General features: G+C 39.7%; 1 protein-coding gene and 1 long non-coding RNA gene across 3 annotated transcripts; one reads left to right on the forward strand and one right to left on the reverse strand.

The window, feature by feature from the left end:
* Window positions 1-378: 378 nt before the first annotated feature.
* Window positions 379-60335, reverse strand: LOC121645756 (endothelin-converting enzyme-like 1). Of its 2 annotated transcripts, none has more exons than XM_041994441.1 (18): window positions 60194-60335; window positions 48170-49357; window positions 47678-47746; window positions 45950-46060; window positions 45748-45840; window positions 43498-43622; window positions 24748-24970; window positions 21247-21345; window positions 20742-20816; window positions 16741-16844; window positions 15845-15903; window positions 12762-12813; window positions 5996-6063; window positions 5496-5620; window positions 3249-3314; window positions 2964-3059; window positions 1025-1101; window positions 379-929 (listed from the first exon to the last, which is right to left on the reverse strand). In XM_041994441.1, exons 2-18 carry the CDS (start codon window positions 49025-49027, stop codon window positions 830-832), a joined length of 2400 nt encoding a protein of 799 aa, XP_041850375.1. In that variant the 5' UTR covers window positions 49028-49357; window positions 60194-60335; the 3' UTR covers window positions 379-829. The 2 variants fall into 2 exon arrangements, with proteins under 2 accessions (XP_041850375.1, XP_041850374.1); XM_041994440.1 differs by having other exon boundaries at window positions 5496-5644.
* Window positions 60336-84210: 23875 nt separating this feature from the next.
* Window positions 84211-86190, forward strand: LOC121645784. Its single transcript, XR_006011505.1, has 3 exons — window positions 84211-84243; window positions 84323-84603; window positions 85542-86190. It is a non-coding gene; the product is annotated as an uncharacterized LOC121645784 (long non-coding RNA).
* Window positions 86191-138649: the final 52459 nt, after the last annotated feature.

Consider the following 138649-nt stretch of genomic DNA (forward strand, 5'->3'; position numbering starts at 1 on the left):
AAAAGTGTGAAAACTTTAAATCTCCCATTATCTACAGATTAAGAGAAATTGAAGACATGTCTGTGAAAATCAGTATTGAATGCTGGTCATCTTGGGGCCCTCAGACAGCACTGCATTAAAAACAGACATGATTCTCTACTTGAAATCATTGCTTGGGCATGGGGAGACTTCCAGAAATCACTGTCTGTGAACACAAATTACCCTGAAATCCAAAAAAGCAGGTTAAAGCTCTCAAGCAAAGAAGCCATATGCGAACAGTACCCAGAAACACAGAAGTTCTTCTTGGAACTTCTGCATGACATTAGATGAGACCAAGTGCTGAACTGGCTCACCTGTGGTCCAGAACGTTCATCAACAGAAAGTATTTCAAGCACCATAAAGCACTAAATACCACAAAGAAGACTAGACTGTGAGAGTGAGAAAACATTTCTCTCCAAAAACTCCACCAGAGTTCCAGATGTTTACAGACTGTTGTTAAAAGAAGATATGATGCTGCATGGTAAAACATATGGACGTCAGCTACTTCAACTAATATTTTTAATCTAGTAAAATGTCTCATTTTCAACATTTGATTTATTTTCTATGTTTGGTCATGAATAAAATATTAATTAATGAGATTTACAAATCACTGTATTCTGGTTACTTTCCATTTTACACAGAATCCCAACAGTTTTGGACCTGCAGCTGTATAACGTTCAACTGAATATATAAATATATATAATGATGATGTTGATAATTTGGACGGTCTTTATCATCATCATCCTGTTGGCTCTGGAGAACATATGATGCAGAAGGAGAAGGTGTGTTTGGATGGGAGCCAATAGAGATGTCACCAAACGGAACATTTGTCCACAGGGTTCATTGGGGTACCCTTTGGACAGTGGAACACTCTGGAAAATTCGTCAAACTGGGAAACGCTGCCAATGACCCTGCAGGGAGGCAGGAGAGGAATAACTCAGACACGGATGTGGATGTTGAACAAAAACTTGTATGTGTGTGAGTGTGTGTATTTGTGTGTGATTACCTGTAGTGTTCTGGCGCATGCTTGTCAGTGAGCAGCTGCAGGTAGATGGACTGAGATCTTCTCTTCATGCACCAGTTCTGAAAAGACAACATTCCCATCAGAATGATGAACAGGAAAACAAAACAGCTCCACTGAAGTGCTCCCAGTTCCTGTTTTTACTCTTTGCTGAGTGATTCTGCTGATGTTGAGAAGGCTGCTTTATTTTAGGGAGAAAGATTGTGCCTTTTATGCATTTGTGTCCATGGTTATAGCTTAAAGTTCACAACAACAAAATGTAATATTTAATTGTTCCAAAACTGCAACATGTGATCAGAAGTCACTTTAAAGCCTGACAGAATAAATAATTTTATTTTTTTCATCTAGTCTTTATTTGACCCTTTAACAAAATGCAAAAAAAAACAAAAAAACAACAAAAAACAAACAAAGCAAAACAACAACAAAAAAACCCACAAAACAAAAAACATAAAAAGACAAAAATAATTAGCATATATATATATATATATATATATATATATATATATATATATATATATATATATATATATATATAAATATGTAAATCTGGCAGTAATGTTGATAAAGGAAAACTGCAGCAAATTCCTTTGGTTCAGTCATTTTCAGTGTGAGTATGACAGTAAACTGTGTGACTTTTGAGTTCTGCAATTTTGATTTTGAACAGCACTGGTGAAAGTTACCAATAATCCCATCATGTCCTCAGACAATGGATTACAGTCTATGATTGTCCTGTTTGATCTCAATGCTGTATTTGATATAATCGATCACAACATTCTGTTATTGAGACTTTAACATGCTCAGAATCAGAACTAGAATCAGAACTGATCCCAGACTGTGAAATTGCAATGTTTCAGCAGCATTACAAATGTTAAATAATAAATGTTATTAGGATTAAAGGAACCACATTAGGCTGGTTTAAGTCATATTTACCTGAAAGATTACATTTCATTCATGTAAAAGAGGAACCTTCCTCACACACCAGATGGAGATCCTCAGGGTTTTGTACTTGGACCTATACATTATTCACTTCGAACATGGTTCCTTTGGGTAATGTTATTAGACAGAATGGGAAATTTCCATTTTTATGCAGATGATACTTGGCTATACATGAAGCCTGATGAGACTAAACAGTTGATCAGATCACAAAAATGTCTTAAAGACAAAAAAAAATAGAAAATTCTGGCAGAAATCTAATTTATTTTACATGTAGAAATGCAAAAAAAAAAAAAAAAAAAAAAAAAACCAACAAAAAAAAAAACAAAAAAAAAAAAAAATTGTACCGACCCCTGCTGTATTGTCCCCAACCAGTTAGAAACGGGGCTTAACATGGCTGTTGTGAATTGGTGCTATGCAACTAAAGCTTGAATTTAATTTGTTCCTTTGCACTGATGGATTTTTTGTTAATGAGCAGCTCATTAAAGAGAACATTTTGAAAACTAATAATTTGATCAAAATTCTTGGTCGTTAAGCTGATTTTCTTGTTTTGAAAGTTTTCTTATTAAAATCATGGTGTTTAACAAGCATGTCTGATGGCCTGCTGTGCAGGTTTGTGGATGTAAGCTCATTCATTTTAATGGAGGAGGCTGAATCTTCTCAAGCGTTTATTTTTTTCCTCACACAAATATGATGTCTCAAATGAGTGTGAGATGATACCCTAAATTTCAGAACACTTTCACATGGCAGGACCTTTAAAAATGGGCTAAAACTGTCCCTGATGCATCTAAAGTATTTCTGGATTTTGCTTCTGTCAAAGCAGGCCATGAATTTCAATGATCAAGGGTGGTTTAGCGCTCTGAGCCACCGTGTCATCATCACGGATTTTTTAATCTTTTGGATAGTTATTGTATCTATCAGCTGATCATGTAGCTCTGACCTGCCACTCCAGCTGAAGAGATTTAATGTGGAAATTAAAAGAATTCTGTACCTGTGCGAAGGCGATGAAGAGCAGCTGTTCATGGGTGTATTTTAGGCCAGGCAGAGGCCTCTCTGGACCATGTTCCCTCACCCACTTCTGATATGCCTGAGAGGAAAAAGAAAAGTGTGTAAAGACATTTGTTTAAGGTGTTTTGTCATATGCACTACAACAGATTATAATGATAATTAGGCAGCGTTCAAGATAGTCAGGATTAAATAAAATGAAAATTAACCATAATATTTTCATTTTGTTAAGCTGAATATTTAAAATTATTTAATTTTTAATTTAACTTACATAGTATGATAGCTTCAGTCCTCCCATATCTGCAATGTTTTCCCCCAATGTTAGACGGCCATTCACCTGCACACAGAAAGAAAGCCTCAGAAACACAAACTCACCTGAGTGAAGTTCCCATCCACATACTTCAAATCCAACAGAAATGGTGTTAAACATTTGTACAGCTGTAAAGATAAGTTTACAGGGGTCATCAAAGGTCATCCAGATCATCATCATCAGGGGATACCTGATCTATCAGATTAGGCACAAGCAGGGAGAGACTAGAGATTGACATAGTTTATTTATTGGTCTTACTGGTCCATAAAACTCAGTAGATCAGCGGCCTGACTAACTGGGCCAGGCCCACTAAAATTTTTGAACACTAACCCCTTTCTCTGTCATTAACAGTTAGCACAGAAGTTTCTTTCCTGACCACCAGCCCATGAAACACATTGATCTGTGGCTTATTGGTTTTGTTCTTAACTGACACCAGGCTGAACTAATCAGATCCTTTAAACCTGTTCCGGTTCTGTACCAATGGATGCAGCTACCTGTTAGAACCGAGGAGAGAAAATGGGAAGAAGATGCAGATAAAGTGCTTGGAAAAAAAAAAAGTTGCTGCCAATGTCCAAAAATGATTGACATGTTTGCCACAGCAGGGCCTTCATCAGCTGCCATGGATGAGGATGAGGATGATGAAACTGTAGTAAGCTGCACCCAGTAAGTCTGATCCATGTGTACCAGATAGCAGTAAATACGCTAACAGTTAGCAGTGAGCACGCTAGCTGTTGACAACGTTATGATGAAAACAGGTGTTTTATTTCCACGTTAGTTGGTCTCCTTAAATTATTCAATAATTTAATGATGTCAGAGTTTCCTGCAGGAGATCAGCTGGTTTGCTGGTTGTGATCACTGGTTAAAACAACAAAACTTAAATTTAGTTTTTTTATGCAAGTCACTAGGGCCACAAAAGTCTGATTTCCACTGCTTTTTTCCATTTATCTGGGATTTTTAACAAAACCTTGCAGATTTCCACTAACATTACCCGGATAAAAATTTCCTCTCACCATCAAATTTTCCCAGACAAAAGCACCTAGAGGGGTAGAACTTTTCAGATTCCCTGGAATTCCTGAGGGGCTGAAGGACACTGATCAGTGGATCATTCTTACAGTACTCAGTGCCTATGTTCGCCGTATTATGTGGCAGTGTGCAGCTGCAACTCGTTTTTAATGTTACTACTACAAACTTAACTTTGTTTTGATTGTTTGAAAAGTTGAGCTAGCAAAGAGGGGCCATAAGAAGTGAAAAGAAGACGAGATTCAGGGTACTTTGAGCACATTCGAGGAGATCTTGCATAGCTGAATATAGGACACATAGAATCAAGACCAGCAATGGACTGGCGACCTGTCTACAGTGTCCTGCCTTTCACCTACTAATTGCTGAGAAACTGAATTGGTAAGTGCGGTTTAGAAAATTGATGGAAGTATGGACTTTAATAAGATTATAAGAAGTTGAGGGACCACAACACCTGAAGTGGGTCTGAAGACAATTACCTCTGCCTCATTACAATAAATTTTCTGGAATTCTGTGGACATGCAAACCATGCATATTACCAGGAATTCTTTTACCCTGGCAAATAAATTCCTGGAAATATTGGTGAGAAACCCTCTAAAGACTTCTGACAGCCACATAGGACCAGATTCAGACTATGACATGACATGGGACTTTAAGGCAACAAAATATTGATTTTGTATTTCGTCTTGCACAATTATTTATCTAAAAGCAACTTTCTGTCATTTGCAAAGAGAACTTAATTCCCACTTTGCAATCCACACAGTAAGAAATGTTTCTGTCAGGATGGTAAAGTCACTGAAGAGCAAAAAGTTTTCCAATGAACATAGAACGGATTTTTAAAGGTCACATCTAAATTAAATATTCAGATTTTTCTTTTTATTTCTTTTCATGCGCACAGAGCAGCACAAACACTGACCAGAAAATGATGCTTAAAATGTAAAACTGGCACATCACGCACATCTGATTTTTACTTCTTAATGTTGTAAAAGCCTGAAACGGACAACTGGGACTAAAACTGATCAAATCAGAAGAAATAAATCACATTTTATTAGAGATGGACACAGCCTCTTATTACTCTGGATTCTGCAGGATGCCATATATCTGATGTGTCATATTGTCATAAAAATTCAATGTGCACCTAATGACTCATGCAGCGTGTGTGTGTATGTGTGTGTGTGTGAATGCACCCACCCTCTGGTTGTACACTGTGAAATTATCGTAGAGCTTGACAATGCATTCTGCCTTCCTCTGAAACTTTCTGTAGGACTCCTCAGTCCACCACTGTTTGAGGTTGCCGTGGCGATCATACTGGCCCCCTAGGGACATGAACCATTGCATCACTAAGATGAGGAGGGAAAGGGCAAGGGGGGGTGGATGAGTGTTAGCATGGAGACAGCACAACCCTATAACCTTTCTTTACAATCTGAAGAGCTGCCCAGGACACCATCTTTCTGACTGTTTGGAGGTGGGGTCATTGGAGCTGGAAGTCCAGGGTTAAAACTGGTTTGTACTGTTTTATAGCTGGTGGAATTTGGGCGGCACTTTAGACTGGAAATCTAAGTTATAGTTTGTAGCTCAAAAATATTTTTAGCTGCCCATTTGTCCAAAACATTTGATGAGGGACGCCCTTTAGAGGTGCAGTTTAAATGGTGTTTGGGATGGAGTAAGGGTGGAGATGTTGTCGTTCTTACCCCAGTCATCATATCCATGTGTTAGCTCGTGTCCAATGATAGCTCCTATTCCTCCGTAGTTCAAAGACCTGGCAGCAGGACAGGAAAATACGGGTCGTTTACAAAAAACAAAACTGGACTGGATTCAGGATCCAAGGACTGTTATGATGTCACACAATGATTTAACAAAATCATATGAATCACAATTCATCAGTATATTATCTTAAAATATACTCTTTAAAACTTTGCAACTTAATGATCTTGTAACTTTATGTGCCATAAATGTTTCTTTGCAAATGCTCTGTTTTTTATTATTAATATTTTTGTTTTTTTTCTTTTTCTTTCCCCAAATGTGTTCATGACCATCTGAATGTTGTCTGGCATATAATCATTTTAGCACATCAGAGTGAGGATAGGACAGGGTGGGAACTGATTTTTAAACTTTTTTTATTATTGTGTTTGTTATGTTTTTGCATTTTGTAAGTGCATTTGAACAAATATAAACAGGAGTAAATGAACTGAAGCTGAGAGACTCCTGCATGGAAATATAATGACTGAAGTGTCTACACTGAAAGTAAAACTGTGTGATTTGAAGTGAAAGACATGGCTCTTTATTTTATTATTTTACTTTATTTTCTAATGAAAAACTGTTTATTTTATTGTGTTTAATGATGTCAAACCTCCGACTGAGTTTACTATTTAACTGACAATGTTGCGTCAGTTTGTCATGTTATAAATAAAACATTATTCATCCTTTGGTTTCTGTTCAGCAAGAAGATATCTTAGTCAGGTTGTCAGATATTTTTCTGTAAAGATGCTGAATGGGTATAAAAGGAGAGGCATTTCAGAGAGGCAGAGCCTCTCAGATGTAAGCATGTGAACACAGTTCATCCTGAAATTCACAAATGCAGGTTAAAGCTGCAAAGAAGAAGGCATATTTGAACATGATCCAAAAATGCCACCATATGGGCAGCTTCCGCATCTGTGAAGCTCCATCAATGCTAAAAAGTACATGCAGGTTTTAGAGCAACATCTGCTATCATCCAGACAACGTCTCTTTCAGGGAAGGTCTTGCAGATTTCCGCCAGACAATGCTGAACCACATTCTGCATCTATCACAACAGCATGGCTTCACAGGAGAAGAGTCCAGCTGCTGAACTGGCCTGCCTGCAGTCCAGACCTTTCACCGATATAAAACATCTGGAGCATCATGAAAGCAAAAATCCAGCAACGAAGGTTCAGGACTGTAGAGCAGCTACAGTCCTGCATCAGATTAAAATGGGATCAACATTCCTCTCCCGAAACTCCAGAAACTGGTCTCCTTACTTCCCAGATGTTTATAGACAGATGTTAAAAGAAGAGGAGATGCTACACAACTCTTCATTCTTTTCTGGGCCAGTCTCAGTGACAGGTATTCAGGCTGCCCAGTGCTGTAGTGGTTAGCCCCACTCCCTCACAGCAAAAAGGTAGCTGGTTTAAACCACAGATTTGTCTCTATGGAGAGTTTGCATGTTTTCCCTTTGTATTTGAGGGTAATCAAACTCCCTCCAGCCATCCAAAGACATGCAAATTAAGTTAATTGGTGTCTCTAAATTCTCCCTCGGGCTGAGCATGAGTGGTTGTTGTCTCTCTGCGTCCAGGGTGTACCCTGCCTCTTCCCCAGTAGCTGCTGGGATAGGCTCCTGCAACCCTGATTTAAAATAAGTGGTACAGAAAATGGATCTTTTGTGTTTTATATCAGAGTTAAAATGTTTACCTGGAAATCAGAGCTGATTTTTTTTTCTACCCCATTGTCCTCATTATGAATTCTGGTCATCCAAGCTGGATAAAACAAGCTGCGCTAAGACCTGGTTTTGGATCCAAGTGGTTCATATTGGTATTGAAAAAAAAATCAGTGTGATGCCATGTTTTCTTTGTTCATATTGATTAGAAAACATCAAACATCTGTGGTAAAAATCTAACTGAGACCTCACAGTCTGAACATAAATTTACTGATTCAGAAATTCAGGATGTTGCATCCAAAAGCAAGCGCCCAGAAGTTCCAAATGTCCTCCCACTTCCCAGAGTTTCCATGCAGCTGCAGGCAGTTTTTCCTCCCCTTGACCCCTGGTCGGAGCCGGAGCCATGCAGACCTGGAGGACGATGAGTGCGCAGGCAGACTTGAAGCTTTTCACAAGGCTACATCTGAAAATGACTTTCTGACAGCTCGTCGATATGCTGCCTCACACTGGGCCCGCTCTCCTACGAAACTACCCGGCTGTTTGAAGCCTCATTATACGCCACATGAGTGGAGGTGTGTGTGTGACAGACAGTGTGAGATCATGAGTGGTTGGTGCTGCTGCAGTAATAAGTTAACAGGGGCAGGTATGTGCACACACATGCACCACTTTCCTGCAATCATTCATTAAATTGATTAGAATTCATGGCAGTGAGTAGTAGAGGTAGTGATGATAACCTTTAATGACGACACAGAAGTGTTAGCTGCTGCTAAATACACAAACTGCTGGGTCTTTTTTTTTTTTTTTTTTTTTTTTTAACCTGTCTTGTCCAGCATCGTTGCAAACAGAATGATTGTCTGGCTGCCGTCTGGTGCTGGGCAATTTTACTCTATCAAGCAGGGATTCATACTACATGTATAAAGTCCCTCTTGATGACATGAAAAACTTTATTAAATCAGACTCTTAATGCTGGACTCGACCGGAGGGGACAGAGAGAGAGAGAGATAGAAAAGAAAGTAGAGAGAAGAGGGAGGGGAGAGAGAGGGACAGAAAGGGTGTGGGGAGTGCGGGTGGGGACTTAAAACATTATACAGAAAACCATGTAATCCATACTACTTGCAACATATATAGCTAAGATCATCCTGGCCAGTAGGTCATTACACAACTAGTTGATAATAGTAACAATAATAATAATCACAATAATAGTAATAATAATAATAGTAGTAGTAATAATAATAAGAGTAAGAGTAATAATAATAATAAGAACAGAAATAAAAAAAAAAAAGAAAAAAAAATATGATAATAGATATAAGTGAAACTGCTGTATTCAAGAACACGCGCAGAGAAACCTGTGTGGATATGCTGGAGAACTCGGCCACATGGCGACGCAAAGACTGTGTGGAGACGTTCAGGAAGGAGTGACCATGCAGAGTGATCATGCAGATGCCACCTCACTTGAACAGAGGCCAGAGTCAGGCCAGCGGTCCCGAGACCCAGGCCACCAGCCCCCCCGTAGGCTACAGATCCCGACCGGTCCACAGAGACGACCACTCGCCCGCCCAGGAAGGCAGCAGCAGGAGACCCCAGCAGGAGCCGCCCCGCGGACACAGGGCACCGGCCCCGGCAGGCCGAGGCCAGCAGTCCCCGACCCCCCCGGGCACCGGCCGCCCGGGACAGACGGGGCAGAGGGCCCGGGCCCAGGAGCGCAGGGACACCCCCCACCCCCACAGGCCAAGGGCCAGCACGCCACCCGGGGGGACCCGGCCCGCCCAGACGGCCACCGCCAGAGGCCAGCCCCACACCCCAGCGCCCAGCCGCACACCCCGAGAACCAGTCCTGCCCCCCCCCCAGACCAACACACACAAACACACACACTCTCCTTCCACTCCTCCATTCATCCTCCCACACATACACCATCCAACCCTTACATACTCTGTCCTCCCACACACACACACCATCCTTCCACCATCCATCCTTCCACACACACACCATCCTTCCACCATCCATCCTCCCACACACTCACCATCCTTCCACCATACACTCTCCCACACCTACCCCATCCTCCCACACACACATCATCCCTCCACCACTCATCCTCCCACACATACACCATCCTCCACCTTCACACCTCCCACACACACACACACACACCATCCTTCCACTACCCATCCTCCCACACATACATCATTCTCCTACACATACACCGTCCTCCCTCTCCTACACCAAACATCCACCTTCACGTACCCCATCCTCCCACACACACACACACCACCCCTCCATCACCCACTCTCCCAAACATACACCACTCCCCCACACACACACCATCCTCCCTCCCATACACCATCCATCCTCCTGCACACACACCATTCTTCCACCATCCATCCTCCCACACACTCCCCCTCCCTGCACCATACATTCTCCCACACATACCCCATCCTCCCCCACATACATCATCCCTCCACCATTCATCCTCCCACACCCACACTACCCCCCCTCCCACACACCACACATCCACCTCCACACACCCCACCCTCCCACACACACACACCATCCCTCCACCACCCATCCCCCCACACACACACCACTCCCCCCCCCCCCCCACATACACACACACACACAAACAAACACCATCCCCCCACCACCATCCTCCCGCCACCCCACGCCGCGGGGGGACAGCCCCAGCCAGGAGGCGAGGAGACACGAGCCAGGCCCCCACCCCCCCCACCCCGCCCCAGTCCCCCACTCCCCACCCCCAAAACAGCACCTTCCCCCCAGGGCCAGCAGCCAAACCCCCCGGGACAGCCCGCCCACGCCCCGGGCCAACGCGACAGGCCACCCGGCCCGCCCCGCCCCCGGGCCATCCATGGAGACTGCTGGGTCTAATTATCTCGTATGTGCCTGTGTGAGGTTCAGAGAGGTTGCTGCATGAATGCAGGCTGTGCTGTATAAATGATGCTCAGTGCAGCAGCAGGTAAACAAAGGCCGTGTTGAATGGAGAAAACTGTTCAGCTCCTTCTTCCTCAGCACTGTGCTGCATCAAAAACTTTGTCAACTGACTTCTGTCCTTCCAGGCAGCTGTTTAGTTCAACTTTAGAAAGCTGAAACTCATGTTTGGCTTTTCATATAACAAATATTTATATTAGAAAAAAGGTGTAGATTGAGAATATGCATTGCAAGGTAATTAAAATGTTTTACTTTTGTTTACTTTACATGTGTGAACATGCCAGGTGGATTCTGAGCTTTTAGACTATCAGTTGAGTTTTAAAATCTATTCTATGACTGACTGGAAACCAGTGTTAAGATGTTAAAACTGGTGTGATGTGTTCAGATTTCTTAGTCCTGGTTAAAACTCTAGCAGCAGCATTTAAATGAGCTGCAGATGTTTAATGCTCCCTTTAGGAAGTCCTGTTAAAAGACCATTACAGTAATCCAGCCTACTGGAGATGAATGCATGGATGGGTTTCTACTGGTCTTTCTGGGAGACTAAACTGAATGGGGAGGATGGATGACCGGCCTCAACCCTGTTAAACACTGGCTGGATCAGCTTGGGCCGCTGTTGATACCAGAGTGACCAATACAACCACACTGGCTGACTGGTGACACATACTGGTTGAAGAATGAGATGCAATCCAACAGCAGTGTGTGTGCAAGCTGGTGACCAGGATGAGGAGGAGGTACCAGGCTGTTGTGGCTGTGTGGTTCTTCCACATGTTCAGTCCCTGTTTGTTAAATAAAGAAATTATTAAATTGCCAATATGTCTTGTTTCTTTAGATTTCGATCATCCAATAAACAACACCAAACAAAAGAATTAGCTGCTGCAATTACATTTTCCTTAAAAACGTGGCTCCATTTAAAAAGGGAAATAAACAATATTTCCAAATGTATGATGTTAGAAACAATGTCAAAACAAATAAATAATCCACTAAGCACTCATTTAATGACTTTTTATGCTTAGTTTATAAAAATAAAATATAATGTGTCTATAAAGTATGTGTTTTTACTATTAATTTGAACAATAAATCATTAATCAAACTCATGTAGAGTATTTAATGTTTTAAGAGACAGAGTATAATTTCTCTATGGTTATTAGCTGTTAATAAACCGACTAAGCAGTTATCTTTTTATTAAAATCAAAGTTCTTTCACACACATACCAGGTCACTTTAATTATTAATATTTGTATTGCACCATTTGTAATGTTTTTCCTGTTATGTTATCAGACCTAGTTTGTTGTTTCTGACACGATACAACTCAGTTAGGATTCATTTTTGAACAGGATCGCTGCAGTTTGATAGCTGCGTTGGCATCTGCTGGTACTGATATATTTAATCTGCAGCATTTTTTCCATGTTCCTGAAAATCCAAATGATTTTCATTTGTCTGATCTACTGCAGCATTGTTAGCATCAGTTGTCTGATACATAGATCAGCCATATCATTAAAACCACTAACAGGCAAAGTGAGCTACAATAACCAACAATAAACCTGCAATCTGCATCAAGGGGGAAATCACTTTGACTTAGTTCATATCACCAGAGTATTGTATTTATCATTACTGTCAACACTTTTTAGATTTTAGTGGAGCATTACGAGACCTGTATACTTATAAATGTTGATTCATGGGACTATCCACACAGAGAAGAACAGAATTGTGGGGAAAATATCAGATTTAATTAAAATACAAAACTGACTTTATTTGTATTCAGATTCAATTATACAACTAATTCAACCTTAGAATTAGATTTGTCCAATGTTGCTCTGTAATTTATAACTATTTAATAAAAAGGATGTTATCAGCACAGCACAGGTAGAGATAGACAGGGAGGATATTACTCATCCAAATTACTTCATGTCCTTAAATTCAGGAAGGACCTGTCAATGACACCTGCTCCATTAATCGGACCTTGTTCAGTATTCAGCTCTTGGTGGGTATTTAAACTGGTTTAATCATGTGTGTTGCAAAGGCTTTCCAGACAAAATCAGCCTCTAATGATCTTTGTTGTTGAGGCTACAGTGATGCTGTTGTCTCTGAGGAGAGGAAGTGGGAGTGGGTGAGGAGGGTAGTACTTACTGTGGAAACTCTGGGTTGTAGAGAGTGGGCTGTAGGATGCCGGCAGGAAAGACTGGAAGATGGATAAAATAAAGCATGAGAAGTGGAATCATTCAGATTTTCCAGTAAAACAAACCTGAACCTATTCTTTCGTCCCTCCATCCATCCATCCATCCATCCATCCATCCATCCATCCATCCATCCATCCATCCATCCGTCCATCCATCCGTCCGTCCATCCATCCGTCCTTCCATCCATCCGTCCGTCCGTCCATCCATCCATCCATCCATCCATCCGTCCTTCCATCCATCCATACGTCTGTCCATCCATCCATCCGTCCGTCCGTCCATCCATCCATTCATCCATCCATCCATCCATCCATCCATCCATCCATCCATCTATCCATCCATCCATCCGTCCTTCCATCCATCCATACGTCTGTCCATCTATTCATCCGTCCGTCCATCAATCCATCCGTCCATCCATCCCTCCGTCCGTCCATCCATCCATCCATCAGTCCATCCATCTGTCCATCCATCCATCCATCCATCCGTCCTTCCATCCATCCATACGTCTGTCCATCTATTCATCTGTCCATCCATCAATCCATCCATCATCCATCTGTCCATCCATCCGTCCTCCCATCCATCCATACGTCTATCCATCTATTCATCCGTCCGTCCATCAATCCATCCGTCCATCCATCCGTCCGTCCGTCCGTCCGTCCGTCCATCCATCCATCCATCCATCCATCCATCCATCCATCCATCCATCCGTCCATCCATCTATCCATCCATCCATCCATCCATCCATACGTCTGTCCATCTATTCATCCGTCCGTCCATCAATCCATCCGTCCATCCATCCATCCATCCATCCATCCATCCATCCGTCCGTCCGTCCATCCATCCATCCATCCATCCATCCATCCGTCCGTCCATCCATCCATCCATCTATCCATCCATCCATCCATCCATACGTCTGTCCATCTATTCATCCGTCCGTCCATCAATCCATCCGTCCATCTATCCATCCATCCATCCATCCATCCATCCATCCATCCATCCATCCATCCATCCATCCGTCCAGTAAATCACTGATGTTTGTTTTGTCTGTTAAAGTTAGGAAACGTATAAAAACTGTTTCTGCTGTTAAACTTTAATCTTCAGATTCAGACTGATGTCGGGTGTCGTCTTTGGTCACAGCTTCTAAGATCCTGGAAGACATTTTTCACTTTGATTTAGTTTTTTTGGGGGCTCTGTTGCTTTGTACATTCACTTTCTGACAGCTTTTATTATTAGATATTGGATTCTGCTTTAAATGACCACACTAGCCTTTAATTAGAGCTAGTTTACTTCTACATTCAAAGAGCAGCATGGGAGATTTAGTCTTATTTACACAGTGCAAAATGCACAAAACTCTTTTCCTTCTGCCTTGAAACCCATTACATGACTGTTTCATTGTCCCATAATATATTTATATTTTCAATGTAATGTTGCATTTACTTGCTTGCTTCATAGAGGCTAATGAGATTCCACATACACAAAGTATGAGTTCAAAGGTCATCGAGATCAGTCGAGACATTTATACATGGGGTGTCAAACACTAAGAGAAAGAAATATTATGAGAAATGATTATGTTCCTCTCTCTAACACTCTCACATACCCTACTGTCATAATTGTGGTCACATAAGAGAGAATGAGAAATAAAACATCTAATCATCAATAATCTGGATCACTAAGTGGAAATATTTGCAACAAGTTCAAAATGATCCATAGAAAAGTAAGTTGGTTGTTTTGGGGCCAGTTATTGGGGCAGAATTAGAAGGATGGTTTCTCCCTCATGCAGTTCTGGTTTATGGTCTGGTGGTGGTGGTGGTAGACTGGACCATATTGTCTGACCACAATGATCCGGACTACGGGCCTGGGGTCAGTCTCTGCCTGATCTGTGTCCTTCCTCTTTACAAAAAAGTCAGAAATATCTCCCTTTCTCTTCATTCTTGTACTGTATCTTCATATAAAAAATCAAGAATGGCTACGTGAGCTATTTCTCCACATTTTAATGCTGTAGCTGCTTTAAAATCAACTAGCAGCTTTACTAGCCTCCTGTTTATATTAGACTGGATCATGTAGTGCTAGCTTAGTCAGCGCTAAGTAAAGTGGATATTTAGGTACTCTGATCATTTTCATAGTTTAGCAACAGGTGTGGAGGAACAGATCAATCCAAACACATCAAAACTAAATGGATGACAGTAAATCATCCCCCTAAATGTGTAGTCATAGCAACCACAGAGCTTTGGGGGTGTAGAAGTAGAAAATATACTTTACTGACTGTGTCTGATTCAAACATGAGAGGGACATCTGTGGTCACACGTTAGCTCTACCACCAGGAAAAAGCCTCATCTGACTCCTGATTAAGCTCCGGCAAAGCTAATGGCACCATCAGCCTCCTTTGTGCTAATTACAATACAGTATTTAACTCAACATGTTAAATCATCCTGACAGAAAAATATACACCATATACAATCTGTAAGTTAGAGAACTTTTAATTAAACTGCAGTGAAACAGAAAATGAATCGGCGAGCTGAGAACCGAGGAAGTGAATTAGCTGAGAAGAATAAAAATATTCAGAGAAATGATGGAGTGGACCCTGATTGCTGTGTTTGTCCGACTCCTTCTGTCCACCAGCATCAGCTTCTAAACAAACCATTGATTTTAGTTATGGGAGAGATTTAATCCAGCTGCCAGACGCAGGTGATGAAGATGAGGAAGGAGGGAGGAGGAAGGAGAGGAGTGACATCGCAAGGCTGGATTTATTAAAACTCAGGAAGGTGTTACTGTTTGTTTTCCTCCAGGGGGGTGTTAAATATGTGAGGTGAAGATTGAAGTGGAAAGTGAGCAGTTAGAAAGAATATGATATGAGGAGGTGGACGCTTTTTTCCCCGCGGCTATCCTGAAAACACGGTGTAATTGCGTGTAACTAATGCATGGTCCATGTTGTGGTGCAGAATGGAGATGGAGCAGGGATTGTGTGTGTAGGAGTGTGTGTGTGTGGCAGTAGCTGACAGAAATATCAGTATGTACAATGAGGAATCACGCACTCACCCATTTGGTTCTTGTTTGGCAGGTAGTAAGCATTAAGAGCCTGCGGGGGGAGAAGCCACCTGAGGAGACAAACAGGGTTTTAGAGATGAAATCCCTGACACACACTCAAACCTATCCACTTAAAACACACCGGATGCTGAACAGAATCCCAAACACAGCTGCCCATCTCCCTCTAAAGCCCCCCTTGTAGAAAGATATTCGCTGTGTGGTCCCATGGCCAACGCTCCTCTCTGCATATGAAAACACAGGCAGTTCCTTTATGATAATCTACTTAAAGTCCATCCAATCGATTGGCACAAAATCCCTTAAACGACTAACTCCGAGTGTGAGATGCCCTTGTTCTGAGAGTGAAAGACTGATGGCTCTCTGGACGTAGGAGTGATGGAGGGAGGCAAACAGAATGGAAAGGATGAGTGTTTCTTCATTTGTTACACAGTGAGTGATGAAGCTTCACTTTTTGGTGATTAAGGGGAAGTTTGTGATTCAGCTCTTCACACTGCCAAGCATGAGCTGATGATACAGTTGTTTTCAGCACCTTCAAATACTAATGTGACTGTAATGTGTTGTCATATCAGAGAGGCTCTCCATCCGGGAGAGTTTAGGAAAACAGTGTGTCCCACAGCACTGTTCTGCTGCCTGGCTGCTGCAGATAAGTGAATCAAATGGATTTTCTGTAGCTGTTTATGTCGATTTGGTATCTGTTGGTTCAATTTAGAGGCTTATCAACAAATATGACAAACTAGAGAGATCCATGGGAACACATGTTCAGCATGTCAAACATACTAAAACATACACACTCGGAGTGTGAGCCTCAGCTGCGAGCTCAGGCCGGATCTGACTGCTGCGATGGCTGACGAGTGCAGTTTGTGTGATCTCTGATGAGATATGACACTCACGCTGTCTTGTCCACTTCTTCATGGATTTTCTTGACAGACAGCTTGATGTTGAACTTGATGCTGTTGAGGATGTTCTTGAAGTAGGTCTTCTCACTCACATCAAACTACAAACCACAGATAAAGAGAAATCTTTACTCAAAGCCGCACACTTAAGGATCAGTTTGACATTTAAAGCTTATTAGCTTCCTAGAAGAGAATAGAATTGGTCATGTTTTCATGTCTTCCATATAAATGTAACGTGACATAGGGGGAAGAGGAGGCTCTGTGCATGCTGCAGTGCTGGCAAAATTAGTGTTTTTACATCATGGAAACATGTAAAAACAAAAAGCTGTTTTTTAAAACCACTCCAAGAAATGATTGATCCCAGACAAAAAAGATCCAACCTTACAGAAATATATTTAACACTTTGAATTATAACAACTTAAAAGAATCAAAACATGCAATGAACAAGCAAAATTAATCTTCACTTTTAACTCTTTTTATCAAAGCAAATTCATTAATTCTCCATATGTGGAGCCTTGCTGCATGAATGCCTTTAGATGTTCAACCTACTGTGGTTCTGTTTGGCTTAATTTCTATAATCTTCTTCTTTTTCTTCTTATTATTACTTCTTCTGCCTTAGTCTTGCCTACTTTATGCTATTCCAACATAAAAATGCTCCACCTGTTCTGGAGATTAGTGCTAACAGTTTTGACATTTTAAGATTTGTACTTTTTTAAGTATTAAGAATTTTTAAACTTTAAAGCATTAAAAGGATTGGACAATCCTTAATTTATGTATAGAGCTGCTAAGTGTCTCAGCGAGTGACATCACATGCAGGATCAATCACATCCTCAGATAAAACAACCAGTCCAAATATAGATAATAATAATATGTACAGTATATGTTCTCATAAGTTTGGCTCTTATGAAATATTCCACTCTTTTGGCTCTACTCCCAAAATATGGAGCTAGGATAGGGGCAAACATTTTGCAACTTGTATCTTCATATTTGAAACTATAACAAGTACAAATCAAATCTGCAAAATTAAAAACATTTGTCCCACATTTTACACACCTACCATTTAGAGTTTTTACCAATCAGTGAGAAAAGTCAAATATTGCGACATTCATAAAAGTTCAGCACTGCAGAACACTGATGAAACACCTTGTGAATCATATTTCTGTTTGCAAGTTTTTATGTATTGGCTTTATATGTTTTGTCAAGCCCTTTGTGATACACTTGTGATTGAAAGGTGCCACATAAATACAGCTGATTTGCTTTGATAAATCATCAAAATGCAGAAGTTTTAATGAGTAATTGTTAAAGGCTTAAAGGAGCAGTGTGTAAGAATTACTGGCATCTAGTGGTGAAGGTGGGCATAACAATGACTTCAAATTACAAATTGCAGAGATGACTGCAGGTTTCAACATTTACTGTCTTGATCTGAGTGTTACCCCAGTTCCCGTCAACACGATATGCACCAAGCTGCAGCTTGCAGACAGTTAATGAAAATATGAAGTCTTAATTAAAGGAAGATAAGTGCTTCAGAAGTCTAGAGTTTTTCTTCCAGAGTGAATTTAATGCAGCTGCAGCGTAGCGAATGCCCCCACCAGCTGTCGTGCAGTCAGCCATTATACTCTGTCATCTACGACTCATTTATATGTGCCAGAGTTTAATTAGGTTTAACAAAAGTTTGGCAACCTATTGCATATAAATGCAACACATATTTCCACGTTGTAATTAGCTTTTGTTGTTATGGTTTTTCAGCATTCTCATGCTTTGTTTACTGGAAATGCTGGTACTGTTTATAAGTGGATGTTTGATCTATTTGTGGATACATAAGACACACACGAGCACTTCCAGGACATGACACACTCACTCATGTTGTTGCTGTCTGACTGTAAACTATCAGTGAGCCTCCTTCCAGCTCTGTTTCTCCCAGTTTAACACTGTAAGAATGCACAATGAATGATATGCACAAAGCACATATACTAATTATGAATATGAGAGAAAATCACTTATAGATAGCAGAGGAATCTGCAGTTACCTGGAAACAAAGGACGTGTATCAGCTTACTTTTAACACTCTGCTTATGTAAATATGAGTTTTATTCAGTAACTTGATGCTGGTGCAGTAAAGCACCTGTAAAACAAAAATGTTTTGGGAAACTGCTTGACAGTCTTTGCGTTAAATTATTGGCTGTACTCCCCATTGAGATGTAAACTGAATCTTTTGACCTCAGTGTTGAATGAGCTTGTACAGAGTTTATAAACAAATTTAAACAAGTGGATTTATGACGCTAAAAGACCGACACCAGCAAACTGGAAGGATGCAGATCAGCTGAAAGATTCTTACAACCGTTTTCCAGAAGAGGCTGCGGGACCATCACATTAAACTTTATGAGGAAAAACAGCTGTGGAAAACTACAATGCTTATTATTTATAAAGTTTCTAACTTTTCTAATTTAAATGCTTTATTTTTCCTTACTGATAGCTTTATGCATATACAGAGCTATACATTTACACTTTTATCCATTTATCTGTAGATCTCCTCTTCTGAGGTATCGTCTCTTTCAGCAACACGCAGTCCCTCCAAAAACACATTTTCTGGTTGTTTCTTTCCTGTTTATTTAACAAATTTATTGTGTGCTGCTTTTCTAACAACAACAATAAAGCAAAGGAATACACTTAGCACAAAAAGTAAGGCAATTTGTGTTTGGTTGATTATTTCCTCCCTTTAATAGTACCAGCTGATGCAGTGAACAACCTGATTGGTAACCTTTACAACCAGGTGCAACTATAAGGATTGTTGTTGGGAGCACTTAAATTTCAAAATAAGAGTGAATACAACCAGGAGAATATTGCAGGGAATTTGGTAATTTTACTGGACACTACTGCCATGTTTAGCTGTGTTGTTCATTCCACCGAAACTATAAGAAGTTATACCTCGTTGTATGACAACAGGTGGTATTAGTTTATTTATTAGTGATTGTGCTAAATATATTTAGAAATTAAAATAATTATATATATATATATATATATATATATATATATATATATATATATATATATATATATATATATATATATATATATATATATATATATATACACACATATATATATATATATATTGTATTTTTCAGGTACCTGGTTAAACTAGCAAAAACTGTCCATTGTGGAAGATAATGAGATTTCTATGATTTAATTATTTTTAATTAACTTTTTTAAAAGTTTTGGTTTAAAAATTTTTGCATTAGAAAACTAAACAGAACAAGGAATTTATTTTAACTGAATTCAGTTGAAATAGAAAAACGGTAACATGAGTCATTTTAAATAAACCAAATGTGGTCAAGGTGGAGAGCATTCAATTAAAACAGCTGATATGAGATTCCTGAAAATAACAAATCAGTGAAGAAACTACTAATCTAAAAAGTAATATTAATCTGTTTTTCCAAAAATGAGTCTTGTGTCTTTGATGTGGTGAAGTATAAACAGCAACAAGGAAAGTACACCAGTACCAATAATGCAAATACTCAAATACCTCAAAGCCATGCTGTCTCTGTAAGCACTGCCCCATGGTTCTGATTCACAGCTTGATTTATTACCACTTTTCAGATTTGATCTGGAAGCACGACTCTTCTGAAGCAAAACTTCACTACAAAGTGCAGCTTTTAGCCTCCATTTATCCTCCTCGTTCCTTCTTCATCAGGACACTTTTAAGCCCACATCTGTGGAAAAATGAGCTGCCTTGCATCAGGTTTTATCTGCACTTTGAGGTTGGATCAACACAATAAATATGATCTATTTCATTATTTAAATGGTCTCATCAGCATCCTGCAAGTGATTGTGTATTTTTTTTTTCTGTCTGAATCCAATTACCCAGGATGCATGGCAACACCTGAAAGAAAATCATTCTTCAGCCAAAGAAGAGGACGCTGGGAAAAATGATTGGACTGTATGATATGTGGGTGCTGGTGTGTGGTGACAATGACTGTGTGTAACAAGCTCATGACTCACCCCATATTCTTGATCAATGAGCTCGGGTTTGAGCAGGAAGTCTGGGTATCCTGTCATCACCATCATGTGCTTCAGCTGGGAGACGAGGAGCAGAAAAATGATTATTAAAAAGGAAGGAAACCAATCAGACCTGACCAACTCGGTCACACGTCCACATGTAAGAGCACACACTCATGCATCAGCTAATCAGGCAAACCCAATGTAATAGGATTACAGGGAAGCTCTTTATATTCAGCACGGCCCTCTAAAAGGATTATAACTTTAGATTGTAAAAGTATTAGAGGGGATATCTTGCAGAGCAGACCCTAAATCAGCACCACAGAGAGAAGTGGATTAGGCGATCCTCACTTCTCAATGTCAAGCCCTTCATGTACCCTATCATTCTTCTACCAATCAATCAAACTCCCACAGAGGAAAGAATCACAAAGAAATAATTAAATGCTTCTCAAATACTAATCGGATCTGCCGGTAAGTCATGATTCAAAGGTTCAGTAAGGCTCCAAACCTTTGCTCTGGCAGCCTCTTTGGTGGCTTCATCCATCCAGTCCAACTCATGTAGTCTGAGATCCAGAGAGTGTTTTATGTCCTCTACCAGTTCCTGTACCTGGAGGGACATGGAAGAGAAAGTTTTAACCTTAAAACTTCAAGCCATTTTTTGGTATTTTTGGCAGACCTGTTTTTTAAATATATATTTACTTATGTTTTTTAAATGTAAAACTGCATGTAGGGCCTCAACCCTTTTAATCCCAGTCAACATATAGACATTATTTTTCCCCCTTTATCTTCCAGCCAATCACAGATCTTAAATGAGACACGTCATCGCTCACTTTGACTGACAGCTCTGTGATATTTACTCTGTAAATGTCAGAATAATCCTGGTTTATTATGCTGGTCATAAATTCTATTTATTTACTGATTTAGCATTGTTAATCTAAAAGTAGCTTTTATTAAGATTTTACTTTTTATTTTACAGTGATTTGGTGATACTGCTAACGTGGTGCTGCGGATATTTGGCTGCATCTAGAACTTGTGAACATTAATAGCATATTAGATCTGGATATATTTGTCCGTTTGGGTAAATGTTTATTTCTCAGTGTTGCCAACATTTTGGATGTTTTAGTGCATGTTACACAATTGTTTAAGAAAGTCTCTCTTTTTAGAATTCCACCTTTAATTTTGATAACCGTATTTTACACACAGGCCTGTAATGGGGAAATGGTTGATTTTAGCAGTGAACAGAAAAATCACAAATTTTACTATTCATCAAGAAAATGAAACCTTAACATCACAGAATGCTCAATTATTATTATTTCTACGAGATTTTCTTTTAAAAAAATCCTGAAAAATGAGGACAACTGTGTCATTAAGTAATCAAACTTTTATTTAAATGGTTGAAATATTTAAAATGATTTGAACATTTGGTAGTTTTGAGCCTAGTTAAAGTTTCTTAAGATATTCATGCTGAAAAAGAAAAGCTGAACATTTTTAATCTGTAATGTTCTATAGTGTTTGTGCTTTGGGAACTCAAATGGCTAGCAGCTGCCCTGGGTGTGTTAGTCACACTGGCTGAACAAGTACAGAGATACATCTCCTAAACCATACTACTATGCTTTATGGCCACTGTCCTGCAGGTTGCTTCAACACAGCTGACTGAAATTACGGCATGTATAACAGGCTTGTTCAGAACTTTAGGCAGCAGGGAAACATGAAAAACCTGTCGGATTGTGGCCTCTGGGGACTAGAAATGGACATTTCTGTCCTAAAATAAAAGAGGACATGTTGTGTCTCTGCATTTACAAATGTAACAGGTAACTTGTTTTCGTGCTTGTGATCTCATGCCTTTAAGCTTCAACTCCTGAGACTCATTAATTCCTGTTTGTGCTGAGGTAAGCAGTGTCAGTTAATCAGTGAAGGCTACACACTCCTGTTTAATGAGGTCTGCAACCTGTGTGAATATGCCAAAATATCACTGTGCACACTAAAACAATGTGAAACAGGCTTGGTGGATCCACTGTAACCTTGAAAAACCTTTCCTCTCTAATCCATAGAAGATGAGCACATGCAGCACAGACACCAATAATTTGATTTTTAAGATTTTCAGATGCTTCTGATTAGCTGCTGCAGGCCGCATAAAAAAATCTCTGTCCTGCCTTTTCATCAGAAAAGCTCCACTAGCTTGAAGCATTTTTTCAAAGTTAGACTTGGTATTTTATTAAAATCTTAAATGGGATGGAAAGAGCTCAGAAACTTAACTCTTAATTAAGTTACCCTACATAGAAAGTAACAACCAGTCAGAACTTATTCATTTGTGTAGAAATGGCTTCATGGTCCTGAGCTGCAGAAGACTTAAAAGTTTGTAAGAGAAGAAGAAAGATGGCTCAATGAAGGATGAAATGGGTGGGGAAGAGAATACAAGTATAAAAGAAGGTAAAGGGAGATGATGAGGGGCTTAAAGAAAGAACAAAGGGTTGCAGAGGTTAGAAATCCTATTGGGAATCATATCCCCATGACCTGGAATGAACACTAGACCAAGCTGTGGTTTCATATGAGTGGCTATTCAGAGATTCCTTTTTTCTGGTCAAGGCCAATGAGAAGTTCTATTTTTAAGGTTTTGCACACAACTGTTATATAAAGTTTTTATAGAAGAGAACTCTGTGTTGTTCAGACTCGGCCCGGAAGTGCAAGGCCTGCCTATTCATGAATCAGGCCCTCCCATCCAGGAACTAACCTTTTATACTTTAATTCATGTACTTTTAACTTTCATTTTAATTTCTAATTATTTAACAGTTATTTTTATACTGGTACTAAATGATTATTATTACAATCAGTCCCTGTGTGTGCTTTTTCAGCACCGAGAAAACTTAACTCTCCATATATTTGCAAGTTGCATGTGTGTCTGTATATTTAATTTATGTGTATATTATTGCAAAATATTGTGATAACTATTTTCTTTAAGTTTATTTTGGGTTCAGTCATGGGCTTGCTTGAGTGAAGTATTGACTGATTCATTTGGACAATGGACATCAGAAAGTGGTTCAACATGAAGAGAGCAGGTGTCACTCTGCAAGAATCAACCACTTCCAGCAGATTATTCCAGCAATGTGATGGGACCAAGCAAGACAACAGCAGTGGCAACCACTGCGGTCTCACCTTCTCTTCTGCTTCCGGCGGCATCGTCTGCAGCCGGATTAAACTCAGTCTGACTCTGAGTCATTCTTACAAAGTGTAGTCAGTTCCAATCAAATGCTCACTGACAGTATTTTAGTATTTGTCTGCAGCAGATGTTTGCTTTATGTTTTAAAGAACTAAATTAAGCTGAATAGAATTAAAGAAGATATGTTTGGTTGAGCACCAAAAGCCTTTTCTAAGAATGAACTCATGTAAAGTATTTGTTCAGGTTAATTACTGAGTGTTCCACCACTTTTTGACTGGGATGTAAAAGTTTGCCCAGTGACCAGAGCATAATGAAAACATCTGTGTTCTCCTGTGTGGATTCATGGTGCTGAATGTAGCGCTCAGAATATTACTGTTCAAGTTTTTTGATAAACTGAGCTTGGCCTCAGTCTGTCTTATAAATCTGATTATTGATTGAGATTGCTAGCCCGACTTTGCTGTTCATAAATGAAATATTCTTTCTGTTGAATCTGTCACAGCTGATATCAGATGGATCCAATTTTAATTGTCAGCATACGTGTTTCTTTTTTTTAAATATAGGATTTGTCCTCTTAAATTTAAAATTCATTTAATAAATAGGGCCTGTCCACAACAATCAGTTGCCCGCCTGTTACTTTTAGTGGCGCCGAGACTGATGTTGTTGCTAGAAGCTGAATGTTAAAGCTGAAAGATGAAGCTGAGCCTACAAAGAGAAAAGATGTGTTAAAAATGTTCATTCTTTTCAGCTTTTTAGCCCTGTACATGAAAAAAAGTTTCTCTTTTTTGTACACACCTTCTGTGAAGCAAAAATGTCATAGGCTAAATGAGATGTCATGGTCCTGTATATTCAGACCTTGGCTTTGCTTTGTGAGGAGAAGTGCTGCTGGACAAACAGGGCTCCCAGGGCCATGCCAAAGTGTTTGTTGGCCTGGGTGAGGCAGAGCCGGCCCAGCTCCAGCTGCTGCTCAGTGCCGTCAATCTCTCGAGAAAACTCGTGGATGGTGCTGCGGAAGGCGGTGGACAGGTGCTCACTCAGTGCTGCCACGATGCGCCACAGCATGTAGTTATGGAGAACCCTAGAACAAAAGAAACAAATTCACACTATTTCATTTATTAATGAAAATATCTCCTCAGCAAAACTGTGTTCTAATCCAAAACCTCTAGGAGAGAAAGTTGAGGAGCTGATGTGTTCACAACTTTTAAACAAGCAGTTTTTTGCTTCATCATTTCTTCTTAACAAACATACAGTAAAAGTAAGACCCAAGCCACTCTGATGGCTGTACAAAACCAGTTAGATGACAATTTATTGATAAAAAACACAGAAGATGGTCTATATGGATATTCACTTCCATATGCAGTTTGTATAAACATCTTCTTTTTATTTTAATATTTTATTAATATTTATTGTAAAATATATGCAACAAATATTAAAATTGAGATTTTTTATATTTCATGAAAAGGTGGATTTAACCCTCATGCCCTCCTCTGGACTTTTTTGTCTGTTTCTCAACTTAAAAAACAAAACAAAACAAACAAAAAAACAAACAAACAAAAAAAAAAAAACACCTGGTCATAATTTCAGCTGTGTTGCGGTTGTGGAATGAATCTTTTAAATAATTATTATTTTTAGGCCTATTCTTTTCAAATCCCCTATCTTTTTCTATCATATCTTTTATACTTTTATACAGTTCTTACTCAAAAATACCAAACATTTAATCATTTTTAGGATATTAATTCTTTAAATGAATTACTGTTTTATTATATATATATATATATATATATATATATATATATATATATATATATATATATATATTATATAATAAATATTAGAAGGTTTTTGGTGGTGATTACTTGCATGAGTCAAAGATTAGCAACAAATCTGATTTGATTTGTATTTTTATGTGGTGTCAGAAAGTCGCTCTGGGGACGCTCATGGTAAAAATGTACATGCATTAAAAATCATCATACATCAGAATTTGGTTTGCTTTAACTTTTTTAATAAATCATTTGAACATTCCATCATTTTAAGACTTTTAACATTTAAAAATGCCAGTTTAATTATTTGAATGATTAATTATTTATTTAAAAAAAACATTAAATAATATCTATTAAATAAAAATCAGAAAAAAATGATGTATGATGATTTCATGGCTGTTGTTCTGCATGGACACATTTGGCCATGAAGGTCACCAGAGGGCACAACATTTGAGGAGGGCCCAAGGGTTAATGACTTAAATAGCTGAGGATGCAACACAGCTAGACAGAAAGAACTGGAGGAGCATGTTACAGCTAATCAGGTCAATTATTAACAGGTCAGTGATATTACAGGCTATACAAAGAGAACCTAGAGAGGTAGAGCGTCTCAGTAGTGAAGAAAGGAAGAAGTTCATGAATCTACAACAAACTGTTTATGAATTATGGATGGATGTAAAACTGTGAAGACTTTGAATCTTCCATTATCTACAGAAAATAATATAATCTACATATTTAGTATGGGAGCTGAATCGACAGTAATGCAGACTCTGCATCGGTCTGTCGTGTAGAAGAAGGAGCTGGTCGATCCTCCCCCCTCCTCTGCTCTCACATCTTCAGACACAAGTTAGTTTGGGCACAAATATCTCGCAAGGAATGAGCCAAAAGTCAGGCCACAGTTTTATCACGCTGTGACTCGTGAGAGCACATTTGTGACTTGCAGCAGCAGATTCAGAAAATTGTAATCGCTAAGTTGAGGTTGTAAAGCAAAATGAACACTTGAAAAAAAATTTAATTACAAGTAAACTATGGAAGATAATTTGTCAGATGGACTATTTTTTCTCTGTAACTTCAAATTCAGTTCACGTGTGTGTGAGTTTCTTTACAGCAGAAAATTTTGACATACAAGGTCAGATTTTTGATGTGCAACTTCTCACATTTTATTCTACAAGTTTTCACATCAAATCTACAAGTTTGTTCATTTTGGCACATTTTTACTTTATTTTTACTGGAGATAGGGTGATAGCTGGTTGGCCAGGCCGTGCTTGTAAAAATTATCATTTGATCTCAAGCATCTGCCTGGTAAAACAAGGTTAAAAATCTGGGAGGGGCCTGGAGTAGAGCCACTGCTCCTCTACATCAGGAGGAGCACATGAGGTGGCTATGGCAGCTGTTTAGGACATCTCCTGCACGGCTCCTTGGGGAGGTTTTCTGGGTACATCCCACCAAGAGGAGGAGAGGACATGCTGGAGGGACAACGTATCTCTGCTAGACTGGGAATGCCTCAGGATTCCTTGGACGAGCTGGAAGAAGAAGCAGGGAGAGGGAAGTCTGGGTCCATCTGCTTAGGCTACTGACCCTGGAGACATCACTGTGAATATCTGCATTAAAACCAGACATGATTCCCTCCTGGAAATCACTGCATGGACTTAGGAAGACAGTTCACTCCGAAACACACAAATGCAGGTTAAAGCTCTATCATGCAAAGAAAAAGCCATGTGTGAACAGGCTCCAGAAACACCACCATTTTCTTTGGGACAAAGCTCATTAAACCTCCTAAAACCTGGCGTCCTCATACAAGGACATCACATGTTTGGTTCGACAATGACACTACTGTTTTGTGGTGTCTATAAAAAAAAAAGAAAGATATCTAAATTATATTTAATGAAATATGTATAACATATCATGAATAAATATTTATTATTCCTCCTAACACCAAATTGCTTGAAGAAATCTGAAAGTTAAACTAAAATCTAGGGGCTTGCAGATTTCAGCAAGACAATACTAAACTACAAACTGCATCCATCACAACAGCTTGGCTTCACAGGTCTAGGTGCTCAAGTGGCCTGTCTGCAGTCCAGACCTTTCACCAACACAAAACATTTGTAGCATCATGAAGCAGAAATCCCGCAACCACGGACCAGGACTGTAGAGCAGCTAGAATCATCAAACTAATCCACTGGTTATAGATGGATGGAGAAAAATAACAATCTGCGGATCAAAAATTTTAAAATGACCTGTCTTTTCTTTCTTTTTTTTTTTTTGTGAACAAATAAAATATTAAAAGTGTAATCAAGTGAGAATGGTGGTACCTGAACACGAGCTTGTAAGATATAACATTCTTGATAAGGAGTCAATGCTTTAAGAACTCCAATCCAGACCGTCTCACAGCGGAGAAGCAGCAGAGAGTTGAAGAAAATGTCAAGCAGAAGGAAAGAAAATGGATCATTCATTTATGTATTCAAGCTGTGTCTTCCCCCCTCACATGATGGAAAGCTGGTGGGTCCTCGAGCCCCTGCTGAGTGCATGCATCTAATCTGCCCTGCAGGGACAAATGCCCCCTTCTCCCACTGCGAGGCTTCATGCAAACCTCAAGGCATGTTGTTGTTGTTTTCCCATGTTGTTTTCTTCTTCTTTTTTTTAATAATTTCTCGCATGCATGACAGATATTAAGTCAAAAGTGCCTTGGCAGCAGCACCCCGAGGTCCCAGCAGCAATTCACTGGTGAAGTGAATTAAACTGACAGGAAAAAAGGGCAGAAGGTGAAAAAAATCGGTGTTTCAGTAAATGAACGGGCTCAGGTGGTAGCAGCTAATCAACATGTGTTACAGAGGTGCCGGCTTCGCTTCATTAGCTCTGCTTGTTTGTCACATATTTGACACGCATTACTTAGGACAGTCACACAGATTTCTAATGTGAGTATCTGTGTGTGTGTGTTTGGAAGTGTGTGGCCTGAAGTGCAATCGCATAAGAGAGTCATCTATATGATAATAGTAAAACTATAGCATTTCCCTGCTGGGTGCGTGTGAGAGAGCTGGTTGAGTTGCTTTACTTGAAACATCTTTAAAGGTTTTATGTCTTCCTCCTGCTTGTTAACCACTGGTATCCACACATCTCCCCTGATTATGTACAGAGTACATTTTTTAAACTTATTGTTATATGTAAACCAAGGGGTCCTAAAAAAATCTTAGAGGTTATGAATTGGTGGTTTTATGGTTTTTCCCCCTTCTTGTGAAACATTAAACTTGCTTCTTTCCCTGAAAAACATGTAAATATTTAAAACCAGCGAGAAAGAAGAAGAAGAAATTTAATATCAGTATCACTGTAATGGGTGTACTAATACAGTTTATGAACCTACTATAAACTCACCATCCACTTTATCAAATGCTTGTTAACTCAAATAATAATCAGCCAATCACATGGCAGCAACTCAAACATTTAGTCAGATGACTTACTCAAGTTCAAAGAGGTCAGATAAGAATGGGCAAACTTGTTGGAGAAAGTAAACAGGTAGTCAAATAATCACTCAAAATTACCCTCTCAATCGTAGTCCCCTGGACTATCAAGGTGTGAATGCACCTAGAAAAATAAGTACTGGCTCCAACCAAGGTATGCAGAATAGCATTTCTGAACACACAACACATCCAACCTTGAAGCAGATGAGCTACAGCAACAGAAGACCACACCGGGTGCCTCCTGTTAGCTAAGAACAGGAAACTGAGGCTACAATTCCCACAGACTCACCAACACTGGACAACAGAAGATGGAGAAACTTTAGGTTATTTACATTACCCTGGTTCTCTGAGTAATATGAGCGAGATGTCTCACTATGGGATGCAAGCCTCTCTGCAGCCCTCAGAAGCATTAATCTCATTACGCCAACCCTGATTGGCTGATGAACGTGTGAACGTATCCGTCCGCATCACGTAGTGCCATCTGCCTTAAATAGCTCATGTGGACGGACTAACTCATTCAAGATAAGCACCTCTTCTCACTCGGCCCAGCAAGAAGGGTTGTCTGGTGAGATCTTGGTCATATTACTCAGAGAACTGGGGTTATATTAATAACCCAAAGTACTCTTTCATAATATTCCGCTCGAATATTCCGCTGTCTCACTATGGGATGTGGTAGCTCCCGTATTGCCAGACAAGCTTATCTAGTGACCACCAACCCACCGGGAAAAGAACTCCGAACCGGTCAGAAAAGCAAAACTGTGCGTGCCATGCACGTAGCGGAGACGTCCAGCATATAGAAATGGACAAAGGTGAGACGCGAGGACCAACTTGCCGCCGCACAGATGTCCTGAACAGAGACCCCTCTGAATAGGGCCCAGGAAGCGGCTATGCCCCGAGTCGAATGTGCCCGCAAGCCCCCAGGAGGCTGCAAACCCTGACTCGTATAGGCCAAAGCAATCGCCTCCACCACCCAGTGTGACAGGCGCTGCTTTGTGACAGGTTTTCCCTTATGAGGACCAGACCAGGAGACAAACAACTGATCGCTCCGCCTGAGACCCCCAGTCCTATCCAAATAAGTGTGCACCGCGTGCACTGGACACAAGGCATGTGACTGCGATTCCCGTGACGAGGAAGATCAATAGGAGAACATGAGCCCACCACCTTAGGCACAAAAGCCGGGTTGGGCCTCAAAATCATTCTCACATCGCCCGGGAAAAAACGGGTGCATGTCGGGTGCACCGAAAGCGCATGGATGTCGCTGACCCGCTTAGCTGACGCCAGAGCTAGCGACAACACCTTGAGGGAAACATGGTTTAAACCTGCCCCCTCCAGTGGCTCAAAGGAGGGCCCTTAAGCCCCTCCAGAACCACAGCTAGATCCCACGGTGGTACCAGCGGTCTGGACACAGGAAGAAGCCTGCGTGCGCCCTTCATAAAGCGGCAGACCAAAGGGTGCTGACTCGCCGTTTGCTTCCCTAACCCCCCGTGACAGGCAGCAATAGCTGCCAAGTACACTTTTACCATGGAGAAGGCTTTCTTCCTGTCAATCAGGTCCTGCACGAATGACCAAATCACCCCCACCGGGCACTGAAGAGGAACGTGGCCGTGTCTATGACATCACTCCACGAAGACCCCCCACTTAGAGCCATACAGAGATCTAGTGGAGGGGGCTCGAGCACTCTGTATAGTGGAAATCACCCGCTGTGGGAGTTCCACAGCTGACAGACTGAGCCACTCAGGGGCTAAGCCCACAGTGCCAGGCATTCTGGGTGTGGGTGGAAGACAGTCCCCCTCCCCTGAAGTAACAGGTCTCTGCATGGCGGGAGCTGCCAAGGCTGAGTGTGCAGCAACCGATATACCTCCGCCAGCCAATGCATGGCAGGCCAAAGCGGAGCTATCGATAGCAGTGTGTGGCCATGCTCCCTACCCAGAGTGGGGGTATCAACGCCAGGAGAGGGAATGTGTGAAGAAGCCCAGGTGACCAAGCGTGCGCTAGTGCGTCTACGCCCAGGGGAGCATCCATGCTGCGCAGAGAATAAAACAGAGTGCAGTGCTCATTTTCTCTTGATGTGAACAGATCCACTGAGGCCCGACCGTAATGGGTCCAAATCTGTCCCACAACCTCTGGATGCAGAGTCCATTCCCCGTATCTGTATTCAGGACTCCCGGGACGTGCGTCGCCCTCAGAGAGAGGTGGTGATAGCTGCTCCAGAGGATCAGTCTGCATGCCAGCATGTGTAACTGGCGGGAGCGCAACCCCCCTTGACGGTTGATGTATGCCACCGTTGTTGTATTGTCTGTCCTTACCAGGACATGATGGCCCACGAGGGACGGGAGGAAATGCTTCAGGGAGAGGAATACCGCCGAAAGCTCCAGAATGTTTATGTGGGACCGCTGGAGACCGACGCTCCATCTGCCCCTCACAGTTCGGCCCTCGTGGATCCCACCCCAGCCCGTCAGGCTCGCATCCATAGTGACCACCTTCCAGGACAGGATGGGGCCCATAGGGACTCCCTGCGTCAGAAAGGCTGGGATCCGCCAGTGAAGCAGTGTCCTGGCACACGCAGCAGTGATCTGCACCCTGCGTGCGCCATGATGCACGGGGTCCAGTCCGCATGAGGCAACCCAAAGCTGAAAATTCCTCATGTGGAGTCGACTGAGCAGGACAACGAGAATGGCGGACACCATCAGTCCGAGCAATCGAAGACACAGCCTGAATTGTACCGATTTCCCCGGACGAAAAAGCCCGAGACACGTTCTGAAAACGTTCACGCGTTCCGCCGATAGGTGTGCTGTGAAATTCTGCGAGTCGAGAGACAGGCCCAGAAAAATTATGCTCTGTGCTGGGGACAGCACGCTGTTTCCCATGTTTATCACAAAACCCAGGTTGGACAGGTGCCCTACGAGAACATACGTGTGCGCCCTGACCTCCAGCTCCGACTGTGCCAGCAGCAGCCATTCATCCAGGTATGTGGCCAACGGTGGCGAACTGCAACCTGTATCCCCTCGAAATTGTCCCTAACATCCAGGGTGGAGCTGCGTGTGCAGCCCACCTCTCCCACCTGAGGGAGGGAGGAGGCGCACTCTGCAGCCCGTCTGCCATAGGAGGCTCTCTTCGTGATGCGGTAGCGCCCTCCCTCGGCGACAGAGAAATGGTACCCGGACTGCGCTGTGCATGCACGTCCGAGATGACAGCGCAGCGACGGGTGCACCGCTGCCGCTGTCCCCGAAGAGGCAACCACCCTCCACCGGGGAGCAGCAGGCTTCGCCACCGAGCTGCTCATGATTTTGGCTTTTTTTTATTAGCTGCACCTTTGGCCTGGATGCTGCAGGCATGGTAAGCAGTGAGCAGGGAGAGGACATTAAGCGCTCGGGGCCGAAAGCGCAGCTGCCTTATAAGCCTTCTTGGTCAGGGCCGACTGAAAACGGTCAGACTTAGACGGCAGGCTGGGACTCCTGGAGGACACTGCCGACAGCCGTGTGTGGAGGTGGGCTGCAACGAGTGGCTCCATCGGAGGCATGCGGAGCAGGCCCAGGCTCTCCATCGCCTCACAATCGAGGGACGAGGCCCTGGGAATCGGGCTCCTGCTGCTGTAAGAGCGGTCCTTCCATGAACATGCCACCTCATCCAGCAGCTCTGGGAAGATGGGGAGAAGTTGCTTCATTGCACTCTTGGCCAAGGGCAATCTCTTCCCTTTGTAGAGAGATCTGGTGGTCTCAGCTACAACCACGGGCCAGGGGACGGCCAGTTGGGCGGCCGCGCGTTTACACACGTCGAGCATGTCTGAGTTGGGGAGGGGAGAAGCTGGTGTGCCACTCTCGTCTCCATCCCGAGAAGCAATGGAGGCCGCATGCTGTGCAGCATGGCTAAGAGTGATGAAGACGTCGTCCTCCTCTTCATCCTCTGAAATGAGGAGGTTTGAGGCGACATCTTCGTCTTCCCCATAGTCCAAGTCCAGGACGTCTTCCTCCGGCGAGGGATCCGCAGCTGCAGCTGGAGCCCAAGCTGGCGCCAGCCTCCGGTACCACCACCCCTGCAGCTCCCTTCTCCTCTTCGTTTAAGTTTAACTTAGGTTCAGGGGCAGGTCCACGCTACAACCACCTGGAGAGCCTTCTTATACTTAGTTTAATCTGTTTGTCTCATTCTCTTGACTCCATCCATTACCATCCCTGTCCTCATCCATCCATGCATTCACCCACCCTTCCATATCCCTCTCCTACTTCCCCCTTCCTCATCTCTTTATCCAACTTCTCTGTCTGTCCTTTCATCTGTTTATCCATCCTCTTCCTCTTTCTCCCTTAAAGATTCTCTAACCTCTCCCATTCCTCTGTCATATGTCCCTTCAATTACCCTTCTTTTATTTAGGTACTACCCAATCCACCTGATCATCCTCACCACACCTCATTATCCTCAGCAACCTCATCCTCCCTTAAATCTTCATTAAATCACTAAACTTTCATTGTTGTGACAAGGTCCTTTTGTTAACTAGATGGTAGGGTCAGATTTAGGTGGAAACATCATGAAAACATGGATCCATCCTGTCTTGGATCAACACTTCAGGTTGCTGGTGGTGTAATGGTGTGGGGGAATTTTTTTTCTTGGGTCACTTTGTGGTATTTAGTACCAACGTGGTATGGTTTAAACCAGGTTTAAGAAAGGTATTTCCCCTTGATGTGTGCTTGTGTCATATCTAGCCCATTGTTGTTATTCTGTTGTCTGTTTCACTCTATCTTAGTTTGTTCTGGTTCTGTTTAATCTATTTTATTCTTTTTAGTTTGTTTAATTCTTCTATTTTTAATGTACTTTTTAATGGTTTTTACTTTTTTCTTTTAATGTTTTATGTAAAGCAATCTGAGTTGTCATGCACATGAAATGTGCTATACAAATAAATCAGCCTTCCCTAAACACCACAGCCTAATTGCTGACCATGTCCATCTGTTTATGACCACAGTGTAGCATCTTCTGATGCTACTTCCAGCAGGATAATGCAACATGTCACAAAGCTCAGATCATCTCCAACTGCTTTCTTGAACATGACAATGAGTCCTCTATACTGCAAACTAAGTCAGTTCTGAAGGTAAATCGGGTCAAGCCCAGTACTACAAGGTGGACCTAATTAAGAGGCTGGTGAGTGTATGTTTTAATGTAAACTTTTGACAACTATAATGACTGAGTTGTTTCATCAGAAATAAAAACTGCATGTGAACTATTCCCATTCTTTTTTTTTTTTTTTTTAACGTTGTAAACGTGGATAAAATGGACATGATCAGGTTGTCTGACAGCTGTAATGGAGTCTCAGCAGAACTAAATGGCAGCATTGTCTGCACACATCAGGCAGTGGCTTTTAATCACCGCAGGACTGTGAGAAGGCTCATTAGCTGAATGGATTTTAATGGGGCTAGTTACAGAGATGAAAAGACTGTCCCCTTGCACTACATTTATGCATTACCTCAGGTAATGACCCTTCTGGGAATGGAGGAGGGTGGGCCACCTCTACTCCAAACTTCACTCCAGTTAGCATCTGGAGTTTGATCATTTGGTGTGTTGGATTTTAAGCTTTGACAGAAAATCTTTACTGAAGACACTTCCACAAAGAAGTGGTGTGTTTTCAGCACAGGAGGTCCTGCTGGGAATCAAACCTCCACTGGTTCTGAAAGCTGCAGAGAAGCTTCCTCTGAACACACTTCTACTGTGAGTTGATATTTTTCTAGTTGATGCTCCCAGCAGGAAGCGAACGCTCCATTGCCGCTGTTTTACATCTCTGGATAGTCATGAAAGCTCTGAATCTCACCTGAATAAACACACAGGTGACACACACTCTCCTGTGAGGCTTCAAAGACAGACACTGGATTCCTATGCTCAAAATTACACACACACACACACACACACACACACACACACACCCTCATGAGTGACGAGGAAGCAGAGCGAAAGAGGGAGGGAGGAGTGTGTGGGAGAGACGCCGGTGTTGTCATTAAGCTTTCTGCTTCATTGGACACCTGCTCATCTGGCTAATGGGATTGGATGCATTTACCACAGAGCATGGGGACCACACACACACACACACACACACACACACACACACACACACACACACACACACACACACACACACACACACACACACACACACACACACACACACCCATACAGGAAGGAGACAGAGGAGAAAAAATGAAAGGTGGATGGATGATGAGGAGTGATGGAGGTCTGACAGCTTGTGTCCATTGACTTGTATAAGGAACTTCAACAGTAAAAGAATGTGATGGTGTTTGAGAGGCAGGAATGAGAAGAACTTGGTCTCTAAAGATGGATGCGGTGATTTGGGCGAAAAGAAATAAAAGAAAACAAAAACAAGAAAAATGGACCGAATGAATAAATTGAGAATAAATTAAAATATGAGCGAAAATGGGCGGACAACAAGTAGAAGATCTAATGAACGAAGTCAGGAGCAAAGATAAGCTGGATGCAACAGTAGAAGGATGTATGATTGACTCAATGAACCATCATGTCACCCTGAAACATGGATGAAGCTTCCTCTTGTTTACCTGTCACATTCTCACCACTCAGTGCATCTTCACACCGTTCCTCTACAGCTTTCCTCCTCACTTCCTCTGTATTTGTCACCCTCAACCACCTGCTGTAGCTGTGTGGTACCTGGACTGTATGTGTGTGTGTGTGTGTCAGCAGTTAAAGAGGAAACAAAGCACTTCTTCTGTGGTCCATTAAAGATGTAAAGAAGAATAAACCTCCTCTCCGTCTGCTCTACTGGACAATAATGCAACGGGCGAGTAACCAAGCTCCGACCCCTGACTCCTGCTATGTGAAGCCAAGCGGTTGCAGTGTGAAGAAATGTTTCCACATCACAGAGCTGCTGATATCAAATGAACTATAGAAAATAAGTCTAAGAGAGAGGATTTTAATTACTTTCAATTTCTGCTGTCATGTCATTGTATTTTTCATCATGGTGGGAGTGTGGCGCTGTGGCAGTGTTCAGACAGCTTATCTCAGCATCTGCGAGATGCACGGCCATGATATCTGTGATACTGAGAGGATGAATCTATCACTGTGCTGCTGTCTTCACACCTGATGTGGACTTAGTGAAATAGCCTAATCTGCATGAATCTTCATAGATATTTGGTTTCTAGGATTAAGCCAAAAATTTTCCATATGAATATTTTTTCATCTTTTTGTCTTATTAAAAATTCAATTAATCATTATTTATTATTTTAAGTCAAATATTACAACAAATGAGTGCAGTGTGGATGACCTTGGATCTGTTACAGTGAATCCAGGGTCATCAAGCCTGAACACATCATTGTTAGAATGATAAGGGTCTCTCATGATCCTGTTCGCTCTTGCATCTAATCGAACTGTATGTTACTTTATTTTTCACAGTGTACATGCAATTAAAGATTTACTTTTAAAAGAAAGACTTGAATTGTAGATTAAATGAATATTTGTACAAGTTTGAGTGAATCATCTTTATTTTTCTCCCTTATTATATGTATGTATAGACATTGTCCATTAAAATATTTTTATTTATTTAAGAATCTCTTATTGGAGAATTTACTACAGGAAGTTTTCTCTTTTGTTTTCAATTTAATTTTAAATGTCTCTAAGCATGTTCCTGTTTACACCAAAGTTAAGCAGTTTTATGTTTTGCATTTGTTCCCTTACTGTACCAAAATACAACCGAACCGTGACCTTAAAACCAAGGTATGTACTGAACAGTCATTTTGGTGTGCCAATACACCCCTGCCAATTATCCTTATAAACTGATTTATATCAGTGGTTCCCAAACTTTTTCTTCAGGACCCCCTTTTCATCGACAAAAATAATGTCAAACCCCCCCCATCCCACTATCACATCCACCCTGATGCTTAAAAAGAAATGTTGAGTCAGTGGCAGAAGGAATTATCAGCTCCTCTGCAACAGTGTGGGGCATTTATACCAGGAAACTCTGCAAACTACTTCAGTTGAGCTTTGGATGAGATGGATGCTGCTTTAGTAAAATCACTCTGATATATATGACAGTTGAGCCATTTATTTCTAAAGTACCCAACAAGATTTTCTCTGTTTAGGATGTGAAGTCCCAAGGTGGCTTCAATCTGTCAGATACTGATATTTTAGGACATACAACACTCATGGTCTCTCTTCATTTCTCACCATTGACCATTATCATTACTTGACCATTTCCTGGTCAAGCATAGGGCAAGATATGCCTCGTTATTTTTTGGTCTTTTGTATCTCTATTGTTAATTAATAATAATTTGCCCATCAGTACTTGGACAAATTTGTTTTGCTAGCGGTGCAAAAACTGCTTGTTTTTATAAATGTGACCCACCTCTACATTTACAAAAAAAAGAGAAGAAAGAATTCCCAGCAGACAGTAATATTGACAGGGTGGATAAAGTGCTTCCTAGTGCAAGGATGAAGGTCTATGTGTGTGTGTGTGTGAGAATGTGTGAATCTTAAATGTGTGTAGCTGTAGTGGGTTGTAGAGGGTGCATATGTGCAAGTACTGTGGGGGGGGGATGTAAGTATTGAACTACAGGGGGGCTATTGCTTTCTCAGCTCTGAGCCTTTTTATAAGCTGGACTAGTGTGGGTCATATGATGGATTTGCGGACACATTGTAATGTCATGTTGTTCATCTGAGGTTGGACTAGCTGAATTATAAGTCCTAGTACATAAAACCTAAGAAGACATTTTCCTATAACTGTATGTCTGTAAATGTCTCACGGGACATTCTTAAGTTTGCTGTCCAACAATTATTCAGTCAGAATTTCCACAAGGTTGTGTTTTGTTTATTGAAGCACATTTTTTGTTATTGTGACTCGAGACTCGTGTGCTTAGGATGCTCACAGTTCTGCAGCCTCATGATAAATGTTTGCTTCCAAGCCTTTGCAGTCAGTTTCTAAAGCTGTGAAGGATCTCTGAACCACAAAAAACCTTCTCTCAGACTGTTATGATAACCTGATCTTTAACGTTCCTCATTCTGGACAGTAGCTTGTATTGAAATGCAACAATGTTGAACAGTAAGTTCAACACTTGATCTTGATTATCGGTCTAGTCTGGCATGACTGATGGCAGCATTTAACTAAAAACACCAGTGGGTCACAGTAAAGCTTGGCAGAACTGGAGCCTCTCATGTTACTACTTTTAGATCTATTTACTTGTAAAAAATAGTTTTTATTCAGTCTGTGAAGAATCTTTCAGAGGATGAAGGTGGATCTCCATCGTCTGTGAAAAAAGCTGAAATTTACCTGGATTATTTTGGACTGAACCTGAGACAGAAACCTTCAAAACGAGCATGTAGAAGTGTTTACTGAATGATGCTTTTACTGTAGGAGAAACACAGAATCTGTTCCTACAGGAAACTCTTCAGGGAACTAAAGCTTCCTTCAGCCTCACTGTGTTCAAATTATTGTGTAGTTTCTATTGATGGACAACAGAAAGAGATGTCATGAGACATTTTCTCACTGTTGTTCATCTATCTGTCAATTTCCTCTGCAGCATGAGGAAATGTAAAACAACATTGAAAACTAAATGAAAATATCTATGATAAAATATTTAGCTAACTCTGATGGAGTCTAAGTTACAAACAGGCTGGAGGCTATGTAGTTTTGCATTTGATAAAAAAGCCAGTATTTACTGACCATCAGTCATTTTAAACAGATCAGGTTGAAGTGGTGTAGATCTTTAAGCAAACTAATCTTTTGTTTGTAAAGTGTGTGTAGTTTTACAACGAAGCCATTTTCAGTATGAGTGATTAAAAAGCCGGAAGCTCGGGATGTCAGTTATGTACAGGTGAGGAAAACAAGAGACAGGTAGAGACAGATGACTGAAACGTAGAGTGGAACCAATTACAAAAGCCATCAACAAGGGATGGATGGATGTAAAGCTGAGAGGGGACTGGTAAACAACATGACAGGAGACGGAGCGTCAGAAGAGAAGTGAAACAGAACCAAAGTATGTGAACGGGGTAAAAGTATCATACTTAAAGGATTATCTCAAAATATACACATTATATACACTAATATACACCTACTAGGGATATTTATTAGGTGTACCTAATTACAATGTCTAGTCATGTAGACATGGTGAAGATGACTTGCTCAAGTTCAAACTGAATATCAGAGTGAGGAAGAAAGAGAATATAAGTGACTGAACGTGTCATGGTTGTTGGTCTGAGTATTAACTGCTGATCTACTGGGATTTTCACACACAACCATCTCTAGAGTTTACAGAGAATGGTCTGAAGAAGAGAAAATATCCAGTGAGCAGCAGCTGTCTGGACAAGAATTTCTTGGTCAGATGAGGATGGGCAGACTGGTTGGAGATGATTAAAAGGCAATAGGAAGTCAACCAAGTTCCAACCAAGGTCTGCAGAACAGCATCTCTGAATACACGACACGTCCAACCTTGAAGCAGATGAGCTACAGCAGCGGAAGACCACACCAGGTGCCTCCTGTCAGCTAAGAACAGGAAACTGAGGCTACAATTCCCACAGACTCACCAACACTGGACAACAGAAGATGGAAACATGTTGCCTGGTCTGATGAGTCTCCAGTTCAGCTCCACATTCAGATGGTAGGGTCAGAATTTAGTGCAACCATCATGAAAACATGGATCCATCCTGCCTTGTATCAACAATTCAGGCTGCTGGTGGTGTACTGATGTGGGGGATATTTTCTTGGCCCACTTTGGGCCCCTTAGTATCAACCAAGCGGCAACCTCCGGCAGTAAAATGTGAAGCCTATGCGGAAGTGCAAAAAATTGCAGTTCACCCCTCATCCACTAGGGGCTGGCTCCAAAATAGAGTCAATCCACATTGACTCCCATGTTAAAAAGACCAACTTCACAGCAGAAATAAACATGCTTAGCACCTGGTACAAGAATCCATTTTAGGATTAATAGGTCACCTGTGAGGGGGGTGAATTTTTTTCTAACTCATCTGTTTGGATGTTATTTAATCTTGAAATTCGGCATAATTGGGGGCGTGTCCTTTTGATTGACAGGTATCCAATAGCCACGGCAAGAAGCACAATTGTGGTCTTTAGCCGGGTAACAGCATGCCTTAGCTTTAGCCCACCTACCTTCATTAGCTGGTTAGCTCACGTTAGATCCGAGTTGGCTCAGTTAGCTCTTAGCTACAGGCAGCTCGGAGTATGATAGACGCCAATCATCCACCCCCACGCTCACAGCCCCCCTCTGAGCTCCACCACTTTGTCCATTTTTGGATTTTCCAGGAGCGACGGCAGGCACAACGCTGACAAGATGGTGACAGTGGGAACTGTCCAATGAGCTTGACTTTGCTCTTTAGAAACCTACGGGTGACGTCACGGAGGCTCTGTCCATCTTTTATATACAGGCTATGGTATCAACGTGGCCTGGTTTAACCACCACAGCCTACATGAGTATTGTTGCTGAACATGTCCATTCCTTTATAACCACAATGTGGCATTTTCTAATGGCTACTTCCAGCAGGATAATGCACCATGTCACAAAGCTCAAACCATCTCCACCTGCTTTATAGAATATGACAATGAGCTCACTGGACTCCAACGGCCTCCACAGTCACCAAGATCTCAGTCCAACAGAGCAGCTTTGTGATGTGGTGGAACGGCAGATTCTCATCATGGATGCAACCGAAAAATCTGCAGCAACTGTGTGGCTGTCATGTCAATATGGAGCAAAATCCATATACATAATCCATAAGGGCATAAATTTAATAAAAAAAAAACATTAATAAAAGTGGTTAGCAGCCATTTTGCATCTTCAATAACAAATTAATCAACACAGAATCTGTTGTCTTTTAAAATTAAAACTTGTTGCACTTCTTTTGCTAACTTGAGTTAAACTAAAACTAAACTCATCACGTTCATATTATGCAAAGATAATTGTATTTAATCAGTATTACATGTACTTTTGTTTCTGCTTTCTTTCTGTCAAATAGTCGTGCTATACAGTTCCGGCCTGTTTTTGTGGATTTTGTTGAACTGGATGTTGTCGGTGTCTTCTCAGCCTCAGAGAATAAACCTGACAGTTAATGAGGTTTATCTTAGATTGGACCTGAGACACTGTCTAGACGTTATTGATGGGCAGTGTAGAAGTTCTAGGCTCTAGTTTGTTTGCTCTAGTTTGACTCTAACTGAGCACAAAAGCAGCTTTTTAACAAAAGTATGGAACCTTTCCACAAACTAAAGGTATTTTGTTGCCTTTTAATCTGTAAAGATTAAAGACAAACCAACCAGTCGACATCTGCAACTGCAATGATCGTCTGAGTTAAAACTGAAACGTTGCTTCAGTTGTGACTGGTGGGGGTTTCTGGGTTATCAGCTATTTCTGAGACATTCAGACTTCACATCTGTGTCATTGACTGGCTCACCAGTTCTCTGGGTCATTTGGGTTACTATTGACCAGCATGTTCTAATCACTAAATTCAAGGTGAGAATGGTTGTAAAACCAGCGATGGAAGAGAGTCAGAGTTGTTTAAGGCTAGCCTCATAACGTGTTTTTTTTCACTCATAACTCATAAAAAGTTGGTCTAATATCTAATTCTCCTTATATAAAGGTCTGTGCACAACTGGTTGCACTGGACTGCATCTACAACGCAGCCCAGTTCGTGTTTGGCTGATTTATCTCAGAGATAAAGCCAAGTTTCATTTGCAGTTCAATGAACAGTCCCCTGAGGATGAAATGTCCACATTCTGGACAGAGAAAACAGACAGCTTGAAAGAGGAATAAAAACTGCACTCTCAAACACATTAGCATTTTCTTGGACCCCCCCCCCCCCCCCCCCCCCCCCCCCACACACACACACACACACACCTATCCCAAAAAACAAAACAAACAAACAAAAAAAACTTCCTCCTACACTGATGCACAGAGCAGGTGATTCAGTCTCAGTCTAAATTGATTTTTTTGCCAACATTTTTAAATTTTCTTGTATTTTCTTGCTGAAGCCCTGTGAACACGTAAATGGACTCTGGTGCAGACCAAACTAGTGAACTCTGGTCATCTTGAAAACTGGGGGCCTTGGTTTACTAGCAAGTGAAAGCAAACAGACCATCCAGTGAACAAAAGAAAGGAAGTTATGTAGCAGGTCGTAGCATAACATGCCAGATAACTCACTGCCTCTCATGCAAATGTCAGTTAGTGTTTGTTTTGGGGAATATTGCCTCTGCAAGCAGTTGTAACAGTGTGACATTTTCCAAGGGGATTGGGGGTTTCTCAATGTTCCCCCTTCCAATCGAACCAAGTCTCCCAGAGTATCCTGGTGTGAATTCACCCTAAAACTGAACATCAAACTAATTATCACTGTAATTTAACTTACAACCCACAACATGCATCATCAATTAAAACATCAGGTAACATCATGCTCAACATCAGGCTGCACAGTGTAGGGCTTCTGGATAATTTCCTTTTTAGAAAAAACTGTGCAGAAACACAAATCAAACCTGCACAGTTCGCTTCTCTAAAGCAATCTGCTACTGGATTTGCAGATTGCCTCATGTGAAAGCTGAAAGTCTCCCCTAAATTCTGAATTATCCACCATACAACGAGTTTTTGATCAATTTGCCATCTCATATCATGCTCTAAAGTGGATATGTTTCAGCTTAATTGATTACATATCTTGTGTATGAGTGACTGATGCCTCCAGATTTCCTCAGAAATCAGTGGAAGGTTGCAGGATTCAGGCTGTAAAATGATAAGATGGAACCATCATAGAACTGAACTGGCGATTCATGAAATTACCAAAATGTCTGAATAGGTTATGCTGCGATCCAGACATGTATCCTGTCTAATACATAAATGACAAGCAAGAAATCCACCTGCCATTCATCCGGCCAGTCATCCATGCATGAGGGCTGAGGGCTGCTGTGTAGTTGTGTAAAGCAGAGCGACTATTGGCGAGCTGTCAGTGGCTGAAACACACACCCTAATGTGCAACAGCCCTCTCAGGCCTCCCCTGGAGGCTGTCAAGATGAAGAAGGGGAAACAAAGTGTGTATATGTGAGGGTGTGTATGTGTGTGTCTATCCATGTGTGAGTCTGCAGGAGGTAGAAAGGTGTGTGTGTGTAGATCAATAATAATCAGCTGCAGTAGAAGTGGAAGTTCACCCAACAGTGACTCACCTCGAACATACACACAAATTTATGCACAAATTCATGCACAGCAGCTCTCAAGAAGCAATCTATTCACCTCGTGACACTGTACTCTGGCCCAAGCTGTAGTGCCAGCCCTAAAGCAAAGGCAACACACACACAAACACATACGCACACACCCAAAACAAGCTCAAACTAAAGCGCTTACCAAAGCTCAAAAAGTCCAGCTTCAAAACACCCCCTCACCCTCACCCTTCTCCCCTCCGTTCTGTTTCTATACCTCTTCGAGGTGTACTTGATGATGTCTGAGACTTTCTGTATGTAATCGGTGGCGAGCACCACGATCTCTTCGTCTTCTGAGAAGTTGTCATGGAAAATTCTGTCCAGCAAGCGTTTCCAGTGGAGCTGTGAAAGGAAGAGGGACAGTGTCTCAGTCGTCAGTAGTGATTTTGATCTGTTGAATCACTGATATGCTGATGTTTCACATGTTTTCACTGAATTTTGTGGCATACGTTGGCAATTTGGTGGTACCTTCCCTTTAATAAAACTGGAAGGAGAGCCAAAGGCAGTCATGATGGTCAGCTATGTTGAAAAGAAACCACTTTAACTGTTGGGTTGAAGTAACAGCTTTCAACCACATCCATTGATGCAGCGTCATTTGGCTCTCTGCTTTGCTGCCATCAATGTTCCTGCAGATGTTAATGGAAATTGCCACTCAAATATTTATAAACAGCTGCTTTTTAAATGCTTTTTCAAAATAAATCTCAGATTGTTGGAAAGCTGGATTATGTCCCTTTTAAATGGAGCCACATTTAAAAGGAAAATGCTTTTGTGGGATGAGCAGCAGGGTTGAGTCAGAAGGTTGTACCCATAAAAAACTTTTTCTTTTATTGACTCTTATTTGGTCTTGTTCATTGGACGATGGGATTCTGAAGAAACAAGACATACTGATAATTTATTAATTTCCTCATTTAACAAACTGGGGCCTGGACCCTAATGACACTAGATACTAATAAAAAGTACAAGCTCATTAAGTTCTAAAGTTTTTAGAGGACATTAAATGATTAAATCAAGAAAAAAAGGTAAAAGTAAATTAGAATAAGACCATAAATATCATGATAATTAACTGAACATGAATACCTAAAAATGTATGGATTAAAAAAACAAAACAAAAACAAAAACAAAAGCAAAAAAAAAAAAAAAGCAATACATTAAAGTCTTGACTTTGGCTTTGAGTGTAATTTGCTTCCAGACCTACATTTGCATATTGTGACTGCAAATCTGTGCCATCAAGGCAAGGCAAGTTTATTTGTATAATGCATTTCATGTACAAGAGAATTCAAAGAGCTTCACATAAAACATTAAAAGCATTACAGCGGTGAGCAGAAGCATTAAAAGGTATTAAAACTAACTTTAAAAACAAATTACATAAATTACATGCAGACAGAAAAAGCTACAATAGAAAAAGACAAAATGCAAGAAAAAAGTTTGTGAGAGAAATTATCAGTTGTTTTGATAAATGGCATTGGGCAAATAGAAAAACAAGGAAAAGGGCCCTGCAGAAAAGAGTAGAGAGGCTCACCCCATCCCTTAAACCAGCTGCTGTGAACAGAGCTGTACAGGCTGGACTAAAGAAGGAAATGTCATCCTGTTTTATTGACATTTGATTAACACAGAATTTCTGTTCATTCGTGGGAAAAGTTTTTGGAAAATGTTTTTGATTGTTATTTAATTTCAGCTTGCAAACTGTATTCAATTAGATTTAAACATAGAAGTAAAATTTCAGGTCATGTTTTTTTTTTCAAACTATAATTACAGATAAAACAAAAATTTTGTTTAACATAACTATTATCAGGTCTGAAAAGGAGCCGGATGAAGTAGTTACTTAAAGTCATAGATCGGCACAGTTATTCATGAATTTAGATTCCAGCGCCAACTAAAAGCAAATCATTTGCTGCAAAACATTGCAGATTTTTGTTTGTTTTTCAGCTGTAATTCTTAAACTCGGCTCTTTGTCTTCCTCTTAGTGTATGTCTAGTTTCCATCTCTTCTGCTTCTACCTTCATCTATCTGTCTCCAGACAACAAAGCACCTTGAGGATTTTCAATCACTGTTCACACTTCAGAGAGAAGCCTCCTCACCCCCCTCTTTGTCTCCTTCCCTCCCTGCCTCGGTCTCCAGTGTCTTTCCCTCCTTCATCTCCCCCCTTCCTCCATCATTCCCTGCTCCTGCAGGGCAGACAGCTTTCTGAGTCACTTGGGCCTCTCTCTCTATGTGTGTGTGCTTCCCAAACACACATATATAGCCTCTGACTGCACACTCAGACATAACCCACACCACTTATAATGTTCAGTTGAAGTTCAAATCTTCAAATCGTCATGTCAGCATCTACCCAAAGTGCATGACCACACACACACACACACACACACACACACAAATAATTTAAATTTAAAATTAAAATTATTTTTAATTTAAAAATAAGGTATTTGTGTTATGAACGTGTGTGATGGGGTGTGTGTGTAGCACTCACACTCGGAGCAATGCGCTGTAGTTGCCTGAGGGTGATGCGGTTATACATGGTGCTGATATCTTTTCTTTGGTCATCATATTCTGACACAGTGATCTGAGGAGAGAGAAGATTATACTCAATGCCAAATGTCCACGTGCACTAACATGCAATCACACACTCAGACAACTGCATGTGCACATGCACACATGTGCAGTCAGCTCACATTGGCCAGGCGGGTCTCCAGCTGTATAATCTCCTTGGACTTCTGCGTTGCATTGTGAGCTCCCAGCATGCTCAGCAGGCGCTCCATCAGAGCCTTGTATGCCGCCAAGATCTGCGAAACACAGCAATATCAGCATTAACAGACAGGAGGCACTTCACTGACATCATCAGTAATGGTCGGTGACCACAGCGACATGTGGCAAAGTGGATGGGATAACAAAAGCTCAGCGGGTGACAGAGGAAAACAGGTGGATTGATGAAGAGGAGCAAGAGAAGAGTTAGTAGGCCAGATGGAAGAAGGGGAACAGGAGGGAGGGATGGAGGGGGAGAGGGTGCAAAGGAGGGAGGGAACAAAGCAAAATGAGGTCAGTGAGGTAAAACAAGAAATAAATGTTGCAGAAGAAACAGGATGGAGAGCAAAAGAGAAAAGAAAGTGCTTAAAGCAGAAGGAAAAAAAGGATGGTGACGATGAGAACAGGTGAACTTTGAGAAGACTGGAGAGGAAGAAAAAAGATGACGAGAAAAAAATGCCCAAAAAGTTTAACACTGTACAAAATTTAAATTAAAACAATGCAGGGATGTACAAATAAACCTCATCAACTCATTTTATTCCCAGTAGAACATAAACAACATGTCAGATGTTGAAACTGAGAAATTTTACCATTTCATGGAAAATATGAGCTCATCTTAAATTTGATTGCAGCAGCATGTGTGTAAAAAGTTGGAAAAGGAACAACAAAAAGCTGAAAAAGTAATTGTCACAAATCGAAAATAACTAGAAGAGCATTTAATTTCTAATCAGGTTAAGTGTAATTGTTAATTGTCAGTAAGATGACTGGTTATAAAAAGGAGCATTTCGGAGATGCAGAGCCTCTCAGATATAGAGATGGACAGAGGTTTATGAATATGACACAAACTGAGTCTAAAACTAAACAATTTAAGAAAAATGTTCCTCAATGTAAAATTAGGAACTAAAGAGGAGAGGGAGCATCCAGCTTGTTATCAGTGCACAGGTGAAAAGCCTGCATCTCTGATGGGATGGGGTTGCATTAGTGTCTATGGTGTGGGCAACTTCCACATCTGTGAAGCTACATCAATGCTGAAAAGTACATAGAGGTTTTAGAGTAACATCTGCTCCCATCCAGACAACATCTGTTTCAGGGAAGGCCTTGCAGAATGCTGAACCACATCCTTCATCCATCACAACAGCATGGCTTCACAGGAGAAGAGTCCGGCTGCTGAACAGGCCTGCCTGCAGTCCAGACCTTTCACCAATACAAAACATCTGGAGCATCATGGAAGCAAAAATCCAGCAATGAAGGTTCAGGACTTTTGAGCAGATAGAATTCTGCATCAGACCAGAATGAGACAACATTCCTCTCCTAAAACTTTACAGACCGATGTTAAAGGATGAGTGGATGCTACATGATGCTAAACATCACCTCGGAACAACTTTTTACAGACATGTTGCTGCCATCAGATTTAAAATGAGCTCATATTGTCCATGAAACAGTAAAATGTCTCAGTGTTAACATCTGATATGTTGTTTCTGTTCTACTGGGAATAAAATACGAGTTGATGGTTTTTTTGCTTTTTTTTTTTTTTTTTTTTTTTTTTTTGGATTATTGCATTGTTTTATTCTGTGTTTTAAACAGCATCCCAACTTCTGGAATTAGGTTTGTATTCAGGCATGACAGAGAGAAAGAAGGACTGAAGCTTGCTTGGCCACCTTCATGCTGTCCTCATCCTGTCCCAGGTACAGACTCCTCTCTGGGAGCGTCAGCCCCTCCTGGTCAATCTGCAAAAACACACACACTCAAACATTCACTACATTATTCCAGCATGTTCAACCAGTTCTTATTTGTTAATATTTTGGCGCTTTGCAATAAAGCAAAATAACATTTATAAGTTCATCATCCAATATGTCTAATATCTGAATTATTTATAACTTCAATTAATCTGAGATACTGTCCATCTTCTGTCTACTGAAAACACCATACAGTGTTTCTTTTGGTTGCTGCTGTTTTAAAACTATGATGAAGTTTAACCTCCAGCCAGCAGCCACCAGTCTCCATCAGACCACACTTTACAAATAGAACATGAAACTCAATATTCTAAACTGATAAATGTATATTTATCAGTCATTTCTATTCTGGTTGCATAATGAGAGTTTGTAGAGCGTAGGGTGAAATTGTTCTTAATTTACATAGCAAATTCTCACCCTGATGGCATTCCTGGATGAGTTTTTATCATCCACGTTGACGGTAAGGGAGAAAAAGACGGCCGTGCTGTACACCCCCTGCGTCCTGTACAGCAGCTCATTGAAGTCTGGCCTTTGTGGTGCGCCCTCACTCTCCCACCCTGCAGCACCGGGAGGAGCTCTGGCCATGTCCCACCCACCACAGCTGTCAAGCACTTCCGTCATGGGCCCTGACCCTAGCTTGTCAATCTCTTGGATGTTAACGCAGGATCGATAGAACTCCTTGACTTTGCGCTCGGCTGAGTTAAGTCCTTGCCTTCGAATTGGCTCCAACAGGAGGCGCTGCAGTTTCTCCTCATTGTGCTCTCCTATAGCAGTGATGATACCGTAGCTAAGCTTGTCCTCAGGGATGCCGTGGCGCCTCAGCCAGCCGCCGCAGGCGAAGGAATAGAAGTCCTGGCAAGGCTGGATGGTTGGGTCAATATTGGCCTGAACGAAGCGAGCCGCCCGCAGAAGGGAGCGTTTGCGTTGGCAGTCCTGTCTGCAGTGTGGGTCCTGCTGGGCGTCCAGAGAAATGTACTTGAGTGCCAGCATGCTTCCCAGGATGACGCACATGCCTGCAGCAAAAACCAGTGCAGAGAGGAGGCAGATCTCTCTCCGGCTCCATCGAGGAAGGCCACCACTGCTGCTGGTACTGCTCAGATCTTTGTTTCGATTGTTTGACCACGTCCCTCCCCGACCCCGTCCCATATGACGATCCAGACTGCCCCCCAGGTGAAGGGTCATGCCATTGCTGAGGATGTCGCTACTGTAGCGACCACCATATTTCACTTCCTGGAACTCATCATAGTGAGCAGTTAGTGAGTATGTCTTCTCCATGGCAAAAAGAGTGTTTTTAGGTAATAAGTGGCAGAAAGACTTATGTAGGAAGGAATGAGAGAGGAGGGTTTTCTCTGTTCAGAGTACAGTCCTGACTTCTTTTACTGAGACAAAAAGGAGAAGACACATGACAGGCCAAAATAATGAAGTGAAGTTAAAACTCTTTTGGCCCTTTTCAGGCAAAGCCCTTGTTATTCTTTTTCAATCAAAGACCAGCAGAGGAAGGGACTATCATTGTGAAAGGTTCTGTAGACCCTCTCATCCACTTTCTCTTTGCTCTCTTTCCATTTGTTCTCCTCTCCTCCCTCTGTCCAACCAGCTACAGGTCACCTGTCAATAAAAATAGAACAGACAGAGCAGGGATGTAAGTCACAGGTGAGATCAGAGATTGAATCCACCATCCCCAACAGCTGAGAATGACAAAATAATTTCTGTTTTGGCACATTTTTCCTGCTTAAAGCTGCTTGATTGATTATGATCATCGAGGAGACTTTGACCCATGGGTGATTCACATCTGTGGACAGCTTAGTGGAGACAACGATCAGTGGAGCCTCAAAAGGGCATAGGGAGGTGTGACAGCCACTATAATTTCTTGTCATTTCAAAGTGATGTAAATCTTAATGTTACTGCAAAGGCATGAAGAATATATGGCCTTTTTCTCACCACAATGAAGACATACACAAACATAATGTACAGCATCTCTTGTGACCTTCTTACTCATATATAGATTGATGTTATACTCATATACTCACATACTTCACTAGAACAGAGAGATTTGTTCTTTCTCACAGAAAGTTATTTTTAAGAGAACGACTAACAGACACAGTGAGGAAGTACAAAAATTTATACAACACACCATGTAAGGCATATGAAGGCAAATAGCCAAAGAACAGATTGAGGAAATGTTAATAGCTGCTAGCTCTTGTGGTGCCGTAAGCTTTCTGGTGCCCCCCCAAACACATATCCTCTCGGCAGCTGCCACAACTGCTTGTCAGATCTTCCTCAATGCCACCCTAAATTTTCCTTCTCCATGACTCCATCACTTACAGCAACCACCAGCAGGACGCACCAGTCAAGAGAAACGAGAGCTTTCTGGGTAGAACTTGGAAGATAATGTAACAGTAGTAGCTGAGCAAAACGAGTTCAGATAAAATGTTTATTTGTACACATTTCTAATCCTCTGTTTGAATACAGTGTTGGTTAATCCTGTCAATACCCCAAATTTTAATCAGTTAAAACCCAAAGCCCCCCAAAATTAAACCTTTCATAGTTTTGCTTTTTCAAAATATATGTTTGTGATTAGAAAAATCAACTTGGAGGCTTTGCACAAATAACCCATATAACTTGTTAAGGAGCAGGGAAAGATGCCAGAAAACACAACACACCACCGGTCATAAGATTAGGAATACCTTCCTATTAAACACAAGAAGAAAGTTTCCCAAAACTTATGTACAAGGAATTTGCTGCATTCACATGCATTTGTTTAAAGCTGCGCAAACACTCAAAACTTACATATTTTATAGCAGTTTTTATTATCTTTTGTCTCAGCTGATGCATTCTACATGCAGCCTGTAAGCAACACCACCAGCCTTTAGACAGAGAAACTGACAGATATATTGTTTTTTGGATGCTGTCCCAGGCTTTTGTGGGTGTGTGTGTGTGCTGTCAACAGCTACACATGGCAAGCTTGCTGAAAGCTGTGAAGCCAATCTGTAAAAATTGATCCGTGTTATCTCCACTGAGAATAGAAAACTTCAGCAGTGATATGTTTAACAAGCTTCCTGTTGCCTCATTAGAATGCTGTATGTAGAATAGCAGAAAGAAAGGGAGGAGAAGAGCAAGACATTAAAAAAGATGTGGTTTGGTGTCTGTAAATAAGCAAGTTTCTGATCCTGAGATGTCGTAATATACAGTTGATCCTTTATGAATGAAAGATAGGCAATCATGGCTTAAAAGGCTGAATGTCCAAAAAATCATCAAGGAAAAGTGTGTGGGTGGTGCAGAGATAAAAATCTTGTCTACCTCTGCAGAAATGGGGAGTTTTAGTCCCAGTGGTGATAACTCTTGCTTGTTTGCATGTTCTGATCAAGACAACTAACCTGTCTGAGTGGGTGGATGGTTAGCTTGAGATTCTACTTGTAGCATCCTGAATGAGTTGAGTCATGTACCGATAAAGAAAGCAGAGACCCGAAACATGTCCAAGTGGGAGGTACAGGTTTGATTGAGCCTTCCATGCAGCCCCGAGTTCTCACGCTGTTTAAAACAATACTGTGATAACATGGACAGTCTGTGTGATATGCCTGCAATTCAGGTTTTGCATGTTTTAGCCTGTTTGTTTTTTCTCATGAATACTAAAAAGTAATAAAAGAAATATTTTCAGTTACTTACACTAAAATCTACATAGTTTCTTTTTTTGCCACTAGTGTATAAATACTGCACAGACATTGTAGCTTTACTCTTGATGTGACAAACTTCTTAATCAGTTCAAGCATATATGCAGCAGTTATGGAGAAGATCAGCATTCATTGGGAGTCTGAGCTGAATCCTTTTCCAGTCTTGAGAAAAATATTAGAGCCTTTAGCTACTAAATGTTCCACCTTATCTAAGGTTATATATTTTGAAAAGTGGTATGCTGTTTGCTTTAAAAACAGCTCGGACTGCTGAAAATCATGAGAAGATGCAACCAGTTTGTACAAAAGATTAATGAGGTTGCGACGAAAAATGCATCAGAAATTTATTATTATTATTGTCAGTCACTGATATACTTGAGTATTACATGTTTAAAGCACAAGTCTTATCTTATCCCTTTTTTCACTCCTTTCATGTTCCCAAAGATGATAAATCAGAGCTTAATTGCCCAATCAAACAGGTTTGAATTAATCTTTTGTGCCTCACTAAATTTTGTTCCATCTTTTTAACTGAGCTGTACTTATTTAAGTGTCATTTTGCAAAACACTAAACCCACACATAGCCCCTGAGGTGATCGCTGCTCCATGAATATGGAATACTGAATATTTCTTCAGTTTTTCCTTGTCTTCATTGGCTCCCTGTTAAATCTGCAATAGAATTTAAAATTCTTCTCCTCGCCATAACGCTCTTAGTGACCAAGTTCCATTGTATATTTACTGTCATGCCATCAACATTCAACACTTTGTACAACAGACCACACCTTTTTCAAACCTGATGGCTTACAATCAAATCAAACAGTTTCTCATCTCCTCGCCTTTAACATTAAATTCACCCTTTACTCCTGCAAAGCTCTCTCCAACTAATGGTCCAGCCCAGTCAGACCCTCCTCTCTTACACATCATATACCAGTGCAAATCATCAGCGACATTATGAGCAACCTTATTTTATATCAGGGGAGGAAAAAAAGGCAGTGGAACTGCTTTGATTGCTCAACAATCAATATCAGCACAAATAATCTCATTAACAAATTATTCGACATTTGAACATCGTTCATTTGTTTTTAACACCCCGTCTGTTTCATGCATCACAGTTTATAGACCATCAAACCTTCCTTCCTGTTTTATTAAAGAGTTTTCAGATATTTTACTAGCCATACATATTGAATACAATACGATTTTAATAACTAGTGATTTTAACCTTCATATCGATAACAGTAGTGATCCCTATGCCTACGAGTTTTTAAACCTTTTAAACAGTATGGATTTTAAGCAACATGTAACACAACCTACTCCCAACAGAGGACACACCCTGGACCTGGTCCTAACCTATGGCCTGTCCACTGGTGCATCCTCTGTTGTTGACCTGGCTGTGTCAGACCACTACTGTGTGTTTTTTAACATCAAAAGTTTAGTTTTAGCCAGCAGGAGGCCCTGGGGAGAACTGTAAGGAAACAATATATTACTTCTGAAGTGGCTGCAAGTTTTATTAACATTTTAGACAAAACTCCTGCTCAGATTTTACCTGCATCATGTATTTTATCGTAGATCATTTTAACAACAGACAAAAGTCAGCTATTGACTCAGCAGCTCCACTTAAAACAAAAACATGAAGGAGAAAATCCAAAACACCATGGAGAAATGAGGAAATTGGAAAACAGAAAAGAAATTGCAGAAAAGTGAAGAGGCAATGGAGAAAAAGAAAACTAACAATCCATTATGAAATTTTAAGCAAACAACTCATAATCTACAATAATACACTTAAACAGACCAGAACACGTCACTTCTCAAACCTCATCACATTTAACAAAAACAACCCCAAGTTCCTTTTTAAAACTATTGATCTTTTAATAAATGCTGATTTTAACAAGTCCTCTATCACAGCATCAGATGATGCATATAAGGACTTTGCACACTGCTTCAGAAATATAATCGATACTATTAGATCCAGTCTTTTATTGCAATATATTGTTGATCTTAACAGATTTCAACCTCTGTTTTTACCTGATGAAACACTGGAGAGGTTTGTCCTGGTTGATGCAAAGATGCTTGGTCAAGTTTTCTCACAACTAAACCTAACAACTTGCCTTTTATACCTCATTCCTACATCACTTTTAAAAACATTTTTTCTGTACATGTTGCTTCTTGGGGAAGTCATCAGGAGAAATGCTACTGATTTTTAACAGCTATGCTGATGACACGCACATTTACATTGCAGTGTCTCCTGATGACCTAGAGCCAGTTAACACTCTTTCTAAACTGTATTTTAGATATAAAGTCATGAATGGAAGAAAATTCCTACAGCTCAATAAGGACAAAACTGAAGTTTTAATTATCAGTCCTGAAGACAGGAGAGAGACAATTTTGCTAAAGTTCCCGAACATTAAATATTCTTACTGTGTCAGAAATCTGGGTGACCTTTTTGACTCTAAATTTGATTTATCAAATGTAAGTCGCTTTGGATAATGGCATCTGCTAAATGACTGTAGAATAGAATTTTATTCCGCACATTAGAAATGTGACAAAGACAGGATTTTATTATCTTAAAAACATTGTCAAAGTCTGCCCATTCCTTTCTCTTGCTAGCACTGAGGTACTGATGCATGCTTTTATTTCTAGTAGAATAGATTATTGTAATGTCCTTCTCTCTAGTCTTTAAAAAAAGTCTATTTCTAACCTCCAATTACTCCAGAACTCAGCAACATGCGTTCTGATGAGAGGGCAGTAAAACATTACACCAGTTTTAAAATCGCTGCATTGGCTCTCCGTGCTTCTCAGGATAGATTATAAGGTTCTTTTAGTTGTTTATAAATGTCATAATGGTCTTGGGCCTTACTATTTGTCTGACCTGTTTTTAAATTATAACCCCTCGTGGATCCTGAGATCCTCTGGTACCAGCCTCAAAGTCAGAGCCAAAACTTACGGTGAGGCCTTATTCCAACACTACGGGCCTCAACTGTGGCACAGCCTGGCAGAGAACCTCAGGGCTGCACAGACTGTTACTGTTTTTAAAAACAGGCTCAAGACCCACCTTTTTATCTTAGCTTATAGCTGAATTTTGTTTGATTTTGTTTAGATTGTTTAGATTTGTTTAGATTTTCTAATTATAATTTTTTTTTGTTTATTTTAAATACCACCTATTTATGTGGCTCTCCATTTTATTGTTATGTTTTACCTAAGTACAGAGTTTTTATGAACTCCCTTATTTTATTTTACTTAACTCTTTTTGATAATTTTCCTGAACTCCTTTATCTGTATTCTTATTTTTGTCGCTCTTATAAGTTCTTATTGTTTATAAGTTTATTTAATCTGGTTTTAACATTTCAACTCCAGTGTTTTCCTCCTGGGGATCCTCCACACCGGTAGCTCTACCTGCTCTGTCTGCAGGATTGTTACAATGGTGACTGCCCATGTCTGGGTGGCTGGGGGTCCTGCACTGCAGCCCTGTGGTTTTGGTGTGGACCCCAGCCTTCCCTGCCCTGTGTGGTTCCTGCGGTGGCACCCTCTGGGGTCATGACTGGGCTGGCTTCTGGTGTGACTGGAGCCCCAAGATACCGTTTCCTCATAGCAGCACCAAGCCAGATGTTTTCATTCTATTGATATTTTAATACCTACATTCCGTTAAGAGACAGTAAGTAGGGATGAGAGTTCATGTTTGTACAGAATGAGGTATGGGTGGATGGGGGGGAAGTGTACATGCACTTTGTTTGTATGTGTGTGAGTGTGTGTGTGTGAGAGACACTGCTATGAGGTGTGTTTTAATTTCTTGTTACATATTCTGGTCTGTGAAGGCTTTTAAATTTTGTTTGTAATATGCATCATTTGTTTTTATTATGTATAACTCTTTGCATTGCTTTGTGCATGAAAAGTGCTCTACAAATATTTGATCTGATATATCAAAGGTCTCAGAATACCAGATTTTCTTAACAGGTTTACTTTCTAGAGGTTCTAAATGTAGAGTGGGAGGCAGATCCTTCAGTTATTAGGCACCTCTTAAATGGAACCGGATCCCAGTTTGGGTTTGTGAGGCAGACACCCTCTCTACATTTAAGATCAGGATTAAAACCTTCCTTTTTGAAAAGTCTTAAAGTTAATGGTGGTTTAGCAATTCTTTAGTTAGGCTTAGACTGTTGAGGGAAGTCCCACAATGCACTGGGTTCTTCTGTCCATTTTCTTCTCTCTGCTCTTTATTTTCCATGTAAAGATATATCACAGTATTGGCATAATTAGCTTGTATATTTCTTCTCTCTTTCTCAGCAAGTCTCAGTGGCTTAGAGATCCCTCTGTCCTGTCCCCTAACTGGTCGAAGCAGATGGCCACACTCCCTGGTTCTGCTGGAGATTTTTCCTTCCAGTTGAAATTGAATTTTTTCCTTTCCCCTGTCACCTGCCGCCCTGTGCATGCTCGGGACAGAGGACTAAACCCAGGATAATATTCAATGCAATCTGCGGGTTTCCTTAAGTGGGCCATTATTTTCTATGAATTGTCTTGTACAAACACTGTTATTATAATCCGGACTAAAGGGGATTGTTTTAATTGGATCACAGTGAAATGGCTGTATTGGTTATGTCATTGGTTAAAGGGCAGCTGTAGCCACCCCTTCCAACCTGAATGTAGGTGGATCAATTCCAGGCTTCCACTGACTACATGTCGAAGTGTCCTTGGGCTAGACACTTAACCCCATGTTGCCTCCCCATGTTCCTATTGGGGTATGAATGTGTGTGTGAATGGGTGAATGTGATATGTAGTGTAAGGCGCTTTGCGGGATCAAACTGACAGGAAAAGTGCTTTATAAGTATAAGTCCATTTACCATTGGTTTAGTCATGTAAACATGGATAAGATGACTTGCTGATATTCAAACTAAGTATTAAAGAAGGTGGATTTTGGGGTTCACTTGCAAGTGAAATACATAAAAATGAGTAAATAAAATGAAATAAATAAATAAAAGAATAGAGTAACTAGATATAAAGAAATAAAATAAATAAAAGCTTGAAGTAGTTTGATGCCAGGCATTAAGAGGTTAAAAAAAAAATTTCTTAATTGTTGTGACAAACTACTTGTATTATATACGTCCCTGGAGCTGTCATTGCCCAGCAGCATCCTGAGTCAGAGAAACCTTCATAACTGGGATGGTGCGCCACTTCACAGCTGAATTTGATTTACGTTGCACACCAGCAACTAGACATCTAAACGCGCTCCATGGCTGATTCATCAAAGAAATGCAAAAGGAAGAGAGGAAAAGAAAAAAAAAAGCAAAGGACAGTGCAAAAGATAAGACAAGAAGCAACATCAGACTGACTTTTACTGACTGGAGAGAGCTCAGACTAGAGGTAGGATGGAAGATGAATGCTGGATTAGCCATCGTTATGCGGTGCCAACGTGAGAAAATCAGTCATACTTTAGCAGTGCTGCTTTTGTAGGATCATTACTCACATCTTGAACATTTCACTGGACTGAAAGGACTTAAATGTCTTTACAGAAAGCCATCAGAAAAAAGTTAGCATTCACAAAAGCACTTCAGGTTTCATTTATCACACCTGGAGGCTGCATCCATCTTTTATGTTGAGAGAGTTGAAGTGCAGGAGACAGTGTGACCCTCTTACTGTTTACATCCCTGCAACGCTGCTAGTGGCTGGCAGGTAAAAAGTGCAGAGCGGAAGCAAACGGGAATGCCAAAGTGAAGGGGAAAATTCAAGAGAAATTCAAGGATAGTGTGTCATCATCACTCCACTTCATCATCCATCAGTCTCATGCTCAGTTACACACACATGCTACTCGTGGATTTATGAAACCGTATCCAGTCACACAGACTCTTTAACTTCATGAGGACAATTTATAATAACGTCAATAAAATGTGATCGCTGTAAATATAAAGCATGCAGTCTCTTCATGCAACGACTCTCCTCTCTGTCAAAATGTTCACACACTTCCTCTGTCACAGCTCCTTAAGCATGACAATGAATTGATGAAACGTGCACACACACACACACACTGAATGGACATCTAGCGTATGGGTAATGGACTGGATCTTGTGGGTACCATCGCACAGATGCATGTGTGATAAATGGCTATTTATTGAACATGACAGGACCTAATAGCTGAGAGTTACACTGATACTGCTACACACACACACATATACACACTCGTTTTAGTTCCTTCACACACTTTACATTCATCTTTAAATGCATCAGAAACGCATTCCTGCTGATGTATATTACAGGTCAGTTGTCAAACATTATCTATATGTCTTTAAATAAATTAATTAAATCATGTATTTGTAGCGCTATAAAAGAAGTGGAACCAACTTAGATGAAAACATGCTGTTTCTCTAATTAGATTCTCTATTGATCCTCATCTCTTCCTGTTCATTGGAGTTATTTCTCTTTTTTCCAGAGACAATGCAGTCATTTTGTCCTAATCTGAGACGGACAGGGTAAAGTCATGATGAAAATCTACTGAACACAGTCTGAATAGTCTGCAGGGTTCTGAACCCCAGTTTTAAGGGTACACTGCTTTCCAACAAAACTTGCTTTTTGGACCATGATGCTCTGAGCTTGTCTCTTTTTTCATTTTTGGCATAAATATTTATTTTGTTTTCAGTCACGTTGCAGAAGTGACAATCACTCTTCAATATTTAAACATTTTTTCTAAAGTTATGTTCTGACAGCTTATCAGAACAACTGCAAACACAGTCAGAGTCACTTTTAATTTTTATCTTGTTTAACAGCTGAATTTTGGTTCTCCACACCACAAGAGATCTTGAGCGAATCCAACCTCTGATGAAGTCGTCCATTTGTGACCAAAAGTTTGGGACCAGTCAGAGTCAAATGCTGGTGGCTACACAGGTTAACACTGGTTGCTTATATTAATAGAATGGCTCAGTATTGGGTGCACTTGCATTGTCGATTGGTTTAAGGAAGGGATCAACAAATCCGGTTCTCAAGGTCTGCTGCCATGCAGGTTTTAGATGTTTCCCTGCAGCAACATAGCTGTATTATGAATCAGGTGCAGGTGTAAAACCTGCTGGTCAGTGGACCTTTGAGAACTGGATTGGGGTTGTTTATATATATATATATATATATATATATTATTAAATTAAATTAAATTAAATTAAATTAAATTAAAAATAACTAGCCTCGAATCACATTACGTGTGACTACAATAACTATAACTAACTGTTTCGATTCAGTTTTACTCACTTTTGTTCTGCTGTCAATCTCTGCTGATGAACCACATTTTTCTCAGCAGCTCACATGAAAAATCAGTTGTGCAGAAATAGATTAGGAGAAACAAATAAATAAACAAAGAGATTTTTTTTTAAAAGGAGATTTTCAACCTGACATGATTGTGTTCATCATCCATGTGTGTGATCAGCTTGTGCTGGACTGAGTTATGACCTCCAGAGTTAGCTGATTATTTAAACTGTTCTCCATGGGCTGACAGATTTGTAGCTGGTGATCAAAATCAGCTCGTCTAAATATCATCTTGCTGCAGAGAAACCCACAAATGATTAAATCCATTAATATAAACATGGCTAGCATTATTAAATGCTCAATCTAAATGCAAAAATACTTTCAAAATCCTGCAGGGCTTTAAAATGAATTTTCCCTGGGAAAGCACAGTTTGCACATGAGTAATAAAATGTGCATGTTTGTTCTACTTTAACACACAACATCCTCAGAGCAAACTTTTCCCCACCACTGCAGTTTGTGGTGATATTTGCTGCTATCCAGAAATAACAGATTAGCCATAAACGTTCTGCTTTCCCCCCTCTCCGGCTTGTTGCGTCACCTGAAAGCCCGCTACGAATGGGTTTATTATCCCCCCGCTCAAAACGGTCACAGAGCCTCCCCCAAATGCGGCAACGACACTTACAGGGTTCAGAGTGGGAGTCAGCCCCCCTCAAGCCTTATCACTGGTCGCCAGAGGCTGCAGCAGAGTGCCACTGTGCGTTTGTACGAGCTACAGATTTGGACACAGCTAAAAGGGTCCTGAAATTCATCTTAGACTCAACCAAGCAGAGCTTCCTCTGTGGGGCTGTTAAATCTATTTAAATGTAGTTAATGTTCCAGGATAGCAGGTTATCTAGAGTTTTTAAAGCCATGGTCTTTTGATTGGAGAGTTTTCAAAGCTACCATTTAAATATAAGCATTTTTATCATATTTCTGAACTTTATAAGAAAAGAAATTAAAAGTTTTCTACATTTTTATTTTTATTAATTAATTTTTTGTTTGTTGGTTTAAAGCAAAACAAACATGAAATTCTCATTGAAATGTCTCAAATGTTGATGTTGACATTTTAAACTGTAGTAGTCTAGAAAGAATCTTTCTTCATAAGAGTTGACAGGAGCTCCGCAAGCGGATCAGTGGGGTCCAAAACTTTGGTGATGAAAAACCGTTAGTGCGTAAAGACACATTTAGATGCTACCGCAAACAAAAAGGAGAGGTTACCAGTAGTTTTTTTTTTGCGTTTACTCACAATTTAATCGGATTTGTAATCTAGTAATCTGTGCAATCAATCAGTCTGTTTTAGCTTTAGAAAATAGCAAATATCCACATCCGCACTTGCTCCGAATTTTACTTAGTTTTACTGACCAAAACTTGGATCTGGCTTCGTTCACTTGGGCAGAAATTGGTTCATTTCTGAGTGGTTCCACCGTTATCGTCACTCTTAGTCATTCAAAATGAGCATGATAGACAGCTGCACATACACCACAGAGCTCCAAAGCGGGTTTCCAAAACTTGTGCGAAAAGACCTTACCTGTGGCGAGTGGATCAGAAAATTCCCGCTAGACACATTTTAAAAGGGTCTTTTCTGTGTATGCGCGCAATCTGTATATAAAAAATAATCGGGAGATCCTCTCCACTGAGGGTCCAACAGGATCATCCGACCGCCAATCCGGTGATCGAGACACAAACGGATCCGCGCAGCTTTCTGCGGCCGCTGCAGCGCACAGCCTTCGATGTATGGAGAGAGGGAGGGAGGCAGAGAGAGAGAGAGAGAGAGAGAGAGAGGCGGAGAGGAGGGGGACCTTCATTAACAAGGTGGGTTACACACACACGCACATTCTGATGGTCACGCGGGCGCTCTCAATCATAAACAGATGTCCAAGCTTTATAAAACGGCATTAAAAATAAGAAATAGCTCAATATTAGTCCAAACTCTTCCTTACACAGGTTTAACGGGCTTATCCGTGGAATGGTTTGAAAATAGGTGGAAATGAAATGGTTTAGGATGAAAAATAAATAAACAAATACGTATTCTCTGTTGCTGACTCATGCATCACACAGTTCTATCCACATTCAAATGATTTTCATCTAGATCAACTACAAGCTATATGACACACCTCCCGTGGACAAACTCTTTTAAGACAGTGAAAGTTTCTCCTTTTTCTTCTGAAGCTGATCTGAAATACATTTGCACAGAAAGAAGTTCAGCTCGTTCCTAAACGAAGCAGCACGTTTCCCTGATTGATATCAGAGAGCTGCAGCATTTACCTGCTCCATCACAAAGTCTGATTTAATAAATCTTGTGGTCTGAACGCTAAACATTAGCTATAGAAACATTAATCTCCATGTAGCCTGAAGATCACACAAACCAAACTAATCAAACCAAAAGGTCGACTAATATTATTATGCAAATCAGTTGGGTAACTAACTGGCCATTTCATTACTGTTCAGAGCGGAGGAGAAGGAGCTCATGAGAGCACTGTTGATTTGGGAGAATAGAACCATTAGTCCATACATTTATTCAATCTTTATTTTATATAAGCATAATTAAACTTAGCAAAAAATACATTTGTTTGGTTTATTTCTCCCCTTTAATAATACAATTTAGTGGTGTATTATACATGGTTGGAAGGCCTGATTAGTCAAATTTACAACAAGGTAGAACTTGTAAGAATCATGCTTCTGTGCAATGAGCAACAGAGCTAAAACTGTAGGTATCTCAAAAAAAAACCCAAAAAAATTAAAAATATAAATAAATAAAAATCCCCTGCAATATTCTCCTGTTGGTATTTACTCTTGTTCTGAGTTTGTTGGTGGATTGGATGATTGACCTCCTTATGCTGGTCACCAATCCGGTCACAATTAGCTGTGGGGTGTTGTCCCATTCCTCACCCAGGAGTTGGTGAAGGTCAGCTAGCATGGTTGTGTTGGTTACTCTGGAACAAACAGCACAACCAAGCTGATCTTCAGTCTGGTTGAGATATAAACTCATAGCAGGTCATTTTATTACCTAAACTATCTAAACTATCTAAACCTGCTTCCTGTGACTTTATTGTTGATAATTTTAACAACAGTTTAAAATCAGCTGATTTAACAGCTCCACTGAGAACAAAAACCGTAAAAAGCAAATCAAAACCACTGTGGAGAAATGAGAAAATTAAAGAATTGAAACAAAATTGCAGGAAAGCAAAAAAGAAAATGGAGAAAAACAGAAGTAACTGTTCATCAGGAAATTTTATGTGAACAACTCAAAATCTAATGTGACAGCCCTGGGCCTTTATGTAATTGGACTGTGCCAATGCTTACAGGTGATTGGCCGCTGATCGTGGCTCCACCCTCCTTCTCCAGGATTGGTCGCTGACAACTTAGTCGACTGGCTGGTCATGAAGATGCCTTACTATATGAGCTCATGATCACCTTCATTCTGGGCAGCTGTGTCAGATTGGAGCACAGTTTGCCACTTTGGGCAAGAGTTGAGTGAGATTACAGCTCAGCTTGCCTCTGAGGACTTGGTTTTGCTGTCTTGGAGCTGTTTACTGCTGAGTTACAGATCGTTGTCTTTGTTAGAGCTTATTTGCTATAGGATTACAGATCTGTGTCTTTTTGTTTTCTTTATTGATTGCTACCTGCCATTGTGCACTTTTTACTCCTGTCACAGGATGCTGTGTTTGGTTATTTATAGAAAATTTGGATATCTTTTTGTTTGCAGAATGATTCCTTTAGTTATTGCTGGGAATATTCTGTAAACAAATTTGTTTTTATTGGAAGTATCCATCTCTGGCAGCTTGTGTTGCCACTCCTTTTCCCCAAGACTCTGTAGTGGTTGTAACACTACAATTATACAGTAAAACAGGCAAAATCTCATAACTGACAATAAAAACAATCCCAAATCCCTTTGTAGAACCATTCATCTTTGAATAAACGCTGATTTCAACAAATCCTCTATTCCACAATCAACTACTATATGCAACGACTTTGCAGTCAACTTTAGAAATATAACTGATACTATTTGATCCAGCCTTTTATCTCAACTTAATGTTGCTTTTAACATCCCCAAAGCTTCTTTCTAAAGCTTTCTTAACCCAAACCTTTTAGATCCAAATTCTACATCACTTTTAAAAACATTTTATGATTTCTTTGAATGTGCGCTTTTAAATATAGTAAAGTACTCTCTTCAGACAGGTGTCTTCCCATTGCCTTTAAAACAGCAGTGGTGAGGCCCCTTCTCGAGTAAATTAGATCCAGACATTCTTGATAACTACTGACCTGCATCCAAAATACCATTTTTAAGTAAACTTCTCAAAAAAGTTGATTTTATTCAACTAAAGGAGTTTTTATTTGAGAAAAGTGTCAATCTGGATTTAGGACAAACCACAGTACTAACATGGCTCTTTTAAAGATTGTCAATCGTCTTAAATGTATTTTGGAAACTTTCTGTCCTGGTTATACTGGATCTAAGCGCCACCTTTGACACCAGATTTTATTACACAGACTAAGAAGTCTGGTGGGCCTCTCAGGTACTGTTTTAAAATAATTTTACTCGTATCTCACAGACGGACAATGTTTTGGAAGTATAGATAGAAGCTCCTCAAGGACCCATGAAATAAAAATGTGGGGTTACCCAAGGTTCAGTTCTAGGCCCAACACTTTTTAATCTGTGTATTTTGCCACTTGCAGATGTCATCAGGAGAATTATTAAACTTTTTTTTTATTAGTTTTAATTTATTTACTTACTAATTTATATTTATTTATTTTCTAACTGCTGCCTGTTTATGTAGCTTTTATAATTCAGCCTTTATTCCTGCAGGGGTCGTTGCCATGGTGATTGTCCCTGATGGGGCTCTGCACTGCAGCGTTATGGTTGTGCATGTTTAGGTGAGCTTGTGCTTTGATTTGTTACTGTGATCGACTTTGGTGTGTGACTACTGATGCTTTAAAGATGCTTTTAAGATGCAAAACTTTTGTTTTTTATCATGTAAAGTACTTTGTGCTGCAATCCTGCATGAAAAGTGCTATATAAATAAAGTTTGATTGATTGATTGATTGATTTCTACTTCACCCTAAGATGGGCTTTAAAGATTAATAGACTGTCTTCCACTGATATCTCCCACAGTCCACTTGATTGGTTTCACTCCCTTCTCTCAGGCCGCACTCAGTTCACCAAACTCAAGTCTTTCAGGTCCAACACCTCTCCTGTTACATCAGGTGTGCCCCAGGGCTCAGTCCTCTTCATCATCTATCTTCTTCCTCTTTGCAATATTTTCTGCAAATGCAACATCCATTTTCACTGCTTTGCAGATGATGCCCAGCTTTAGCTCTCCAGCAAATATAATTCCACACTCCATTACTCCTCCCTCACTACCTGCCGTCTGGAATAAATACCTGGTTCACCTCCAACTTCCTTAACCTAAACAGTAGTAAAACAGAAATCCTCCTCATTGAAACCAATTCTACACTATCCAAAGTTTACAGTTTTTTCCTCTCTATTGACAGATCCACTCTTTCCCCCTCCCCAAATGTTAAGAGTCTGGGTGTTAGCCTTGATAACTTATTATCATTTCATGCTGACATCAGTAATGCCATTTCCTCTGCATATTTCCATCTATGCAACATCTCTCGTCCTTGTCCCTCCTTCACCCCCTGTACTGCCTTTAACCTTATCAGCTCCTACATCGACTTCAGCTCACTCCTCTTCGGTCTTCCTCAGAAATATCTCCATAAGCTGCTTGCATCATCACCAGAGCCCCCTCCTTTCACCAAATCACCACAATCCTACAGCAGCTGCGCTGGCTCCCAGTTAAATCAGGAACAGAATTCAAAATCCTCCAGCACACATTCAAGACCATCCACAACCATGTCTTCTTTCTTTTTAAGGATCTGATTTCCTCAGCTAATTTTACTTTCACTTTGGGGGCCATTTATCCCACCGTCCTTTCTGTGTTCTGGGGTTATTTCACTAACGGGTGACAACAGTGGGGAAGCAGGGCATACAGCCTGTATAATTCAGCTCAGTGAGGTGGTGGATTTGGGTTCAGCTGTCAGCCTGCAAAATTATGCCAGCACACTGGTGGCCTACAGACCCAGAATTATAACAAGTGTCCCAGTACACAAGAGAGGAAGGGAGGGAGCCCTGTGCAGTGGGGCGGGATGCTGCTGATGATGAGCAGATGAGCTGGAATCAGTGTCGCGGTTTGACGAAGACAAGAGGAGGGAGTGTGGGGACGAGAGGCTTTTCGGTCCCTCAGCACTTTCATTCATCCTCATTTCATATTAGGGTGTTATTTACACACCTGCTGCCACAGGGAGAGGCAAGCATCCCCATTTCCCTCTGCCTCTAATACACACATAAACAAATACGAACACGGTAAGCAAATACACACATCTGCACCAGCCACAAAGATTGAACTGCAGACTCTATTTTAAATATTCTAAAAATATCCTTTTGCCCTGGTTCACTTGATTCATCAAGGTCTCTAATGAAGCAGAAATATTTCACAAAGGACATGATAAAATTGAAAGAGCGACACAAAGTTAACTGATTTCACACAAACACATCAACGGTGAACATCAGACTCCTCTGGGACGGCTCCAACTGAAACAGAGAGTTAGTCAAGATGAATGGAGGCAGTTTGCCCAAAAGTTACAACGATTCAGAAAAGAAGAAAGAGGAGGAGGACTTGGGGCTGTTTGTTCCTCTGTCTGCTCTGCACCTGAGCCTGACCCCACTCCATGTGTCCACCCCCTACATCTTCCTCTCAGACAGACTAATGGGGAGCTAGAAGCACCATTTATATTCCTCATACCCCTGCTGGGACCCTTCCTCAGCTGTCTGATAGGCCCATTCTACCCCCTGGAGGAGTTAAAGTACGTCTGTGTGTGTTTGTGTGTGTGTGTATGTTCTTACTCTGCTGTATTACAAGTCAAGCTTTGTAATAGTGTACATAAAAAAGCTGTAAACTCTTGACTTCTTACCAGAAAAAACATGGAATACTCAGTAATGAAAGACCATGAGGAGGATCATGACAAGTTTCCAGATAAAATGTGGGAAATTGTTTAATTTATGAATCTTTGGGGTAAATATCTGATGATACTTTTTTCATTTAAGGTTATTTATTATCTAATCTTAATCTTATTAATAACATATATTTTTTCATTATGTGCAAGGAAGCAACTACAGATAATTTACAGTCAGCTGATTCCAGATTTCTTTTTTGTTAATTACAAATTTTTTATAATGTCTTAGAATTATTAGGACACATTTCTCAATACTGAATATTTTAAAGCAGGAGGTAAAATACTGAAATATCAGTGTGACTTTAATATAATATCTTACTTTATATACTATATATATATATATGTGTGTGTGTGTGTGTGTGTGTGTGTGTCTGTGTGTGTGTGTGTGTGCTCTTGGGGTTCTCAGGCAGCACTGCATTAAAAGCAGACCTGATTCTCGACTGGAAATCACTGCATGGGCTCAGGAAGACTTCCACAAATAATAGTTCACCCTGAAATCCACAAATGCAGGTTAAAGCTCCATCATGCAAAGAAAAAGCCATGTGTGAACAGAATCCAGAAACACTGCCATTTTCTCAGATCACTGGTTCCCAACCTATTTTTTGGGGACTCCCTTCATGAAAATACTCGAAAAGCCATGGACGCCCTGCACCACCCCATGCTGAAACTATGCTGGTTTTATGCTTTCACTAAGGAGTAATTAATGAGGCACATGCCCAACCACTTTTTATTTTCCCAACCACATTTTTCCAGCCCCTTATAGTGGTACAATTTAGTCATGTTCCAGTGTGACAGAATAATCCTGGCAGCTGTTATCAGCTCAACTATAATAGCAGACGTTGAACCTGTTGACACGTGTCACATGTACACTATGTGTGTTCTGAGCCCTAACAAGCGGCTGTAGCTCAAGAGGAAGAGGGGTTGTCTGCCAAATTGAAGGATCTTCTACCAGAACAGAAATTGCCCTTCCCTCACATATTTCCTGCAGCCACTTTAAGTCCAAGCAACAGCTACTGTCATGCTCCGTGGTACGGAGCCTGGTTTTCCCAGCTGCCCAGAAGGCATCTTCCCCGCACTCTGGCTTGATTGCTTATGCGCTCCACCTGCCTGGAGTGCTTTATATACCTGCTTGTTTCAACTCTTACCTGCCAGATCGTCTTGGTTCATCCCTGTACGTATCCAGCCTGTCTGCCCGTCTGTCGTTGACCCCGTTGCCTGTGTTTGGATTTTGCCTCTGCCTGCCCCCTGTCTGGTACTCTGCTTGTGATTGTTTTGATCTCCTGGCTCTCGGACCCCTGGAATTGATTATTAGACCTAGATATCGGATCACGGACTCAACTCTCCTTACCCCCACGAGGATTCTCTGGACTCCCCGTTGTCAGCCTGGTCAGCAGTCCGACCTGTGGGTTATTATCCACCTTCTAACCTCTCTTTGCTCAGCAGCTTCTCCCACACTACGCAGCGGATTCCTCCCTGGATTCCCTTCACCCTGATCCCGAGACAATCCTCCCTCACCTGCTGGATCTCACTGCTGATACGTCAGCCCGAACAATAGCGCACTGTCACCTGCTACTCCCTGCCTCCTAACTCCTGTCTCCTATATCCACAGAAGCCTGACCATAGAGAGGATCTGTCATTTGTGTACCAATAAATGTTTGTAACCCATCCCTGGGATTCTGAGCCTTATTCTGAGTCCACACCTGTCAGCGTCCTGACAGCTACAATCTGTAAATTGTGTATTTTACATGTGGTACACGATACTAATCCCTATTGTACACAACCTACATACTTTATAGATCATGTATGATGGCATTTAGTATTCCTTGTGTGTAACCTATTCAGGACTCACTTTGTGCTTTAACACTTGTTCCCTGACGCAGTCATGGGATCAGACACATGATTAATTAGGCAGTTTGATTGTTTGGTACCTTTGCTGCCATTTAAAAAAAGTTGAACTGTTCTCATCTTTTCACTCTAAATTACATTAGCAAAAATAGAGTCACAGACCAAGAATTCAGCTTGGCAAAACTGTCACTCCTTTCAAAAAATGAGAAGCGAGCCTGTTCCTGAAGCACACATCCAGCTTTAGTCATTCAGGCCCTGTAAACTTTCATATTCGTGCTTTGTATAGCATTTTTCCTCAGTTCAAATGAGTATTTTGTGTTCTAGGAAGGAAACTTCAGCATATTGTTCATTTTAAATCTCAACTAACTAAACAGAATATGCACATATTCTGTTGCTGGTGGATATGGTGTGGAAATTGGACAAACAAGATTAATAATTTTATATTAAACACAGACAGTTTGACAGAGCTTGCTCAGTTTCTGCATTTTAAAATATATTTTGATCATAGGGCTTACATTTAACTGCAGCTGCGTTTCATGTAATATCTGAGGGAAATCTTGAAATGAGGCTTTATAAAGAGATCAAGACCATAGACGGTCCTGATTTTGTAGCATAAACTCATATCCTGCTATATAGTTGTTCACAGGATACCATGCTGTGGTTACAGACTGTTCAGATGTTGATGATCCAGCTCTGAAGTTGTCTTTGTGTAAGATGATGCATTTTTCCTAACCACTCTTATAACAGAAGTGAGACAATGACTTCTGTTACAGAACTGACACCTTCAAATAAAAAGAGGCTAAATTTTTTCTGCTTCACTGATGAGTGACTCAGTTTTAAACTCTTTAAAAGAAAAGAAAAAAAACTGTGCTCTTTTTTTACTGTTTTGTGTCTGTTCATTAGAGGTGTAGCTAATTTTATGTAGAACTGACAAATTTGAAGAGCATCTGCATCAATTAAAAAAAAAAATGGCATTGGAGATAGGGTTTGTGCATGTGTTTGCTGATCTGTACGTATACACAGCTTTATAAATGTGGCAAAAAGAAATGAGTTTTATGCAGCTTCTGTCTTTCTAGCTCCAAATACTCCATTCCTGCCACAGTCAATTCCTCAGTGTGTGCACTTACTCGCTAAGTAAGCTGGAATCTGCTCCTGAGCACTATATGTACAAAAGATGAAATGTGATATTGACATCTATGGCCACATGGAGGAAATCTGAAAGACTTCGGAGACCCTATAACCTTTCCTTTTCTGGGTCCACTGTCAAAACCTTCCCTTCGCTGTTGCTCGCTTTAGTAACTCTGTTTATGCTGGTGTTTTGTAGCCCCGGGAGGTCCGAGTCTTATGTTTCAGAAGACACTTGACCTTTTCTCTGGTGTCACTCGGGGGCCAAAAATAACACCTGCAAAGACTGAATCTATTGATTGAATTGCAGTGAAATTAACTTAATCCTCAACAGAGGATGAAACTTATTGTCTCTAAGCTTTTTTCTAAATTATAAATACGTTATTAAGTGCCTGTGTGTTCCTATGTTTACATAAATAAACTTGTACTGAAATGAATGTGTTTTGGGGAATGTAAGTTTTAATGGATTCTTTCGGTTTGGATGTAGATGGAAGTAATTTTCTTTCTATGGCAGAGCATTTCTGCTTCTTTGAAAAAATTTGCACATTTTAAAACTCAGAGGAAAGTTTCTCCTCTAAATGAATTAAAAAAAACTGAATTGAACAGAATTTTGATATCAGAGTGCTTCTCTGTGTTTGTATGTGAGCCAGTGTATTGAGCAAGACATCTGAGAGATAAAAATGTAAATGGACAGTAATGAAGATGGACATGAACTTGGCTCTCATTTCCTCCTCCACAGCTTTCTCCTGCTGTCTTTGTTCTTGTGTGGCTCTTTCCTTTCTCCATCCTTTCTCTTTTTTCCCCACTTTGATTTTAATTCGGACACAAATTATGCAGACAACACAGGTAAATTATATTTTCCTGCCAAACACATGAAACCAGATTTCTGGAAGAATGTTAGATTGTTTTATCTAAGCAACCACATGTTTCACATTTTATCACTGAAACTAAGAAACTGAAAGAAAACAAAAAAAAAAAAAAAAAAAAAGAAGAAGAAAATGTAAGTAATGACTTTTGGGCCAAAAATGTTGTGCTAACTTAATCTAAAGTAACTAAAATTAGAAAAACTTAGCAAAAATCACACTTAATCCCCTTAATGATCTCTGGGAATCCCTGAACTGCAGTTAAAAACTGCTGCCATAAATACATAAAAACAAACAGTCTCAAACAACTCATTTCCCATGAGGCACAGCTGCAATGTTCAATAATTTCATGATTAATAATTGTAGGAAAAAACCTTCTGAACACTTCTGAATGAACTGAAAATACACAGAGCGTCTTCTTAGACGTGTGTAATTAAAAATTCACAATAATGAAGGACTGATGAAAAGTGCAGGAAAATGCTGCAAAAGCCTGCAGTCTCTGGAGTGGGTTTTTGTTATGTTCATGGACCAAGGCCTCCATATAAACTAATAACAATGTCCTTTCATTGTCCCCTCTCCAGTCCCTCTTCTACATACTTTTTTTTTTTTTTTACTTCTTTAGTCTGAAATGTCATAAACCCCATTACAGTAATTAAGTCAACAGACCCTCAAAGAGCCCTCCTTCAAACATCCAAAGGAGAGGGAAGCATGGAGGAAGAGAGATATGATTTGAAAGAAAAGAGATGGAAAAAAGAGAGAGAAGAGATGAAGGTGTGGATGAGAGTTTGGAGGAGAAAAAGGAAGACGAAGAAGAAAAAAGAGTAAACTGTGAGGAAAGAAATTCACAACACATAACTTTAAGGTTTAAATTAGCATCACATGAACTAGGAGGAGACTCCAGCTTCTACATCTTCAAGTCTTTATTCTACTCTTGTCCAGCTCTTCATATTTTTTGTGATAAAGTGATAGAGACACACATTGTATTGCAGTTAGAAACCATATAAAAGCATTTTGATGTTTCGATTAGTATAACAATTTTGCCTGATGCACATAAATGTAGGAAGAAAGGATGAAGAAAACAAAAAGCATTATTAATGAAATAGAGCAGGAGGAGATACAAGAGCATAAAACCTGATGGAGCAAAACAAGATGGTTTAAAGATATTCTGCTGCTGAACTTCCTGAAAAGCCCCAGTTTTCCTCCTAGAATTGTATGGATCTTTAAATGGGTAACAAACAGGCTCAAGTCAGACATACTCTGATAAAATGTTGTCAGTCAGCCAGTGAAGACTCACCAATTCTTAAAAAAGAAAAGACTGAAGTTTGGCTCCAGGCTCCAATCACATCCCTCCTGGAACTTATGTTCATCAATTTGATATTGGAGCACCCAAACAACCATGGCGGAGGGGCAGCCAACCAACCAACCAACCAACCAACCAACCAACCATCCAACCAACCAACCAACCAACCAACCAACCAACCATCCAACCAACCAACCAACCAACCAACCAACCAACCAACCAACCAACCATCCAACCAACCAACCAACCAACCAACCAACCAACCAACCAACCAACCGACCAATCATGTTGAGAAGTACAAACCGAGGTAGGAACTTTGCAGGTTGAATACTTTACCCAGATTAGACTAGTATGTTTGGAACTAACTTGCAGTTATTGCTATAATAAATGCTATAAAACTGAATTATTTTTTATTTTTTATAACAAAATAATTTAATAACATGTCTTGCAATGAGGAAAAGCATTTGAGGCTAAACTCGGTAACTTTGTGGTAACAAGTTAAATACGATGATAATACGAATAAATGTTAAAATGCATCTGAAACTGGTGGAAAAAAGTTTAGTTTTAGTTACTGAGTGATAAACGGAGGCAGATGGATAAAACAAAATGTTGCCATGATGATGCTACGTGATGTATCAGAATATATCCTACAGTTCATCCTGACTGAGACATAAATATTTAAACCCCCTTTCATGTCAGACTACTATCCAACAGTTTTGAGCCATTAGATATTTAACATTAATGTCTCTTTTAACCTTTTCAAGTGACAGCATTCAGTCATCAGACACTTTTCCAATAATGTTCCTCACGCTTCATTCAGACTTGGATAGAAAGTGACGTAAGAAGATGTGAAAGTGATGTGAAAATGAGGCAAGGAGTATTAGTGTGTGTGTGTGTGTGTGTGTGTGTGTGAGAGAGAGAGAGAGAGAGAGAGAGAGAGGGATATTCATGTGAGATTTGACTGTACAAATGGCGACAGTGGATGAAGAAGCTGGAAATCTCATGTTTCTGTATGCCGAGGTTTGTTGAATGGTAAGAGTGGAGAAAATCCTGAGGACACCATCTCTGCAGCTTTTCTGCTCTCTTTTAGATGAGAAGCTAAACCACCACAAAGAGCGATCTATTTCATTCAGAACTGCCCTCATTCTTGGTGTCATAGGTGTTGGAAACATTCCTCAAAGGTTTTGCTCCATATTGACATGACAGCATCACACTGCTGCTGCAGGTTTGTTGGCTGCATCCATGATGAGAATCTCTCGTTCCACCACATCCCAAAGCTGCTCTGTTGCAGTGTTTCCCATTCCTGTTTCTTAGGAACCCCTGCATGTCATGTGTTTGGGGTTTAATTAAACTGCTCATTAAGTTCATTGTTAGCCTGCGAATGAGCCATTCGCTTGAGTCAGTCCTGAGGATGGTTTGGTTTGCTTTTAGACCATACAGTACTCAGACCAAACTGCCTGGTTAACTTCACACCGTTACAACAGCTTCTCACTACGGTCCCTAAAATGACTGCTGACCAGGAAGAAAAAAAGCAGATTGCTGAATAACAGAAAGCAGTGAACATGTGACAGAGGCTTCAAGATTTTTTTAAAAAGTCACACTTATTTTGAAGCCTCAAGAAAAGTTGAAGGGTCATTGGTCAGTGGGACTCATCATCAGTTTAGACGAAAATAACAGCCGAAAAATATCAACAACAGCTGTTCAAAGTGTAGTCTGGAGCACGCAGGTGGACAGGCCATGGAGAGGTCTGCTTGGACAATTATCTATTAAGCCAAACATTAGGAAGGTTAAAAGCTATCATCCAGTCATTTTCCTCTTATGCCAAACTGGCAAAGCAGCTTTCTATTTTAGATTTTATTGGGATTAGAAGAACATTGGGCAGACATTCAACTTAGCTTTTATAATTTTTCATACTTAGGATGGGTTCAATAGTTCTGAATATAAGCAACAAATAACTGCCAGAATACAGAAATAACTGCGACATAAAATAAGTTTAAAACAGATAATGAATTCATAATGATTCACAACATATGGTGGCAAGAGGCGATAGAAACAGGAGTGTCTTTCTAGCTTCATGCTCACAGAGAGCAACAAGCAAGAAGAAAAGAGGAACTGGGGATTGGAGCTGAAGGGAAAGTGGCACCACTGTGATTGGAAATGGCACAGACCAGATTAGCAGCCAGTACCCTGAATTCTGAGAGAAAAACGCACGAACATGAAGCAGGGCTGGGAAAAGGACAGGTGTCATGGCCCTGTGATAAAAAGCTGGCTGCAGAAGAGTTATTGACACTGGGGGATGTGAGGGTGGAGGGATGGAGAGAGGTTAGAGCTCTCCTCCTACATTAATATTCTGAGCCTGTTGTTTGATAAAAAAAAAAAACTCCTCCTCTTCCTTTTTATTTCCTTCAGAGGGTGATCTCATCCCTATATGGATCGTTTGGTCAGTTGCCATCGTCGCTTACATCTTTGTCACTGTCGCTATCCGTGCACACACATCCACTTAGCCTCTCAGCGACCTACATCTTAATGCACTTTTGCTGCAAAGGACACAAATATATCTGTGTTATTAGATGGGTGGAGTCAGCAAAGAAGGAGTTGCAGTGAAGTAATCATCGAGCTGCACAGACTCCATGGTCAGGGATCTACTGAAGCTAGAAGAGCTTTATGGCTTGTTTAGCCTCACTAGCCATACCACTTATGGATAGGAGGAGGTGGGGGGGGGGGGGGCACTTTCTTTTTTAATATAAAAGAGTGCTTCCAGTGGTGGAGGGAGGGTGGAGCGATAAATCATTTCAAATCATTATAAATTCATGGTTGAGAGTCGATGGTTAGTGAAATGTGTGTTTTTGTTTGAATCAAAACGTGGCCATGGGTGGCCATCTTTGAGATTTTGGGTTTGTTACTGAGACCGTCACCCAGAGGGTGTCAGTAGGCTAAAACTGGTATATGTGGTAATCATCTGAACAGCTTTAGGCTGTGATGTTTAGTCAACAAGACACATCTATCCGGTCAGTGCAGGCCTAATAATCAGATGAGCATGCGTATGTATTAAAATAATGGGGGAAGAGGAAACAGCCAGAGCAACAGCTTCACTATCGGCTGTCGATTGATTAAGGAGGTCATCTGAAAGTCACTCTCTATCTCTCTCTCCCTTCCTCTCTCTCATTTTCTTCCTCTGCCACCCATGTATGACCCTCCCTGCAAGCTCAGCCCACCCTTCCCGCCTCCACAACCTCCCCACCCTCTGTCCGGAATTACAACATGAGGCAATTAAAGCCAACCTGCCAAGCGACTCGGTGTTCCAGCCTCATAATTTTTAACTCCTCATAATTAAAAGTGTTAGAGCTGTGGGAGGTAAGGGATGGGCCGGTGTCGGGCGATGAGGTTTAGCATGATTGATTGACAGACTGGCTGGGGATAGGGTGAAGGGGGCATGTGACTAAAAAGCAGAGGGGAAGGCAAAAGCCAAAGCCTTGAGCATGGTTTCAAAAATGCGAAGGAAGAAAATAAACGGGAAAAGGGTGTGTGTGTGTGTGTGTGTGTGTGTGTGTGTGTGTAAAGACACTAGTGTCTTACATGTCCCAAGGGAATCACAAATAAGATGACCGGGGTGAACTAATTGTGTCTGCTGTGGTCTCTTGTTCAATCGATCTGTTAACCCAGATAGTGTACAAGATGGAAGCAGAAGCGTGCTTGTCTGTGCATGAGATTCTGTGATGGTTGTTCTTTTAAAGAGACACATTAATAACAGTGGCTATGGTTACATGATGTTTTTTAATTCAGAACTAATTATTCAGAATTAAATAATTAAAAATTAAAGTATTCTTCTTCATGTTTACATGGAAATAGTAAGTCTGAATTAAGGTTTACATGAAAAAAAAATTAAATTGCCTTTATTCAATTCTGCTTTAGATCTGGGGTTTGGGAAGAGTTCTGATTGGACAGGAGGTGGACGTGACATGTTTATGTCTACTGGAAGAAAACTAACTCCAATTCCTGCTTTTCTTTTCGGCTACAACATTAAAGACCGCATAAGAACCATTTTCACTTTGACTTTGATTCTATGTTTGAAACAGCAGCTTGACACCAGCATACTACTTTGCTTTGGTCAGTGTCACAACAGTATGCGCATAATAATTGAAACTATTCAGAATGAACGTATACATGATCGAGGAATCTGGATTTAAAATCAGAATAAACCAGCCACTTACTTTGGATTTAGGTTTAATTTGGAATGGCCATTTCCATCCAGAACTGTGTCTACAAGTTATTTTTTTTCTTTTTAAAGAAGGTTTAATTTTTATTCTGAACTAAAGGAGAATTAAAACTCATGTAAATGCGGCCATTGTAGTGCATCAAACGTGCCTTAAAACCAATGAAGATGCTGGACCACTTGGACAATCAAAACAGCATAAAAAAACAAACAAACAAACAAGCAAACAAACAAACAAAAAAAATTGCCAATAGAGAACTAGCACAGACAGATGAAATCATTTAAAGCATCAATTCTGGCCCTTGAGGGCCACTTTTCTGTAGGTTTTACTGTGCATACACACAAGCCCTTCTGATTCCAATCCCAGTTCTTTTTCTCAGAAAGTCCTGTTTGCTTAGGCAAGTGTGAATGTACAACTGAACTTTGATGTGGATCAAAAAAGTGAGCTCTGGTCTTCCCAAAAATGTAGGTCTTTGTTAGCTTCAAGTGAACCACAGGTAGGGAGTGGATTGTGCATTATGGGCACAACCATATTGATAAACACAATCAATACATAAATGCAGGAGAAATGGCTCACGGTCAGATGTGGAGTTAGAGGTGTTTCTGCAAAGTATGGGAAGTTTTCCTGTTTGTCTATTTTTCTGCTTTAGTAATTCCTGATGCAGCACCATCTCTGGCGAGGATGTACGAGTAATACATTTGAGTAAGTAGTTTGTAAGCAAACTCAGACTGGAAGAATGTTGCAAACTTCAGTTGATTCTTTAATCATACTGCGTAACAGACTTTTAGGTGTGAAGATGTTTCCTTGCTCCAATACACCTGATTCAATTGAACTGGATCCAACAGCTTGTTAAGTTCTGCACAATGGCCCACTAATTTGAGCGGCCAGAGCTGCTCTTGATAGTTGATCTGGAGACCATCCAGTAGTCCCAACATCAATGACAAACCCTACAGCTGAACCTGTGCATATGACTGACATGATACCTGGCATGAACAGAAAGGAAGCCTGAATTTTTATTTGTAATTTGGTCAGTGATATAATTCCTAACACAGAGTTGAACTAGTTGAGGCAGATGTCTGCCCTTCCTGGTTCTGCTTAAGATTTTCCTTCCTGTGAAAAGGACTTTACTGTAGCCTTATTCAGCTCAGGATGGAGCCTAGAATCAAAGAGTCAGTGGTTTGGTTCAGATCAGGCGCACCACGGTGTGAGTCAGAAGTGACCCAGAATCACCTCAGACTGGAAGAATGTTGCAAACTTTAGTTGATTCTTCAATCATACTGAGTAACAGACTTTTAGGTGATTGGGCGGCAGTCGATAACGTGTGCAATAGTCTTTTTTGTTATATTTTTATTTACTTTTTATATTACTTGTGGGCACTCTTCATCTCATCTGCTCCTGATGTGAACTTACCTGCCACGGAGGTCGGAACGAAACGCGACGCAGCCACAATGTGGCACATACGCACCCGGTGGAAATTAGGGGTTACAGTAATTGCACTGGTGTGAAATGAAAGGCTTTCCTTTCAAAAAAGTGAATGTAATTTTTTAAACCTTGTTAAGATATCCAGATTGCTTTTCCTTCACATCATGTATGAAATAAGAGGTCAACAACAGTTCACCAATGAAATTCTAAAAATCATAAAGAAATATAAAATATTCCTAAATTTAATATGTAATAGAGCTAAGGAAACAATCTGAGCTCATGCATAGGATCCATGCAAAGATGGAACCTGTGTTGTTTTTGGGGACTGACTTTTTTAAATTAATATTGTTTAGTGAAATGTAAACTAAATGAAGAATTGAAATGTGATGATTGATGTGGATAAAGGGGTACTTATGTTCACCTGAAATCTGTCAGATGCAAAGCTATGAACAACAGAACAGAACAGAATCATGATATTCATCAGATAAAAATACAACTATAAATTACTTCAATTACTTCTGCATAGGACTGTATAGCCTCGGAATCTCATTTTAATATCCCTACAGGCATTATGGCAGTTTTCCAGGACAGAATCATGCGCACACACATACAGAAACGTTTAATGTGGGGAAAAAAACACAAGGGAGATGTTAACAGTTACAGCTCCATCACTGTCCTTCTCCTTCTAGCTTTTCCTTAACTCACCCCATTCTCTTGGTCTTCCCTCCTGAGTCAATTTCCAAAATTTTTATTATCAGGTCTAATAAAAGAGCGTGAAATGAAAACATAATTGGGTTTTAATTTGACTGTGAAGAGCTACCCAGTGAAAAATTCCCATCCAGATCGCTGCTCACGACCAAATTAAGAAAGAGACAAGAAGAAGTTAATGTGCTTCTAGAAAATAAACTGGAATTATAAAAACCCCGTAACAGAATTACTCTGTACATGAGAATTACTCATGTATGCTGTTTACACACATTTCTGCATTTCCTCCCGTGATGTTTTGACTTGCGCTGAAGAAAGCATAAAGTAGGACAGCAAGTTTATTCACAGATCATCAACTAGAGTTCAGGTGGGAATAACTTAAGTAGCTCCTTATCACCTTCTTGACTGTGTGTAAGTGTAAAGATGTGTATGACTATGAGTGAGAGACATTTTTTTCCCTTTCTAAACTTCTGATGTAAAAAGAACCAGTTCATCTCCTTCCTCCACACCTTTTCCACTCAGCACAGACCAGGAGCAAACTACAAAGAGTTGGTGTATTTTAATAGCCCACTTGTAAATAAAAAGAATGGATTTGATTTCTGTAGTGCTTTTTGAAGCTCCCAAACTGCTTTACAGTTAATTCATTATTCGGTAACGCTTACCACTGCCTTTCAGGGCAGCTGTAGGAGCCCCCACTGAACATTCATACACCACTGATGTGGGTGAAGTCTTGCCCAAAGACAGACTGACTAGGGTGAAGCAGGAACCGCCAGCCTTATGGAAATTGGAGGACCTGCTCTCCCGTCTGAACCACTGCAGCCATACAATAAATTTAGCTCATTCAGACAAACAGGCTTTCTGTAGTATTAAAATCTTCATCATATAAATAATCTCAATAAATCTATTACTTTTTTAAATTTATGTGTGAGTCCCTACATATTTGAAATTTCCTTATTTATTTGGATAAACTCCTTGAGATGGACCATCTCGTTTTTGAGGGGGTACAAACATACAAAACATGAGTACAACGTACAAACAAGTTCTCAACAATACAAAAACTAAACAAATAACAATAAAACAAACAGACAAACAAGACCATGGTTAGCATAATAACATTAGAACAATACAACTGTAAGAAGGCCAATGGGCCAAAACTAAAAGTTAGACAACAGAATATAATGAATACTATCAATTCACCAAATTAGGAAGAACATACGGCATCAATGAAAACAAGAGCAGGCCACCATAAAGTGAGACGACAGAACACTTAAAAATACCAAAAGAAGAACTAGATCTGATATTAGCAGGTAGGTTGTTACAATCAGCTGGTGCTTTAAACATAAAAAGATCTTATTCTGAAAGACTTATTAAGTTTGGGAACAGACAAGTAGAGCTGAGAAAAGAATGTTTGATATGATAACTTGATGTATGTGGTACAAGATACTGCTGAAGAAAGGGTGCGTAATTAAAGTAAATACATTTGTATATAAGCTGCAGCCAGCGCATGTGTAAAAAGGTGGCCGATAGAGTCTAATATACTGTACATCATGCAGTGACGAGTGAAAAATGGGCCATCTAAGGACAAATCTACAGAGTCTATTATTGTATATGTTAAGTAAAGCAAGATCAGATTTATGAGCATTTTGATATATAATGTCACAGTAATCAATAACTGGGAGTATAAGTTGATTGGCCAGTTTCTTGCATACAATAAGTGGAAAACAGTTACGAGAACAAAATGCTGATACCAAGGTTGACTTTGCATAGTAGGTAATTATTATGTGGTTTTAAAATGAGTTCAGAATCTATCCAAATGCCAAGATATTTAAAAAAGTCAACTTTATGCATTGGTGAGCTATCCTTACAGTTAATAACACAGGAACCAGGGTTGAGTTTTAAATTTTTGTTTGGTACCAGATATCATAATGTAAGATTAGAATTGGATTAAAGAAAAGATTTTTGGTATTTCAGACTGGGATATACATAAGACAGTGTTATCAGCATAAAGGTGAACATGAAATTTAGAGAGACATGATGGGAGTTTATTTACATAGAAAGTAGTTGACCCCTGAGTGGCACTGCATTGTGGAGTAAGGAAATCAGATTGAAATCCATTTGAAACAACACACTGTTTTCTGTCGTCTAGACCAAAGGTTTCTAACCTTGGAGTCGGGGATACCTCAAGGGGTTTCCCCAAAGAACACAGGGGGTCCCCAAAGCTTTGAACATTCAGAGCCATTGTGATTAATGTCCCATTTTTTAAGGAAGAAAAGTATGGCCATTTATTGTTAATTAGACTTTGGCTTTATCAAAGGACAGGACTCAGCCAGAATAAACCACTGGTCTAAACCACCAAATGGCATTAAGAAAAAGACCAGTACTGTAAAGTTTATCTAAGCAAATGATCAACAAAATCAAAAACTTTAGTTAAATAAATGAAAATAGCACCACAGAGTTTACAATTTTTTGCAGCAGAAAACACATGATTTGTAAACTTTAAAAGAGCAGTTGTTGGTCCCCTGCAGACTGACAAAAATGTTGCAGCCAACTATGTACCAACAATGCCAACACTGGAGGGCAAGATTGACTGTAGTGAAATGGGATTCAAACAACCACCTTCTGGTTGTTGGACACCCTCTTCTACTGCTTGAACATGAGTAGGTTGCTTAGTTCAGAATGAAAAACTAAGGTGCTGATCTTGACAAAGTCATGGATTCCTTACATCGGTAATATATGAGAAACAGACTAGAAAGATGTCACACTCAAGCCTGAAAATTTTTCTTCTTTATATAAATGACATGGACCTCGGTGAGTCAAAGTCGTAGACTTAAGCAGCATTTTTTTCTCCAGCTGGAATATAAGTTTTGACCACAAAACATCAAATCTAAAACCTTTCCAATTTAAAAAAAAAATGTTGTGGTTTTAGTTGTGCTTTGTTTGGGTGGCAATGCTAAGTAGAAACTCTTTGCAGAGTTTCTTTTGGTCCTTTTGATATGCTACATGCTAAGATTGGTGCTTCTTTGTGTGCACATAGATTGTCTGTACTGCACACACCTGACTCAGTCGCATAATCTGGATGCAATCCAAGTGAAGCATTTGTTTGTTTATCTTATTGGGTAGAGCAGGCATTGTTGGAGTAGGTTCCATTTCCTCAACTCAGCCAGCGCCTGTTCAGTTCCTAGTTGTTAGATGCATTTAACCCCCTGGTCTATAAAGGCCACCAGACCCACAAAATCACTTTTAAAACGTATAACAGTTACTTGGATTTCGTGGCATCAGGTATTACAGCTAAAAAAAACTTCTGTGCAGCTTACAGTAAAAAACTACCAGAGAACCGTCAAACACAAAGTTCACACTAATTTAGTGCAATTAATGCCCTGTATTGTAATATGGGGGCTGGCAGGGGACCTGGATTTTAATAGGGGGGTCACTGGCTCTAGAGTAAAGATCTAGAGTAAAGAAATGAATACATCTGAACTTATATTTACTTGTATTTTTTTGTCCAAATAATCTTCAGTTTTGCAAATGTGAGGATAGACAATATCAGACTTTCCTTGTCAGCTATAAACACCACTCAGAGAAAGGATTCTAAGTCAACACCTGCCACATGGGGATAAAATTTATTTTGATGGTGATGACTGAAAATGTTTCAATTCGGAAGATGATAACTGAAGCAAAACATTTTGGTTATTTGTCCTTGCAGTGATTTCACTATATTTCCCATCAACACTATTCAATGATGTCCATCCATCCATTTTCTGTAACTGCTTATTCCAAGGCAGGGTTGCAGGAGCCTGAAGCTATCCCAGCAGCTACTAGGTGAGAGGCAGGGTACACCCTGGGCAGACCGGTCACCAGTCCATTGCAGGGCCCAAACAACCATTCATTAATGACATCTAATATGTATCTAGCTAGAATGTTGTTATTCACATGCTACTATCTAAACAAAAGAAACATTTATAAAAGAAAAAACAAAAAATGGTGGTTAGACAATGTAAAGAATGTGGCTGGTTACAAAAAATAAAAAATAAAGTAGGGGATAATGATGAAAAAAGAAATTAAATTAAATTGAATCAAATTGAGTGTGCATAACACTTTTCACACCAAAAATCAGCACAAAGTGCTTTACATGATTAAAAACAACAAATTTTGCTAATTAATAACAAGCTTTCATAATCAAGTTAAAAACATACCTAATCATTCAGGTTCCCTTACACACAAACCCCGTTTTATCCCCACCCAATCCCATTTTGCTCAAACAAAGAATCCATTCTCTAATATCTGGCTTGACGTTGCTGTGAAGAAACAATATCTTGAGGATCCGTCTACACCTATGACCACAGAGGCTGCAACCACAGGAACCACCCAGATCCGGGCCGAACAGGGCCCCCATCGCAACCATCAGGCTGCAGTGCAGGTTTCCCAAACTGCCCAGATCAAGGTGGTTACTATGTCAATGACTCTGCAGACTGAGCAGGCACAAACGTGGCTTGGATGATCCCCGAAAGGAAACCACTGGGGTTAAAAATAAAGTAAAACAATGATCAAATAAACCTAAAACCAATAAGAACAAATAAGAGCAACAAGTATAAAAGTATGTGTAACACAGAGAACATTAAGAGTGTTGTTGTTGTTTGGCATTTTCATGAACAAAAAGAGTAAATAAAAATAACTTAAAGAAATGCGTGAATAAATGTATTAGGTTTCACTTATGATCTGGCTCCCAAAAAAATTAAGCTGGTGGAAATTATAACAGTGAATTAAGTTAATTTATTTATGTGACCGTTTATATAAAACTTTGCAGATGCACAAAATCATCTGGTGGTCTCAGTGTTTTACATCATGGCATCAACATGTAATTTTTGCTTCTGTCTGTAGCAGAATGAGACCTGGCAGTGAAGTCAAACACGAAACACCAAAAAACCAAATCATGAGTTTGTAAAAACCCCAGAGACTCTTTATCTCAAAATAACAGATTTGTTATCACCACCCACACCTCCACCCTCCCTTACAAAAAGTAGGTTAGAAAATTATTTTTATGGTACCCGGGGATGTTGCAGTGTCCATGGTAACCTACCTGCCATGTTTTGTATTTTCCCCTGCCAGTGGTGTGTTAGCCAGTTGATTTGCAGAGTAATGAACAGACAACATGAAACAAAGCCAGAGAGAAGAGGATGGAGAGAAAATACTGACACCATAGAGACAGCTCCGAAGTCCATCACGAAGGCTTAGATGAGAAAGACAGGCCAATCTCAAATGGTTTCAGTCAGGTTTTTTATTTATGGAGTATATTTCTTTTTAAAGATAGAATAGGCCAAGAACAGTAAGCCAACATGGATGTCGTTGGCAGGGAGACCTTGTATTACTTGAACAGCAGTGAAGCAGAACCTATTGTTAAGGAAAGTGTCAGACTTTTTTGATATAACAGAACCATGTTGGCTTTGTGACGTAGAGTGAGAATTATATTAATAATGAGCTGCTTGAGGATAAACCCTAACAACAAGATTGTGGTTGTGGTGAAATATTTAGGAAAGAAGTCTAAAAATGCTTTAACCCTAATATCTAACGTTTACTTGCTAGTATCTCACAGTGTCTGCCAGCTGGTATTCTGGCTGGTGCAACCTTATTTATATTTGTTCTTTAAGTAATTCTTGTTGTTATTGTTCCTGCTGTTTCTCCGTAACAATTACAAAAACACTTGATGAAACTGAGCCATCCTTGTCCAAATATGTCAAATTCCTGACAGAGACCATCCTCTCACTCACATCATTACTTAATGTTTCATTGAAACCAGTGGTGGACTTTTCCAAGTAAGGGCCATATAGGGATCACATCCAACATATGAAACATTTTACCAGCTAGTCGTTACTTGTTGTTGGCTTACAATTTGATATTTGAACAAAGCTATACTATTGTATTATAAAGTTGATCCACCTTATAATGAAATGTAGATCAGTACACTTAAAAAAATAAAGATTAATGCTCACGTTAATTTTTCATATGTTAACATGCAAAGTGCGGCAAAGGTCAATATTAAACTTAAATGGGTCGCTGTTGTAAAAAGAAAGGAGGTAACAAAAGGTATGTATATATATATATATATATATATATATATATAATCATATATATAATTTCGATTTATTTTTTAAAAGTCAAGTGACATGAGCGCTTTTCAGAGGAAAGAATGTTGGGGTGTGAAGTGCGTATTAAGTGCAGGCACTAATATGTTTATAATGTAAGTGTACAGCAGGTTAAATCACACTTGCGTCACTTGTGTCTTAAAACATAGTAAATAACACATAATGTACATGTAAAGGGACAGTTGCAGTGTGAGATTTCTTAAATATATAATGTATGGTATAATGTATATAAATATAATTATATAGTACAGTTGCTGAAAAACAGAAAATATATATTTTCTTCATTCAGATGGAATACACCATCATGCTGCTTTACCATAAGTTTGTGGTTACTGCATTTATATCCTGTCGGGAAAAAACGGTTTCTCACTCATAAAACTTATAAGACTTCTGATTTGTATTATTCACATTTTTAGTCTAATTTGAAAAAAGACATGAACAACATCAATGCATTTGTTCAAAGTGCCACAGTTTATAAAGTTTGCTTATCTTATCTGTAGTATCAAGCTAATGTTGGATGGACAGGTACACCTTCGAAACCTTAATGTAACCCAGTGCTACCAATCGTAATTAAAATCTCAGTGGGAATAAATATGGTTAATTATTAAAATGTGCATTCATAAATATATTTTAAGTATGCTACAAGGAAAAGCTAAATAGCTGTAAAAGGACGATAAATATGTATTCTGTTAAACACACTAAGCAACTGATAACAATTTTGTCTGACGATAAAGCTGTATCCTGATAGGCGCACCGAACAGTCAATATCAGTTAATCTGACGCGGTGTTAGCCAATAAGGTCAAGGTTGAGCCCCTGGGTAGTGCGCAGCCTGCGTCTTACTCAGTCTCTAACCGGACGTTGACCAGAGAACCCCCTGCTCGTGTTTTACTCGTGCGATAAGAAAACTAAAGTGTGGAACTCTACGTTCTTCTAGTGATTCAGCTGGTTATTGGTAAGCACAAACCAATATTAAAATGTCTGAACCGCCATTACGTTTCTATTGGTGATGATCCTTTTGTTAAAACGTTAAGATACCGGAGTGCCGAGTGCCACAGAAGCCCTGAGAAACCCCGTAGCCTTGTTAGCACGTTGCCCAGCAGCGGTGAGTCTCATATGCAATGTACAGTATTGTGTTAGCATCGATGTTAATTCCCGCTAGCTTTATTACTGTTAAGACGGCCTTTTTGTGGGCCAAACGATTATCTGTGGGTGGTTTGTTCATTCACTCATGTCACTTAAAGATCTTGTATGTTATGTTTGGTACAGATTATTAGATCTAAATGCCAGTGTGTGTTTATAATGCTTGTTAAAGGTCCCATATTATACACTTTATTCCCAATCTGAGACCATTCATTAATATCTAAATGAAATATTTCCGCCATGGTATGGACAAATCGACCCTCAGTTTGAGTGCAGCGGCTTCTCTTCACCTCCCTCTTTTTAGCAGCTTCAGAAATGTGCCGTTTATGGTGGGCGGAACCCTGGTGGAGCAGCTCAGCTGTTGGCTCTGCCCATCGCATCTCCCGTCATGAGGTGATTGACAGGTTAGGCCTTAGCGGTTACTAGACGCTGATTACAGCGTAGTGAAGGATAAACAAACGCCGGAACACCGGAACCCATTCCTGAAGAAGTTCGAGCAAGAAGACTAACAGTACTGCTCTTACCTCTCCAGCTGTGTCACGGACAGTTGGTATTGAACCTGGCTTCAGCTTCAAACGGTTGGTGAAGCCTGCTTTCCATGCCCCCATGTTGTGGAAACAGTCCTCTTTGAAATGCTGGCCACAGACATGCAAAACCTTTGGAAGTTTTCCGGGTACATTTCCTCCAAAAATAAAATGAATCCACTCAGTCCTCGTGGGTTCAGTGGATGGAAGTAAAAAAACGTTTTCGTGTTCATTTATGCAGCCACAAACAGAACAGTGCTTCTGTCGCTTAGCCATGTCCGCTAACGAGGGTTGCCGAAGAGGGAAAAACACTGGGCGCTAGGTGATTTTTAGAGGGCGGGCTTTGAGAGCCGGTAGGCGGGTCCATCGCTCTGTGGGGAGTGGTTATTGTCCCTTATGACGTCATAACGTACACGCTTTCAAACAAGCTCATTTCAGCGCTTACTTCCCTAGAGGTGGAGCAGGGGGGAGAGAGAGCGCCTGAAAGAGTTTCACACTTACGGGTCTCCTACACATGCGGGGGGACCAGTATGACTGTTCCAAAACCATTAAAAAGTGAATTTTGCATAATATGGGACCTTTAAAGGTATTCTATTTTATTTTTGGTACAGATTATTAGATCTAAATGCCAGTGTGTGTTTATAATGCTTGTTAAAGGTATTCTATTTTATGTTTGGTACAGATTATTAGATGTAAAGACCAGTGTGTGTTTATAATGCTTGTTAAAGGTATTCTATTTTATTTTTGGTACAGATTATTAGATGTAAAGACCAGGGTGTGTTCATAATGCACTTTAAAGGTGTTTTGTGTTATTTCAAAGGTGTATTTACTATGCATCTTAAAGAGATTGAATTAGTACGATCACTTTATTACCGCATTCCAACTATTTTAATTGGTTTGTCATCGGGTAATTTTGTAATTGTAAAACTTTGGAGCTATATTGTTGTACAACATGTTTTTATTTTTTTTTAGAACTTGAATCTGAACAGTAGCAAGAGTATTATAGTAAAAAGTACTTATTTTAAGCTACTTCATTCTGACCTCACCTCTTAGGTCAGGTTTTTCTGTTCGGATCGGAGTTGTGGACTGCAGACGTGCAGGAGAGTGAACCCTTTTCCAGTACTGGATGGCGAGCCCAGCCCAAGAAGTCGAACAAACCGGTAGCTTGTAGCCCGACTGGCTACAAACACACTGAACACTGAACGAACACTTGAAGAGCATTGCTCAGACTATAAGGGACAAGACCCGGGTCTATTTCATTTATATTTTATTTTATTATTTTTTGGGGTGAAGAGAGCTCTCTAATTTTTCATTGTTACATTTAATCTTACTGTCAACTCTGCTCAATATATGGTTCTTCTCTAAATCAAAACTGTTGCCTGTGTCCTGTGTTGATTGCACCCCTAGGCTCCTTCGTGCTTAGAATCTGTCTGAACTGGCCTACTCTTCCTCTTCCTCTGGTACATAGAATAAAAGTAACTACAGTACTTTGCCATAACCAAACATCATAGGGGAGGTACAGAAAGAGCGCTGCAAGCGTTACATTAACAATCTGACAAAGTCCCGCAGTCAAAAAAGTTGTAAATGAGTGACAAGGAAACAGTATAAGAGTTTGAATTTTTATTTATTTATTTTTCACAATCATTATAAACATACCTGTGTAATCAGTGTTGATGTCTTGATGTATTCCTGTGTGGCCAAAAGGGACAAACGGTTTGAGAAGGCTGTGAAAAGATTTACACAAGCTTGAATTTACAAACACGTATACTCACCTGTTACTTTATCAGGTCCACCTGTACAACTGCTTATTAACACAAATATCTAACCAGCCAATCACATGGCAGCAACTCATTACATCTAGTCACGAAGACATGATGAAGACGACTTGCTGAAATTCAAACTTCAGAATGAGGAAGAAAAGAGAATTTTTGTGACTTTAAACGTGAAATACAAATAAAAAGAGTTTAAAAAAAGATAACTAACTGAAACTTCTATCTAGTTAAAACGAACTATCTAGTTGAGTTTTTATTATAGATTGCTTATTTTGATGATTTAGAATTTTGCACCTGACAAATACCCTAATTCACAAAAAAAAAAAACACTAAAACTAATAAAAACTAAACTAAAACAAAGCATTTTCAAGAAACAAAAACTAATAAAAACTAGAAAATCTGCTCTATAAAACTAATTAAAACTAACTGAAAACAAAACATCAAATGAAATAAAAACTAAAACTAATGAAAAATCCAAAACTATTATAACTTTTCTTCCAGCAGGATAACGCACCACGTCACAAAGCTCAAATCATCTCCACGTGCTTTCTTGAACAAAAAAATGAGTTCATTGGTCTCCAATGGCCTCCACAGTCTCCAGGGGCCTAATTTATAAAGCTGGTGAAGGTACAAAAACTAGCGTACACCAATCATAGTCAACCTTTGAGATATATGAAAACAAAACTTGTCAGGAGAAAGTCCCTACCTCCACGGAAACTCTGACCCTGCCATATGCACAAAATTTGGCGAAATGGGAAAGTGCGACAACAAAGGCACGAAATAAAATAAAAAACAATGACGTGAAATGTGAAACATTTGTGCCAAATTCAAATAACCTTTCACATCACATGTTTATTAAAGCTATTTGCAAAAAAAAAGAATAAAGATGCATATTTGATGCTTCTGGGACAACACGTCTTCACAAAGAAAAAAACAAGGAAACAAATTACCTGCAGCCTCCGCGTGTCTTGCCCTCCAGCACGGCGTTGACAGCATCTGCCACCTGCTGCCCTCCTCCGCCTTTCTGACCCTGGTGATGACCGTGCTGTCCCCACCAAATAAAACTTTTTTTTTTTTTTTTTTACGCTTTGCAAAGTGGTCTCCTTCTCACATTCCATAAAAATCCACTACTTCGCTCGTTTCCCTCCTAAGCCATCATGGAAATGTTATAGATGAATATGAATATGCATATCAATTTTCCTATCATGTCAATATGGAGCAAAATCTCAGAGGAATGTTTCTAACACCTTGCTGAATCTATGCCACCAAGAATTAAGGCAGTTCTGAAGGACAAAGGGGTCCAACCCAGCAAGGTGGACCTGATAAAAAAGCTGGTAAGTGTTTTACTATTTGACCCTGATCCTTTCCCCCATTTTGTATTCCCCTAAACCTAAACAAAAATGTTAGCCAGGTAGGGCTTCTTATTTTCAAAACTTTTGGGGTGTATCAGAGGTTATATACAAATAACCTGTATGGACATTTTCTGTATGTTTTCACATGTCCCTGCAAGGCAAGAACATATAAACCATTTGAGTATGGCGACTAATTCACACAAGCTTGAAGTCACACACAGATATCTGAAACATACAGCTGGCTGCTTATGGCTGAGTGTTCTCCCTGCATTCGTCTGTTATCATTATTATGCCTGTCCAGCACAAACAGTTGGGAGTTACTACGCTCATATTGACACAGTCTTACATTACTTCACACTTTACTGTTCCCACCAGGGGGATTTTCTCCATTTAATAGTCTTGTTTCATATTGCACTACACCTCAGTACACTGCACTCAGGGCTGTTGGACCCAAATGCTCCTCTTGGCAAATAAAACCAATGTGAAATGAAAAGCAAAAACAGTCCATCGCCTTTTAATCTGTTTAATCTACACCTTCTCCAATCTCATCTTTGCCCTCCGTTTCTCCTCATGCAATCGCTCTGTTCTTCCCCTTTTATTATGAACCTGTCCATCTCTCCTTCCATCCATTTAACAACTCTTTACCCATCCTCCACTCCTGATCCCGTCTCCCTCCTCTGAGTGGACTCAGTTCAGGGCTGTAACCTCCTCACACCATCCTCTCTCCCTCCACTCCATCATCTCTGCTGAAAAACATAAATACCAGTTTCCTGTTACATCAGTCTGATGAAGGCAGCAGCTGGGGCAAGATTATATTACAGCTGAAAACAATATTTCAGTGTGTGTGTGTGTTTCCCCACATATGTATGTGTCAATCAGTCAGTGCGTCTCATTTTATTTGCTTTTGCTGCCTTGGGAGGGATGCGTGCATGTGAGTACCTGTAGGTGTAGATGTTTGTCTTCCTTTGAGTCTCTCCTGATGTGAAACTGAAGGAAAACATCGGTTTCTTCAGGTGTGTGATCCAAAGACAAATGCTAAGTGAGAAAGTCTAATCTCATGCAAAAGAAATGAGACACATGTGTGTGTGTGGCTGTAAACCAGATTGATGGCTGCTGTAATTAAATTGTATGTGCTCCCAGAGATCACGTCTCCCTCCCACTATAACTCTCCTTTATTTTGTGTCTGTTTCACAGAAAGCAGCAGACACTCATGTTGCCAGTTTCATTCACAGATATGACTGTCCGGATGTCGGCTCTGTTCGGCTTGCACAGAATCATGTAACATTTAACAGCTCATGCAAGCTGCGATGCATTTAATTTTCCACAAAAAATGTATTTTTGATCTTCCTTTCATTTTCTATACTTGGTTGATTCTCTTCAGCATCACGGGGGGCTGCAGCTGGTCCCACCGGGGTACATCCTGGGCAGATCTCCAGTCCATAACAGGACCAACACTGAAACAAACACATATGTATTCAATTTAAAACCACCTGTTAAGCTGACATGCATGGTTTTAGACATTAAAAGAAAATGAGTGTAAGCAGCAGAAAAATCACCACAGAGAAACATGGCCTTAACATGAAGATTTTAAGTGAAAAAAATTAATTTTGTTTTGTGGTTCTCACAAATACAGGTGATGTTCAACACTTTTCTTTTAAAGTTTTCTAGTGTTCATCTTCCTGAAGACATTAGGGCAGATCTTATTTCTTTTTTCAGTTGTTTTTATAATGGGATTCCAAATTATGCTGTAATGCCAGAGGTGTCAGTCAGCATGATAATCCACCAAAGGGTTATGTGCTGGTTTTTTAGACCTGTATCACAAGTTTTATCGCATTTTGTAGCCATCCAACCAGCTACATTAATAAATGGATTCAACCCTCTTAGAAAGCAATTTTCTGTTGCAGCAGGCGATTTTCTATTTTCACCATAGAAGCCAACAAATCTGCAGAAAACAGCCTGCAAGGGGGTTAGTCACAGCTGTATGACTGACACCTGATTAATAGACAGACCTATGAGAATGGAATTCTGGAGCCACCATTGGGTCCCTGTCTTCAAAATCTGGGACCAAACTCAATTCTTCAGGATGACAACACTCTCCCCCACAGATCCAGGATCATCACAGCGTACTTCCACAATCTGGGAATAGAGAGGATAAAAGGACCTACTGTAATTCTAGACCCTAACCCAAATGAACATTGTTGGGATCAGTTTGGTCATGCTGTAAATGATGACGGGACCGACACAACCACTCTGGTTGACCTTCAACAACTCCTGGTTGATAAATGGGAGGCCGTCCTACAGCTAAATGTGACCAGATTATTGACCAACATGAGGGGTAGGTACCAGCTGTTGTGGCTGTGTATGGATCTTCAGCTGCTGAGGTCCCTGACAGTGTAAAATGTATTATGTTGTTCCTTTTCCTTCTTACTGTGGGAGAATGAAATTATTCAATCCACAAAGAAATTCAAACAACAGTGAATGCCAACAGGAGAAAATTAAAGGAGATTTTTATGATCCTTACAAGTTCTACATCTTGTAAAGGTGACTCATTAGACGTTCCAGTGATGGATACTACAACACTAACTGTCATTATTAAAGGGGAGAAAAATAACATCCAAACATAAACTTCCTAACTTTTTCTAAGCATTTGCGGGTTTGATGAAGTTATCTTTAGAGTAAAACGTGCATTTGTTGCACACTTGTTTTACCAAGCACTACTCTTGATTGTTCTGCTGCTTTTCTGTTACATCTGTTGCACTTTGGATTAGATGGAAAAAATACTAAAGTTTTGAAATTTTCAATTTGTCCAGCTGACCAGTAGGAGTGTCTAAGTGTCTTTTATCCATGGAGCCCAGGGTTGTTCATTAATGAGGTTTTTCTGTTGACTGAAGTTGGGAACATACTTTTTCTTCCCCTATGAAGAAATGATTCAAAAGGCCTTCAACTGGAGAGATTTATTGATTGGATGTTTAAAAAAGAAAAAAAAGAGAAAAACTCCAGATATACCATTTACATCATACCCTTTAGAAAATTCTATGTTAAAAAAAGTCAACCTTGTGTGTGTATGTGTGTGTGCTTGAGCACACACATACGCAGGCTAAAGATAAACACAGGTGCAAAGCTGAAGACGCATACACTATTTAATACGTTTTATCTAAACTTTAAGTAAGATTAGACAAAAACCCAGAAAAAAGTAATAAAGCTTGATGTGGACACAGAAACCATCTCCACTGTAAACAGTTTCTGCTGTTTTTATGAATGTAAAAAAATAATAATAACAATCTTAATTAAAACCTACCTTGACCTGACCTTTCATGATACTGTTGTCAAACTGTCTGTCAGGACCAGTGGACAGTCTGAGCAGATGGGCCTCAACCCAAAGCTCCACTGTAATTTTCTCTGTTTAAAGGGGAGGGATGGGCTGCATGATTTTAGTTGGTGCCTGAAGTTGGCATTTGTAAGACCGACACTGTGATGTGAATTTTATTATTCTCTGTAATGAGCTGACACTTATTGCATTGTTGCGTCTTAATTATGTTAGACGGGAATTGCTTTTTCAATAATGAAGAGCCACCTTCAAGACTTGTATTTAATTTTCTTCCTCTAATTCTTCATTACCTGCTAGTGCTCATCCTCATGCAAGCGTGGCAGAGGGTGGGGAAACAGTATATCTGCTGCAAATGCACACACGAATAACTTTGATTTATATACATGTGCAAATAGTTTCAGTTTCTTTCCATTCTGTGGTTTTATTGGGGGGGGGGGGGATAAAACTAAAATTCACCTCATGATCCAGCAGAAGCAACTTCTGCAGCAATAAGTTACAGCAAATTTTTTCTGCTCTCTCACAGACTGGAATTATTTTGGTCTTCTTCCACCATTGCTTCAGTTCATTGAGGTTTGCATCACTGGTTTCTGCACAGCTCTCTGAAGGTTCCACTACAGCATTTTGATCTGGTTGAGGTCTGGACCTTTAACTGGACCTTTGCAACACTTTGATTCTTTTCTTTTTCAGAGATTTTGCTCCTGATTCTGGGATCATTGTCCAGTTGTTTGAACTAGTTTCAACCAAGCTTTAGCTGTTAGATAATAGGCCCCACATTTGGCTCTATAATATTTTGGTATACAGAGGACTTTATGGGCTACTCAGTGACTGCAAGGTGTTCAGGTTCTGTGGCTGCAGAACAAACCTGAGTCATCAGCCCTCCACCTCCGTGCTTGACAGTTAGAATGTAACTGCAAACTTTGCAAACATATGCTGTGCTGCCATGTTTTTTTTTTTTTTTTTAAAGACAGTTACGTACTGCACAAGAACAGATTACTTTATTCTTCAGGGAGAAAAAATAAATAAATAAATAAAAAAATCTGGCTTAGGAGTTCTTGCAGCTTTTTCTCAACACATCATCTGGACAGAACATTTGAAGTGGGCATGGTTAATGCAGAAAAGCTTGAAGCATAAATGTGAATGCATCAAAAAGGTCGAACGGATATTTTTAAAGAATAACAAGGCCAAGGCAGTGAGGAAGTTCAAAAATCTACGCAACACATGTGGCGTGACACGAACACACCTCAGACACGGACACGCAAAGGCCCACCCCACCACGGACTAAGTTTCTTGTGAAGTATGAAATAACTGGGCCAAAACTACCTTTGTTCTTGCTCTTGCCACCTCAAGTGCATGAACAAAGTTAACCTGCAACCCTTCAAAACAAGACCAAACTTGTTCAGTTTTTTTAAATTGTACTATCATGAAATTCAACATTTACCATGTTAACTGAGCCTTGTTAATATGGAGTACTGAGATAGCCATAGTCCGAGATACTGTAAATAGTTAGCCACTCAAAACCATTTTTTTTTTCTTTTTTAACTATGAAGAGGAGGGTAGAACAGGGATAGCAAAAATCAGTTCAGTATGTTTCCATGAGGGATCTCGACAGGACAAGTTCTGGAGGCAGGACCTGGATTTCTGTGGACAATGGCAAAAACAAGGTTAGAAATAGATTAGACAGTAAATAAATGGCCGGACTTAAGAGGTCCAAAACATCAAAGACAAATTGGCAGTAAGAAGACAGCAGAGTTATTAAGCATGAAAGGAAGATTAGCCACAGGTGGAGAATAACTGCACTCAAACAACCTCTGTCTGCCTTGTCCAATGGAAAAGAAACAGGAATAAAAGAAAAGAGACACAAGAGAAAAGGGAGAAAATGACAAACCCCAATACAGATTACAACAAACATGTTGGAAGCATAAAACATAGTAAAGCACATCTTTAATTTATAATAAGTCTATAATGTTCTCTTTCCCCCAGTGTGCTCTAATCTCTAAAGTATATGTTCTTTCAAAAAGTGTTAACCACTGCTTTATTCTCCTTTTCATCTTTCATTGGCATTGTTGAACTTCAATCCCACCAAATAAAAAAAGGCAATTAAAGCTGTGGGAGCTGCAGTCTGTCCTCCCACTGTGCTTTGTCAGGTCCAGCAGCATCAAATGGAGTATCAGTGGGTGGGATTATGGCACACCCAAACTGTCAGAGTGGATGATCATCATCTTCCTCACAAACCAATTACCAATAGTTAATAAAGCTGCTGATTTTTGATTGTGTGATTATTCGCTCATCAATGTTTCAGTTCAGTTGTCCCTGACAATCAACAAAATACAAAGTTTGTAACAGTATGCTGCTGCAGACCCCATTTTTTATGGGCTAGTGAAGAATGCTGTGGACATCACACACACACACACACACACACACACACACACACACACACACACACACACACACAAATGTACATATGCCGTTGGCAAAAAATCCAAACAAGATTAGGCCTCCTGTTGACAACAGCTCTCAATACAACTTCGCCTAAAGGATGATGTTGATGTTGCATGGTGATTTATTATACACACCCACCCACCCACCCACACACAAAGCTGTGAATCCTCCAATGATTACCTTTCAATTCTTACATATATTTTAAATTCCTTCTTTGTCTGTATTTACTGATTTTTTCTTTCCAGGTAGTTTCACTAAGCTTTGTTCTACTTTTCAGTCCCACACAGGTTGTTTCCATATTTGGTTTCAGTCAGCCTTAATAAGACTGAGACTTGGAGGTTATTTGCTTTATGAGACTGAAGACGTCTCTCTTTCACTTATTACTGATGCGGGAACATGTGACTGTAAAACATCTGCAGCAGTTCTATCTTCAGCCTCAGGATTGGAAAAGGTTGCTTATATAAGTAGTCCAGTAATTACTCAAGTAACTCTGTGAGCAATCCAAGTCTGAATATATGAATTCATTTAAACTTTTTAATATGATCGTCTTTAATCAATATGATACGTGGAAAACTGATATGTAGAAAAAGCTCAAGCTCTGTCTCAACAGTAAATCTGGCTGCTTCTGTGTCTCTGCTCATTCATGCTTGACTTTTCAGTTTGACTATTCTATAAGTTCCTCTGTGCATGACTGTTTTCCCACATGGACTGTCCTAATAAGTTCTAGAGATTGGGCATTTGCTCTGGACTTCTTGCAGAGATTTTCTACCCAACCTCCTACTCAAATCTCCAGAAAAAGTGAGCTGAGAAGACGTGTGTGTGTGCTGGTGAGACTTTACACAATTTTTAGATCTCGTCCGCCTAAAACTAAAATCAAGGCAGTGCTTTTTCTTGTTTTTGTAGCACAGAAGAAAAAAAGGGTAAGAAAAGAGTTAATTTTCCACTATAAGCTCCCGTTTGGTAACTATAGATCCACTTGAACAAAGGTGACACGCGGAGTTCCCAAAAGGCTCCACAGTCTCGCCCCACAATATCTGGCAGACTCTTACAGCCCTACACACCGTCACGCTCTTTCAGATCAGCAGACAAGTCACTTTTAACTGTCCCCTCAACCAAGAGGAAACTCAGAAGTGACCAAGCCTTTTCTGTAGCTGGACCAAATCTGTGGAACCAGTTGCCTCCACATATTAAGGAGACGTTTTCACTTGCTGTTTTTAAATCACTGCTTAAAACTCATCTTTTCTCTTTGGCTTTTAACACTGGTTGAGATGTTGGTTTTTGACTGATAATTTTGACTGATGGTTATATAGTTTTACTGTTTTATTGTATATGTTTTTATATTTTATTTTTATTGTTTTACTGTTTTATTTTGGTGTGAAGCACTTTGGTCAACTTTGTTGTTTTAAAAGTGCTATATAAATAAAGTGGAGTTGGAGTTTTCAGTCCTGCATCAATGAATCAGGTATCACTTCGTATCATCTGTTTTCCACCAAAGATGGCACATGGCTTGTGTTTGGTTGCTGGCAGTGGGAGCGATGCTGGGACTGCAGACTGCTGCAGAAGCCCTGCAGCCTTCACCTCACATCTCTGTTATTACCAACAAACTTCATAATACAAGTGTGCGCTTGTGTGTGTGCGTTTGTGTGATTATATTTTTTGTGTGCATTTTTTAGTGTTGTTTTTTTCTTTGCTAAAAGTGAAATTGCATGTGCGTTTAAAAGGGCAGAAGTTGCTGCCAAGTTTGTGTGTGTGTTTTCGCTTTTCAGGTAAAATATACAATAATTTGCATACAGGTTGTAGATTGTGGGTGGGAGATCAAGTTATTTCTCATTTAAAGATTTGGAGATTATGTTTTTTAAAACTCAGAGCAAAACTAATTTAGGAATTAAATGGCATCTTTTATAATTCAACTTTTTGCACAAGTCACAGCTGAATCAGTCAGACTCATCCACAAAACAGATCTTACTTGAAATCAACAAGTTACAGGAAAATATTTTGTTTGTTTTGAGGCTTTGTCTGCCCTTTCAGCCCTGATGTAATTGTGCTCAAACAATGTAGACAGATGTGAAATCTGTTTTTCAAACCATACGAGGCAAAAAACTTGTTGTGAAAAAAAGCTGTGAATATGTACTATTTTATTACCACAACAACAATAAAACTAATACCATTAAACACTCTGCAAAAAACTTACTCAAAAAACACAACAGGTTTTACAGGGTAATGCATCTGTTGCATGTAATTTTTTGTGCAATAGAGTATACAATTTATTTATTTATTTTGCAAAAGTTGGTACACAGGTGTCTTTGGTTATGAAACAATGTTGTGTAACACATATAAGTACAACCACAGTACGTATACTGTTGACTTGCTCTTCAACTCACCAAACAGAATTTAGATTCTCTGAGCTGCCTGTAGTCCCTTCAACGCCCTCAGTGCTGCATTTTAACATCATGCCTGACTAAATAAATCCAGTATATATATATATTGTATATATATATATCAGTGCTGGACATGTTAATGCAACGCTTAATTTACGGCGTTAATATTTTTAATCGTGCATTAATTTTTTTTTTTTTGCTGGCCGCTAGCCTTGATGACAGAAACATGGCGTCCCTGTCTCTCTTCCCTGTTGCAGTGGTGCAGTTTATTAAAATGAAGGGATGTTTTCTGCCTGGAACCTAAGAAAGAAGAAGAACCAACATTTCTCTTTGTCTAAACCCATTCAGATGGCAGAACATCGTGATTTTTGGACGGGAAACTGCTCCCAAAATACAACAAGAATTATTTTATTTATTTATTTATTTATTTAAATATATGCGGTTTTAATTTATGCAAGACAGCAAAGGTAAGACATGCTTTCTGACTTTTACAAACGTAAAGCATAAATCGGGTCTTCTTCTACCTCTGGTTCGGTGAATCTTGATCATAGTGAGATAAAACTTCCAGCTGTGGAATCTGTGAGATGTGAGCTTTCAGTAGAGGAGTTGTTTGTTCGTGTTCATGGGGAGACATCATCTGTGTTTACATGTGTGTTTGGACTTTGTGTACCTGGTTTTTAACTATTGTTGTCTTAACTGTGTTTGTTGGTGATAGAAATGGTTTTGCTGAGCTGTTTGCTGAAATTCTGGACTTTCTGTGGATACCACACATGTTTATATTTACATCTACAGACCTGACGCTACACCCGGAAGCGAGACGTTAACCCCTTAACTCCTGGTAGCGGAGGCTGCAGGTGAAGCCAATCCAGTCAAGCTAAGGATGCTGATTTAGAGAATTTATAGGCCAGAAATCTGGATAATGAAACACTAAAGGTGCATGGATGGAAGTTATTGTGCATATTGTGAATATTTCTCTCTCCTCACCATCTAGAAGCTGTGAGATTCTAATCCTACTTTCTGTCTGTTCACCTGATGCTGATATTCATCACATCTTGTTCCTTCTGTGTTTAGAAGGAAGCAGCTTCACAGCTTTAAATTCATCCTGCTGACTTTTTACCTTTTAGTTAGTAAATCCTGAACATTTCATCTTTCTTTCTCATACAAATTTGATTTTAAAAAAATATATGACGAAATATTTTAACTGTTGCTGTTTAAAGAGAAAATTGCTGCTAAACCTGTTTATGTGTTTAGTGCAGGGGTCTGCAGCCTTTCCAATCCAAGGAGCTATTTTTCCCTCAGCCTACTAAATAAAACTCCTTTAGAGACGCAAATGTTACAAGACTTCTCAAAAAGGCAGCTTAATATATATATATATATATATATATATATATATATATATATATATATATATATATATTAATGAAGAGCCACCATAGGATATTTGTTATTTCTGAAGAACCACATTTTTATTTTTATTTTTAGGTTTTAAAATAAAATAAACCCTTTATAAACAGAGGATAGACAGACTTTCTTCTAAGGGATGTAGATATTTGTGCAAAATGATGTAAAGTAAAAGAAAAGAAGTCCCTGGTGACAAGAAATGACAAGAAAGATAGATTTAAAAAAATATTTTAGCCACATAATTAGAGGCATTATGGAAGGTCCAGAGAGACACTTGCAGCTCTGGAGTCGCAGGTTAGAGACCCTTGATGTTGTGGTTGTAAACCAAAATTTACTGCATTTTCTTTATAAAGCTGTAGGCCTTCTTTTATAGAAAAGAGACATTTTGCGTGTTACAATACAATTAATCACGATTAATTGCAGCATGTCATGTAATTAATCCCGATTAAAAATTTTATTCGTTGCCCAGCACTAATATATATATATATATATATATATATATATATATATATATATATATATATATGTATATATGCATGTGTGTGTATGTTCAAATAACCTCTTGATGGTGATAAATTGAATCTGCTCTTTAATTGTCCCATTTGTCATGTGTCACCATCTACTTCACATAACCACAGTTGGATATTTTCACCCACACGCTTAAAGTTGGCAGGTTGGTTTTTTCAACATACCTGGATCCTTTGTAAGAGCAATATTTCCAAGGAATATACACTAAAATGCAACTAAAAATAAAGGCTCAGAGTAAGTACATCAAAACTGCACCTAAATGCATCACATTAGGAGCTGCTGCTGTCAAACTCAACCAGTCATTTAACTATGCAATAATCCTTTGGGTGTTTCACCTTCAAGGAAAAGTGTTGGAAGGATGCCTGCAGTATATTATTCACATAGTTAAGATTCTGCTTTGTTTTAGGCAAGCCCATTTCACAACACTATTGCAGATTCATCACAGATAAACCTGGTGTTGTTTTAAGGGGACAAGGAAGCACTGTGTCTTTGCAAATACTCTGGGTTATGAGTTATTGTCCTGGCTGCCTAATGATGCTGAAACAAAATCCAAGGCTTCACTGTCACTGGGAGGAAAGAACCTGTGGCACAGAATAGAAGGAAAATGACTTGATGTGAATGATCAGATATGCACTAATCTACATGTGCTTTAAAAGCAGATGGAAGAAACATTAACTTAAATATCACATGACTGCATTTTTCAAATGGAAAATGATATTTTCTGTTGTACAAAGTTGGCTATACCATTTTCATTTCTAATAACATTTATTATTATTACCTATAAATATCCACTTATATTTTATGGTGATCTGGAAATTACACTGGCGTCAAAGTTAAGCAGTGTAGAAATATAAAGAAAAAAGATAAAGAGACTAAATGAAAAAATCTGGATGAATACAGAGAGGTGTAATTTTCTTGAGAGACCATTCAGTAAAAGTAGACCTTACACTACAAGCTAGTTAATCATGGTCCTTTCTTCACTGGCTCTACAGATAAATAGAGTGTAATTGGATGGATTCATTTCCATTCATTGCCAATGGTGCTGGCTTACCCATATGCTCAATATATGCAGGAAAATTAGCAAACCACAAAGAATTTAATGACATTTCTTGAACAAACACATTTGCTGGAAAGTACCAAACTCAAGATAACTAAAAAAAAAACAAACAAACAAACAAAAACAACAACAACAACAACAAAAACCAAAATAAAACAAAACAAACAACAAAAAAAAAAAACTAAAGGGATTTCAGAACTTATGTGGAAAGCTGAAGAGTGCAAACATCCTTTAGAAAAGTGGATCAAATTGTCCCAAAAAAACTACAGCTGCAGGTTTTGTGGCAACTCATGAAAGAGGAAGGCTGTTCATGAATAAAAGGTTAAAATAATGGGGATCAAAGAAAGAGACACTGCAGCGCAGAGAAATCCTGCCAGCAACATCAACACCAACCTCAGCGAGAAAAATCTGCTTTACAGCAGCAAACTCAGCAGCTATAATGTGTAACAATAGAAACATCCTATACACTCAAAACAAATCAGGTACAGTCACCTACTGCACCTCAGGCTGCCATGAAATTATTATTTCAGAAGAAAGTAAGAACTTACTGCAAACACACAGACAGCCACCTTGTAACTTCAATTATTCAGATTTAAGTCTAGATACAATCAGAGCACATCTGATAATGCGAGTAGCATTGATTAGTTATAAGTTTTCAGCCTTTTTCCATCATAATAGTTGTATTTCACAATCAAAAACCCCCGTGTTCTGCCTAAAATCAATGGCAAATACAATCCTGTGAGCCCCACAAAAAAAAGAAAAAGAACAAAAAAGAGAAAAACTTTGCAGGAAATGAAATAATAGCAGAAGTCTTCATCCTGCCCTCTTGACATTCTCCCAAAAACCTTCTTTAAAGATGCACTACAGAGCCCCTATCAACTGCTAATTCAGCATCCTTTTTGCATCTACATGTACTGTGCGCTCTCTCCAGTACGGTGGCCCTGAAGTGTCACAGCAATACAAAGTCACAACATGTATACAAAAGCCACAACACTTCACAATTAACCGCAACACGAATACAAAAGCTGCAGCACAGTCCTCATGGATGAAAAGCGGTGTGATTAAGGTTAAGGTTAAGGTAACTTTTGCTAGTGTTAAGCTAACTATTTATCTGTTGTCTATTTTTTGCATATTTGTAGTGAGTCAATTAATCTGATTACAGTGTCCTTAGTAACTGTTTCTTTACAGATTTCTGTTGACCTTAAGCGACTGAGAGATGGAGTACTGAAACCTGTAAGAGGAACAGACCTACCACTTGTAGTGAATCCAGAGCTGGATGCTGAACACTTGCAAATAGCTGCTGTACAAAAAATGAAGGACTTCAATAGCAAATGGAAAGGTGGACACTACTTTCTACATTGATCTGATGGTACAAGGATAATTAACATACCAGGAACAGAAACACTTTTCACTTTAAAACACTACAAGAACGCAAAGGGAAAGGCATACCAATGCATCAAAGTGTACATATGTTCAGCTGAATGTTGTAAGTAACTCAGAATTTTACAGATAGTAATAAATTGTAAACTTTTCTTGTTTGTTTGGTTAGTCATTTCTAACTAAAATTATCTAAGTTTAAATCCTATGTTTTGTCTTGTATTTTACAGCTCAGTCCATCTCAGAGTCTGACAAATCTGACTCAGAAGTGATCATCACAAGCAGAAGTGCTGCAGAATTCAATTCAGCTGATACTCTGGTGAGTGTAACATTTGTTATTTTGCAAATCTGTATTGTAGGTTCTAAGACTGAACAACGCCACCAAACAACCCAACATACAACCCACTGTAGCTCTTAAATAACAGGAGGCATGGCATTTAAATGTCAAAAGACTACTTGGATACAATATTGTTGTGCTGCAGAGATGTTACTTCACTCCAACATTAATTTGAGTCACCATTACACTAAAATTCATTTACCAAAGTTCTGTCAATTACACTTAAGTGTTACAGTGAGATTGCATATGTATATGTGTTTCCAGCTATGGGATCCTGCCTTGAACAGTACCAGTAATGATGGTGGAGAATCGCACATTGACTCTGAAGCAGTAACATGTGGCTAATTAATGTCTATTCTTCACATGCAGCTTGCTTTAAAAATTCCATCATTCATTTAATTTTTTCTCCAATTTGTTTAATCAGTGTGTCACAATAATTTCAAGATACACATAATTTTTCATTACTTGACATTTAATTCTACATAAGAAATGTATAATCTTTAGCTTTCAGCACTTCTGTCCACCTGTCTGTATTTCATGATTCCTGACACATTTTACTCTCCGACTCAGAAGAGAACGTCAAGCTCTGCAGTGGTAACTGCATGCTATAGGTATTTTTAAAGCTCTCCAAGTGTAATGTTTATTTGGAAACCATAACAATTTATAATTATATGTTCATTTCTTAGAAAATACCTCTTGTAGTAGAAGACCAGAAAGACTCTGTCACCGACTGATGCTCAAAATGATGCTGAGTAAGACAATTGTTCTTTTCTCCAGCTGTTGTTTCTCTCTGGTTAGATGTGTGCCACCACATAATTAGAGAAGTTAAGGAACTAACATAGTCATGATCAATCCGGTGGCAGGGTGGAACAGCCATCTGTATCAGAAGTAATCTGGCACTCCAGATTGATCGCCATACTTTCAGTAGACTTAACATTTGCCGCTCTGACATCTGGGATAGAGCTGTGAGACGATTCAAAAGGGGAACATTCTGTGATACCAAGGACCTCCTTGTGAAGTTCTCTGATGATGGAGGCAGATTTGAGGAAGGTCTTGATACCGGTGGTCCAAAAAGAGAATTCCTCTCTTTCTTGATAAAAAGGCTGAACAAACGACCCATATTTGATGGTCCTGAAGAGAGCTGCTACCTTGTCTACAATTCAACAGGTATAGTTTTGTGGGGACTATTTAAAGGGAAAAGTGTTTGTAATGTGGTCCAGTGCGGCAACCAATTTAATACTTAATTACTGTCCATTTGCTTAAGCAGCAATCAGAGAGGATGAATATAGTTTGGCTGGGAAGATGATTTCTATTGTACATGGTGGACCTGGCCCAAATTTTAGCTTAAAGGATCTGGTCAACCATATCTCAGGGCAGTCCAGTTTCAATCCGTCTACAGGAGACATCACAGATGAAGAAATAGCGAAAGTGCTGCGGCAGGTACGACGGTCATTGATAGAGGTTTGTTAGGTTTTGGCAAAGGTGAAATGTACCAAGTTTGTCCACTTAACCTTCCTGTCATGATAGCTTTCTGATATTTGATTGATCTTTGCACTTAAAATGAGTGAGACATTCCATTTTTATATTGAAGATGCATCCACATTGGAGAGCCTGCAGGACCTGATTGTCCAGAACAGCACCATGCTGCAGACTGCAGGGTGTTTTAAACATTTTAAACTCAGTTGTCAAGGAGTATCTTCGATGGTATATAATTGACAGGAACTACACAGCAATTGAAAGGTAGTGAATTTTATTGCTTTTGCTCAGAAAGAGTTCAAAGTAAAACGCACTGTATTATTGAATTTTAGGTTCAAAGATGGATTTCCGAGCTTGCAGTTTCTAACGGCACTGCAGCAGCACCCAACCGTCCTGACCCCTGTTCTCTGTCAACATCTTCCAGCCCCAGCTCAGTCCTGTCGGAAGCAACATGAGGGTGCTGGAGAATAAAACAAGACGTTTCTGGGCAGACTACCTTCTTGATTGTGAAGGTTAGTTAATGTAAATTTTATTAACATAATCCCATCTTTTATTTTTTGGGGGGGATCACAGTTTTCATTGAGTTACTTAAAATGATTTCTACTTTTAGACAATGAGAGTTCTGTGACTCTGGAGGAGATCTTCATGTTTGCCACCTCGTGCTGGCACGGATCCTCGGCTGCAACTTCAATTCCTCGCCAGTTCCAAGTTCCCCATGGCTAATACATGTGCCAACACTAGAAATTAAGATTAAAGTCCTGCCATACAGTCCACACCAGAACTTGCTGGTGCTGGCACTTGTCTTTCAAGCGGACTCAGTTTGTCAGGAAGCTGGGAATCCACAGTTATTCCACTGAATCTGGGAACATACAAAGAAAAAAAAAAAAAAGCCCAGATTAACCAGCTATCACATTGACAATGATTTTGTTTTTGCTCAAAATTTAAGTTTAAATTTCTTTTGGCGTTTCATGCCAACTAGTTTAGCATGGAATGCATTTTTTTTTCTTTTTATTGGCATGCCTTTCCATGACTATGATTGGCTATATTTTTTAATAAACAAATCCAGAAACACCACAAGACAACATAATGAAGGTTAAAATACACAATAAAATATTTGAACAAAAGTGATACTGACTAAAGCCGTATATGCACACACTAAACTTTTACAATCTCAAAAATGTTAAAACTATATAACCGCACTATCCATGATTTCTCCATGGATGCTTCATGTACATTTAAAGGAAGGTTATCCAGTTGTGTTTGGTTTGCAGTAGGTAAATAGTACATAGCCTCTGGTCTTCCAGATGGGAAATTACTCTGCTGAACAGGACGAATAATGTGGGTGTTCCAGTGGTGCTTGTATTCATCCAGTTCTTACTGTATTACACCCAGAAAGCAGTGTCACAACAATCTTGTGTGTTCATAGCTCCCATTGAACAGATGTCACTCCCTCAAGTCACCAAACAGATCCATCCAAAATTACATCCTATTATGAAAATACAAATTTTATTATAAGGATATATTTTGTCATATAAAAACAATTTAGTCTTAAGCTACGAAGTAAACTGTTTAAAAATAAAACATAAATTTAGCAAAGCCAAAGAAAGCATAGCCTTTATTTACCCAATCACATACACTAAATACAAAAATGTGGTCTGAAGTATAACACAAGTGTCACACCACAAAGTATCAATAAAGAATACCATATAGGATAAAAAACCTTTGTTTGTGAAAGTATGGCCACAGGCTTTCGATTTGATGTTGAAGTACATACATATGACTTCTGGTTCGTGCAGATTCATCTCTTTACTCTGATCTCAAAGAACAATGAAAGGCTGCCATCAACCCATTTTCTGTGTCACAGTCTGTACGGAAGCGCATTGGAATTACTCCAAATTTAGCTACACACTTGATATAATTTTGAGCAAAGATAACAGGATCATTGTTGGACTTTCCACATGCGAGCCACATAATTTTTCTGGAAAAGCCATCAATAGAGACTTATGGCAATCCCAAAAGGTTTCAGTTTGTCATATCCATCAACATGCCACACTTCATTTGATCCTTTTGAGTGGTTTGTTCTTCGGACTAATCTTCTAGCATGTTTTGAGTTTTACCATAGTTTTAAATGTGTTCCAACACACCTGATTCAGGATTAATGAACTTCCTCATCAGGTTATTTGCAAGCCTGTTAACGAGCCATCCATTTCATTCAGGTGTGTTGAAGCAGGGTTACCTCTAAAACATGGGGGGCAGTGGGTCCTGAGGACCTGGATTGAGAAACACTGCTTTACTTTACAGTTTAAGGTACAATACAGAAATCCCCAATATGGATGCAGCACAGCAATATTGTACCCAAAATTTATTCCACACTATGGACAAAACATGATCTGGTAAAAATACAAAAAGGAGTGATGTCATCATATGTGGCATCATGACCCCATAAATACAAACAAATGTTTCCAGATTCAAGGCTACTATAGTATGAAGAACTTCATTCACCTTCAAGAACATTGTGCCCAATGGAACACTATCTTTTTCAGGAATTATATTGACGTAAAACCTATTTTTCTTTTTTTTTCTTTTGCCAAATATTTAATAAAGGTCTAAATGTGTGTAAAAAATAATGTAGCATTGTCAAACTTTCAGTGTGATGAAGATAAGTTTTGAGTTGGTCATTCTGTTCTGTATTTGTCTCTTTATGAAACAGTAACATAATAAATATATACAAACACACACTAACACTAAAAGGGAAGAAAAAAAAGGAACTTGTATATTCATGCATAACTTAAGTGAGCTTCCAGAACAATGCTTTGCATGTCATGCACTATACTTCCCATGCATCACCAGCAAGATGATTTTTTTTGTGTGTGTGTCTGTAGCTCATCCATGAATTTGCGTTTAGGTTTGTGCATTTTCTAGCTATCCTAGATACTAGACACTCAGATCTAAAACTTCTTAACAACTTTTCCTCTAAGCCATCAAAGCAATCAGTCCAAAACATGAAACTTCATCTTATTAGACTTACTTTTTAGCTCTCAAAAAGAAGACATATCCGAGTAAAAGAGGACGTCAGGTCAACATAAATAATTAAGTAAAAGTCTGCTTTCTTTGTATTCACAGTTTTCCATACCTTAAGTATTCTATTGTAAACACTTACAGGCTAATTAGCAGCAGCGGCTAAGGCGGTCAGTGCAGCGTGTGGCCACATTACAACCTCGAACATGCAATAACATTTTATTTACACATCACAGTTAACGTTTATAATAGTGCTTACCAAAATGAATAAACATTATTTACCATCAGTGTTTTACTTACCTTTTGTACTTTTTCCAAAAATCTCACCTCTTTTTATCCACTAGGACTTAAAATAGTTTACCTTCTGTGTTGTAATGTCCGTCGGCACTCAAGTTGTGATGTGTAAAAAAAATAAAAATAAAAAAAAAGTTTAACTTTCGCTCCGTTGCAGCTTTTGTATTCATGTTGTGAGTTAATTGTCATGTGTTGTGGCTTTTGTATTTGTGTTGTGACTTTGTATTGCTGTGACACTTCAGGGCCACCATACTCCAGCAAGTAAAAGACAGTCTAATATTTTGCTCTGTCCTCTTTTCTTTCTTTTCCCTCTCCTTCTCTATTAATGTCTTCATGGGTTTGTGGGTGTGTGACGCGGTGTGTGAAACAAATCTCAGCTGCAGTGTCATGCAGTTTCCTGGAAGAAAAAGTTGTGAATTGTGATTTCTCAGCTGTGGGATGCTGCTGGGTAATGACAGCTACAGAAATGTACATAATAAATAGAGTGTTATCAAACAAATAATGAGTGCAGAGTTTTAAGGTCAGAAAGTTACATAGTGTGATTTTAAAACTTTATTAGCCACCACTATTAAAGGTGCAGCATGTAAAAAAATGTCAATGACAGAAAATTTATATATCATAAAAAGCTGTGTTTTTATTCTCTTGGAATAAGCCACTTATGTGTACTTGCTATTGGTACACATACATGGCAGCTGCCATATTTGTGCGGACATGTTTACTATGGTGTCCCTTAATGGACAAACACCTCTGTCAAGTGAGAACTGTCTGATCTTCAAAACTGCAGTACCAGCTTTGTGCTATAACTAGTTATATAAAAAATTTGGACTCAGGACATGACAGAGATGGCTAGAAGTAAAGAAAAACAAGTGTTTACTGATGTGATCCATGACAAAACCAAGCTTTCTACAATCCTCCAAGGCTGTTCCTGACAGTTTAAAAGGTGCTAGAGCATTGTTTGAGATAAGTAATGCCCGAAAAGGACTATAGAAGAAGACAGTGCACATGTACATAATGTTGAAGTAGTTACCTGCACTACAGTCATCACTTCACCTGAGGCCACTGGATCCACTCAGATGAAAACATGTCTGGTAGAATTTTGGCCACTGACGGGCACCATCCATCCACAACTATGCTTAGTACAGGATGTCATTTTTATACCCAGTCTGTAACTTATTCAATGTATTCTCCTGTCTGAAAATTTCCTTTTATTATGTGCAGCATATTTGGTATTATGTATGAAATGTGTGATATATAATTTACTTGCCTTTCACACTGACAATGTTGGGATGGACTTATTTGATGGCATTTTCTTAATAGCACGAGAAAGTAACTGGAGTCAACATTTGAACAATGTTTTAAAAAAATTAATCACAACATGATTCATATGAAATTATCTTAGTAACTAAAATTTGAATTTTAAAAAGACAGAAACAGTCAGCGAGGATGTGTAAATGTGAGTAAGTGAAAATGAATGAGGGCCTCTGGCCAGTTCTGAGGTTTCTCGCTAACACATATTGATTGTTCGGCTGAACAGCAACCTTGGCAGAGAACAGCAGACCTGGCATAGTGTCTGTCTCTGTGTGTCGTGTGGCTGTGTGTGTGTACACGTGTGTGTATATTGTAATGACTTCAAAAACCACAAAAAGTCACCGAGAGGCTGAAGTTGTGCCTTTCCTCCTTGTCTGACGGGCCAGTAATTCTGCTGAGATCCAAATGACACAATTTATAACTTTATTACAAAAAGTAAATTAACTCAATACAACGTATACTAACTTAATCCAAAAGCAAAGGAAATAAACTGCAGCGATTAACTAAGGTGGAGGTCAACAAAAATACAACGACCCACTTACCCTCTCTATCTACACACACACATCACAGGCATCTTAAGTAAACAAGAGAACCACTGCCCATACCCATGTGACCAACCTAAACCATAATCACTGTGATACAAACTAATACAAAACAAACAAACCAATAAACAAACAAAAAATACAAAATTTAATTCTCCAAACATTTATGGCTTCCACATATATGTACATATATATCTGTTTATATGTATATATGTAGATATATGCATATATGTACATATGTATGTATGTGTGTGTGTTTGTGTGTGTGTGTGTGAGTGATATATACCTGTACGAAAACTGACCTTCAATGCAGTTTCATTTTTTGCATTCCTTCTCTTGCTATTACAGGGCATTTGACTTTTCAAATGAGTAAATTGTTTTTGGCTGCTCTGTATAAAATGTTTTAATTTGAAATTACTCTGAAAAAAGCATATTGAACAGCTCTGAACAGACTTTTTAAAAAATTGGACAACAGGCAATAACTGATAGGCTTTGTTATTATCAGGTACAATATGTACAATAATGCCACTTTAATAAGTTTTTAATTAACACAGAACCAGTCCGGCCCTCAAATTGTTCCAACTTTTTTTCATTTTGGCCACTGTGTATTGCACTGTACTGCACCAACCAGAATGACGACAACTGACTGCTTATATAGACAAGCTTCATTGGAATCATACCATAAGACAGCTATATACAAACCTATAATGTAAATATTTACATAAAACATTTCCCATAAACATATATTTACACAAACCAAAACTACCCAAAATAATCATACTGATAGTTTTTGTGTAGACTTATGGGGAAGATACACAAGAGGCGACCAACGACAGCGAACGGTGAAACTCATCGCAACCTTCGTGAAACTGAACACACGGGACTCGACAAATGGCAGTGACAGCAGCAGAGCCATGCATTGTGCTCTAAGATCGCTTTTCTCCAAGAAATTTGATTGGTTATAGAATAGAATAGAATAGAAGTACTTTATTCATCCCAAGCTGGGAAATTTAGGTGTTGCAGCGGTACAGTCATTTAGCAGTTGTGCTTCTTAAGGTAGCAAAAAAAAAATGAAAAACAGTATAAAAATTTCAATATTTACAAGACTTATACAATTAGGTATTTAGCTATACACAGTAAGAGTGAGAATAGCCAGCGAATAATATAGTCCAGTGCAATGATTAGTAGTGAAGATGAGGAGTTTAACTGTGCAAGGTTGATCCAGTCAGTGCAAAGATTCACCAGTTACAACAGTCACTCATATTGTTATCTCTGAGACCATGATGATGAGTTAAACAGTCTTATTGCGTGTGGCAGGAAAGATTTCCTGAAGCGGTCCTTGAGACAGCGAAGCTGTCTGAGCCTTTTGGAAAAGGAGCTCCGCTGTCTGTCCAGCACAGGGTGGAGAGGGTGGTCCGGGTTATCCAAGATAGATAACAGTTTGTTCAGTGTCCTCCTCTCCATCACTGCTTCTAAAGTGTCCTGTCTGCAGCCAATGACAGAGCCAGCCTTCCTGATCAGTTTGTTCAGTCTGTTGGTGTCACTGGCTGCAATGCTGCCCCCCCAGCAGACCACAGATGAGAACAGGGCACCGGCCACAACAGACTGGTAAAAGATTTCCAGCATCTTGCTGCACACGTTGAACGACCGCAGCTTCCTCAGGAAGTAGAGTCTGCTGCAGGCCTTCTTGTACACAGCTGTGCTGTTGGTCTTCCAGCTCAGTCTGTTATCAATAGTCACTCCCAGGTATTTATATTCCTCAACCGTGTCCACATCACTACCCAGCATGCAGAGGGGCTGTGGAGCTGATCCCTTCTTCCTGAAGTCTAACACCATCTCTTTGGTCTTGTCCACATTAAGCAGCAGGTGATTCTTACCCGCCCACTCCACAAATCCGTCCACCAGCCCCCTGTATGTTATGATGTTGGTGGGGATTTTGACATTGTCAAAGCAGTCCGTAACATGACATACAAAGTATGATGGATGGAGAGTCAAAGAATTTTGCATGGCTTGACAGAAATCAATCAAAAACATGCTGGACAGCCTGCACCAGCCCCTTCATCAGCTTTATTCAAAATTTGTGATTCTGGACACCTCAGATGTGCATTCATCTGAAAGTGCTGCAGAAATCTCTGTGGAAAGCCAGAAAATGCTGTACCATCCCCATCTCAGCCTGATCCTGGGTGTGATATGTCGGCCCAAATTCCAGCAGAATAACTCCAGAGAGTCCAGAGACCTCAAGACCATCAACTGCAAGGACAGAAACACCAGTCGAGCTCCCTGTTGAACCTGTGGTTCCTGCTACAATAGCAGATGTAGAGCCTTCAGAGGCCTCAACAATCCTGAAGACACATCTGTATATTTATGTGAAAATGCTGCAGAAATTTCAACTGAAATCCAGAAACCAGAGCCTGCAGCAGCCCCTCTGACTTCAGCCCCAGTGAAACAGCCACAGCCGACACAAAACTCCAGTTTCACTGTTTCTGTTGGTCTTCCTGCAGCGGTGGTTCCAACCACAGCAAAATGACTTGAGTCTGGATAGATCCTTTACCACCTATATGCCCCACATGAACAGTCTGCTGCAGATCCACATCCAGGTCTGAAAGCTTTGCTCTTCAGCTCAGCTACTGATGAGTCTGCTGAAACAGTCAGAGTCAATCCCACCCAGAGTTTACTCATCATCCCAGAGCAGCAGTTCCATCAAACCTTGGATGCTCAGGACCAACAGATCTCAGCACTTGAACAACAGAATAATGAGCTACTAAATGAGGTGAAGAGACTGTATAGTCTGGTTAACCTGAACAGCATCAAGCATTCAGTGGCTTCCCACAAGAGACAAAACTCAAAAACAGTCTTCGTAGAAGAGCAGATGAGAAGAGACATAGCTGAGAGTTCCTTAGCTCAGCTACAGGAGGAAACAACCCAGGTCCAGACGAAGCTGACTCAAGCTCAAGTTCAGCTTTAAGACTCACAAAGAGACGCTAAATGTGCTCTACTGACAGAGGTGGAGAAAATCAGAGAGCAGATGAGACTCCATAGATTTGCAGCTGAGAAGGAGACGGCTGTTCTGTATGCAGAAATACAAAAAAAAAAAAAAAAAAAAAAACAGCAATATGCAGACGTCTCTGGTAGAGTCAGCCAGCTGGAAGCAGCTCTCAGAGCTGAGAGGACCAGGACAACCAGAGCTGAGAACAGCTTGGCCCAGCAAGTGGAAGAAACAGCTAGTGTTAATTTCGTCAGCGAAAACTAAACAAAAATATTTTCGTCAACGGACGAAAACTAGACTAGCTGAGTCTAAAACTCTCATTAATAAATAGTAACTGGGACTAAATTAGAATGCATTTTTGTGGACTAATAAAGAGGAGATGAAAATGTAGTTCACTAAATAAAAACTGTTGGGGTGGGAGATGTGGGGTGATCAGGGGGCGGGTTGGGATACAAAGGCAGAAATGATTGACAGACAGCAGCTCAGATCACTGGCAAGATGCAAAGCGAGATTCACAAAGCAGCTACGCCACAGAAGACTTTCGCCTCCAGAATCCCCTTAGCTACACATGAACCAGGTGGTCCTGAACTGTATGAGTTTGAGCGTTGTTACGCTGGCCTGTCAGCAGCTCCTGCAGCTCTGGAAAGCTGTGGAGACTTGCGGCAGATTGTGGCAGCTGCAAGAAGTGCTGCTGGAAGTTGTTTCTGCTACAAATTGAGCTGCTGTCTGTCTCCAGATGAGGATCAGCAGGTAAAGAATAAAGTCTGCTGTTTCTTTTACACCCCTCTTAAGAACAACTCAGTCCCATTGCAGGAATATTAATCAGAAACTCTCTGAAATAATAGAAGTCTGAAACTAGCAAATCTACACCAGATAAGTTCACAGCCCTTCATATGCATTGGTGGATTGGGGTGTTCTATGCCTGCAAGGTGAGGACCTATCTGTTTGCATCTGGAGGGAGGGGCTGTGAGGTTTTTAAAATTTCCCCGTGACGTAGATAACTTCTCTGTCTCTGTCCGTCGGGCTTAAGGCCTGTTTCATGAGTTTATTTTTTTAAATAATTCTATTGAAGCATGGTTGCAAAGCAATGTCTGCCTTTCATTGGTTAAATTTCATAGAATTTTTATTTATTATTACTTTTGTCAGATTCAAGTTATTTCTATGACCATTGTGAGTTTTTCTTTCATTAACTGAAGGGTACCAACAATTTTGTCCATGTGTTTATGAAATGGGTCCAGTCTGTTTGATGACTGTTGAAGGTATAGTTCATTAGAGGTGAAGTTCCGAGCAAGAACTTGGTCTCCAGCTTTGAAACTTCTAAATTTTGCTTTCACTCATCTCAACTTGAGCTCTCTGTTGGTGTTGTACAACCTCATTTGTTTTATGAGGTCTCAGTAGGTCAAGCCGAGTTCGAAGTTGTCTCTTGAACATGGCCGAAGTAGGAGATACCTTTGTTGTTGAATGAGGTGTGTGTAGTACATTATTTTGCCTTTTCCTCAATACCTGCATCTAAACATGGCCACCAAAAATAGCTGCGAGCGATCTCTTTTATTTGCACCTTTCCACAGTGTCCACAGTGGAATTTCTCCCTGTACTGAATCAGGATGAGTGACTGGCAGTGGAAGTCTTGAGTGTCCGTCAGCATTCCCATTCTGTTCTGTGCATCTATACTTGATGTCATACTGATGAGCTGACAGAAGCAGAGCCCATTGCTGCATACGACTGGCTGCAAGCAAGGAAGTGCCTGTATGGGGACCAAAAATAGAGGTCAAAGGTTAGTGGTCCGTCAGTAATGTAAATTTCCTCCCAAACAGATATCGGTGGAACTTTTTCACCCCAAACACTATTGACAGGGCTTCTCGTTCTATCTGAGCATCATTACTTTCCGCCTTGCTCAGTGTTCTTGATGCAAAGGCAATAAGCCTCTCTTCTTCTGATGGCATAACGTGTGAAAAAACAGCGCATTTAAAGGTATGCCTGGCATAGATATATTTTTCTGAATTTCTGTCCTCCAGCTAGATCTAGAAATAGGTCATCAATGAGTAGTAATGGGTACTGTGCTGTGACCAAAACAGGGTTTACTGTTACTTTGAAGTCACCACAAATCCTTAATGTGCCATCCTTTTTCATGACAGGGACAAATCAAATTTTAAAGCTGCGCAACTGAACTGTGTTGCCTATTAATGACGGTTAACCTGGTATCCATCTTGCATCCTGTCTCTTTTCTGAGCTCTGTCCATCCAGCAATTAGTGTACATGTATAAAAAAAAAGTTTGTGCACCTTCATATATGAAGAAGTACTTCCTGTGCAGCAAACAAGGTGCATTTACCTGATTAACCTGAAATTATCACATTTAGTCTGGAGCAGGAATCAGCCTCTCATCAGCTCTTTAGTGAAGCAAACAACAGTTTAGATTTATTATTGTGACATTGTGTTTTTGCTGGTTAATGGACACCAGGACCACTGACTCAATGCTGAGGGTTGTTTGCTAAGCTGAAAATGCTCCAAGCCTTAATAAAGATGAAGGGTGGGGTTATAATGCAATGCAATCCTGACCAGTGACCAAGTTCTTGAAAGTATGTTAATTAATTTAAGTGTTAATTAGCATTAGAAAGATGTGGCAGGTCATTGTCTGTTTCTGGCTCCTGTAAATATGCACTCACACTCAGAAGGCAACAAAACCACACCCTTGTGTTTAACCTGAGAAATGTTTCCCATTTAACCTGATTAGAAGAGTTGATTGATTATGTCCATGTGATGTCGGTTCTGAGCCACTCTAGTTTATTGGGAAAGATTGAAAGAAGCTGATTCAGCACAACAAACTACAGAGAAGTTGAACACTTCTACACATTCTCAAACCTTTGATTCTGTTTCTATTCGCCAGCTGAACATTTCTGTATTTACCGTCTGTATTTACCAACTGTCTGTGTCCACTCATCTGAAGCAGATTTTTAGATTATTGGGAGTAGAGTTTTGATAACATGAATGATGGGAAGGAAGCATAAAAGAAAAGAAAATCATATAAAAAGATCCTAATAGTTTAGCTTGTCTTAAGTTTTTTTTTTTTTTTTTTGCAACGTTCCTTTTTGAGTTACAAATGAGTCCATACCTCAGATAAAAGACTTTGGTTATCTCATGACCTTCTGTGCTAGTCATGGAAGGATTAAACAAAAGGTCCCTGTGTTGCTGTATTCACCACATGAAGCTGTCTGTCATCCTACGTTTATCTAATCACATGTCTTTTTGTATCTGTGTATTTTCTGCCCTGAATGTCAAACTGACAAACTGAATTAACGTTACTAGAGAGCAATCAGGATCGAAAGCTGTGCTTTCATCCTTTTTCTTTAAGCATGCATGCTTTTCATATCTTGTTGTAGGAAATCAACATATCAGCTGTGCAGACAGGACTGATGATCAATATAAATGACAGAACAATTGCTTTGCCACAGGCTGAGATTTCTGGCTTAGAGGCTCCTTGGCTTCGAGGCAAATTTATGTAGACCAAACACTGGGGTCTCAGACCAACTGTTCCGCCTCACTTTCACAAACACACAGACACCTGTTTGGTGACGAAGGGCATTGTCGCCAGCAGTTTCGCAAACATTTCATCAGCTTGGTGTCTTGATATATAAATCAAGATAAGATGTTTTCACAATATATTTATTTTTATGGCCATAAAAATCAGGATTTTATTTTCATTTTAGTTAAATTTAATTTGGAGAGCACCAATTATTAAGAAAAGTAATCAATCAAATAAAAATCTATTTTTATTAAATCCACTATTATTCACATTAGTCCAATCAATTTTAACTGGTTCATAAATATAATGCTAATTCATAAAAAAGTAACTCAGTTAAGGAAGAGTTGTTTCTGCAAAAAACAAATCTACCCTCGGGTATCACTAAAGAAACCTTGAACCTTGAAGCTAAAGTCCCTGTCCTAAGCATGCATGACGCAAATTTATAAGCAGATTTTTCTGTCATCCATCATGATGTCTTTAAGTATTTTTAATTCAATCAGCTGATTGGCTTGATTAGGCTTAATGGATAAGTATATCAGTATCATCTGTGTAGTCATGGAAACTCATTCCACTTTGTCCTAACAGTAATACCTAATGGAAGAATGTACAACGTGAAGAATTGGTCCAAGCACAGAACCCCAAGGAACTCCAGGATTACTGTGGTGTCTGAGAAAGACTCATTTACATGAGCAAACTGGATAAATACTACTTAAACCATATTAAAGTTGTTAATTTAATCTAAAAAAAACTTCTACAACCCCTAAATAAACAAGCTATAAAAAAAGAAAAACAAAAAACAAACAATAAAACAACAACAACAAAAAAAAAACATTCTAATACCATCTAGAGAAACATAGCCCACTATTCATATATTTGAGTTTAGTAAATGCTCTTGCCCTGGATGTCTACTGGATTCTCTGTGCCAGCGCCCTGCTAGTTCTGTGAGAACCAGAATAGCTTCTATTTATAACTGTATTGTACCTTTCTACCACACAACCTTTGGAAAATCAGCCACCCCCTTTTTTTAAGCCAGTTCACTAACAGATAATATAAAAAGCTGCAGATCCGTAAACTGTTATTAATATCTACTGAAAATTTTTTTAAAAACTATTCAAATCTGTAACCGCTGACTTAATTTACATTTAAACTTTTTGTTTTTCTGTAGTTATGACAAAATGTGTTTTTGTAAATGTCTGTGTGGGTGGGTGGAGGGGACAGGGAGAGACTGTAATACTTGTATGGTTTTTATTGTGCACTGCCAGGGGACTGCAGATGTAAATTGGCCTAAGGCTAACTCTGGTACCATGCATCACATGAAAACATGTATTTTGGAAAACAATGACTTTGGAAGCACTTCAGTTCCAAAGTCATTGTTTTGTTTTCCAGGCTATTTACTATACACACACACAAACACACATCTTATATATATATATATATATATATATATCTATATATATATATATATATATATAAATACACACATATATATATATATATATATACACTGCTAAAAAAAATAAAGGGAACACTTAAACAACATAATGTAACTCCAAGTCAATCACACCTCTGTGTAATCAAACTGTCCACTTAGGGAGCAACACGGATTGACAATCAATTTCACATGCTGTTGTGCAAATGGAATAGACAACTCCTTGGCCGCCTTGTTAATAATGTTGATTGTGTCCCTCTGCACTTGCAGGACTTCCTCTGTGAGGATCCAGCTGGAACACAGAAGCTTTAAAGAAATATTATTTAACACTAAATTAATAGATGTCAATCTCAGTTGTGTCTGTACTTGTTTATTTTATAAATTACAACAAAGGAATAGCATCTGCCACCTGCTGCCACTCCTCTGCCTTTCTGACCTTGGTGATGACCACGCTGTCCCCACCAAATAAAACCTTTTTATGTTATGCAATGTGATCCATCAGGGTCTCTGTCTCACATTTAAAATAATTCTGCTTCTTCTGTCTTTTCCCCTCATGAGCCATCATGGAAATTACATCAATGAAATTTATTATAGGCTTTCACCTGACCTTTCGTATACACCATATGGACGTGACAAGGTGTTCCCTCACATGCGGCAATTTTTGAGTTGATTCTGATTTATTAATGGAAACAGTAAACGGAATGTGCATGCACACGCTTTTACAAATTTTGACGTTTTTGTGCATTGCATTCCCTTTTTTCCTACATACGTATGTACACCATCTGTAGTCATCTTTGCTATGCACAGTTTTATAAATAAGGCTCCATGAGCGCGTGAGCTGCCCCCGGCCAGCATTCCTTCCAGGCTGTTGATGCAGCAACAGTGTTGCTGTTGGCTTGGGTGATGTGTTTAATTCTTCATATTCTGGAGCATAATTGTTTGCTCCTCCATGGTAAAGTAGGCAGCTTTGCAGGGTTTCACCATGTCTGAGATTGGTCAGACGCTGCAAACTCCACCCCTTTTATGTGAACGTGCATGGATCAAGATTGGAAAACCCTGGGTTGAATTACCGAGTTGATAAACTGCTTCATCATATCGCTTATCCAGATCATGAATGCCTGGATAATGGAGCGATATACCGGGTATGTTAATTCCTCTTAGTAGTAGAGGGCACAGCTGTTTGCTGGAAACACTGACATCAACTCATTTAAAAACTGTAAGGAAACAAACTAACATGGTAATAAAACAGCTGTTTTATTGATGTGTTATCATGATTTCATCATAACTTTGTAAACAGCTAGTGTGTTCTCTGTTAACTGGCTCATATAAATCAGATTTACGGGGTTTAACGGGTCTCTTTACTCAGAACAGAACCTGTGATGTGAAAGCAGTGCAGCTTACCACAGCTTCTACCACCATCATCATCCTCCATACCAGCTGATAAAGCTTCTGCTGCAGTTGAACTGTCAATCATTTTTGGAATTTTGTGAGCACCATTTTTTTGTTTTTTTATTGTACAATTTTTTTCTGGTTGCTGTATCCACTGGCACAGAGCAAAAAGGGATTTAAAGCATCTGATTGGTTCAACCCAAAACAAACTGTCCAGCTGACAATGTTAGGGAAGATAAGAGGGAGACAGGAGACCAGGATCAGGAGGACAGCCTGGAAGCTACGACCACAGGAGACCGGGTTAAGGAAGACAGCCCGGACACAACAACCACGGAAGTCGGATCTCCTCCCCTCAGGCACAGGAACCAGAGGTGGAGGAGGACCGACCGACCCCTCGGGCTCAGGAACCAAGGGCGGAGGAGCATCGTGACCCGATACTTCCTCAGGAGGTGGAGGAGCATACCAACAAGAGACCCCCTTGGAGACAGGAACCTCAGGTGGCGGCATGAACCAGGGCTAGGACGCAGGAAATTTAACTGCTGGAGACACCGACTTGCTCAGGAGATGCTGCCTTGCCTCCTTCTTGAGCACCTTTGCCTAAAGGGAGAGATTAGAGAGCCAGGCAGGATATCATTGAGCTGGGGGTGGCTTGGATGCTGACATCTGGGACATAGCTGGACTTGGGACTGGCTGATTTTAAAGAGGTGATCAATGTCTTCTTTCATATCTGCCAATTACTACGGAGAAGGCAGAAGGCAGACAGGTACAGGAATAAAGGTTTTGATAAGGAAACGCTGCAAGAAACAGAGGAGACGTGATGGAGAAACACAACGGATGATGTGACAAACGCTGAAAGAAACCAAGGGGTATATAACAGGAACACAACTAACCAGATGCAGGTGGAATGAGTTAACAATAGAACCAGGTGAGCAAATGAACAGGAAAATACAACAATGTAACACACTAGCGAAGGAACAACAAAATACAGGGAACCAGACAAAACAATGAACTCATAGGACAATAAAACTAAACCAAAAACACACGGATCATGACATAAGTGGTCCACACTACACTGACACTGTACCTCATTACCTCTGGTCTATCATGTATAGACAAAGCTGTAATCTAAGCAGATGCTACCTCATTCCTCAAAAAGGATATTTTATTAAAAAATACTGACTGAAATACTTGGTTTTAAATTATTTTTAAATGGAATTAATGAAATAAAGATAACATAAAAACAATTAGTGAAAAATACTTTATAAACACCCACCTATAATTTCCCTTTGGGGTTTAATAAATTATTTTTCATTACTGGTTTTTAACTCAATCACAAGTTGAATAAGTAATTATTAGTTAAATGAAAATCGGCTTAAATTGCAGCCTCATTCTGGAGTCTAGACAATTGTATGTCTTTTGTTGTGTAAAAAAGAGCAGTGCTGTATCACATACTGTAGCTTCTCTGACTCTGCAGCTGTAATCATGAGTCATTTTCTTTCCACCTTCCTATTCAGTCACGACAATCACAGATGAAGTGATTAATTATGCAATGACGCACCTACTGAAGAACCCAGCGGACCAAGAACAACAAAGGAAATGAAGAACACACAAACCCTATTTTACCCAGCATGACCCTGTACTCCTCTTGTTGACCATTTCTCTCACTTGTTCTGCTTTGACCAGAGAGGATAAAAATGAGGTATCCTAAGACACAGCACCCTACAGTCTTTATTTTCTCTGTTATAGTAGCAGCTGATTAAAGCTGAAAGTGAGGTGAAATCCTCTTATAGAAACCAAATCCCAAATGTGTCAGAGACAGACTGGAAAATATCTACCAGGAAATGTTTGTTTCTTCCACACCTTAGTGTAGTTCATTCTGCACAGATTTTTACAATCTTTTAAAAGAAAAATTGAAGCATTCACAGCATTCATAGATCTCATTATGCATCTAAAAACAGTAGAGCATTACTGTTGGCTCAAACAAAAGCTTAAACAAGAGAGTCTGATACTACATTTACACTAGAAATTGCTGGGTTAAAAATAACTCAATTTGGATTGTTCTGCAACCCAACAGTTGGTTCAGATATGGACCCACCCAGCCATAAGTTTTTCTAACCCAGCAGGGTTGAGTTATGGGTTTAAACCAGCATGTTATGTTTTCTAGCGTTGTTAAACTACTAGTAATTGGATTAAAATAACGCACTATATTTTATTCCAAAATCTGCTTTCAGTAGCATATAATATAAAATACATGTTTCATTTAGTCTTTTTTTTGAAAACTGGACAAACAATCCTAATTTGGAAAAATGTACAGAACACGTGTGAAACTAAAATGACATGATAAACACAAGTGATTATTAAAGTTAATTATTTAATATTTGGTCTTGTGTAAAAGCCGAAAATATTCTGCAACACCCATCAACCGCACTCAAACAAGATACGTGTTCAGTGGCTGTCCCATTTATTACCTTTTGGGAAGCCTGACACTCCTCCCCCAGCATATGGTTACTTTTAATGTTTGCTCCACCATGTTTGCTCCAATCCGAGGAGAAGAAAGAAAACAAAACAAAAGAAGGATTAAAAAATCTTGAAACTAACTTTGACTTTGGAGTAAGATGCCAAATATTGCCATCAACTTGCAAGCTGAATGTCAGTAAAAGCCTCACAAATCTCCACACCTCCACAGGAAAATTCTGTCAGGCTGAACCAGCAGAATGAACAGACAAATGACCAGAGCAACTAACCATTATACATTAGCAATACACAAAAATGTATACATCATCATGCAAACTATTGTTGGAACTTTCACTCAACCAGAGCAAAACTATTAAACTAACCCACCAACTTGCTAACGTTAGCAGCCAACGCTAATAGCTGACTCTGCTTTATTCCACACTTAACCATTGTAAATTTTGCTGAATTATAACTGTGAAAATTAACAACATGCATATATGGGCACCTACCTATGTTACCAATATCTTAGAAAACAAAAATAAGGACATAAATATGTAAAAATTCATTTAATGAGTTTGAGTTTGCAATTTATTCAATGTAAAATACTTAATGGAACACATATTACTCAATATAAGAAGCATAAAATGGGTTTAACAGGACACCTTTTCACAATGCACAGTAGGGATCACTAATTTCCACACACTCTGGATCGGTCCACCAGTTAGCATGTTCTGGGTTACACTTATGAAACACCTCTCAGATATCCTGAGCTGCAGAATACCTACATCACCATCTCTCTTTTTACTAGGTGACCTTACAGAAATAAACGTTTACCATCTTGTTTTAATCTTGTGGAGCTCAGCAGCTGTGCAGAGTAGCATGACTACAGCTTGAAGTGGAAGTTTACCACACATCCTCCTGGAATGTGAACATCAGGATAAAATGGTGTTTAGGATGTACACTGTGCTTCATGACATAGGGGCATTGAAGTCTCAAACATTTTTCCTCTGAAAATATTCTGTAAAAGCCAGCACCACATACATTCTGTGCATGTTGTGTTCCTCATTATAACCATGATCTGACATTTGATTGGATTAGCCAAGCTGGCCACAGCCAGCATCAGCTCTAAATTCTTAGAAAGAGGGTCACTTCTTTGCTGAGCTTCTACAGTAGCAATTTCTATGATACATCAATAAAAGGTTTGTAGAAGGGCTGTCAAATGATTAAAGTTTTTAATCAGTTTAATCACAGTTTCAAATTATTTAATCATGATTAATCACAGCTTTCAAATTATTTAATCATGATTAATCACAGCTTTCAAATTATTTAATCATGATTAATCACAGGTTTTAAATTATTTAATCACGATTATTCACAGCTTACAAATTAATCATGATTAATCACCATTCATGACTATGCCTGAAATGTATCAACTGAATGAGCCAATGCAACAAATATTTAGTGTTAACTGACCTTCCCTTGGGTAAATGTCAGATGTCCAATGGTCATGAAAATGCAGCATGTAATGTACTTCTATATGTTGTTCTAAATCATCTCTACCATGTTCTAAATCATAATTCAGAATTCAAATATCATCATCTCGCCAACTATCTCCATGGTGAAAATTTCTGTCCTAAAACCAGCAGATGTGACGACTGAAGTTAAACATTGATGAAGAAACTCTGATCAAATTGATGATCTGGATAAAAACCAGTTCCTTTTGTCATTGAAGTTTAAGTGTTTGTGCAGCAGTGACAAAAGTCCAACATAAGGATCACTCATAGTACACAACTGTCAATAGTATAAATCATTGGTTTTTCTTCACGTTTTTACATCACATGATCACTTTAGTTGTAATCATCAGTTTAATTTTTCATAAAATCTAGACCTAAAAAATGGTTTCATTTTTGCCCCCCTTTTCCTGGTCAGTGCTCCTATCTGGTCCCCTGTCAGAACTTTTCTAGACCCGTTCCTGCATAGCTGAAGTATAAACCCGGTCTACCACCAGCCAACTACTGTTAGAGAAGGTCCTGCCAAAAACAATACTTTTGGGTAAATATGTGACAATGTGAACGATGAACCGCTAGTTTCCTCCTTCTCAGCTGAACGATAAACAAATGCAATAAGAGAGAAATGCCGATCAGCTGATCACCGACAGCCATCATGTTTCACGGATCAACAGTAGAAGAGAGAAAGGAAGCAGCCATGCTGCTCAAACACTGAGACGACCAGAGATCCTCTAGAGCAGACACGTTGGTTCAGAATAAATTTTAAAAAGAATGTGGGAAAAGTGCAGGTGTGAGTCATCTTTTCCATCTTGCTTCTCCACGTTCCGCCGTCATACCAGAGAAAAGATGGATGTATGGGGCTTGTCATGCAACACATCAATTAATTGCATAAAAGCATAAATTAGTTACAGCGGTTAACGTGTTATTTTTGACAGCCCTTGTTTATAGTAATATGATTTATTATCATATTACTTATATGATATCTATAATATGAATATGTCACATTGCACAAATGTTCAGCACTAGTAATTGATTTATGTTTACCTATTACACCCAGGTTATTATTACTACTACTGCTACTACTACTACTACTACTACTACTACTGATAATAATAATAATAATGATAATAATAATAACAATAATAATAATAATAATAAATATCAGAATAAACAGAATAATAGATATAATCAAGAATAGACGCTGCATTGGCTACTGGAGCGCAAGAAACAGAGAAACTAAAATAATTAGTTGTATTTAATCACTACAACAATTAATGCCCTGTAATGATCTGTCCACCAGTGAAATCATGCCCAGCTAGTCAGGCTCACTCACATTTAGTGCTAGCTATGAAAGCTAAAATTCAAAAAGCTAAAATTATGAATGGTGTTATAAAAATAAGTCCAGTGTGACTGGTATAACACTATTTGACCAGAATATTCATCTAATTAAAGAAAAAACTTTCTTGTGTTCCATACTATTTCCATCTACTTCATACAATAACAATATGTTTTCCTTGGTTCAAAGTATTTATGCTTTTACTAGGATAATGTCCTGATGAACCTAATTAGATAAAAGAAAAGTTTTAAGAAATTTGAAAGAAAAAAAAATAAACTAAAAGATAAAAAGAAGTGGGAAATTGCTGTGAGACAAGAACGATTTACCGATAATTCCTTTGTGATACGAAGTCAACACTAAAAGACTAAAAGAGAGAATTTGGACAGGACATGATCGTCAGATTCAAAGATGGACTTATTCCATCTGTCTTCAGCTTCCCAGATCATATCTAAAAAGTAGGTGCATTATTTTATTACATTATCTTTTTTTTCCAACTGTAAAGCGTCTTAAAGTATCCTACAACGTGCCATAAAAAACCCTAATGACCACCTTACTTGTGCTTTCAGGTAGACTAAGTGCTCAAAATTAAATTTCTCAGTTTCATTTTTTAATGATTAAGATTGTTGGCAACTCATTTATGTCCTCAGTAATTATTATTTATTATTATTATTATTATTATTATTAGTAGTAGTAGTAGTAGTAATAGTCGTAGTAACAGTAATAGTAGTGGTATTAAGGCGGAACAAGTTTATTTTTATATCACATTTTGTGCGTTTCAGGATTGATTTTAAGGTTCTTTTAAGTAGTTTATAAATGTCTTAAGGGTCTTGGGCCCTCTTATTTATCAGACCTTCATTTAAATCATGAACCCTCGTGGACCCTGAAGTCCTCTGGTACTGGCCTTTTAGTTGTTCCAATGGTGAGGACCAAGACATACGGTGAGGCCTTTTTCCATTGTTATGGCCCTCGTCTGTGGAACAGCCTGCCAGAGAACCTCAGGGCTTAAGATCTACCTTTTAATTTTGCCTGCTCTGTCTGGGGGCTGTTGCCACGGTGACTGCACTCATGGGGGTGGCTTGGGCCCTGCACTGCAGCCTTATGGCTGTGGTGTGGGCCCTGGTCTGCCCTGATGTTGGACATGGATGGACTGGCCCCTGGTGTGAATGGATCCCCATGACGTTGATATTGTTTCCTCACAGCAGCATCAGGCCAGATGTTTATCACTTTTTAGCATTTTATACCAACATTCAGTTCAGAGACAGAAATTAGAGAGTCATGTTTGTACAGAATGTGTGTGTGTGTGTGTGTGTGTTGGGGGGGGGTGCTTGGTGTGTGTGTTTTATATATGTGTGTGTGTGTGCGACTGTGTGAAATATTTTAATGAGTGTTTTTGTTGTTATGTAATTCTGCTTTGATGTATGTAAAGGCTTGTTTTATTTTTAATATGCACAAGTGTTTTTAACCATGTAAAGCACTTTGTTTTGCCTGTGGCATGAGAAGTGCTTGAGAAAAAAGTTTGGTGTCATGCTCCGTGGTACGGAGCCTGGTTTTCCCAGCTGCCCTGAAGGCATCTTCCCTGCACTCTGGCTTGATTGCTTATGCGCTCCACCTGCCTGGAGCGCTTTATATACCTGCTTGTTTCAACTCTTACCTGCCAGATCGTCTTGGTTCATCTCTGTACGTATCCAGCCTGTCTGCCCGTCTGTCGTTGACCCTGTTGCCTGTATTTGGATTTTGCCTCTGCCTGCCCCCTGTCTGGTACTCTGTTTGTGATTGTTTTGATCTCCTGGCTCTCGGACCCCTGGAATTGATTATTGGACCTAGATATCGGATCACGGACTCAACTCTCCTTACCCCCACGAGGATTCTCTGGACTCCCCGCTGTCAGCCTGGTCAGCAGTCCAACCTGTGTGGTATTATCCACCTTCTAACCTCTCTTTTGCTCAGCAGCTCCCACACTACGCAGCGGATTCCTCCCTGGATTCCCTCCACCCTGATCCCGAGACAGTCCTCCCTCACCTGTTGGATCTCACTGCTGGTACGTCAGCCCGAACAATAGCGCACTGTCTCCTGCTACTCCCTGCCTCCTATATGCACAGAAATCAGACCATAGAGAAGATCTGTCATTTGTGTACCAATAATTGTTTGTAACCCATCCCTGGGATTCTGAGCCTTATTTTGAGTCCAAACCTGTCAGCGTCCTGACAGTTTGGTTTGATTTGAGGTACAAGACCATTCAAAGTGTTTTACACAAAACATTAAAAGCATTACAGATGGTGCAAAGAAAACATTAAAAAGTAGTAAAAGGCAGCAATAAATGGCAAAAATCACAAAAAATCATAGCAGAATCATAAATTTAATTGAAATGATTAAAAGCAAGTTAAGTTAAAAGTTACTGGATTTCATGCTTAGGCACGAAAAAAAAAAAAAAAAAAAAAAAAAAGTTTTAACCTGGATTTAAAAGTGTTGACATTTGGTGAAAGTTTAATCTCCACTGACAGTTTGTTCCACTTGTTTGCAGCATAACAGCTAAATGCCGCTTTTCCATGTTTAGTCTGGACTCTGGTCTGGATTAGCTGACCAGAGGAGCCCTGCTAGGTTTATATTCTCTGAACATGTCACAAATGAATTGCTCTGTCACCATTTTCACTCTCCATGAGTTTGCATCCTTGTGATAAGCACTCTGTAATTTGAGCTCCATGAATTTGTGATTCCACCTGGTGGATATGAAGGTAAATTCACTTTAGATCTTTGAATCAACAAAATTACAGGGTTCTTTCTTGTTTGCCATGATCATAGTGATAACTGTTTTCGTTTGCAGGTACTTGTCTGTTATTGGCTTCGTCATCAACATTGACATGCTAATGTTGATGATTTCTGAACTGCTCCAAGGTCAGAGGTATGTCCTCACATACCTCTGGTTCTGCCAGGATCACTGGGAGCTTATCTTTAACTCTATCAGAGTCTCAGTTCATGTTTTTCTATTTAGAATAAATCCAGAAAAAAAAATTCATAAACATATAATTTTTTTTTTTTATGTATGTCTGATTTGTGTTTTTTGCCGCAAAGGGGCTGGAACCATTGTCCCTCCGCCTACCAGTTCCAGGCCATCTTCTGCACTCTGATGGTTTGGTATGGTGCATCACCTTGTCAGTCAGGCAGTGCTGGATGATGTCTTCTGCTGAAGAGCTTCCCACATTTCAGCCATTGTATGTGACCACAGATACCTTCCAGCGATGGAGGCCTGGCAGACAACACTCTTGTCTACATTCCAGGATTTGTTGTTGGCAGGTTCAGTTTTTGTTGAGAACTACCACCTTCTTACCTCAAAAAACAGTGGCAGGCTGGCGATTCCATCAGAGGGCATAGTGAGGGTGGCGAGAGCAGCAGAGCAGGTAATTTGCCAGGCTTTGTTAAAGCAAGTCCTAATGTATCAGAAGTCATGTTGTCCGAGAAGAGCTTGGCACTGAGGATGTTTTCTTGCTCAGGAAACACATTGAGAAGACAGTCTGACAACCATCATTCCAACTCATTGTCATAGGTTGTATAAGTGTTCCTTAAAATAAGACTTCACATTGGCAAACTCATCTCTTTTAACTGGCAGAGACAAGAAAGAAGCTCTCCAGAACTGCCACCTTTCAGGGGTTTTAGCTCACAACATTTGCATTAAGGAATATATTAGATAGGTTGGTATCCAATATAGATAAGTAAGATAGGTTTGATAGATGGATTACATGTGATGAAATAAATATTTTAGACAGAATATATGTATATATTTTGTATGTTGTGGTAATTTTTACTGATATTATAGTGTGTGACACAATGTGCACATATTGTAAATATATGTAAAACTATAATGTTACAGATGTATTTAAACATTTCAAATATATATATATATATTGTTATATAATAGCTATATATATTGTATAATTATATTCACAGAATTAGATATTATTTCTTCATTTTCAAAAAAGCAGAGCCGGTCTTTCTATGCATTTGTGTGTTTTGTGTTACACTGCATACATGCATACATTATATACCTAGACAGACAAAATATATTTTTGTTGAGCCTACTATCTGCACACAAGTTTATGAAAATATATGTTTTCAAGCAACTAGACATCCTGTATCAGAGCAGCATGTCTGACTTTGGAAAAGACACTGGAAAATTGATTGACAATCCGGTGAGTTCTGATCATTTTAACCCATAAGAGCCCGACGTGACACATTTGTCACATACAGTTTCTGAGACATTTTGCTTCAATTTATGGTATAAACTTTGCTTAAAATCCTGTTGAACACAATCTGATACATGTCTTATGTCCCTTAATAGATACCCAGAAGCAGAAAACCACATTATAATATTTTTAAACTATCACATGGTAATAAATGGTACACCACCCCCCCCCCCCCCCCCCCCCCCCAAAAAAAAAAAAAAGTTATTTTTTTTGTACATTTTGTTAAAGGGCCAAATAAAGACCCCATAAGGTCTTTATGGATTAATTTACGAAAGACAAAGACTTTCTGTGTGGAGTTTACATGTTCTCCCTGTCTATGCATGGGTTCTCTCTGGGTACTCTGGCTTCTTTCCACCGCCCACAGACATGCATGTTAGGTTTGTTGTTCACTCATAGGTTCTCTCTGGCAACGAGGGTGAGCAAGAGTATTTGTTTGTCTCTCTGTGATGGCCTTGTGGTGGACTAGCGACCTGCCTCTCGCCTGCTAATTGCTGGGATAGGATAGGCTCCAGCCCCCTTGCGACTCTGCCAGTGCATTGCAGGTCCAACAGAGTGAGACAACCACTTACACTCACTCCTAGGGAGAATTTGTTGATTTATGCATGCACAGACATGCATGCACTTCTTTGGGCTGTAGGAGGAAAACACGGGGTACTTTTGCATACATAGGGGAGAAAATCCAAACTCCCACACAGAAAGGCCCAGGTCAAACAACTCTACCCAGCAGAGACTCAAATATGTGAAACAACAGTGTGAACCTCCACATCATCACCACCTGTTTACATCTCATTCATATGTGATTTAGATACCTTTATCCAAATTAGTAATGCTGCGTTTTGACATCAGGAACTTCCATGTTAGGAACAAGGAGCTAAACAGAATTTTAGGAAGGAAATTTCACCACGACAAAAATGCCCTTTAGGAAGGTAATATTGTTCTAGCCAAACCTTCCGAATGGGGCTTACAGCACAAAATAATTTATTGTTCAACAATTTTACCTTGCTATTTCCACCTTTCGATAACTTGTGTAATCTGTTAATTTTCAATAATTTTGCAGGAGAAGTTGTTACTGTTTGTAAACAGAACATTCAAACTTAGACATTACTGCAGATTTAACCAGAGGAGGCACATTGTAGGCCACGAAATGCAAACCAGCTAGCTGGGAATGACTGAGTGTTTTTCATGATAAAAAAAAAGGTTCAAATTAATCTTGTATTGAAGGTAATTTTGTTCTAAGACAACAGGTAAACCACCTGCAACCTGCAAAAATGTGCAACATTATCAGAGTTTAATTGAATACAGCTGAAGTGAACTCTCTGGTTTGAATGTGCTGTGGATTACTGTGTGACCAGCCTTGAATGTGTGATGCTCCAGTGAGGAGAGATGTTTACACTTCACACTTCATTTGCCTGATTATGGTGTTTAATTGCACTCTTGAGAACTGACACAATATAACATCATAGAGATGCACCATAACACTGACAGAAAATTATTGTAAAGATTTTGGCTTGAGCAAAATCACAATGTTATGTCTACAGAAGCCCAAAACAGGCAAACAAGCTCACTGCTGAATCCTAAACACCACTCCTTTATTCATGTTTGGATGCCAACATGCTAACAGCTGTTGTTGGTGGAAATATAATTAATTGTTCAATTAAGATCCTTTCTATACAAACAGCCCTCTCAGCAACTGAACAAATAAGCTTCATGCCCTGCTGCTTTCCCATAACAAATAGTGGCAAAAATGTGCCCAGGTCTGACCATTTGATTGGAGAAATCTGACAGATCAAATCATTAAAAAAGATAAGAAATCAAAAAAGGGTCCAAGCCATGTCAATCACAACATTAAGGTTTAAATCTCAGTCGATTCTTTGAGTGTGGATTTTTTACGCTCTTCTAAATTGAATTGAGCTAGTATAGAAAATAGATGGATAAATGGAAGTACTATGCAAACGTGTGCATTGTAGTGTTTTTACAATTACACCTTAGTGCTGTTTTACAGAGCTATAACCAAATAAATAAGAAACAACTAACTGATTGTTCTACCAGGCTTGTTAAGCTCATCAGTCTGACACAGGAATCAGCAAAGAGATGGCAGTGAAGACAACATACCCAGGTGAAAGACAGTTTTTCAAGCTCTAACAGTTACTTTTAATACTAAGTGAAATAAAAACCTTGTGAGACAGAAGCCAGTTAAGAGCCTTTGTGCAACAAATGGTAAATGGAGTACATCTATGGGTTCTTATATACCAAATCACTGTGAGGAACCAGAACTAATAAGAGGCCCCCTGCTGGGTTTCTTCATGTCCCCAGCCTCCGAACAAACCAAATAGCACTTGAACACACAGTGAAGACATCTTCAATTTGTCCTCAGGGCATACAGTCTACACCTGCACATGAGGACAGAATACCAGTGCAAAATGGGAATGAAGGCCATGTAGATTTACAGAAAAAAAACAAAAAACAATACAAAACAAAGATTGTGCATGACATTTTCTGCCATTATTGTCACTTGCACTTATTTGCTTTGCTAAACTATCAGTCAAAATGATCTAACCAACACTGATTTTAACAACTGAATCAGATAAAGGAACGTATCAATCAATAGTTCAACAATGGGAATAGGGTGCACACTAGTGATGTGTCGTTCACGAACGAGCCAAATCTAAGACCCAGTTATTTCAAGTGACCGCAAAGAGCTGACTTCTTTGAGCTAAATCTTCAGAAAGGTGGGACTTTTGATTGGCATATTATACAACCAATCACATGCAAGAAAGACTAGGATTATGCCACTATATGCAAGAAAGAAGGGGGACAGACTCTTAGAGAACAGGGAGTATAGTGGTACAGGCCAGATACACAGGCAATCAAAAAGGGATGGAGAGCCAGGTTTTAATTGCAGGTGTGTCAAAAAAAAGTGAACACTCTAAAGTGTCATATTGTAAACACTTACCTTCAATTATTTGTTTGTTGTTGTTTTGTGTTCAGTTGTACATTTAAAAGTTTTATCAAAATATTATACAGTAACTGTGGTTTTTCATTTAATTTCTTCTGCTTATTCCAGTTCAGGGTCACAGGGAAGCTGGAACCTATCCCAGCAATTACCAGGCGAGAAGCAAGATACATCCTAGACAGGTCGCCGGTCCATCACAGGGCATACACAGAGAGAGACAGAAACCACTCACACTCACATTCATTCCTTGGGAAAATTTTGAGTGACAAGCATGTCTTTGGACAGTAGAAGGAAGTGGGAGAGTACCCAGAGAGAACCCACAAATACATGGGGAGAACATGCAAACTGTTTTTAATTAAAAATGCATAAAAAATAAGGCTTTCATGAAGAAGAGATACCAAATGAAAAACCATTTGGGAGATGAAAGTGCCAGCTATTGTAAAGAGAGCTGAGCCAAAAGAACAGAATCTTTGAAAAGACGTCAACATTTCATTACTAGAGCACACTTAAAATACAAGATAGACACTAACCAGTAATCCAGGCTTGGTGTTTAAGAAGTAAGTTTGGCCTATAAGCTAGCTATCTGAAGATTAAATGTGGCACCACCACAGAACTGGCAACACACTGGCAGAGCTGGAAGCGCACCGTGGGGATTTGAGGGCAACACAAACAGACAGAATACCAAAGTTTCAAGACTAAGTATGGTCAGTGGACAATGTGTGGATTAACTTTGTGCAGAGCTGCAGTGATGAAGAGCTCAGGATCACTGCCAACACCCGCCTCATTAGTCACTTGGTACTCTTTCAATCGTTTACTGGAGACAGCTGAGATAAACAGATGCACTGTTGCACCAGCCAGACTGAGTCTCTCACTCATATGTTCGGATTTTCATACTGTATGTTGACTGAATCCTCCTCACAGGACATATTCGCCATTACATGAGTTTTACAGACTATAATTCTTAAAATCTTCAGTTTATGTTTGGAATTTTATATCTAAGCTGTTTGCTCTGGTTGAAGTGAAGTCTGCTCTGTTTGCCAGATCTGTTTTATTTGAGCTGGTTTGAGATCTGTCAATCCGAGTGCTATGCACACACTCCCCTCGTCTCTGCAATTTTCATGTGATTTGAGACCTGAATTTACTTGCTAATTATTTTAATTATTCATTTTTGGCTGCATGATTAACAAGATAATTGTCTGTGACATCCAGCCATCCATTTTCTGCAGGAAACTTACAAATATGGAGAGACAAACCATGTGAACCAGTTATAAAACTAATGTCCCTGTCCTAGCTCCATAGCCAGGCAGAAAACGGGATAAGCTCCTATGCACTGCCTTCTGAAATCTCCCCACTGAAGCTGACAAGTTAATGGGTGTTTTCTACACAGGACCCTATTGCAGACCCGGAGAGAGCACTCCACCCTTTTCCAGCTGAGGACCATGGTCTCTGACTTGGAGGTGCTGATTCTCATCCCAGCTGCTTCACCATCTGCTGCGAATCGCTCCAGTGAGAGCTGAAGATCACGGCCCGATGAAGCCAACAGAACCACATCATCCGCAAAGAGCAGAGACCCAATCCTGAGGCCACCGAACCGGATCCCCTCAACACCTTGGGAGATGAGAGAGCCAGCACCAGCTACCCCAGACTCTTCCATCGGAAGACGTGTTGGTGGGATTGAGAAGGTCTTCGAAGTATTCCCTCCACCGCCTCACAACGTCCCGAGTCGAGGTCAGTAGCCCCCCATTTCCACTGTAAACAGTGTTGACGGAGCACTGCTTTCCCCTCCTGAGCCACCGTATGGTGGACCAGAATCTCCTCACCCGGGACATGGTTGAAGCTCTGCCGGAGATGGGAGTTGAAACTCTTTCTGACAGGGGACTCTGCCAGACGTTCCCAGCAGACCCTCACAACATGCTTGGGTCTGCCAGGCCTGACCGGCATCCTCCCCCACCATCTGAGCCAACTCACCACTAGGTGGTGATCAGTTGACAGCTTTGCCCCTCTATTCACCAGAGTGTCCAGAACTTGCGGCCGCAAGTCCGACGACACAACTGCAAAGTCGATCATCAAACTGCGGCCTACAGTGTCCTGGTGCCAAGTGCACATGTGGGCACCCTTATGTCTGAACAAGGTGTTTGTTATGGACAATCCATGACGAGCACAGAAGTCCAACAAAAAACACCACTTGGATTTAGATTAGGGGGTCGTTCCTCCCAATCACGCCCCTCCAGGTCTCGCTGTCATTGCCCACGTGAGCATTGAAGTCCCCCAGCAGAATGAGGAAGTCCCCGAAAGAAGTGCTCTACAACACCCCATCCAAGGACTCCAAAAAGGGTGGGTAGTCTGAACTGCTATTTGGTGCATAAGCACAAACAACAGTGAGGACCCGTCCCCCCTACCCGAAGGCAGAGGGAGGCTACCCTTTCGTCCACCAGGGTAAACCCCAACGTACAGGCACCAAGTCAAGGGGCAATGAGCATGCCCACACCTGCTTGGCGCCTCTCACCGGGAGCAACTTCTGAATGGAAGAGGGTCAAGCCCCGCTCAAGGACAGTGGTTCCAGAGTGCTGTGTCTGTTATATGACAAACTTAAACTTTATTCTTCTTAAATCCTTATTTTACAGAAAATTTTAATTCAATTAACTCAAAACAATGACCGCAAAAATTACACAAAGATATACTCTACTTTCCTGAAAAAATTAGTAATTTTGTTCTATGCCTCTTAAATGAACCATTAGTAATTTCAAAGTCAATACTTATCCAACTCATACCTGTGGGTAGTCTTTTAATGGTTTCCAGTTATGATCTGTCAGTAAATGAGCAAGTAAACAAAATTAACAACTGCAGCTCCTCTGTCCCTGCTGATGGTGTGATTCAGGTCATGCAGTGCTGTTCAGGTCAGTGAGTGTTGCAGTGCGCATGTGGCTGTATGTAATGTGTTATGCATGGTGTTAACGGACCAGTCCATTTGGTGGTGTTTAGAAGGCTCCAACTTTAATTTGGAGCCCATTTTCAGTCCATTATGCTGGGCCACTTGGGAGGCCACAGCAAATTAGAACTATCTCTACTCCACTGAGTTTTAAAATTAAAATGGCACTTGCTGCACCCCACCTGTCATGCACACTCACATGTACTCACACACAAACACACACTCATGAGCTTGTGTGGGGACACCATCAAATACTGTCAAACCCTGACACGTATCATGCACATAAATATTCAAAATCTGACAGCCTTTTAGAGCACAAACCCACACTCAAAGTTGTTGAGGGTGTTTCCTGTCACACCCAGTCAATCCCAGTTTCACTCAGCTGGCAGGATGGCATATGAAATGCCTCTTTGAATGAACTGTCAGTAAAAGTGTGGCCAGATCTGTATGTGTCGGCACCATTTACGCAGTGGGGGGTTGCCTTTGATACCACGGCTAATGTAAGAAATAGGAATGGCTGGTCATTAAGCTGATGTAGCTTCACAGACTGTCTCTGACCACAGTGTAGTGCCAAACAAAATCAATGGACGGGAACAGAGGAGACCCAGAGAGCGAGAAAAGAGAAGAGGGAGGGAATAGATGTACTAATAATGCAGCCACAAGTCCTTGCTTGTGGTAATCACATCTGTAAAACTCAGTAATTACACCAGTTTCTCTGTGAGCAGGACTCACTGAAGGGAGAAAACAGCACTAGTGTATGTGAGAATGTGTGATGGCTGGCTGGTGCTTGAATATGTTTTAAATGTTTTCTCTCCACCAAACTTAAAACTGAATCATTACAAAGAATAAATTTAGCATTTATTTAAATTGGAATAAGTGGGACCGAATGGTTTAAATTCAAATAGAACTGAATAGGCACAGTGGACTGCATCCTTATGTGCAGGTTGACCAGTGTGCAGAAATCTTTCTGTGCCAGAAGCTGCATTTGCATGCATCACTTGATAACCAGTAAAATGCATTGACTGCTAATGTGCTGAAAAATGTGGCAGCAATGGCAGAAACAGCGCTGGTGTAAAATAAGGAAGCCAATGTTTTCCTTGTGGTTCACAGTGCAGTCAAAACAAGGGAGAGGTGTAGAAATAAGATGAATTGATGTGGGAGGAATGAAGCTTTGAGGGATGGCGGAATCAAAAAATTCAAGGAGCTCAGGTGTTTATGTTGCTGGATCAAGACATATGTTTCTGCTCCTATCCACATTAAGACAGTGACTAGAAACTTCTGTGACCTCAAATACAATAGTGTAAGAATAACTGTGAAAAAGCAGCATAATGTGGGGAAAACTGCATTATTTGCATGTCTAATATTCTTGTCTCAAGATCAGAATGCAATATCAACAACAGCAACATCAATCAACAGCAGCAAGAGAAAAACCTATTTCAAGGTAATTTGGATGATTGCTGGTAATATCCAAGAGTCTGACTTTAGAAAGTAGAGGAAACTAAAGTTTTCCACCTGAGTATCAAAACTTATAGAAAATTGGCTCATTCTGTTGCCTGGAAGACCATATCACAGACACACACACGCACACACACACAAACACAGACACACACAAAAAAGTGTTTCAATAAAAGAGCTTCAGAACATAAGGAGTGTATTTCACCAGATTGAAAGTAAGCTACACTTTACCAATAATCTCCAAAAGAAGTTATATGCTTTTTTCCTTAGTTTAAAGTATGGGAACCTAGGATCACTTCCTTGTCATCCGGATTCCTCCCAGTGGAGACATTTTATTTCTGTTAAAGTGGAAAAAAAAAAAAAGAACTCAGAGAACCAGGACTTTTTGGTGAGATTATATGCCTTTGTCTGGCTTGGTAATGCAGTGGTGTAAACCAAGAGGAGCTAGAGGTTGTGGCTGGGTAGAGAAAGAGGTGTGATGATGTGTATTTAAACTGCTGCTGCATCCTTGTCTGTATAGGCAACAGAATGTAAATGAATGAATATATGCATTCATCAGAGGTGGATTTAATTTGCCCTGATCAAAGGACATTATCTATGTTCTAAAAATGATAAATGAACAAAACATGAAAAATAATTTTGTCAAATATATTTGAACAGGATTTACAATTACACATGTACTTTACCATTTTAATCAAGAAATAAAATAGATCAGATAAAGAAAGGGACCACTTTCTTCTGTTGTTTTAGGATGCTGTTTAAAAGGAAACCTGGCTATTAGCACATTTTGGCCTTAACATGTAGTTATTGACCTGTTCCACTTAAATGAATTGTTTCTGACATGAAAATTCCTAATTACTCATATATATACAGATCGTATATATACATTTCTGAACTATGGAGGTTGCCATTATTTTACTTGTGCAATGCATTCTGGAAGATTACGTATAATGGGCTCGACACACGAGAGGTGACCAACTGCAGTGACAGGTGAAACTCATCGCAGCCTTCGTGACACCGAACACACGGGACGCGACAAACGGCAGCGATGGCAGCAGAGCCGTGCATTGCACTCTAAGATCGCTTTTCTCCAAGAAATTTGATTGGTTATGATATTGGTGGGGATTTTGACTTTTTTAAACCAGTCCGTGACGTGACGTGGTGAAGTATGACAGATGGAGAGTCAGAAGATTTTGCACGAATTGATAGAAATCATGGTGTCTACTGTATAAATGAGAGACAACCCTGGATTCATCTGAGTTTACAAAAATGGAAACAGCGTCGTGAATATCATCATTGATGGACCTCAAGGCTGACCGAGATAAATCCAGAACCTACTTTTGGACTAATTCACTCTCGCGCCACGCGGCTGCCTTTTATTCAGCTAAAATGATCTATTCTTCCATGTTCAAAGTGTTTGCAGACTGCGCTGTCTAGCCTGCTCTCATTGGTCAGTCCATGAAGCCCCTCGCTTCATGGACTGACATTTTTCTATTTTCTTGTGTCGTGTCGCAAGCCCTGTGTGCAAGTCTACATGAACGAGCGCAGCATTTCACATGCACGAATGTCGCTAGGAGGGAAGCGATTTTTGCCTCATCAGGTTCCATAGGAAATGAATGGAGAAGGAACAATGTCACCTCCCATGTGTCGAGCCCATAAGGGTTGTGTTCTAGACTTGAATAAATGGAGGCAAGGGCAAATGTTCGTTGGAAGTTTTTCTTCTTAATGTCAATGGATTGACATAAACAATGCTGCACTGAGCTGTTCTTGGTTTCAATTTCCAGTCAGATGTAAAACAAAACTGCAGTGTGAGCAGTGTGTCTGTTTATTGACCACAGATGCTAATGGAGCTAAAAACAAACCAACAACAGAACAACATCAACAAGACGTGTTGTTGAAAAGTTGAGGCTGATGGTGAAAAACACGGAGAGAAACGTCAAAGACGCTGGATGTCCTGGTGTCAGCCTTAAGCCATCAACCATCACCTAAACCATCAGCCTGAACCATCAGACTGACCCTGGACATGAAGGAACCTGACAAACCACTGCTTCATTTAGTACTGCGATCTGGAAGTTTCCAGATTTTCTTCAACAATGACTGACGTGCAACTCATACAGACATACATACATACAGACAGACAGCCCATCCGATGCAGCGGTACAGCAGCAGCAGATGTCCGATAACTACAGCTTATATTTATAACTACGGATCATATGTATAACTACCGATCATACTTATTGCAGGAAAGCAGCTGTAGAAATAAGAGTGAGACATCAGTCTTGTTTCCCAGTCTGAGACAAACTGCCTCGAAGTTTTCATGTGCTGTTATGTACACAAAAATTTCAATATATCTATTCACACAGTTAAACGTTATCAACTTGTTTGTGTGATTTACCATGTGCATTTTACATTATTATATAACATGTAAAGCTCTAGTGTAATCTGTAGCTATAAGAAAACATTTGATCCTGGAGCTTACAGTGAACAGCCACTGACAGAAAGCAGAGCTCTTAGCAGCAAACATCTGACAAAGTATTGTTGGCCAGCAGTTTTTAAAGAAAGAGATATTTTACATTACATTACATTACATTACAGTCATTTAGCTGACACTTTTATCCACAGCGACTTACAGAGGCAATAGCATTAAAGGTCTTGCCTAAGGACTATTTTTTAGTCTTTTCGAGACCTGAGTTTCTGTAACAAGATTAGATATGCAGCTCAACCTTCTCTGACTTAAATGGTGTGCCGTACCTGTCAAGGATGCAGGCCTATTTCACAACATTAGTGTAGTTAAGTTGTCTTGGATGCACACATATGTAACATTGCATGGAGGTAGCAATGTTTTAGGGGTTTGTAATATAAATTCTGCGACTGACTGGCGACTGGTCCAGGGTGTCGCCTGTCTCTCACCTGTTAATTGCTGGGATAGGCTTCAGTCTATGACCCTGAACTGGACTAAGTGGTATAAAAATGGATGGATAGATTATATAAATTAAATAGCTTAGATGTGGCATTAAAACAGTGGGACTGTACGTCGGACATCTCTGATTCAATAGTGTGCAATATGCATGTATTCAGGTTTCCTGCAAGATTTATAATGTGACTGAAACACCCAAAAGCAAAGAAAATTAATGTTTATGTGTGTGTGTGTGTGTGTGTGTGTGTGTGTGTGTGTGTGTGTGTGTGTGTGTTCACAGGTTATGCATTTACCTCTGACTGTGTCTATAAATCCTTTTACAATGCAAAGCAGAGTGAGGTTGAGAAGGGGAAAGGATGCTGGTGACGATGAAAGCAGCGTGAAAGAAGAAAATGATAAAATGGAGCTGAGGTAAAGGAGGGAAGCAAAGTGTGATAAAGAGTGAGGAAAGCAAAGAGATGCAAAATAAATGGAGTGATGGACCATTACAGAAAAAAGAATCTACCTGAGGCAGCCATCAGGTCAAAAACAACTTTTTTTTATTTCTATTTATGTATTTATTTTGCCTTTTTAATTTATCATTATAACGTAAATACTTGTATTTATCAACACATTTCTTTCATGCCAGTTGTTGACTGAAGTTTTCCTAATTAACTAAGTCAGATTTATTTAGTTTTAAATCTTAATCAACCTCAGAATTATCTAGGCAGATAAAAGACCTTGTTTTATATAAGAATCGTGTACATATACTTTATAAGGTCTTTATATAAGTTCTTTATATATGTATAAAGACTGTATAATGTAAAAATGCCACTACCTAGGAAGCATCTTTCCTGTTTAATTGACAGAGTGTTACCGACGCTGATCATTGCTGACACCTGAGGCTTGTCACTCATGCAAATGACCGCCCCTGATTCCCTGTTCGGAGTGGATAGAGCAGTCACACCTTCGTCTCCTCCCCTCTGGTTGGCTCACCACTCGACCAATCATAACGCCAGCCACCGTCCACCAGGAAATTAAGGACTGCTGCTGTGATCATTCGGGAGGGTGAAGCTGTTTGACACAGACGGTTTCACCCTCAGCTTGGCAGACTTGTGGTGGCTAGTGATTGTGCGCTTTCTGTGTCTATTTTGTGGCAACTTGAGTAGCTTTTGGATAAATGAGGGATTCCAGCTAGGGATGGTGAAACTAAGGCCTCAGGAATAGAGCCAACTTTGACCCAAATGCATTGAAATAGCTTGCTGTTCTGAATCATTTGACCAAATCAAAGAGCTCTAGCTGCTGGCTGTGGGCTTCTGATGCATCAGAAGGACAGCGTTGACACCTCACATCTGTCATCCCTATCTCAATTGGAATACGTGTTCAATTAACAATACGTTATCTACCATCTGAGTGAAGGCATGAGGGAAGGGGTGTTTGTGCAATGGGGATAGTGATTGTGTTAGTGATTTTATACAGTTGTAGTAAAATTGTTTACTGTTTTATGTGTCTTATTATTTATAATAGATATTGCAAATGCGTGTCATCATCTACCTCATGAGTTGTTTTCTTTTGCATAGCTGATTGTTGTTGAATGTGGCACAACAGTTTATTGCACACTGCACATGTGTACATAGATTATTTACTCAGTTTTTTTTATGTTTATCTTCTATCTAGTTTTTTTTTTTTAATTGTTTATTATTTATTTTATAATGTTTTATGGCATTCAGGGTGGACGGCAAAGTAAGATTTACATTGTTCAGGGAAACTTGTTTCCTTACTGTGCAAATGACAATAAACACTTTGAATCTTGAAATGTATTATGAGAAAAAATTTTTGACAACTTTGTGATGTGTCATAGATTTTTATTTAAAAACGTATTTTCTCAATAATGTTAGGCTTAGTCTGCTCCTCTTCTGGCTCTTCTGCCTCTTCTCCAGATTTGGAGAGGTTGCACCTGAAAGAAACACAAGAACAAAATTTAAATTAACCA

Source organism: Melanotaenia boesemani, chromosome 9, assembly GCF_017639745.1.
Source record: "Melanotaenia boesemani isolate fMelBoe1 chromosome 9, fMelBoe1.pri, whole genome shotgun sequence".
In the NCBI taxonomy this organism is placed as follows: Eukaryota; Metazoa; Chordata; class Actinopteri; order Atheriniformes; family Melanotaeniidae; genus Melanotaenia; species Melanotaenia boesemani.

What these genes read in the sequence shown, in the direction of transcription:
- LOC121645756 (XM_041994440.1), bottom strand. Translation starts at nt 49,027, where the DNA reads ATGGAGAAGACATACTCACTAACTGCTCACTATGATGAGTTCCAGGAA. An exon ending in ATCAAGTACACCTCGAAGAG is followed by an intron (nt 24,971 to 43,497) that starts GTATAGAAACAG and finishes CTTTTGTTCTAG; the next exon opens with GGTTCTCCATAACTACATGC. An exon ending in GCCAAACAAGAACCAAATGG is followed by an intron (nt 12,814 to 15,844) that starts GTGAGTGCGTGA and finishes TCCATCTTCCAG; the next exon opens with TCTTTCCTGCCGGCATCCTA.